We start from the raw sequence: 140,602 nt of genomic DNA on the forward strand, positions 1-140,602 counted from the left end.
ATATACAATTGATTTTTGGCAATATCTAGACATATGAAGCCTTTGTAATTTGTTGCATAACCCAGAAAAACACAAGTAGTTGTTTTGGGTTGTAACTTACTAGTGTTGTATGGTTTTAAGAGGGGAAAACATGCACAACCAAAAATTTTGAGATGAGTAATACTAGGTATTTGTCCATACAACAGTTGATAAGGAGACTGCATTTTTAAGGTAGCACATGGCATTCTATTAATGAGATATGTTGCAGTAGCACAAGCATGAAACCAGAAAAGATTTGGTAATCTTGCAGTTTGAAGTAGTGTAATAGCAGTCTCTACAATGTGCCTATGCTTTCTCTCAGCCAAGCCATTTTGTTCAGGGGTATATGGGCAGGATTTTTTATGGATAATACCATGTGTGGCTAGAAAAGACTGAAATTGTGAACTGGTATATTCTCCCCCACCATCACTTTGAAGAACTTTGACTTTGACAGAAAATTGAGTGTACAAAAAGGCATGAAATTTGACAAAGAGAGCAAACACTTCTGATTTATTTTTCAATGGGAAAATCCATGTGAATCTTGTACATTCATCTATGAAAGTTACATAGTATCGAAAGCTTTCAAATGACAGAAGAGGGGCAGGTCCCCATACATCACTATGGATGATTTCTAATGGATGTACATACTTAGTTGTAGGAAAAACAAAAGGGATTTTGGTGAATTTTCCTTCGAGACACGATGTACAAACTGATTTACATGTGTCAAATGAGAGAGAGACTTTATTTTGATGAAGCATTACAGAGGTGATTGCATTAAATGGGTGACCTAGCCTTTGATGCCATAAACTGGTGCTAACAGGTTGTGCAAGAAAGCATTTGTGTGATTGAGATGATGCAGATGATGGCTTCTGAAAAATGCGGAAAGGAATATGGTAATAGCCAGCCCTACACAGCCCCTTGAGAAGGATTGTCCCTGTGAGTTTGTCCTGAACCCAAAAACATAGATCATCACATATAAATCTGCATCTGTTATCCTTACATAGTTGATAAATTGATAATAGATGCTGAGATATTTTCGGAACATATAACACATTCTTCAATGCAAGACTATGAGTAGGAGTGTGGAGGTTTGAAGTTCCAACGTGAGAAATTTGCAAACCTGCACCACTTGCTGTGGTTATTGTGTCATTGCATTGATCTGGAGTGGACAGATCCAAGTTGGCTAGTTCAGAGGTCATATGGGAGGTTGCACCAGTATCGGCAACCCAAAATTGATCCATAGGTGCAGATGGTTGATGATGAACATGCATTGCTGCTAGAGGTGAGGATGGTGACTTGCCTTGATAGGCAAAATTGCCTCTGTGATAGCACTGAACTGCAGAATGACCAAATTTCCAGCAAATTTGACATTGAATCGGAGATGGAGAACTGGTGACCTGTGAACCGTGTCTCTGAAAGCAATCTGCTGCAACATGGCCTTTTTTGTTACAAATTTGGCAAGTTGGAATCTCAGAAGGATGATCAGGACAATGTGATTGAAATGGTCTCGGAGCACCAAGAATGCCTGGACTTGTGTTGGATGGAGGCTGATAAAATCGAGGGCCAGAATAGTATGATCTGCCGTGGTCTCTGCTTCTGAAGTTATTGCCTTTGTACCCTCCTTGATACTGACCACCATTGTTAAACATTTGACTGCCATTATTGTTGTAAGAACCTCCAAAACTATGACCAGAAGACGATAATCCACTACCATTACTCGTGTAGTGTTAGTCATTGGTTCTAGAGCTTGAACCAAATTCAACAGACTGAGATGAATCTTGATCAAGAACTAAAGCTTTCCCTTTGTGAACCGCAGTACCAGCAACCATGGCAGAGCCACAATATGGTGATGGTTCAAAAGCCTGACCAATAATAGTCTATTCTGCCAACAATTGAGACCTGAAATCCTTTAGTGAAATAGTGTTCTCTCTACCCCGTATGACACAACGAAAAGTATTAAATTCTGCAGGAAGACCTTTCAGAGCAAGGATGATTATATCATCATCATCAAAATGAACACTAGCAGCTGCAAGATGGTCTCTGGCATCCTTGATCTTTTGCAGATATACAGAGATAGACTCAGAACCTTTCTTGATGTTTTGGAGTTCAGTTTTCATTTGAAAAATCGTAGCTTTGGTAATTGTTGAAAATCTTTCAGCAAGATTAGCCCACATTTCATGAGAACTTCGACTTCCAATGATGCAGGACATCGCCATTGGAGACAGGGTGACAATGATCAACTGCATAAGAGCACGGTCATGCATCTTCCAGACAAGATAACCATCGGTTTCAATCCCTTCACTTGTAGAATCATCATCAAACCGCAGAGGACATTTCCTTGAGCCGTCCACAAAGCCCATAATGCCATGACTCTCGAAGAGAAGAGTTATCTGAAAACTCCATGTGAGGTAGTTCGAATCATCAAGCTTGACTGTAACGGATGTCGAAATGGTAGAAATAAGACCAGTGATCGGAGATTGAACGATCTTTAACTGATCAGCAGTCACCATTATTGATATTGTATAGAATTCTTTCACTGAAACAATTAATCAAACAGTTGGTATGCAGAAACGAAGAACAATATCTTGAAGTTGTATGGAGATCAGACGAAGCCAATTATTTCATTTATCACACAACAGATTGCAAACTAGAGGGTAAAGAAGAGAAAGAAATTCATTGATTGAGGTGCGGAAGCGCCAGGTCGATGCAAGGCGATGATACCATGTGAAGATAGCAGCAGTAATTGTAGTGAAGAAGATTAAGAAAACTTTAGAATTGTAAAGAGAGAAGAAGAAAGACTTTCTGATGTATATTCTTTTTCATTGTATTGAATTACATCTCTTACATCTCAGTTATATATCTATGACTTACTCCACAAGCTAGTATCTCAACAAACTAACTACACATTCTAACCACCAACAGATCCTAATAGATTCTAACATCCTTATAACTGCCCTTGGATCTTGTGACACTTGTCATCATCTAGGCCCTTGAATCTCTTCACTTGAATTCTCATCTTTGGGTTTGTTTACACTCTTACAAAACCTAGCAACGTGAAGCCCGTTTGCTTCTGTAGTCCTCCTCATCCCTTCCCCTCCTTCCTTCGCATACCCTTTCATAGTAACCATTTTCATAGTCAATATCACTACCTTATTATTCTATGGAACATCGATCGATATGTAAATACGCCAAGAATAAATATAAAAAGCTAACTATCCATTAGGATATTAAACTACATGCAAAGTCTAATATATATAGTTATACAAACAAGTTCTTTTGAACATCATCTAATTTTAAGGGTTGATCAACAAGTATATTGTCGATCAAAATGACTTGGAGTATTTACTCATAAACTCAAAGTTAAAGTTCGAATGTTCACATCCGCTCTATCCTCTTTTGTATAAAATTTGAAGAGTACTTAATTATTCATAGTTTTAAGGACAAAAATATCAAGGTCGACTAGCAAATGTAAAATCAACAGTATGTGATCCTTCTTTCATTTCTATTGCTGTTGCAGGTTGGTCTCCTAGTCTTCTAAAACCATTCCCGTCATGTGCGGAGCCTTCCATCTCCGAGAGCTCGGCGTCAGATTGGTAAGATCTTGGGGAATTGAGGACGCTTTCAAGGTCGGATTGATTGGACCTGAGCTTTTGGTTGTGAAGCAGATGCAAGGGTGATGTACCCCGACTTGGCGTATTTTCCCCGCTTACAAATCCTGAGGAAGAAGCATCTCCTTTAGTATTCCTCAACTTCTTTCTTTGCTTTGCAGCCTTTTGCCAGTTCTTAAGAGCCTTTGCCGTTTGCTCCTCAAAAATTGCTTTCTTCATATGAGATCCCATCTGCAATTTAACATAATATGCATGCATGCATAAACATAGGTTACTAGATATTATTTAGTAAATTTCTCAAATAAAATTCTTAATTTTGAACAATAAAGGGCAAAAAGAAACGTCTTTTGTTTTTTTTTTTCCTTTTGAAATTAAAGTTGAAACTTTTAATCAAATTCCTCAAATTTAGAGGGTAATATATGGTCGAATCAAAGCATGAAGAAATGTTACAAAAGGGCAGTTAACTCACTTGTGTAATCAAACAATAAAGAGGGAAGGTAATGTAACTGCATAGGATCTGTAGGGCTACTCCAAGGAAAACCCTTGTCAATATCAGAGGCAAGTTGTCGTGGAAGCATGATGTGAACCCAAATTCAGACTGCATCCATACATATATAAATATTAGTTATAGTATACGTAGTTGGGAGGTGCAATAAGATATAAACATAATTTTATATGGGATTGTGGTAACTTACAGATATCCAGACGAAGTAAGCCATTTGGAATGCGTTCTGTGCAACAAAAAATGAATTCTTAGAAATCTTATTGGGCGGTAGCTTCTGATACGACTATATACATATGGGGTTAGATTGAAGGACACAAGCTTTTGACACATTTTGACACAAATTTTGTTGCCTCACTTTGTAATGAATTTCAACAATCCGAATTGTCCATATCTTAGTACATATTCATATTCATAGATCATTTTTGCACTTTGTAATATATTTCAACGATCGAATTGTCCATATCATAGTACATATTCATAGCTCATTTTTGCAAAAAATTAGACACATCCAAAAACTAAACATGCAAAAAACCTTGGTTCAGTAAATAAAATTGAATTGAAATGTATGCAATCAAACAACTAAACAATTATTGATTTAATCGCTTTCTGGCATGGATATTTCTTTTAAAAGAGAATCCAAAAACTAAATTGTTCCAATTATTAAACCACATCACGAATTTAGAAGAGCATTCTTATGTTTTTTTTTTATTTTTTGTCAAAATTCTTATGTTATTGTTTGATGACTGAATATTTTGTTGTGGGAGATCCAACAACCGCTTTTCAAAATTTCAATCTTTTTTTCATTTAATTCTTATAGAGATTCTAATTCTTCAATTGAAGCAGTTATACTTTTAGGACCCCTAAGATTCCCACAACCTAAAATAGTCTTTTAAAGTAGTGATACAGACCCTATTACTTTAGGGTCTTCCATTAGATATGCCTAAGAAACTTAATTTTGTATGATAATTTGCCTAAAAGAAGATGATAGGTAATGTTGACAAGAAAAAATAACCAACTTTAAGCTTACCTGAAATAATGTAAAATGAATTAAGAGAAGAGTCCACTCAGGTCGGTTAAACCAAAAGTACTTGTTGTTTGGCTCCACAACGGGAGCGCCTTTAACAACTGTATTCCGATCATGCATTTCTTGAGCCATCTCCACGATGATAAGCTCAAGCTTTGTACCCACCAGAAGAAGAATCTGCACGGACAAAATTAAATAATTATTAATAAGATCATCTCCATATATAAAAAATGAGAATATGCACAGGAACTTGCAGCTAGCACACTATAGAGCTTTGTACTTCCGCTTTTGAAAAACTAAGGGGTTGTTTGGTATCTTTCTTGGAACTAGTGATTACAACATAGTTTAATTGCATTTATCTTTTTTGAAAATATATATAAATCATTTTCAAATTGAATACCAAACAACATGTAGTATATATTAACTCGATCATTGCTAATGTGATGATATCATTGTCTTACAATGAGAGGAGCCAACGACAACCAATTGAGCGTGTACCATTCTGTTGCATTAACAAAGTAGAACAAGATACCAATTGATCAGTATTTAACGATATTCGATTTTCATGGCCAATAAGAAATTAAAATGTGCGGTTCGTGATCATTGTCTGTGTGTGCTAAAGAGAAGCTTAGAGAGATAGAGAGGGAGAGAGATTACTGTAAACGTTTAGAAGCAAAAAAACGACGGCAAAAATCCATAGTGGTAAACTGCATGCAAAATAAAGAAATTAAATAATTGTTATTAGCATAAGAACATTATCAAAAAGTTAACAAACACGACATCGTATATTTAGAGAGAGACCTGATTCCCACGACGACCTTAAAGTCATCTTCCATGGATCTCTTAATATACTTATGGAAGTCAAATTTGCTATTTGGAGCAAAATGTGCCTGCATGCATGCATTAGCTAGCCTATTAATGCCAGAAAGAGAGAGAGCAAGGTTCGACAAATGAGTGCATACTGCTAATGCCAGAAAGAGAGAGCATGGTTCGACAAATGAGCTCATACTAAATAATAATAATAATAATACTACACTTAACATATTTTTTTTATATAATTTTTTTTTTTGGTATCATCTCTCTAATAGAGGTAAAACCTACCGGAAAGGATCCTCGCCGTATCCTTTTCTTGGGGATCCCGAAGATCCCGTGATCGTGGCCTTTCATCGTATATCGTGCGGTTAGAAATCATTTGAAATTTAAAATTAAATATAAATAGTACCTAACGAAAACTGATCGCACGATGTACGATGAACGGCCACACAATCATGGGATCCCCAAGAAAAGGATCTAGCGATGATCCTTTTCCATACCTACCAACACACATAGGTCTAATATGGTAAAAGTAATGTGGAGACCGTTTAGCTATCAATATGTGTCGAACAAATTGGTGGCTATGGGAACAAGTAATATCCCTCATGATTAACTGTCAACTTTGTTTAATCCATATGGATGAGTAAACGGTCTACAAATTAAATGAAATTTTCTTAAAATGATCTTTAGATAATGATAAGAATTGAACAATTGAAATTTTGATGTTTGTATAATAAATGATGGCACATTGTTATATAAGTTGAAATGACACTTTAGTTACACGGAAGGTGCCAAGCTGTGGAGAAATGTTTTAGAGTATCCAGAATATGGATCGGTACATCACGTATCATAATAAAAGGGGAGGAACACTTGAAAGAAAGAAAAAACTCTACTACACTTATATTTTGACACATAATATACTGACCCATATTCCAAAAACACTGAAAAGTCTCTCCAAGCTGTGTCCATGTTACATTTAAGCTCTAATTATTACTTACATTAATAAATCCGTGGCGCATGGTCAAATAGTCCACCCTTGTTACTGAACCAAAGAATTGCCTGAAGAATGCCACCTACAATGCACGAAAGAGGCTATCATAAGGGTGAAGCTTTGATCAAGGTTTTTTCTTCTTTTTGTTTTTCCGTTTGCTTTTTGGTGGGCGTGTGTAGTAATTTAGGACGATTTTCTCAACAAGTGTATCCAAATAACATTACTCAAATATTATACACGTGAATCAACTCACAATCCATCTTATTCCAGGCATTGTAGAAAAGCCAGAGTGACGCTTCACAAACGAAGTTTGTCGAGTAAACCTGAATCTTGAAGGATCTGCTCACATTAGTTTACAGTAATTAATATTGTTAAATGTTCTAATATTCTTTGTGGCCAGAAGGCCTATAGAGTAGACCACCAAAAAAAAAAAAAAATAAATATATATATATATATATATATATATATATATCTTGGCAAGCACAATAAGCTAAGAAATAAAATATTAAAATATTGATACCATTTGTAAACTGATATTCCAAGGACGATGTCTCTGATTCCCAAGCTTTCCATTTCTTCATCTGGTCGGCACTCATACAGTAAGAGCATTGTTAAAGCTGATTAGTTGATTTGATTTTGATTAATTAATTAATTAAGAAATATATAATTGTAATTAACGCTTGCTTTATCGTTTCTTTTTCATCTTCTTTTTGAGGTAGGTTGTCCTCATCTCATATCACGATTTCCATTCATTTATACGGGTGGAGTACTGGCCGGCTGGCCGGATACCAAGCCACAGAATATAGAAAAGGCCAAATGTAAAAATGTTTTGACATACAGGATTCCATATTATATGATCCCATTCAACTACTTTACAATATTAATATATAGGCTAATTAAATAAGATTTTAATTTTTTTAAAATTAATATGCTAATAAAGTATTTTTAAACTTGCAAGTTAGACTACCTCCATCCTCTTGCTATATTTGTCTGACAGACCAATCTTTATATTGCGAGTGAACTTGGACCATATATATCTCCAGGAAACAATTAACATCATTAATGAGAATTTAAACAGCAATTAGGTTGGCACTTTGGTAAAAGAACATATTTCTGTATGCAAGTTACAACTAGCAGCTTCCAAATATGTTATGCATGTGTAAGGTACAACTTCTGTAGTAGAGAATAAGTGAGAAAAACAGTCGGGGAAAAACGTGAAGTAAAGTTGAAATTGAGTAAGTACCCTTGTTTTTAAAATATAAAAAACTAAAACTCGATCCGTTAATTATATGTTATAATATACATTTAACTCTTTTTTATTGCTAAGGAGAATTCTCTTTATACTTTTACTAGCATATGGGTACACACAAAGTGTGTGAGAAAATTTTTTATCTTTGTTTTTGAAATAGAAGGAGAGAGGAAGAGAGTGATAGAGAATGTTGGAGTGGGAAGTTTTTTTATTTTTAATTTTTTAAATTTTTTTTAATTAGAGATATGTTAGGATTACATGTAGGTGAGGTTTTAAAAAAACATCAAAATTTGGTTGTATGAAATTACATTTCTGCCCCATATTTCTTATTCATTTTCTTTTTAATTAGAAGGTTAAACTAGTAATTTCATAGAATTTTGGTTGACAATGAGTGTTTTATTAATTAGTAGAGATATAAATAAAAGATTTAGACACTTACGCGTAAAAAAAAAAAAAAAAAAGTTTCTTTTACCGAATACCTGGGTATATAACCACACCAATAAGTGATGCATATATGGATGGAACTTACTTTGGCCTGCGCAAGTGCCATAGTGACGACACTGTAGAAAACATGAAAAACAGCAAGCACGAAGATGAATACATGCAATTGGTGCATCCCAGATGCAGATATCAAAGGTACTTTGCCCTGCACAGTACATGCATTGACAAATCAATATGGAAATTATATTTAAAAATTAATTGAAGAGTACACATTATATAGCAACTAAGAATGATTCATTACGAGTTGTGTTAATATGTAATTAATGACATACTCCTGCGCAAGAAGATGAATCTCCAGCACTAGAGGCTAAAACTCGACGCCAGATCATGTTTTCAGCATGTGACAGTAACTTTCGTCGTCGATCCTCGTCGCCTCCTCCTTTATTACCTTCATCCTTGCCGCCCTCACTGTACTTAGACTCGTTTAACTGACATGGAAGCATGGTGTCACCATACTTGGTTGAGATGCATATTTTTGGAAGAAATCGTGTTCCAACAGTAAGCAGTAGAGATATGAAGCCCAAAAGCATTAGCTCTGCATGCACACACAATATACATATAGGCAAATATTTTCAGTTTCTAACAGAGATATCATCACATATCACAACATGTCATCAGATTATGTAAGTAATTAAAGGGGTTTTTTAACTTTAATCCTTAAAGAAGATTTAAATTTAAAATAAACCTAGTGTTAGATTACATATTGATTATAATCCATTGATGTGTCCTTAATTCAAAATAATTAATGTGCATTTTATTTAATGTCTCCCATTAAATATTTAAGTTTATTAATATACAAATTTTAATTTATTTTTTAACTAAAACAAGTTTTTTAATTTATTAATTTCATTTAACATTCTTTAAACTTGAAAGACTCAATTAAGGTACTTAAATGTTAGTAACGAAATGTGTGTACCGAAATGTATTATATTGAACTGATGTATTTAAATGTTAGTACTGAAATGTATGTACCGAAATATATGCACCGAAATGTATTATATTAAATTAATGTACCTAAATGTGTGTACCGAAATGTTAGTACCAAAATGTATGATATTGAATTAATATACCTAAATGTCTGTATCGAAATGTATGTACATAAATGTATGTACTGAAATCTATTATAATGAAATTAATGTACCTAAATGAAGAAGACAAAGTACATTAATTGAAATATATTGTATAACAAAATTTATTTTATCTAAATGTTTACAATAAAATATATTAGGATAAATGAAATGAAAATGAAAAATATAATGAAATGAAATTAATACATTATAAATTAGGAAGAAAAAGAGAAATAATTAAAAAATAAAAATATAATTAATAAATGAGGTTATTAATGTATCAAGGGACTAAAATTAGATTTTGATCTTACTTATCGTTTGAATCTAAAAATCATTTTTGCCAAGAATTAAAATGAAGTTTTCTATTAATTTTAAATTCTTGTTAGAATATATATAAACATGTGTGTGGGCGTGTGGGGTTTGGGGTGTGGGTGTGGCGTCTAGACAGAGAAGACATACGACATACGGAAGAAAAAAAACAACTGTAATTAGCATAGTGTATCTAACGATAGTAATTAAATTTGAACTGACCAGCTTTTATTTTCTCCAAAGCTTCAAGCATAGCTTTCTTATTGCGTTTCTGGAACCACTGTCATTGTAAAATTAAATTTTATATACAGTTATCCATGACCATATATTAGTAAATAACTAATAGTAAGAAATATTTCTGGCATATACTGCACGTGACGTATATACATATGTAGGTACATACCTTTCCAAGAGCATGAATTGCTTGTTCTATGATAATAGAAATAACTATGAAAACTGCACAGGCGATGGCAACAGCCCATGTTGGCGTCTGTTTTAAACTTCTTTCTCCCGCAGCTGCTGCTGCCATGGCTGCCTTAAGAAGCGTTTGAGTATGTACTCGATCTCAATCCCGTTATAAAACAGCAATACTTACACTTGAATAATCAAACTAATTAATCCTCTCTAGCCAGCTTAAGGAGAATGAATGTTAGTGTATATATACTAGCTAGCAAAACGACCAGTTCAAATTTCAGGGACAGATTTCCTTTACCTAGGTTAGGGAGAGAGAGAGTGAGAGAGATCGCTTTGTAAATCTATATGTGCTTTGTTAGCTTACGAATTAAATAAGCCAACTTAGTGTGATACAACATATGTGTAGCTCATTTTGGTTAATTCAATATGTATAGAATCAATCCCAAGCTATATAAACTTGTCACATGCTTAATGTTTGTTTGTGCCTTGTCCTAAATGGTAGGTTATCAATAGTCCGGTTGTGGAACAATCCACTTCATATTTTAAATGTCAAATTAATTGTAAATATGGAACAATTTAAAATATTGCCGGCCGGCTATTGGAGCCAAAAGGAGAATGCATGCATGACATTTATCGTCACTTAGTGTTATAGTCTACTGATATTTATCTTCATCTTAAGAGGTAGGTTCGAATCTCTTGAATAACAATCAATTTTAATACGAATTTAGACCCACACGTCTTAGTATAAATATGTATATCGTTGCCTCTCAGAAAAAAAAAAAGATAAAAAAGAAAGTAGAATACACGTATCCCTATGATATATGTTGCTTATTGTTGATGCAGAAAACATGAAGGGTCTTAGAACAACGTAAATCTGACCTTGAATCTGCAAGAAATGTAAATAACACAAGATATATCGTGGTTCACCCCAATGTTTGGGCTACGTCCACACTGATATTGTATTTCTCTGAGAGGATTGTGAGGGAGAGAGCCTCTGTAATGTGAGTGAGGCTTTGAGAGGGGAAGGGGGCTTGCTCTAAATATGAGAGCCTCCCTTAATGAGGAGAGTGATGAGTCCTTTTATAGAATAAAGGCTCCTCACTTATTATATATTTGCCCCTTCATTTATTACATAATTACATTTAAGTTCCCCGAGTATTTATACGAGATCTAAATACGGAGGCCGTAAGTATGGTACAAACAGTAGTCCCCCAAGTCTTCAGTCAAGAGAGTCTTTTGGCTGGAGATTTGAAATTCAGTCCATGTGTAGGCCGAAGTAACTAGATGTCGTCTAGGACTGATACTCGATATGAGGCGGTGCCCAATCTGAAATAATGCTTAACTAGAAGTAGCACATATTGCGAGGTTGCTCTGTTTTATGTTGCCTTGGTTGGCTCGGCTTGTGGCGTTGAAGGTGAGGGAGTCCCTTTTATAGAATAAGGGCTCGCTCCTCAATACATAAGTGATGGGCTAGAGTTGATGCTCTCTAATGATGGTGAGGGAGTCCCTTTTTATAGAATAAGGGCGCGCTCCTCAATACATGAATGATGGGTTAGGAGTGATGTTCGCGGCGATACGGTTGCTCAGCTGGCGGCGATGCTCTCCAATGAAAGTGAGGGAGTCCCTTTTATAAAATAAGGGCTCGCTCCTCAGTACATGAAGAATGGGCGCTCTTTAATGAAAGTGAGGGAGTTCCTTTTATAGAATAAGGGCTCACTCCTCAGTACATAAATAATGAGTTAAGTCCCCCAAGTGTTTTTCATGAGGCCCAGTTGAGGCCCAATATATGGTACATAATGTAGTCCCCCAAGTCTTCGATCAATATAGTCTGTTGGCTGGAGACTTCAAATTGAATCCATGTATGGGTCGAAGTGGTGGTTGTTCGGAGGCGGTATTTGTATACCCTGCACTGAAGCTTTGTAGGTGAAGCTTTGCAAGTGAAACTTTGAAGCTGGAGTTTTTGTAAATTAAGCTTTTGAAGTTGGAGCTCTATAAATGAAGCTTTTGAAGCTAGATTGTCATGAGTGATGCTCATGAATGTTTATATTGATTGACATGAGTGATGCTCATGGATGTTGACATGAATGATGCTCATGAGTGATGCTCATGAATGATGCTCATGAATGTTTATGTATGATTGTTATTAGTGATGCTTATGAATGTTTATGTATGAATGACATGAGTGATACTCATGTATAATTTTGGAGTCTGGACGTACTTTTGATCACCTGGTTGGTGATAATAGAAGTAGGTTGCCGAATAATTTTTGGAGTACTGGGCGTACTTTTGATCACCTGGTTGGTGATAATAGAGGTAGGTTGCCAAATAATTTTTGGAGTATTGGGCGTACTTTTGATCACCTGGTTGGTGATAATAGAGGTTCTGACTCTTTTGGGCATATAGGCCTTCGCCTTCCACATAACATTCCAGCCCATTATTTTGGGCTTTGCCCTTTTATTTTTTAATTTTTTTATTACTCTCTGATGGGGTTTATACAGATGTCTTCGAAAGATAAGAAAAATAAATCACATCACTTTAAAGTAAGGAACCCTTATCTTTCTCCTAGGTCTTCCCTTAGCTTTCTCAGAAAATAGGAACATGCATGATGAAAGTGTGGGCATTTTCTTTGGCTTTAGCAAAATCTCCCTTTTTCTTTTTCTTTTGTGTTGTCCCCTATGTGCTCTCGAGGAGAGCCTCCCTTTTTTTTTTTTTTTTTTTTTAGCAGGTGGCAGACATCTTCTTTTCTTTTTCCAGCAGGTGGCAGACATCTTCTTTTCTCTTTTCTCTTTGCTTTTTCTTTTGTTTCTGTTTCTTTTGACAAGTTGATGGATGGACAGGATGGCATGGGCTTGGTCTGTGCTTGAGCTGTCGTAGTTCCACTTCGGCAGTTCTGATGGGTTTGTTACTACTCCAGGCTAGCGAGCCTGTACAGCGAGGATCTCATCCACAACCATGGCAACCTTATTGAAATGCTCATCTTGTCTGTTTCCAAGGTCAAACACTCCGTAGTTAAGATTCTTAAGCCACTCCCCTCTTTCTTCACCCCCTGTAAACCACTTATGAAATCTCGCGCTAGAGCTTCCTGGCGACGACGTCAACGACATCTCACATGCTGGAGCCTCCTGGCGTTGTTGTTGTTGGGCCTGGCGAAGTGCAGAAAGTTCTGGACCTCGGTCCTCCTCGGCGTATGGATTGGCAGCCTCGAAGCGGGGGCCGGTGCTGAAACCTACAGCTGCTGGAGCTCGAAAGTGGTTGATTTTTTTGGTCAATTGAGAGCAGAGGAAGTGGGAAGTGAGTAATCATCGTCCATTTTGAAATTGGAGACGCACCCATTCATCTTTTGTTCCGAAATCCAATCAGGATTTAAATAATAAAAAGGGAGGAGAATGAGGTACTTGTACTCCGAGTTTGGACCGACGATGGAAGCAGAGGAGGTACTTCACTCGGTCTCTGAATATCTGAGTCTCTGAGTGGTTGTGCAGAGCAAAAGAATGGTACTTTGAATAATTGGGTTTACAAGAGTGGAAAGCTCCGATGTGGGTGGTGATGGGAAATTAATGGATAGAAATCTCAAGGGAAAAGATTTCAGTCGCAGCTGGTAGCTACTACTACTCTCTCTATCCTCTAAAGATAAGGCTCTGTCTGTCTCTGTGATTTGCTTGTGGAATTGGAGACTATTGGTCAGCTGATTCAAGAGAGATGCATCCGAGTTTCTCTCTATAGATTGAATGGGTGTGTCTCTAAATGTGGGCGTTGGGTTTCTGCAGATTCACGTCAGAGGTGAAAAATTGAAAGAGAACCGACATAGCTTTTCGTATCGTTTCCCACAGACGGCGCCCAATGTTGATGCACAAAATCGGAGGGGTCTTGGAACAACGTAAATCCGATCGTGAATCTACAAGAAATGTAAATAACACAAGATGTATCGTGGTTCACCCCAATGTTTGGGCTACGTCCACACTGATATTGTATTTCTCTGAGAGGATTGTGAGGGAGAGAGCCTCTGTAATGTGAGTGAGGCTTTGAGAAGGGGAGGGGGCTTGCTCTGAATATGAGAGCCTCCCTTAATGAGGAGAGTGAGGAGTCATTTTATAGAATAAGGGCTCCTTACTTATTACATATTTGCTCATTCATTTATTACATAATTACATTTAAGTCCCCCGAGTATTTATACGAGATCTAAATACGGAATCCCTAAGTATGGTACAAACACTTATAAAACCAAAACATATTAGTTTCATTTTCAATTAAAAAGATTTCTTAAAATTGCTCAAAGAATGTAAGTGACATGGCGGAGAGATATTTCTAAATTTTTATGTTTTTGGAACATGAGTTGATACAACACATATCATATTATAAGTAGAGAATTTTTTTTTCAAGTGTTCATCTACTTGTATTATTATTATTTTTTTATAATATAAACTAAAAAAATCTAATGAGTATATAAACTTACAATGCACTAATTAATTGTTAGATTGCGCTTATATGCATGTGTAGGCAACTCACAATAGCAAAAGTATATCTTATTGCAAGCACTTAATTAGAAACAAATGAATTCAGCATAATCTAAAAATGCGACACTTAAGGAGTATTGAAGTAAAGGTTGGTTTGGGATTGTGGTGTTTAAAAAAAAAAACAGCTTATTAAAAAATTTGGAACATAAAATGTATTTGGTAAAACAAAAAAAACATGTTTTTTTTAATTGCTGTCAATGACAGTAGAAAAGCATAAAAAAGCAAAAGCAGTGTATCATACTTCTAAAAAAAATGTTTTTGCTTTCAAAACATAGTGTTCAGTGCCTATTTAATGAAACTTTCAAATGACAAGTATACCCTCACATAATTTACAAAATTATAACATTTGCCCCTACATTATTCTTTTTGACAATTATTATATCATATTAAATACTATATCATTTTTAGTCATTTAACATAGTCACAACATATATATAAAAGGTTACCAATGTATAACTTTCTAGAAAATGCTTGCATTTCCCCATTGGGGGAATGGGCTCACTCCACTACTTTCAAATAATGTATCTTTTCTATAGAATTTTATAATTGAAGTCGTCCAAATATTTAATTTTCATTAAAAGATCATTCTTACAAAAAAAATATATGAATCGGAGTTCGTTTGGTCATTCAAAGTGTATCATATACATCAACAATATATGTACCAATTAACATATTTATTAATAATCATTTATTTATTTGATATATTTGGATGACTAAACGAACTTTGATTTGAATGATTTTTTGTAATCTTCCAATCAAAATTAAGAAATTGATCGGTGATTATAAAGTTTTCACGAAAAAGATATGTTATTTGAAAGTCAGCTCATTCCTCCAAAGGAAGAACGCAAGCGTAATTATAATTGTTCACAGTGTTTCCTTCGTTCAATTATTTAATTAATGGTTATGTATAACGAGTATTTTTTCTTTTCCATTTTCTTCGTTCTTGATGGATGATGGTTTTAGAACTTCGAAACTACCGAAGTGATGAAGAATATTTCATGAGTAGACCTGTTTTGTTATTTGAACCAGTCTCCTTCCCAAATTTTGTAGTTGGAGTTTTGTTTGTGTATCGTCACTATGCTGAGTCCACCATGACTCGTTCAAACTATATAGTAAGATTTTTGCAATTGGATTAAGTACCTAAAACTTCCAATCTTGCGGTTAGGTATGCTGTAAGATACTTTTCTCTCCTCCGTGAGTGCTTTCTCTCCTCTGTGAGAGTTTTTCTCAGTGATCCTACTGATCTCGTTCCCTTGCTTTTATTCTCTGTCGGTTTGGGGTTTTGGATTTGTTTGCTTTTCGTTCTTGGTTTAGGGATTTGGTTGATGTTAACCCTGGCTCCATGGGCTTGTAAACTTGGATCTGGGTATTAATGCTTTTCTATGCGGTTGGTGGGTTTTGCAGTTAATTCAAGTTTTCTCTCACTCGAGCTGTCTCTATCCCAAGCGGCATCGCGAATTGTGCGAGGATGTAGTCAGAGCGAGGCGATCTTCCCATAAGGGGCAACAAGTATTCCGTTTTGTTTGGTCTTGTCCTAGAAGGTAGGTGGATTTGCAAGAATTTGGGATATTGGTGGTTTGATTCCTATAGAATTTATTCCTACACAGTTGGTTGTTACTGGGGTCTGGATCTCAAGTTGGTTTTAATACTTGGAGACAGATTAGTAGCAGGCTTTAGGGTGGCAATATGGATGGGACTTCCATCTCTGTGGTCTTGGGGGTTATTTATGGATCTTTAATAAGGAAATTAATGGAACCCAAGACACGTCTGGATCTTTTAATGGAGTCTCAACTGCCAAAAATTGATCAGGGGGTAGATGCTTGGTTTAAAGCTGTATGGTGGAGACTAACGAAAAGACTACATAATCGGGGGGTGGATCTGCAGTAAACATTAGAAAGAGCATTCACTTTGTTCCTACCAGTCTGAATGTCATTGGGTACTTTTTCTCTGCTTTATACAGTCGGAAAAAAGATTATTGCTCTTTCAATTGGGGAGGCAGACAGAGAAATAATAGAGAGGAGAGAAACAGAAGAACAATTAAGAAGTTTAAAGAGAAAATGGCGAATGCTGTGGAGGAATTGGTTGTGCAACTAGAAAGTGGAATGGAGCTCTCGAACATGGAATTTGGAGTGAAACTCATAGCAAAGGTTTTGGTGGATCAAGAGCTTAACAAATGGGGTGTGAGAAACATTTTGAAGAGCGCGTGGAAAGAGTTTGGGGAGATTCAAATTAACTGGGTGCAAGACAACCTGTATGTAATCCTAGTTCGAGACGAGAATATTGCAACACGTTTACTGGAACAGGTGCCTTGGGGGTGATGAAACAAAACCTCTCTGTGAAAAGGTGGACGGAAGATCTTGCAATGGAAGAAATCCCGATGCACATGGTGCCCTTCTGGGTGCAGATGAAAGGTATCCCTCCGTGTTTGTGCTCTGAAGGTAATTTAAACCGCCTGGCAAATAAATGTGGGGATTTACTGGAGGTTGAGGATATCACCAAAGCTAGGGGTTTCCTTCGAATCCGAATTATAGTGGATACCACGAAACCTCTAGTAACGGGGTGCTGGGTTACCAGGGTAGGAAACAAGGAATCATGGGTTGAATTTCAATACGAGCGGGTGCAAGATTTCTGCTATAATTGTGGTATCATTGGTCATCCTAGTATTGAATGCTCTGCGCCAACAAGGAGGGGAGAGGGGGCAGGATACGGGGAGTGGACTAGAACGAAAATGATCAAGGATTTTCCAGAGGCTCCGAGGGTGATTAATACGGCTCAAGGCAAGAGGAGGCAGGCGGGAGTCAGCAGGGTGAGAGGGATTTCGAGTCAACGAGAGGGGGGAAATAATAATGGGGAAGAATAGGGCAGTGTGATAGTCAATAGAGGAAGTGTGAGACATATTAGGGTTGTGAATACGCTGATTACCCAAGTTAGCTCACGAGAGACAGCTAATCCAACTGTGGGCGCTACGAATACGGTCACTGATCATGCTCACGGCTCTATGGAAGGGATGGATGGGCATAACACTGTTGGGCTGCCTATAATGAGTACGGGTGTAATGGAGGAATGAGGGCAATCAGGAAGGGCTCTTGGTACTCGTCGGGTGAATATCAGAAGAATACAGGTTGAGGCAGAAGCGAAGAGGAGGGTGAAGGAGGTAGAGAGCAACTCACAATATCCCACGGGGATGGTAGATCACGGAAGTTAGTATAGTCAAACTGAGCAGCTGATGAACCAGAATCTGCTCAAAGGAATGCAACCGAATAATTCTGTTCTAGGCCATCTGGAGGACATAAGCATTTTTCAACGAATGGGCCTAAAGAGGAATGCTGGGGAATGAAGTAGCAAAAGAACCTCAAGACCGATAAAAATAGCAAAAGGACAAGCTGCTTCAAGGGGACGAGCTAGGAAAGGTGGGCATACATGATGTGTATCTGGACATAGTGAGACGAATGAAGCCTATGAGGAAAATCTACTGGAGGTTCCAGTATCAGAGGAGAATTTATGGCTTCATCTGGAGGACATTGTGAATGAGGAGGAAACTATGCGGAGTCAGCGATTAAAAAGCAATCAAGGTGGCGGTGGCGGCTAGCCTGATACAGCCGCAAGTCAACCATGATAAATCTGATTTGGAACTGCAGTGGTCTTGGGTCGGACATGGTAGTTCGAGCCCTACATGGGCTTATTCGAAAATATAGACCTTTTGTGGTATTTTTAATGGAGACTAAGATGTAAAACCATAAAATAGTGGGAGTTCGTATGAGGATGGGTTTTGTGAATGGGTGGGATGTTCCTCCGGTTGGATCAGCGGGTGGTCTGAGCTTGTGGTGGGATGACAGTTTGGAGGTCAATGTTATATCATCCAACAGGAACTTGATCCATACTAAGATGTGATTTTTTTAGGATGAGTGGTTTAATGCTTCATGGGTTTATGGCACTCCATATAGAAATGAGAAAATTAAGTTTTGGCAGTGGATTACGGAGGAGCTGAGCCCGACGCGTGCCCCTTGGTTTTGTGCGGGCGACTTTAATGAGATATTATCTGAAGATGAAAAATTGGGAAGGAGTCATTGGCATTGGTTGACTATTCCATTTTTACAGTCCTTCTTAAATTGTATGGAATTGGTGGACCTTGGATTCTCAGGGCCAAAATTTACTTGGAGAGGAACCAGAAATGGCAGCTTGGTGCAGGAAAGGTTAGACATGGATTTAATTAACAGAAGCTGGCAGACTTGGTGGCCAAACTCGGTGATTATTCATGAAAATGTTAGGGCTTCCGATCACTACCCGCTGATATTAAATACTGACCCGTTGGCCCCCAAGTGTAAACCTATGTTCAGATTTGAGGCTTTTTGGTGCAAAAAGGAGGGATGCAGAGAGACCATAACACGATGCTAGAATGTGGGAAGTGCTGGTGGAGGGGTCGCTACGTGGCAATGGAAGATTAACGCCACTAGAAAAGGATTGATTAGCTGGAGTTCGGGCAAGTTCAAAGCCAGAAAGTTTGAGCTCCAACGGTTAAACTCTCATTTAGGGAATCTGCAACGGCAATGGGAGGAAAATAAGGAAGAAATCAGTGAGGTTACTGCAAATTATTAATCGGCTTGAGGCACAAAAGGAATCATACTGGGCGTCAAGATCTTGAATTCGGTGGTTGTAGGCTGGCGACTCAAACACTGTTTTTTTTTCACCAATCTATAATCCAAAGGCGTAGACGAAACAAATTAGCCCAAATCAGGAATGAGGAGGGTGGTTGGCAGGAAGATCCGGCTAGAGTCAGACTAACGGTGGAAGATCATTTTCAAAGGCTTTTTACGTCGAATGGCAATCGAGATTGGGGGGATATTCTCTACTGCTTGGATCCGGTTGTAACAAATGACATGAATGAGACTTTATGTAGCCCCATCTCTGATGAGGAGATTAAAGATGATGTGTTTAATATGGGAGGATCGAAGGCACCTGGACCTGATGGGTTTCAAGGTCTGTTTTTTTCAATCATACTGGGACATTATTGCAACTGAGGTACATGGCATTGTTACTGACTGTCTTAGGGGTGATGGCTGCCCTTCTGTTATCAACTCTACTAATATTGCTTTGATCCCAAAGGTTCCAAACCTGGAAGGGGTAAATCAGTTTAAGCCTTTGTAATTATTCTTATAAGGTTCTATCTAAGATTTTGGCGAATAGGTTGAAGCCCTTGCTGGATCAAATTATTTCTCTGAATCAAAATGCGTTCATCAAAGGAAGACAAATTCAAGGGAATATTATCTTGGCTCATGAAATTTTTCATTTTCTTAAGATGAGAAGAACAAAGACAAAATTCGAAATGGGGATTAAGCTGGATATGAATAAGGCTTATGATCGGGTTGAATGAGACTTTCTGGAGGCAGTTATGGTGCATCTCGGTTTCCAACAAATGTGGATTGCTATGGTTAGAAAGTGTGTTAAAACTGTGGAATTTTCTATTTTAATCAATAGGAGGCCGGGGCGAACCTTTAAACCTACAAGGGGACTTCGACATGGGGATCCGCTATCACCCTACCTGTTCCTTCTTATCAGTGAGGTTCTTTCGCTGTTAATCAGTAGGGCGGTTCAGCAGGGGTATTTGGAGGGCATTAAATTATCTACTTCGGGGCCTATGCTCTCTCACTTATTGTTTGCTGATGACATTCTAATTTTTCTGGTGGCTACCAACCAGAATTGCAGGAATCTTTCTTCCCTTCTTAATGCTTATTGCAGAGCGTCCGGGCAACAAATTAGCCTTCAGAAATCGGTGGTTTATTTTGGGGCGAATACTCATGCCCATTTATCTTCGGAGCTTTGTAATATCTTAGATATGCCCAAGGTGGAAGACCCAGGAAAATATTTGGGTTTACCATCAATTTGGGGGAGGTCGAAGAAAGAGGCTTTACAGTTTATTAAGGAGCGGATCTTGTCGAAGATTGTGGGCTGAAAACGGCATTTTCTATCTCAAGCGGGAAAGGAAGTTCTCATAAAAGCAGTGATCCAAACTATTCCTCTGTACACAATGTATGTGTTTCGATTGCCTGTGAGTTTTTGCAAGGATATTGATGTAGTTGTGGCGAGGTTTTGGTGGGCGGGAGCGGATCGGGATCGTGGAGTACATTGGGTTAAATGGAATGACTTGAGTCGGCCAAAAAAGGAAGGGGGTTTGGGCTTCCGCAATCTCAATGATTTTAATATTGCTCTTCTAGCCAAACAATGTTGGCGATTGATTCATGACCCGAACTCTTTATGGGCTCGTGTTTTGAAAGCACGATACTTCCCGAATTCTTCCTTCTTGGAGGCTAAGAAGGGTGGGAGGGCCTCTTGGGCTTGGGCGAGTTTATTGGAGGGGAGGGATTTTATTCTAAGGGATGCTAGATGGCAGATTATGGGAGGGATGGAGGTTCGGTTTTGGCAAGATAATTGGATCCCGGGAATAACGGGGGGGGGACCTTACTCCTCTTAATCCTTCGGTCATCAATAGGGAGTGCAAAGTTGCGGAGTTCATTGATCCGAGTTCAAGGACTTGGAACTTGAACCTTTTCTCAAACTTTATCTCGGATTCAGAGAGCGATACCATCTTTAAAATCTATGTGGGGCCGCTTTTAAGTCCTGATAAGCTTGTCTGGCCTTATGAGAGAAATGGTTCTTTTTCAGTGAAGTCCGAATATTGGAGAAATCACAGTAGACACCCATACATAAACCTTGATCGCCCGTCCTCCTCACGCAGTGTTCATCCTTGGATTTGGATTTGGCTATGGAGTTGTAAGGCTACCCCTAAGATGAAAAACTTTCTTTAGTGAGCTCTTAAGGAGGCTTGTGCTACTAACTCCAATTTGTTTCGACGTAGGTGTGCCACTTCCCCCCTTTACCCAGTTTGTAATGAATGTGTGGAGACCATGGATCATATTCTCCTTCTGTGTCCTTGGGTGTCTAGAGTATGGTTTGGGGGTCCGTTGAATGTTCAGATCAATCAAAGCTCAATTACTACTTTGGCTGAATGGGTGTATGGGGCGTTAAATCAAAATATGGGTTGTTAGGGGGATCTCACTCGGTCTATGAGGTACCTGATTTTTACATGTTGGTTTATTTGGAGAACCCGATGTGATGCTTTTTTCAACGGTGTTAAGCCCTCACCTCTTCGATCTATTCGAACTATCATTACTACTTTGGAGTCTTTTATGCAAGCCTCCGCCCCCCTGCTGTTATCATTCACAATCCAAACTAGCCGTCCTCGCGGTACGCGCCTTCTCACTCTTTGGTCTCCTCCCCCAGTCAATAAGATTAAGATGAATGTTGATGCGTGTTGGAGGAGGGACTCCTGTTGTGGTAAGATTGAGACTGTGGCCCGTGATTGGTTGTCGGGTTGCAAGGCGGTTAAAAGTGTATGAATGCATGCATCTTCGGTTAGGATGGCTGAAGCTCTTGCTATTCTGGAAGGGTGCTTGTTGGCTAAGTGTTTGCAAATGTAGGAGGTGGTAATTGAGTCGGATGCACAAGGGGTTATTCGGTCCCTCAATTCCCCTTCTTTGAGCTGTGATTGGGACCTTCTCCCAATTCTTAGCCGTATCTTGGATGTTGGGAGGAGTTTTCATTCATGCTCTTGGTCGTGGATTCCACGATCGGCAAATATGGCGGCGGATTTTGTTGTAAGGAATATTTCACCGGAGATGTGCAGCTTTAGCTGGGTTGTTCAACCTCCATCTTCGCTAGTTGGCATTTTGAACAAAGATAGTCTTCCCTGTCCTCCTTTGTAATTGGGGATGGGTTGTACTGGTAATAAGGCGACGCTGGTACCTGTTGAGGTGGTGTATTTCTTGATCCTATTTATTTGTGTCTGTATCTTCTGGGGTTGCGGATGTTGTTTCTCTGCGTATTGTTTGGCCTTGTGCCTCTCTGTTCTTTGAATCTATCCTTTTACCAAAAAAAAAAAAAAACTATATAGTAATTACATGAGCTTTTTCTCCAAGCATTGGAAAACAAACTTTATATGTCCGATTATAATTGCAAACGTTTCGTCACGTTTCCCTTGATAGTGTTCGGTTTCTGGGTTAGTTTTAATGGAAGTTCAAAGGTTAGTGAAATACACCGAAGAAGAAGGAGAGAAAATGTATTCAAGGATTGTGTCAATTCTATTCACTTCACTTACATACTGAAAAACATCTTCAGCATATATGACAGTTAGAGGAGTGAAAAAAAAACAATTCCACTCACTCTATTACAAAGCAATCACAACCATTCATTCTTAAGTCATCATGTAAAATGCTTACACATGTCATGAGCTATGACTCATTACAAACTAATCTAAATGCCATATGGAATATGATCCAAAGGCTCACATTTGAACACAACTTGCTTAACACAAAAACTATCACAGTAAATACATTTACATATCAATACACCCTTCTAAATGTTTTGCTGATTTCACTCCAAGTGCAGTCCTCAAATACTCAAATCGATCCTTGGGAAGAGCCTTGGTAAAAATATCTACCAATTGCTCTTCTGTACTGCAATAGCTCAGTTCAAGTGTCACATTTTGAATCGCATCCCTTATGAAGTGATACCTCATGTTGATGTGTCTTGTTTTCTGGTGAAATACTGGATTCTTGGACATGGCTATAGTAGAGGTGTTATCACATAGCAAGGGTGTAGCTTCCACTTGTTCCTCTCCAAAGTCAGATAGTACAAACCTCAGCCATATTGCTTGTGTTGTAGCTTATGCAGCACTCACATATTCAACTTCTGTAGTGGATAAAGCCACACTGCATTGCTTGACAGAAGCCTATGAGAATATCCCTGAACCAAAACTAAATGCATAGCCCGAGGTACTCTTCATGTCATCCAAACTTCCAGCCCAGTCACTATCACAGTAGCCTATCAACACAGCAGCTTTACCCTTCACATACTCAATCCCAAAATCAAGTGTCCCTTGTACATATCTCATAACCCTTTTAGCTATCCCCATGTGCTTCCTGGTTGGTTTCTGCATAAACCGAGCCAACAAGCATGATGCATACATTAAATCTGGTCTAGTAGTTGTCAGATATAACAAACTACCAATCATTTTCCTGTACAAACTTTGATCAGCATCCTCACTTCCATCTTCTTTAGATAACTTGTCAGTGATTGCAAGTGGAGTTTTCACAGCTTTACAGTCTTTTAAGCCAAATTTCTCAAGTAAAGACTTGGCATATTTCTTCTGATGAATAAATATGCCCTTCTCAGTTTGAATTATGCCCAAACCAAGAAAATGATGTAGCAATCCCAAATTTGACATTTCATATTGTTTCATCATATCCTTCTTAAACTCTTGGATCATTTCATCAAAACTCCATGTATAGATAATATTATCTACATACAGAGATACAATAAGCACACCTGCATCATTGAATTTAGTATACAAAGTAGCTTCACTTTGACTTTTCTTAAATCCGGACCTATTAAAATATGTGTCTATCTCATCATACCAAGCTCTAGGAGCTTGTTTTAGACCATATAAGGCCTTTTTCAACTTGTAGACCTTGTCTTCTTGCCCTTTTACTTCAAATCCCTGTGGTTGATCCACATATACTTCCTCATGCAGTGTACCATTTAGGAATGCAGATTTGACATCTAATTGGAACAATTTCCATTCCTTTTGAGCTGCCAATGCAATTAGAGTCCTAATGGTATCAAGTCTTGCCGCTGGTGCAAATGTTTCATTGAAATCAACCCGAGGTTTCTGAGAGTAGCCCTTAGCCACTAATCATGCCTTGTTCTTCTGCACTGAGCCATCCAGATTAAGTTTTGTCTTGTAAACCCACTTTACACCATTACAGGTTTGTCACTTGGCCTATTTACCAACTCCCATGTATCATTCTTTTCAATCATTTCAATCTCTGTGAACATAGCTTTTCTCCAAGCCTTATCCCCTGATGCTTCTTCAAAACACTCAGGTTCCACTACACAGAAATTGCATCTCTCATAAACTTCATTCATACTCCTGAATCTGAAATGAGTATGATCATACTCTTGTGAATCAGTATGATCCACTTGCTCCTCTTGACTTGAAGAAGAAGTAATAGTTTGATCGTGTTGTTCCTGTAATGATTATGTGTACTCCACATTTCCTTTATACTCTTCATTCTCAACATTGCTCCTTTCATTCCCATTAGCAACTGAAATAGGCAGGTTCTTCTTAGCACAAGATTTCCAGTCCCAGCAAGTATTCTCATCAAAAATCACATCCCTAGAAATAACAATTTTCTTGGTTTCAGGATTGTACAACCTGTACCCCTTTTCACAGGTTCCATAACCAAGAAGAATGCATTTGACACTTGTTGCATCAAGTTTCTGTCTCATCTGTGATAGAACTTGTGCATAACATAAAGATCCAAACACTCTTAAGTGTTTCACTTCAGGTTTCCTTCCACTGTAGGCTTCAAATGGAGTCTTCTTATTCAGAGCTTTGGTAGGACATCTATTGAGAATATAGACTGTAGTATTAACTGCTTCTGCCCAAAACTCAAATAGAATGCCCTTCTCCAACAACATGCATTTAGCCATTTCTACAATGGTCTTATTTCTTCTCTCTGTTACACCATTCTATTGAGGGGAATAAGCCATTGTGAGTTGTCTTTTTAGACCAAGATCTGCACAAAACTGAGAAAATTCCTAAGAAGTGTACTATCCTCCCCTATCACTTCTTAATTTTTTTCAGTTTGAACCCATTTTGTAATTCAACAGTTGCTTTAAACCTTTTGAACACATCGAATGCCTCAGATTTGTTCCTAAGAAAATACACCCATCCCATTCTGGTACAATTATCAGTGAATGTGATAAAATACTTATTTCCTGCTTTGGTAGGTGTTTGCATTGGTCCACATATATCAGTGTGGATCAACTCCAATGGTAAAGCAGCTCTCCACTTGGTTTCTTTGGGAAATGCATCTCTGGAATGCTTGCCAAGGACACACCTACACTGTAGTGTTCACTTTCAGCTCAGGTAAGCCATTGACCATATCAAGTTCTTGCAGCTGCATTAGAGCATTCATATTCAAATGCCCTAGCCTTCGATGCCATATCTCAGCAGGTTGCCCAACACTGGCTCTCATGACAATTTGAATTCCTGGTTGCAACTTCTCCTGGTTGCAACTTCAAAGGAAAAACTTTGATTCCCTTTCATTGGGATCTTGACAACTAGATTATAACATGTGAGATCATCATAGATTTTGACTTCAGCACCTCCAAATACCAGATAGTAACCATGCTCCATCATCTGTCCTACACTTAACAAATTCTCTTTTAAATCAGGTACTAACATAATCTCCTTTATGTACCTTTTTCCATGCTTAATGTCAACCAGTAACTCTCCTTTTCCAACCACATTAACCAATTGTCCTGTACCCATCTCAACTTTAGCAGTAACACTTCTATCTATGTTAACCAGTAGATCTTCTATTCCTGTCATATGATTACTGCAGCCATTATCAACATACCAAATGTCTTCATTCTTCTTCAGTGCAGCAGACATACATACATAGAACATAGTTGGATTGTTCTCCACTTGTTTGACATAATTGGCCTGTTGAGTAACCTTCTTTGACCTGCAATCCTTGGCAAAATGCCCTGGCTTATCACAGTTATGACACCTTGGTTTCCCCTTGAACCAGCATTCCCCAAAATGTAATTTATCACAATATTTGCAAGGATTATTGGCTCCATCAAATGATCCAATGAATTTCCCTTGCTAATGTACATGTTTGTTATCCCACTTCTTTCCCTTGGTCTTCCAATTCTTTGTGGGTTTAAAATGTTGATTAGCATTTTATATAGGCTTCCTATGAGCTATACTCAAACTGGAAAATGCTTTTTCAGTATCATTTTCAGAGTGTCTCTCCATCCGTTGTTCATACCCCTTTAGAGTAGCAACAACATCCTGCACGTCAATAGTTTCCAAATCCCTAGTATTCTCTATCACAACAACAATATTATCATAGGATTTAGGAAGACTTATCAATAATTTTTGCACAATTCTTTGATTTCCAATATCTTCACCATAACTTTTCATTTGTGTAATAAGATCAAATAATCGCACAAGGTACACAGAAAATGCTTCATGCTCTCCCATTCGAGTATATTCAAAATCACGCCTTAAGCTTTGAAGTTTTACAAATCTCACTTGTTTGTCTCCAATAAACTCTTGCTTCAATATATCCCAGGCCTCATTTGCCGTCTCTAGGATGGCGATCCTTGGGAAAATCTCATCTGACACAACTTCTTGAATAATTCCAAGAGCCTTAGCATCCTTGACTATGTTCTCCTTCAGATTCTTATACTCAGTTGCAGTGATCTCTTCTTCTCTCTTCGCCGGAGGACTGTACCCTTTCTCAACCATATCCCATAGATCGTGAGATCTGAAAATGGTTTTCATCTTGATCTGCCAGAAATCAAAATTTTCTCCATTGAAAATTAGTGCGCGGAGATCCACAACACTCGATCCAGCCATATTAGACTTGTTATCGAATTACCAAGAAATTTTCAAAGCTTTCTTCAGTCACAGCAGAACCCGATTCTTGGTCGAGTTCCTTTGCTGTCACCAACCACGTCATAGTTTCACGCCTAGCTCGAGATTGAACCTGGCTCTGAGGCCATGATAGTGTTTGGTTTCTGGGTTAGTTTCAATGGAAGTTCAAAGGTTAGTGAAATACACCCAAGAAGAAGGAGAGAAAATGTATCAAGGATTGTGTCAATTCTATTCACTTCACTTACATACTGAAAAACATCTTCAGCATATATGACAATTAGAGGAGTGAAAAAAAACAATTCCACTCACTCTATTACAAAGCAATCACAACCATTCATTCTTAAGTCATCATGTAAGATGCTTACACTTGTCATGAGCTATGACTCATTACAAACTAATCTAAATGCCATATGGAATATGATCCAAAGGCTCACATTTGAACACAACTTGCTTAACACAAAAACTATCACAGCAAATACATTTACATATCAATATCCATTTCTTTCTTTTAAAATGATTGGGGAGACGTTAAGTACAAGCTATTGTGCTCGATGTTGATTTATTTTTGGTGATCAAAGTATTTGTTTGTTAGATGTTTAAAAATCAATTCCATTAAGGAGATTCTGATTTTATAAAGCCATAGATGAAGTGTAATATGGTGTTAACTAAACCCCATTCATTATAATCTCAAAAACCCCATTCATTATAATCTCAACCCTTTGAAAACAATCGTAAAAAACATTTCATTTATAACAAATATTCAACCCATTAGTTTGTTATTGGGAATTTATCATAAAATTGTTCTTGAAATTTACTAAATTTCTCTTTGATTCTTCAATTACAAAATTGATCAAAGCTGTCCTTAAAATATAGCGCAAGACAAATTCATGTCATCCTTAAGTTAAAAATTATGTTAGTTTGCTCACATGACACACGGATGAGAGGCCTACTGCTTCAATAATACAGTGCAAAATGGATTACACCAAAAATAAATTTTGTTACAGAAATTTCAGGGAGCATTTGTGATGAAAATCAAATTATGACCTCCTTCTTTTATTTCTAGGAAAAAAAACATGGGTGCTCTCTTATTCTCTCTACCAAAATCCTTGATCTACAAAATTCATAGTCGTCGGCCCGTTGCTTCGGCCTGGGTCAATGGCAGCCCACTCCCCATTCTCCTAGTATTTATCCATCATCTTCTCATGGATTGTTGCGAATCTATTTTTCGTTTTAGTATTCCAATCAATAAGTGCTTTCTTGTGAGATTATTTGTGAGTATTTTAATTTTGTGTTGGTGTATTATCAGCTTCCCCTAGGTCGACTTAATTTTTTATGGTAGCTTCATTATTGGTGTTGAGCACACAATTCATGTTGGTATGGACATTAGTTGGTTTGTTGTCATTTTTTTTTTTGGAGTCGTCATTGCTCGTTGTGAAAGGGTGTCTTCATGTTCGTTACAAGATAAAACCATAGAAATTTGAAAAAACATCATTTATTGGATATTGCTAGTAATCTGATCAACCAAAACCACAAATGCATTAAAAACATCATACCCTTTTTATTCTAGCAAATAAAAGTATCTCCAAACATGTTCTCTATTGTTTGTTAAATTTTAGCTAAAAGGACTATAAATTTTTTTAGAAGCTTCTTAAAAGAATTTTCCTCCAATCATAGTTATAATGATTGTGGACCAATAGTGACACACCCCGACCTCGATATCTCTAGCTACCAGGATAGGCACGTGCTGGCTGACACCCGAGGGTGACGAAGCCATTTTAACATGCATGTAAATAAAATATGTAATTAGAAAGAAGTCTATCCATGCAGAACCGTGTTCAGAGCATACAACTAAACAAGAATAGAGTGAAAGAATAATGATAAAAAGATACGAACAAAGGAATAGGTCCTACGCTGAGAAGATTCGAAGATACCTAAGCGGAAGTGCTCTGATGCAGGGATCATGTGCCTCGATTCTAACTCCTGAGGGTGGAGCAAAAACAAAAGGATGAGTGTACCAAAGTTTATAATAATAATACTAATAATAAGAAAATCATTTTCTTTATAAACATACTAACCCCCTGTTTTGAAAACACACACACACACACATATATATATATATAATACTACGTAGTAGGTTTTCTGAAACTCTAGCATGCCATGAAAACGTTCGTAAAAAATGTACGTGTAGAACAATGCTCAATAATGGTGTTATCGACGCCCGAGGGTAAATCCGTAAATCTCATCAATGTTGTACTCACTAGGGGTATCATAGTGGCTCGAAGGCATAACCATCATCAAAGGTGAAGTTGTACGACACTGGATATGCCAGTGAAGAAATCATGGTCCATCACCCGAATGTGAAGCTATACGACTCTGGGTTACGCCAGAGAAGAGATATTGTATAAGTATGTATATGCAGTGGGTCCATCATCCAAAGGTGACGTTGGACGACTTTGGGTTACGCCAGAGAAGAAACATAGGGTCCATCACCGGAACGTGAAGTTGTACAACTCTGGGTTACCCTATAGAAGAAACATATACACATAACATATCATACCGACACTAGCCCCTGGCTAGTGAAGCTGGGGAGGTATGTCATAGATATCCTCAACTGTGTCCTATGGCCATAGGACGTCTACATACCCGGTTGTGTGTATGTGTTGTATGATAACCCACTAGATAAGATCGAAAATACACCTCAAAAATCTCAAATCAAACTGGAGTTCAAAAGCTCAAAGCCTCATCACATAAATCCACAATAATTCATATTCGTAAACCATAAATAAATCATATCCGCAAATCCATAGAATTCCATATACGATAATCCAATAATTTATGACCTTTTGTAAAACATAAATTTGATCAATCATAAATATTCCGTAAAAGCAATTTAAATAAATCATAAGTATGGAAATTCGTAAAACATATTATAAAACGTGCTCCATTCATGAAGTAAGAAATGCATGCAAGCCTAATATTTTATAAAAACATGCAATTTAAGAAGGGGTCCACTTATAGATATTTCGTCACCAAATAACCGCTCGAACTAAGGAGGACGGTATCACTTTCATTGATGCACCTAAACGCACATAGAGACTATTTAGTAAAACTCTACTAAAACAGTCGAATTTGGGAAAATGGACAGTGGATTTGGATTCGACACGTTGAGAAACCTAAGGAAAGACCTCGGGTAGCCCCACGTGCCGCCACGGGGCGACGGTCCAGGTGGCTACGCGCCACCGTACGTGCCGAGTTGGGAGCCAGCACCGCCGTCACAAAACTTCCGACGAAGGCGCGTGTACTCCACGCATTGACCATGATGCGTGGCCACGCGCACCCACGCGCTGACTTGGAAGCTGGTTTGGATCTGCGTCGGGTCAAATCTGGGCTTGAGTTGATGGGTTAATAGCCCAAATGTTTGGGCTGGTTATTGAATTGGGCTAGTTTTGGGTTGGGCTTAGTTGGATCCAATTGGTTTATAGGTCGGGTCGACCTGATTTTAGATCGTGGGTTGGTCGGACTCCACGAAGAAGAAAACTAGAGCTTCCTAAGCTCCAATCAAGGTCAAAACTTTACCATTTACATCGTATAAATAGTCAAATTGAAGCTACGGAGATAAGGAGTAAGATTATACCATTTTGGTTCACCTAGCCGTGGCCGGAAAATGGTCAAAAAAATGCCTTTAACCTCGCGATCCTTCGCTGAAAACTGGAAAAGTTTCCACCTTCGTTGCTTCTGTGTTCAATCTCCTTAAATAAAAAACTTGGCATCCTAATATCATTTCTAACTCATGAAGGAAGAATGGAAGAGGTGATTTGAAGCTTACCTTGATCGAAGAAATGGAAATCTTGTCGGAGTTTGCGAGATCGAGTAGCGGTGGTGATGTGCATCAGTGAACTGAGAATGAAATGGAGAGAACAGACGAAAAGGAAAAAGTGGTATGGTGACCTGAGGGCTCACCGGAATAGTGAGTGGTGGTGGTGTGTTAGTTTACCGAGAAGGAGAGAGAGAGAGGTAGCTGAAATGAGAGGTGAGAGCTGAGGGGTGAAAGAGAGTGTGTCACGAGAGAGTTCCAAAAGATTAGGGAAGGGGAAACACATGGCAGAATGAGAAGTAGGGTGTGGGCCCCATGTGCCAGAAATTGTTAAAATAATAAAATATCCAATCCTAATATCTAGAATAGTGAAATGACTATTTTGCCCCTCAACTTTGTAGTTTCGTGAAATCCTCATTGTAGCTCCAATTTCAATTCCGTTTGTGCCCACACGTTCATAACAACAAGTACTATAAGGATACACCAAGAAAACAAATCTTATATGACACGACAAGGTGGTCCCTAAAAGTCAACGTATTTGCCTCGAAGGGCATTTTCGTAAATTTACGCTATAAAATTATAAAAACCAAAATATTGGGGACGGGTCGTTACAAATAGGAATAAAGTTTTTATTTAAATATTAATTAAATATTGGTAATTAATGTTGTGAGCTTATTCCTCACTCCATAAATTTAGGAGCTCCTAAAAGAATCTCTATCTCAGTAGGTGGATAGGGAGCGTGATTGGAGATGGATTTTTCCAAATCCTCCCTAAAATTTGGCTAGTAGCTCATTTTGTGAGCCCATTGAAGATGTTCTAAGTGCCACTGATTGGTAATAATTCACTTTATCTCAAAGCTCCATAAAGACACTCGTGAACACATACGCATAGAAATTATTTTAGCTTTAGAGTGTCATCTCAGTCTTTTGAGTTCGAATGTGCTTGATTTCAAGACTTGGATGTGTTACTTTGCTTATTCTCGGGTCAGTCTCGCATTCAATTCCACTAGTACAGTGACAACTAGTTTAGCCAAGTTGACTTTTTATGCTTCGTTGAAGTTTCTTGGGATAAAGGACCTTTTGGATGTTATTGATAAAATCCTCTTTGATATTTGCCCAAGTTGACCTTGTTCCGTTCAAAATCAAGCCTAAAGGCCCCATAAGAAACTTCAAACCCGATTCATGATTAAGTGTTCATTTTTTCTTAAGATCATTATTATTTGGGGTGCAATTCAATCCCTATTAAACCAGGACTCACCAAATTCTTGAGATTCCTTCATAATCAAGATCTAATTAAGTTTTCCATTCTTGGTAGGCTAGTAATATTGTAATACCCTGAAAAATTTAAGTATATGAATTTGATATTCATAATTATGAGTATGTGGAGAAAATAAAAAATAAATCGATTTATGGTTATGAAAATTTAATTGAGAAATTTTATAATTTTGTTACCAAAAATTATTATAATTTATGTCGTAAAATTTATCGATAAGTGAAAAAGATGAAAATGCCTTTAGTTGGTTTAACGTAATTATACGAGGACGTATTTTATCCTCATATATTTGATCATATATCTTGGCATAATTGGATAGAGATCGATCTCACGAACGTGTAGGTGCAAACCATTTGTGAAACAGAGTTATAACGAATGAGTTATTAACGAACGAAGTTAGGGGCAAAAATGGTAATTTAATTATTGATCTGGAAGACTCCAGATTTGTTGGAATGTGGATATGGTGCCACGTGTGTGGCTGCGATTGGGAGAAGGGGGAGAGAAATGAGAGGGGGCCGCCAATCGGGAAGGGGGGAGAGAAGGGATGACCAATGGAAAGGAGAAGAAATAAGGGAAGAGAGAATGAGGGGAAACCGGACCCTCATTCGGCCCGATTCCATTTTCCAACCCGACCTGGTCCTCTTCACCTCATCCGACGGTTTTTCATTGGTTTTTCCAGCAAACCACATCAACTAATCACGGGGAAAACATTCTCCATCATTCCCTCTACCTATTACACCTCAAAATTTAAGATATTTGGTTTTGATTTGGTGACACCCACATCGAAAAGGGCGACGACACCGTGGCTTCAAATCCACCATTATTGAAACATGTTCCTTCGATCACCACCACCTATAGCATCCTTGAGCCCAAGAACAAAGCCCAAACAAGGTTAGGGGCGGCAGAGCTGTTTTGGAGTCAAATCAAGAACACCCAATTCAAGGGTTTTCTGGTGGATTTAGGGCGATTTGAGGTGTTTCTCGGCCGAATTGGACTTTGGCCCAGGTATGAAAGTTGTTCCTCTCATTGAACTCTACTTGCCTGTAAAATTTGTTAATTTTGGAGTTCGTCAGAAAATTAGGTTTTCATTCACCGGAAACCGCCACCCACAGCGGCGCGTGGCCAGTGGCCAGTGGACCGACGCTGCCTTTTCATGCAAATTTTGATATTTTAAATCCGTAATTGGTACCATTTTGATGTGATTCAATTATGAAAGCTAATGTTGAATATTTCCGTTAGTAGAATATTTCATAAATGGATAAAAGAATGAATGTGAACTACAAAAGGCTTGATCTCATTCAAGGGTACGTAGGCAGTCTAATGAGAGTTAGATGCAACCTTAAAAATAATCGAGATTAATCGTTTGTTGAAAATTTGTCTAAGAAAAGGAATTGGATGATTAATTTAAAAATTAACCTTATGTTTTTGGGAAACAAATTGGGTTATAGATTTTGTAAGTAACTAAGATTTAAATAAAAGAATTGTGATAAAAGGTAGAAAATAAACAAGAGTTTAATTTAGGCATATCATAGTAATTATCTTCCGAAAATAAATTTTTCAGGTTGAGGCGTTACAAATATCCTCAATGGAATTAGCTCTATCAACCATTCTATACCTATTGGATCTCCTAAATTTGTGCAGTCTGGTGAGCCATATCCAACTCCGCTTACAACTAAGGGTATTCCTAGTTGTTTTGACCACAACAATTGCCGCGTGTCATGATCCAAAAAAAACCATTTGTCCAATAGACAATGAGCTAACTCCAAAAACCCGTTGTCAATTCGGATTGTAGGCCCAACTTGGCAAAATAAAGTCGAAAGTGCTAGTAATCGCCAGTTAGTCATATGATGGTGATTTCATTCCCAAGCCTTGTACACACTGTTCATTACACTATGGGAGTTGGCCTACTTGAAGCTTTTTTCTCAATTCTGAACCACAAGAAAGGGGAAGACATTAAAGGCAGAGTTAGTGATTAGAGTGAAGTCATAACAAGCTAGTCATATTGGAAGGTGCAGCTGGATCACCGCAGTCAGGGTTTCTTGCGCAATGGATCTCTTCTTTCTGTGGATCAACGAAGTGCAACCTGCCAACGACCATTAATTGATAGAGGGTGATGATGGACTACGGTACCAGAGTGTATATGATCTCCACCAAACATACGTAACACTTTAGCTAGTACATGAAAGTGTAGACCATGATTCTTCTGTCATACAAGTAAAGAGACTCATTCTTTGATAAGAAAACGAAAAAAACGTGAACACGGAAAAATAACACAACTCTCTAAGTTTTCTAACCCCTTATAAAATTGAAACATATTTGTATGTAAATATTTAGAATATTCTAGGCCTTTAACCAGTAAACGTTGCTCACATTCTCTAGGTGTACTATATCGGGTCACTTTTAATCAACGTGTGCCTTTACTCCTTGTTTCATTTCACTTGTCCCATTTCAATCAAATGGTACCAGGAACCCCCGAAAATTAGTGATGAGTCGTTATTATACTGTATATTTTACCCTAATCTTAGTATTAATTTATTGGTTATTTTGTGAGAACTTTGATATTTTGAATTATATTTCCAACGTAGGACATTGACTTCCTCTTGAGCAAAGAGTGATAAAATGGATGAATTTTGGACTGATTCCAATTATAGGATGTTTGTGAGTCTCCCAACTTGTTCGTGTCAAAGTTTCAGATGGTGTCTTCTGGTGATGGGCCTTCTGGAGATATGTTTAGGACATCTCAAGCTTTAAAAAGTCATGTTGGGCATGTTTTGGAGCTGTTTTCAACCTAGAACGTGATTGATCAGTTTGCTGGACAATTTCTCCATGTTTGACTAGGAGATTATTTCCTAGTTTCTAACTTATTATGTTTCCTAGTTTTTAGAAGACCTTTTCTAGGAAGGATTTTATTTTGTAGTACAAATAAGGCTAATTATCCATTAGGGTTCTCAACGCATTACTTTGAAGAATTCGGCTTAGAGAGCTTTCGACAATTCAAGTTTATTTTTAAGGTGTTTTCTATCCATATTCTTAATAGTATTTTGTGTTATGATTGTGTGTAACTAATCTCTTTTGGGGAGGCCACGAGCCTTAGTAAGAATATGTAGTTTCTTTTCAATTTACTTATGATATTATGCATGCTTGATTTGAATTATTAATTATCGTGTTTGAAACTATCTAATTGTCTTAATGCTTGATCACCATTAAGATCTTTAGAAAACTAATTTGAGGCTATTTTGTTTGAAAGGTTCCCTAAAATTGGTGATGGCTTCTTGTGGTTAATAATTGTAATTTCACTTGGGAAGAACCTCATGTCTTAAGAGTTGCATGGCTTTTTAAAGGGCTTATTGTGGTTAATAATTGTAATTTCACTTGGGAATAACCCCATATCTTAAGAGTTGCATGGTTTTTCAAAAGGTTTTTATAAAGCTTAATGAATCTTTCATGTTCGCAACTTCAGAAAAATCTAATATGTATAAAAAGAAGATGAATTTAGCCTCACAATAAGTTAACAATAATATAATTCAAATTCGTTTTTAAGGTGCGTTTGGTACGTGGGATGGGACGGAACAGAGTGGGACGGACGCGTTCCGTCCCACGTTTGGTGTGCTAAAATTATGTGGAACGCGCGTCCCACGGAACGAAAATGGGTTAGATTTTGGTTCCCCCTTCCCCCCCTGGAACGGGTTTTTCCATCCTGTGGGACACAAAATTATATTTTTTTGGACAACAATACCCCTCTTATTTTTCATTAATTACATTGTCTACCTCCCTTTCTCTCCCGTAACCTCCCTCTCTTCTACCCTTGTCTCTCCCGTAGCCCTCCTCTTCCTCCACCACAAACCCAGTAACCCAACTGCTAACCTAATCCCAGCAAACCCATCCGACGACGACGACGACGTCACCATAGCAAACCCTCTTCTTCTCCGGCGCCGTCTGGCGTCACGAACATGACCCGCATCTCATCATCTCCATCCGTGTAAGCGAGGTGGATCTGATCCGGAACACGACCCAATTCGAAGCTAAGCTCGTCATCTGAGGTGGCGAGCAAGTGGGCGGTGCTGGGGAGGAGGTTGTGGTCCTGGTCGAGGTGGTTGGGGTCGACCTCGGACTCGTTCCAGCGGAAAATCTAGAAGGAGTAGTTGAATCGGAGATTGACCAGAGGGAGGGAAATGGAGCCCGACCTAGATTTACATGTGGGGGCGGAGGAGAGGAACTTGTATCCTATAAAGTTGTCGTGGTGGGAGGAAGGGGGCAAGTAGATGCCGAGCCAGTCGAGTCGAGAGGGCGAGTCGATGCCGGACCATTGGATTAGGACAGAGTCGCCCGATTTGGAGAAGGAGATTGGAGAGAGAGAGTGAAACAGTTTGGTGGGTCGGAGGGAAGAAGGTGTACAAACAAGGCTAAGTTAGTCATTTAACACGAAATCCGAACCGTTCCGTCCTATGCATACCAAACATAACACGAACCTCCATTTCGTTCCGTTCCGTCCCGTCCTGTCTCATCCCGTCCCTTCCCATTCCGTCCCGTCTGCGTACCAAACAGTGACCTCATACCCCACTCCCCAACCCTGGGGCGCGAAAGGAAAAAAAAAAAAAAAGCTCACTCTAGAAAATTGCTCCCTTGTCGAAGAGCATAACGTTTGCCAGTTGCCATAGCGGCAGAGCCCGTCTCCTTTCGTTAGTCACTACCGACAATTAATAATTAATTTCTTAATCAACATTTGAGGGAAGCAGCATTGTTATTACCGAACCAATTAAACAAGTCGTCTTCTTCTTCTCCTCCCAACACAAGAGTCTAACAACACTCGTTTCCACTCTCTTTGTTGGTGAGGTGTGGCGTGCAAAATCCAGACCTCTAAGCAATAAGCATGGCTGCGGTTTCGAATTCGCTGGCTTTGACAGGTAAACTCCGCGCTTTCCTTGTTGCCTTCTTTGCTCATTTTTTCCCATCTTTTTATCGATTTATGATTACTAAATCTTAGTTGTAGAATTAACGATTAATATGCTTTCTGACAACCGTTCTTGAATTCGATTGAATGATTAATGTTCTTGAGTTCGATTGAATTATTAATGTTGGGTTAGTGTATATGCTTTGGGACATTTCACGTTCATAAACTACGGATTCCCCGATGTGTTCTGTCATGTTTCAAGGTTTTTGCTCGAACCCAAAAACAACAACAGGACGAAATCTGAAATCATAAGTTTCCCAGTTTTGGCGCTGCATTGGTTTGGTAGCCCCGGAGAAGGACAAGTTTGTCTATAGCTCTCCTGAGCTCCTATATTTTTTGTCAAGCCTTTCCTGAGCTCCTATTAAATTAATCAGCATTGCACAGGACTTTATGGCTACTTCTTTTGCATCTAACCCGAAACTAATCGGAAATTCGCCGGGAGACCCATGATCTTATACCTTATTATGCTAGGCTTAGACTTGTCGACGCGAGATTCTGTAATCTGCGGGTAAACTGATGTAGCTAACTGGTTTGCAAATGGTAGTCTAGTTTATTCAAAATATCCCCACCTGGTCTAAGGGTTTTAAATAATATTGGTTTCCATTATCTAAGTCATTAGTATTAGAACTCGTTTAACATTCTTGTGACATTTTTCCTGTCGGAAATAAGTTGATTTGTGCACCGTGTGTCTGTTTTTGAGCTGGATTTGGAATGATGTTTCGTTTTCTGTTCCTGTGAAATTCTTCACCAGGATCTTCTCTGAAACCATCACAACAGTATCTTGGGAGTGTGGCCCCGACAAACTTTTCACTCAATTCAAAGCATTTTGGGAAAGTTCAACTTTCCAACTCCAAGAGGACCATCTCAGTTCAGGCTGCATATAGGTATTCTGTTTGGTTTTGCTTTGTGATCACTAGTATTTTTCAGGGCACGTGCTAGTAGTTTAATGCAAATTGTGTGGTTGCTGCTGATTTAATTTCCTTAAGCATGACCTGCTCAATAGAGTTCTATAGTGTTGGATTTGTGTTTTCCCCGACAATATGTATATGATGATTAACTCAAACTATTAAATCAGCAATAAATATAAATGAGATTAAATTTGGTTTCCAGTTAGATGTAAAGGAAGTGGGAGAATATTTATAATGCTACCACTTTGGTGGGTTGTTGATTCTTCAAGATTGCACTTTCCTGTTTATGTTTGGGTTCTTGCCCATAGAATGTACCGGCCATTTTATATAAAACTTGTATATACAAATCTCACATGTAACACGCTTATGAGTCATGACTGCATCAATGTAACAGTTAGTTCTTAATACATTTTCTACTTATCATGTTTTCTGGGATTCAATTTTTGTTTCCAGAGTGAATATGTATACCGAATGCAGCTTAACTATAGGAACTTAGGAACATAGTAAACTCAACTAAATCTCATTTACCTAATTATTAGAACTCAGTCATCTTTCACAAATTGGTTAAACGATTGGAAAATACACTTTCATGTGTTTTATCTTCTCCTATGACAAAAGAATAAGAATTGAGAGAGAATTAGCCCCAGTTTGGGGTTGAGGTGATTTTAAAAAAAGCTCCTATGAAAAAAAGCTGGGAGTGTTTTTGGTGTTTGGTAAACTTAAAAAAAATGGCTTATTTTGGAAGCTGCTGTGAGAATAAGCTGAAATCAAAGGAAAAAGCTAAAGCTGCAATTTGTAGCTTTGGAAAACTGGCTTTTTTTCAAAGCACACAGAACTACAGTGCTCCTTTAATTAAAAGACCCACTATCAGACTGCTTTTTTTTTCCAAAAGCACTTTTACAAAAAAGTTTACCAAACACTCTGCTGATTTATTTCACAGCCGCTTATTCTCACAGCACAGCCGCTTATTCTCACAGCAGCTTTTTTTCAAAGCACAGCAATACCAAACCATCCCTTAGTCTCTCCAATTTGAAGTTTTTTTCATAAAGGAGATGGTCCATTATTTTTATGTCACACTATGTCCTCCTCTAGTGAAACATGGACTTATAACCCTGTTTAATTTCTTTTCCTCGTTATCCAGTGTGGTATTCAGCAGTGAATAGTGATATTTTCATATCTCTTCTGTCAGTTGGTGATGTTTTCACGATCGCAAAATTGTTCAAATCTCATTTGGTCTTTCGAAATTTAGTATTTTTAGCCTTTATATAATATTCAATTATATCACATTTTCTTTCAGTAATATTCTAATGTCAATCTCTAATTGTGTAATTACAGTGATGGTGGCAGGTCAAACAGTTCAAGCATCTTTGTCAGTGGCTTTGTATTGGGAGGACTTATAGTTGGCACACTGGGTGCTGTGTATGCACCTCAGGTTACTTTTCTTCTGTGATTAAAAAATTGTTTATTTTTTTTAAATTTTGAAAATTCAATCATTATTTTGCTCCATTCTACTTTGTGTCTATGTTATTCATCAGTCAATTATTTTACTTTTCTTATTGTTTACATTTTGTGAGTAATGACTCATGAGTTATCCACTTTAACGAAATGTAAGTGTATACTCTACCCCACAATTTTCTTGCGGATGGTGCTCTGTGATGCCTATATGTTGCAGTTTGTGGGCTCTTGCATTAAGCTAATGAAACCATAATTTCCCACTGAGCTTTTCCCTTTTTAATCAACAGATCAGTAAAGCACTGGCTGGAGCTGACCGAAAGGATCTGATGAGAAAATTGCCCAAGTTTATATATGATGAAGACAAAGCTCTAGAGGTGAGAAGTTTCGACTATGGGACAGAGGTTCAGGGCCGAAGGGGTAGAGGAAGACCTAGGAAAACTTTGGAAGAGACTCTAAGAAAAGACTTAGAGTACTTGGATCTAACGAAGGACATGACACAGGATCGAGCACAATGGCGTTCTAAGATTCATATAGCCGATCCCACTCAGTGACTTGGATTTTCCAAGTCTCCAACCAAGAAGTTTTCCTCACTCGGGAAATTAAGGGAACACTACCCCAACCTACATGCTCCACTCAGAAAGCTTCAACATACAAGCTTCAACAAAAGAAAATTCAAAGAACTTAGCGAAGAAGGCTTTGGTGTATTTAACACAATACGTTGAAATGAAGGAAAGCTTATTTATTGATATCCCCGATAAGCTACAAATATGTACATATACATGAGTCAAAATAAACACACAAGAGGGAGCCTTCACAAAGGTTGCTTAGGAGAAGTCTCAGCAGTCGGTAGAGCCCCAGAAAGAGAAGGCACCGGAGGGGGATCATTTGGAGCCTCAGTACTGGACAGAACCCTAGAAGGAGGAGGCATCAGAGGTTGATCATTTGGAGCTTCATTACGCGGTACAGCCCCAGAAGACGAAGGCAATAAATGCCTTTGGAACAAACCCACAAATCTCTGATGATCAAGTAAAACCTGACCATCAGTTTCCTTCATCTGGTCAAGCTTCCTCTTCATGTTTGTAGCATAGTCATGTGCGAGCCGGTGCAACTGTTTATTCTCATGCTTGAGCCCTCTAATCTCCTGTTTGAGACTCATCACTTCAGCCGCCAATGATTCAACTTGGCGGGTTCGAGCAAATAGGCGTTGGGCCATATTAGACACAGAACCTGCACACTGAACACTGAGAGCCAGCGAATCCTTAACAGCTAACTCATCAGACCGTTTGGAAAGTAGTCTGTTATCTTTGGGAGTGAGAAGGTTCCTGGCCACCACCGCAGCGGTCATATCATTCTTCATCACGGAATCCCCAACGGTAAGAGGACCAGTTGGGGAGACGAAGGATGGGCGCCATATGTTGTCTGGAGAAGGCGGGGCTGCCTCTTCAACAAGGTTCAAGTCAAAACGACGGTCGGAGGGGCCAGACATTTTCAAAGGTGTTGAAGAGAGAAGAGGTCGGACAAATCAAGATCTTAGAAGTGCAAGAATGAAGCTTCTACTGGTGGAGATTCAAGTGTGCTTTGGAACTTAATGCCAGCCCCTATAAAAATCTGCACTCGACGGAGCTTCAGAAATCAAAGAGGCGCCTGCTCAGAAATCGAAGAGGCGTTTGCTTTCTCAAAAGTTGGGCTGCTTAGAGATCACGAGGGTTGATCTCAGAAATCGAAGAGCCGTTTGCTTTCTCAAAAGTTGGGCTGCTCAAAGACCACGAAGGCCGATCTCAGAAATCGAAGAGGCGCTCGCTTTCTCAAAAGCTGGGCTCCCTAGAGACCACGAGGGCCGATCTCAGAAATCGAAGAGGCACCTACTTTTCCAGCCTTGTCAGCACCTGTCACACGCACACTCAGCTTTGCGGAAATTATGGGCATTCTGTCAAAGACTTCTGGGGAAGTAGAAAACACATGAATCTTACTGTTCAATCACCCACTTCCCACACGCAACAATAGCTCATGGGTACCACAGATAACTTTGCCAAAGTTCTCTGCCAAAGTTGAGCACGTGAAGCTTGCAGCTCCCACTACATCGCTCTGACCAAGAAGGGTAAAAGAATAGCAAAGAAACAGCACTAACAAAGTTTAGACCCATAAATTTTGAAGGTCTAGCTACCATATTATTACCCACAAGGGTAAAGGAACAGTACCACTGCTGGATAATTGGAAAGTCCATGTATGTCAACCTCTGTGCTTCGTGGCAAGGTAGACTAGCAAACATGCCCAACCTTTACTCACATTCGAGAAAACACTCCCAATAAGATTGCTTGCTCCAAAATCGAAGAGGCACCGTCCTCCGAATCTAAAGAGCCAGACTCCCAACATGACTACTTTCTTAAAAATCGAAGAGAGGGTAAAGGAACAGTACCATTGCTGGATAATTGGAAAGTCTCTGTGTGTCAACCTCTGTGCTTCGTGGCAAGGTAGACTAGCAAACATGCCCAACCTTTACTCACATTCGAGAAAACACTCCCAACAAGATTGCTTGCTCCAAAATCGAAGAGGCACCGCCCTCCGAATCTCGAGAGCCACTCTCCCAACATGATTACTTTCTCAAAAATCGAAGAGACACTGCTCCCCGAATCTCGAGAGCCAGACCCCCAGCATGATTGCTTTCTCAAAAATCGGTGAGGCACCGTTCTCCGAATCAATCGAAGAGACGTTCGCTTTCTCAAAAGCTGGGCTGCTCAGAGACCACGAGGGCCGATCTCAGAAATCGAAGAGGCACCTACTTTTCTAGCCTTGTCAGCACCTGTCACACGCACACTCAGCTTTGCAGAAATTATGGGCATTCTGTCGAAGACTTCTGGTGAAGTAGAAAGCACATGAATCTTACTGTTCAATCACCCACTTCCCACACGCAACAATAACTCATGGGTACCACAGATCACTTTGCCAAAGTTCTCTGCCAAAGTTGAGCACGTGAAGCTTGCAGCTCCCACTACATCGCTCTGACCAAAAAAGGTAAAAGAATAGCAAAGAAACAGCACTAACAAAGTTTAGACACATAAATTTTGAAGGTCTAGCTACCATATTATTACCCACAAGGGTAAAGGAACAGTACCACTGCTGGATAATTGGAAAGTCCCTGTGTGTCAACCTCTGTGCTTCGTGGCAAGGTAGACTAGCAAACATGCCCAACCTTTACTCACATTCGAGAAAACAGTCCCAACAAGATTGCTTGCTCCAAAATCGAAGAGGCACCGTCCTCCGAATCTCGAGAGCCAGACTCCCAACATGACTACTTTCTCAAAATCGAAGAGAGGGTAAAGGAACAGTACCATTGCTGGATAATTGGAAAGTCCCTGTGTGTCAACCTTTGTGCTTCGTGGCAAGGTAGACTAGCAAACATGTCCAACCTTTACTCACATTCGAGACAACACTCCCAACAAGATTGCTTGCTCCAAAATCGAAGAGGCACCGCCCTCCGAATCTCGAGAGCCAGACTCCCAACATGATTACTTCCTCAAAAATCGAAGAGACACTGCTCTCCGAATCTCGAGAGTCAGACCCCCAGCATGATTGCTTTCTCAAAAATCGAAGAGGCATTGTTCTCCGAATCTCGAGAGCCAGATACCACAGACCACTTTTTCAAAGTGCTCTGACAGAGTTAAAACATGTGAAACTGGCAGCTCCCACTACCGTGCTATGACCAAGCAGGGTAAAGGAATAGCATTACTACTTGTTGTTAGGGAGACTCCTATATATGTCGACCTCCATCCCCAACGGACAGGCAGACCTGCAAAAATGCTCAACCCTTCATCATATCTGAGAGGGCACTCCCAACAAAGCCTTTCGAAATATTCAGCTTTCTTTCCCCCCGATAATACCTCTGCAAACAAGCTATACTAGAGCAAGAATATCTCATATCATCAGGGTTAAAAGCAAGAGTATCCCATATCATGCTTTTTCCCTGTTTTTTCTTTTGGCCTTGTTTTTACCTGCAAGACAAGGAGAAAGAGAGCAATCAGTCAGCACTTGGAATCAAGCTTCCAGCCAGGAACTGACTACCTGGAACCCCTTACCTGATTACTTACCTGGCATTGCTCTCGAGTACTCATCTTCAACATCTTATGTTTCCAGGGAAGATTCCGCATCTGCTTGAGGAACAGATAGGGCAAGTGCGAAGGATACAAGGAAGCATGTGGAGACAAGCGTAACAGCACACGTGCCGATACATCCATTACTCTGTCAAAAGCAAAAGTATCCCATATCAGCAGGGTGGAACGTACTCTAGATTTGATGGACTTGTTTTGACCCTCAAATTCTTCAGTCGGCCTTATACTCTGGAGGAAACCAGAAAACCCTCCAGCTCAGTTCAAGAATAAGCCTGTGGAAAGTTACTTCTTCAAAAGCAAAAGTATCTCATATCATCTCTTCTCATTTTTCTTCTCTTTATCCTTCATGCTGCTGCAAGATGGGGAGAAGGTGAACAATCAGTCGGAGCTCTGATTGCTTACCTTGTCTGTCACCTCTTTCAGCAGACCCCCTAGCTCGGCGACTTGGGGGACTCCTACTACATGGTTTGTATCGCGCTTGACCAAGCCTGAAACTACAAGTAAGCTTCAAGTGAAATTGATACATTACCTTGTGCATCTCCACCAGTTAAAGATACCACCCCTGGATGGAGGAAGAGTACTTCCAGAGAAGATGCCACATCTACCTATGAGACAGATAAGGCAAGTCAAGACGACACCACACTCCGATACTTAGAAGTTTCGTGATTACGAGATCATTCTCCCACAATATTTCCTAATGTCATTTGTACTAAATCATTCACTCGTACTCACTAAAGGAGAGCTTGAACCTATGTACTTGTGTAAACCCTTCACAATTAATGAGAACTCTTCTATTCCGTGGACGTAGCCAATCTGGGTGAACCACGTACATCTTGTGTTTGCTTTCCTATCTCTATCCATTTATATACTTATCCACACTAATGACCGGAGCAATCTAGCGAAGATCACAAAAAGCGACCGTTTTCGTTACCTAGGATCTATCTTGCAAGAGAACGGAGAATTAGATGGAGATCTCAACCATAGAATACGAGCTGGATGGAAAGAGTGCATCCGGCGTGTTGTGTGACCGTCGTAGGCCACTGAAGCTCAAGGGAAAATTTTATAGGACGACAATAAGGCCAGCGATGGTGTATGGCAGAGAATGTTGGGTGGTGAAGCATCAACACGTACACAAAATGGGTGTAGCGGAGATGAGGATGCTTCATGGGATGTGTGGGCACACGAGAAAGGATAAGATTGGGAATGAGGATATCCGAGGTAAAGTAGGAGTAGCCGAAATTGTAGGAAAGATGAGAGAAAATCGGCTCTGGTGATTTGGACATGTGCAAAGAAGGCCGACTGACGCTCCGGTTCGAAGATGTGACTACGGGACAGAGGTTCAGGGCCGAAGGGGTAGAGGAAGACCTAGGAAAACTTTGGAAGAGACTCTAAGAAAAGACTTAGAGTACTTGGATCTAACGGAGGACATGACACAAAACCGAGCGCAATGGCGTTCTAGGATTCATATAGCCGACCCCACTTAGTGGGAAAAGGCTTTGTTGTTGTTGTTGTTGTTGTTGGTTTTCCATATGTTTTAAGCATTTGTTGGAAATGCTGAAAGCTAGTTTGTTGTTATTGTGGTTTTGTTCGATCAATTATCTTCACTAACCATTTCTTGCCAAAATGTTTGGTTAATGTTGGCTATAGGTAGACAGACCATTGTGATTCTAATCCCATAACGGTCATTTTTTATTTATTTATTTGTAAATTCACAATATGCATGTATTTTTGCACCACAGAAAACACGAAAAGTACTGGCTGAGAAGATAGCGCAGCTAAACTCTGCAATTGATGATGTTTCTGGTCAGCTCCGACCAGAGGATGACCCAGATGAAGTACCTGTGAACTCGGAAGAAGTTGAAGCTATCGCATGAGTCCTACCTGTGAACTCGGAAGAAGTTGAAGCCGTTGTATGAGTTCTCTGAATTTCGTGTATTTCAGTGTTTCGATATTTTTCTCAATAATCAGTGTAGTGTTTCTTTTCTGTGGGAGCCTATAGTTCTGGTAATGTAATCGTACCCCCTGTGATCCTAAGATTGCTAATATTTGGACAACGCCAAATATAGGATTCTTCTCCTTTTCAATTGTATTTTGGTTAGCTTGTAATTTGTACTGTAAAAATAATATTTGGGATAAGGCTTTGTTGTTGATGTAGTAATTCATACCGTAAAATAATACCATATGCTTTTTACAAAAACAAAAAACAAAATAGTGATGCTGAACTCAATTCAGTGGTTCATGCTCTTCTGAAATCAGTTATCCATGATTTGTGGTTGAGATTTTCAACCCTTAGTGTTGTGGCTATTACGTGCCTTTTTTTATATAAGCGAGATTGTAAATTAAATTCATATAAACTACGGAGAGGGAAATTCGAACTCAGGTGCAAAGGAGAGCACACTGCTCTAACCTCTGACCAACTTGGTTGCATGCATTTTTCTTTCTTTTCTATTTTTGGAAATATGTTTTCTCCTCTTTTTGTCTGTTTTTCGGTCGGATTATATTCATCTCGTGACGAAAGAAATTCGATGGAAGGGCATTTTAGGAAGGGAAGGGTGGAAATAATCTGCGGTTCATATTTTGAAAGTGTTAGCCATAGACATGATCTTATCTCCTATATCTTCATGTACCATGCTATAACCACAAGTTCCCTTAATCCAATTGCAACCATACTTTAAAACAAGGTAAAGTCCACAATGCCAATGACAAGGAGTTCAACTGTATATATACGTTGGCAAAGTCAGTCCCTTGGCTCTAGTTGCTTGCAGCCATGGCCTCACACGCAGCTCTCGCCTCTTCGCGAGTCCCGGCTAACACCAGGCTTCCCTCCAAGCCCTCCCACTCATTTCCCACCCAATGCTTCTCCAAGGTCTCTCTCTTTCTCTTGAACGGAGTTCATCGCATCGTGTTATTTATTGGCTTTGCTAGTTTGGTATAATTTGCTTACTTTTTTTTTGGCTGTGCAGAGGCTTGAAGTCGGTGAGTTTTCGGGACTAAGATCGAGTTCATGTGTGACCTATGCAAGCAATGGCAGAGAGCAATCCTTCTTCGATACTGTCGCAGCCCAGCTTACTCCCAAGGTTTTATCTTCCCATATTCATTCATTTCATAAGGCAATATATACAATCTGTTTTGCATTTCTTTAGAACATCTCGTATAGATATGATTCCTTCGGATTCTGAGCATGCTTCTAAGCTTCAGTTGATTGACTAGACCAGTACCACAAGCACGATAAAGCATGTCGGAGAACCTTAACTCATACGAGCACTTAACAAACTGAAATTAAGGTGTGGTGACACAGTACAAACTATAAGTGCTACCTATGCCATGCTTACTAATCGGCTACAGCACGTTGGTTCATTACAAGAGGGTTACGTTTCCAGAAAATGCATTTGTGGACTCTCGGCAATGACCAGTATATTCCAAGAATGCTAACGTTTGATCAACGCTATGTTATTGAGTGGTTTTTCTGCTATATACTTTATTAACTGTTGTTTGTTCATAGCAGACTGCGGGACCAACTCCTGTCAGGGGAGAAACAGTGGCCAAATTGAAGGTGGCAATCAACGGATTTGGACGTATTGGCAGAAACTTCCTCCGATGCTGGCATGGCCGCAAGGACTCACCCCTGGAAGTCATTGTTGTTAATGACAGTGGTGGTGTCAAGAATGTAAGGGAACTTATGACTATTATTTTCATTTTAATATCCTTCTGGAGAGTGGAGAGCCAAAGTACTGGAATTATATTAGCTTTAATTTAATATGATTTTGGATAATGCATTGCTGAAATTTAATTCAATCCGAATGCAGGCTTCACACTTGCTGAAATACGACTCAATGCTGGGTACTTTCAAAGCAGACGTGAAAATCGTTGACAATGAGACCATCAGCGTTGATGGTAAGCCCGTCAAGGTTGTCTCTAGCAGAGATCCCCTGAAGCTTCCATGGGCTGAGATGGGCATTGACATTGTTATCGAGGTAACCGACTGCTCTACTTAATGCTTGAATATCAAGACTGAGGATGCCTTGGATAATATTGTAAATAGCAACTTATATAACAGAATTTGAAAACACACAGGGAACAGGAGTCTTTGTCGATGGCCCTGGTGCCGGCAAACATATCCAAGCCGGTGCCAAGAAAGTCATCATTACAGCTCCAGCAAAAGGTGCTGACATTCCTACCTATGTTGTCGGGGTGAATGAAAAAGACTACGGCCACGATGTTGCCAACATTGTAAGGTCAGTGTTCTCAGATAGATTAGCAACATAGAGAGGGGGAAAAGCAAAAAGAAAACAGCTATGACTGAGCTCGGAGTAAATTCACTTCATATTGTAAAGGTATAAAGTTCTATTTCTGTGTATCTGCAGCAATGCTTCTTGCACCACAAACTGCCTGGCTCCTTTCGTAAAGATCCTGGATGAAGAATTTGGTAAGACGTCATTCGTATGTTCAGCGTGAATCGAACGGCACACCTTCTAGGACTAATAATTTGCTCCCCATGGAACTTGCAGGCATTGTCAAGGGAACCATGACAACTACTCATTCCTACACTGGAGACCAGGTAATGAATGGCACCTACATCCTCCTCTGCATACAGATTTCGTTCTTTCATTTACGATCAAGCATTGACAATTTGATATCGTTAAATCTTATGATCTTGGAGTTATGTGTCATTTAATGCTTATTCCAATTTCAGAGGCTCTTGGACGCTTCACACCGGGACTTAAGGAGAGCCAGAGCAGCAGCACTAAACATAGTCCCTACAAGCACTGGTGCAGCAAAGGCTGTGTCCCTTGTGCTGCCTCAACTCAAGGGCAAGCTAAACGGCATTGCCCTCCGTGTGCCGACACCTAATGTATCGGTGGTTGACCTTGTGATCAACGTTGCAAAGAAAGGTATTTCAGCAGAAGATGTCAATGCAGCCTTCAGAAAGGCAGCGGACGGACCACTTAAGGGCATATTGGCAGTGTGCGACGTTCCTCTTGTGTCTGTGGACTTCAGGTGCACTGATGTTTCCTCCACCATTGACTCCTCCCTGACCATGGTCATGGGTGATGATATGGTCAAGGTGGTGGCCTGGTACGACAACGAATGGGGATACAGGTGAGGTCACTAGTTACAAATCTTCAAAGAGTTTTCCATTAAACAAAGCTAATGTTGCATCGAATGCCAAATCTAGTTCGCTCTTCACTGCGATTGAGTCTTGATCTTTCATGTCGATTATTATTTTTCGCAGCCAAAGGGTTGTGGATTTGGCACATTTGGTTGCAAGCAAGTGGCCAGGCGCCGCAGTAGCGGGAAGCGGAGACCCATTGGAGGATTTCTGCCAGACAAACCCGGCAGACGAGGAGTGCAAAGTCTATGAAGCATAGACTAATGTTTTCGGCAGGGTTTAGCAGCATTTGTTATCAGCAAATGCTTAATTTGTAATGACAACTGAGGAGGGGGAACAAAATCATCAAGTAAATTACAAATTAAGACAATTCTCTGAACGATTATCTTTTAAAATAATGATCATCATCGTCATCAGAGTTTTCTGTGCAAAACTTTGATTAGATTTTGCACACCAGAGAATGAGTGACTTTGTCCAATCCAACCACTGTTGTTCAAGTTAATAAAAAGATTTCTCACGTCTCAATGTCTTCTAAACTAAATCTTCTTGAGCAACCTGAACTGATGGGATTAATTGAGCACAAGCAGTCCACAATGCATAGGCTAGCTATTTTGCTTCTTTTTTTTTTTAATAGATTATTGACTCGAATTTGAGACATTCTACTTATAAATGGAGAAGAATACCGTTGCTAGCTACAGTTCTTTAATTAGACTTTATAGACTTTGATTGCTCTCATGACATGTTTACTTACGAGGAATGTTTGCTGCTCAGAGCTAATATTCTATGTTTACTTATCAGGAATGGGAGGAACTCCATAACTTTGGGCTTATTCAAAAATTTCGTGTTTATGATCAGAACCGTTCATATTGTAAATTACACTGTAGATATCATCTCTACAAAAAATCAATGGACAAATTTGGTTAAAGAATTATAAACCGTTTATCTATTTACTAAAATTGATTAACTAAATGATCTTAGTTTTAAGGGAACTTTCATGAAAATGGCTTGGGCAAAGTTTATTTTAATAAAAAAAAACCATGCTATAACGTTATTTAATTAAAAAGACTTAAAATTTAATGAAAACCCCTTAAATTTTAATAAAAAAGGACAAAGGGACTTAAATTTTAATGAAAAAGACATAATTTTAATATTAAAAAAAATCTAACATGCGCACAAACTGTTTATAAAACTTTGTACACTATTTATGAAACTTACTATACTGTTTATGAAAACTTACGACACTATTTATAAAACTTACTACACTGTTTATAAAAATACAGTTAGAGTTAGCAACCATCTAGAACCTGCCATACCAATCAGAATTTGCAATTTTCTCAAACAATTCACTTTGTATTGAAAAACTTGATTTGATTTGATATTGTTCCCTTCTATTTTTGGCAAACCTTCCCTTATGCAACCTTGTTCCATCAAGCTATGGCTTTCCTGAAAATGAGGCACAAAGGAAACTGGGTTTGATTTGAAGGTTAGGCAATTAGGGTATAGGTTTACTAGGCTTTGTCGTGGAACGAGGCGCGGAGACATAGAGGATGGTGCGTTTGTGGATGGAGCTAACGATGAAGTGTTGGGCGGATGGGTCGTAGGCAAAGCTTTCTGTAAAGGTTGGGGGATCGAAAATTGACAATGGCGAGGAGTAACAAGCGACGGGAGTGGAGGATGGAGGTGATCTCGCAGCAGAATTAGTGGTATTAGTGAAAGAGGGATAGACTATAGGTATTGTGGGAGAGGGGATTGGGATGGGGTTTACATATTGTGGGAGAGGGAATGGGGTTTACGGAGGAGGGTGAGTTGGAGTTACAGAGTTTTTGTTGGTGGGGGGGGGGGGGGGAGAGAGAGAGGAAGGGATGTGCGCTCAGCGCACTTGGATTTGTTTAAGTTTTTTTTTCATTTTTATTTTTTGTTCTTATTATTAAATAAAATTTAGTGTATGGTTTTTTTATTAAAATTTAAAGATTTGAAGTCATTTTTATTAGTTTTAATTAGGTTTTTTTTTTTTGGTAAAGATTATCTTTATCGAGTAATTTACAATATAAATAGTTCGAATTATAAGTAAAACGTTCTTTGAATAAGCTGATAAGTGTTTTGAGGAGAAACTCCTCCTCAATCTTAAGTAGTTAAGTTTTTCTCGCGAGTGTCAAATTAAACTCAGTTATTCCAAAACCCTGAAAAAAAAATTTTAAGAAAAAAACCTATGGAGGGTAGTTTATAACACGTGAACACCTCTGTCTTTGGAGAGTAACAGTGAATGGATATGGGCCGAGATCTTGGCCCATTCGTCAGCCCACATCAAAATCAAGTGAATTCGCCCTTAAAATGACACTCGATCTAGAGGGTGAGAGAGAGAGAGAGAGAGAGAGAGAGGGAGAGACTGAAAGTGGAAGAAGTGAAAGAAAATGAGAGGGTCAATGGTGGTGAGGTTGGCTTTGATCTTCACCATTTTGTCGATGGCTGCTTCCATCGACGACAAATGCACTGCGTGCAATGCGGTCGCGGTAAAATCGGAATCCTTTCCTTCCTTGTCTTCTTCTTCTTCTTTCCCCCTTTTTTTTGTTGGTCAAAATCTTCTTTCCCATTTCCTTGATCTGAAAAATGGGAAGAAAAAGTAGAAAAGAAAGTAATAAAGATTTCTTGGAATGGAATTTAATTCGGGTTTGAAATTGGGTTGCAGGAGGAGCTTGAGCTGGGACTTTCCAACGTAAGATTTTCGATTATTCCTATGTTTTTCGATTTCGCAATTCTGCACATTACATCATTAGTTACCGGATGCAGTTTCATAAGATTTGTTTTCCAGGAAAAACCCAGAAACCATTTGGATATGAGACACCGTTTGGACTCTACCGGTCAACGGAGAGGAAAGGTAATCGATTACAGGTACTACCTTCTCTGCATTGCCTCCTCACTCTCAATTTTACGCTCGCTCTTGTATAATTTTTCATGAATTTACAGCTCAAATGCCCCTCATCGAAAATGCCCCAAATTAGTATTAAAACCCTGAATTAAAGTTTCGAGTTTTACCTATGCTTCTTAACATGTGGTGTCAAACTTCGCGAATGGGGTGATCTATTGACTGATTGGTTTTGAATGCGTTTGGTGAGATTGTATATATGTACATAGTGCTTAGTCTTATAGCATTGGTTGGCGAGATCACGATGATGGCTATTTGTATACGATCACTTGTTGTACAAGTTGTTTTTACTTCACTTTCTTTTGCAAGTGGTTGGTGACTATTTCCGCAATTGTTTCCAACAGAGTCAGCGAGCTAAGAGCGGTTGAACTCCTCGATGGACTTTGCGATAAGATGCAGGAATACACTCTTCACAAGGTCAATGCACCTAAAAGGTTGCTTTCTTCTTATTTATTTTCGTATTTTGTTGGGAAACATCCAACTCTGGTTTTTGTTTGCAGAAAGAGTGGGTCAAAGTGGATAGCTGGGATAACCTCACGATAAGTAAGTATTTCTTCGTCTATATGATCAATTCTATAGCTGTTGTTTTTTCCTGATTCATTCTACATGTTATCTTTGTGACTGACATATCAATTCAGTAAGCAACAAGCGGATGTGCTGCCTTTTATTTTAGTCAAAGCGAACGAACTAATGGTCTAAGAGATTGATTAAATAGATCCTAGAATAGTAGAAAATGCAGAAAAGTTGATTATCTGTACCACACATAAAACAAAGGGAGTTCTTATAGATTCAAAGACAAACCATTTCATGAGATTATGATATTCTGAACAGTGAATGTGTGTTTTTCAGGTAAACAAGAAGCTAAAGCATATTCAAAGGATTTGTCGACCTATTGTGGAAGGTGAGATTCCAACTTTTTTCCCAATACCTATCGTTTACAGAAATTTTAATATTTTATCTTTCGAAACTCTAAACTGATTGTACTCATATGAACAATGAGCATTTTCATAAGCCAGTTAAGGCTCCCATGATTCAGAAGCCTAACCAGTGTATTTATTTTGGACAGATTACTTGAGGATACAGAAGACGAGGTGACTTAATACTCCTATATTTTTGGTGTCGATGAAACAAATAATTAATGGTTATCTGTATTGTACATTGAACATCAATGCTTTTTGTCTGCTAATTTGAAATTATGCTTGCAGTTGACTGAATTGATAAAGAAGGGGTCTGTTAGAGTAGGGGATGTAAGCAAGGTCCTATGTCAAGATCTGAGTAAACACTGCAGCAGGGCAAGGTACACTTTGTTTGCCATTCATCGTTCAGTAAAAAAATATGAGTAGCAAAATTAGATAACTTCTACTCCTCCCAGGCCCCCAATCATATCATACCATGATATCAACAATAGATGCTAACAGTTTTCTTTAACACTGGGCCCTTTAACTTAAGGGCCAGCTTGACAACCATTTTGTTTTTAATTTTTGGTTTCACTTTTCGTGCTTGAGACAATAGGAAAGTGTATGGGGGGAAAGGAAGAATGAAGAAGGGTGATGGGAGAAAGGGGAAGAAAATGAAGAAAGGAATGAAAACGAAATCTTGTGAAAACAACGTAAAATAGTTTTTGGTTTCTAGTTTTCATTTTGTGAGCCTTTCCGTGTACATGTCTTCTACAATTCTACCATCATCCTTCATCCACTTTTCTTCGTCCCTCCTTTCCCCTATGTAACCAAAAGCGAAATGGTTATCAAATTGGCCCTAAATTTCTTTTGTTTTCGATTTTGGGTAACGTGAGCTAAAAGGTTTTGACCACAGAAACTCATCTGCTTTCTGGAATTATTATTAATCCTGACTTTGTCTGGGGATTGTCCCCGGTTAGAAGGTTACGCTCGATAGCAGGCTTCCCCTTTTGTATAATATCCTGAAATTGTTTATGGTGTCTGTGTGCAGTGTCTCGAATGGATCAGATGGAGAACTTTGAGTTACCCGAGTTTACATACTTCACCAGCAAGCAGAGACGATGAGCCAGTTAACTTTTAATCAATGTTTCATCAGTTTAAGTTGGTTTTGTTTACGAAGTGTTATGCTTGAGTGACATTTTGTTTTTCTGTAATACCAGCAAATTTTGCTTCTGAACTTATGCCATTATGTACCAATTTGTTGTCAACTAATACAAGACACCAAGTCAATGCATCTCTTATACAACTGAATTTGAGTTGGATTTTTGTCTCGTCGGTCGCACTAGTTCTTCATATAACCAACATCTGCAGTGATTTTGACACGTTTTAGCTTTGTAAACTACTGCATGAACATCCCTGTCAACTTTCGTTTCTCATGAAGAAAAAGGTGGAACAAACGGAGAATAGCAAGCAACCTATTTGCCAGAAATCAAACAACGAAGATGAATACTTCCCATTCGTAGAACATAGCTTTGTTAGATGTACAGAATATACAGCATTACAAACAACCTGACTTTTAGCAACACAACAATCAGCAGCTTATGCCTTCGGGGTGAGAAAAACAGAGCCCCCTCACGTCCGTTTTAGGCCCTTTCGCTTCTGTACATAACTCACTCATTGCACCATGTCTTTGTTTCATGAGTTACAGTCCAGTACACCCTTCAGTAAATTGAGCCCTTCTAAAGATATGCTCCTTCGAACTCTGGTTTGCGGTATCTCTATTTTAGGGGGAGGGTCCGGTAGAAAACAAACCACAATAACAGTTAAATTATCACATGCGTTGCGCATGAGCGCCTCCCTGACCAGTTCTCTTGAGCATCTCTCAGGATCATTGTGGACCATCAATTCTTTCCTTGTCATTGTGACGGCGCATTGGCTGCTCATTACGTCCCACAAGCCATCACACCCCATTATCAAAAACTCATCATCTTCAGTCAGGCGTGTCTCCTGCAACTCAGGCTCTGCACTTAGAGGACAGGCAGAGCCTTTTGCACCCTTCATGTGCCAGTCTCCTAGAGCACGGGCCACAGATAATTGGCCATTGAGATAACCGTCATATATGACACCGCCAAGATTCTCAATTCTTAGTCTTTCAGATTTACAATTTGGTTTGTGGTCTTTTGACATCTCTACTGCTCTACCCCGCCTCCCCAACACAGCTCGACAATCCCCAGCATTAGCAACTATCAGGGTCCTGCGGGAAGTACAGAGTATGTAAGACTAAGGCATGAAACCTAATTAAGATTCACCACTTCTAAATGCAAAGTATTTAGAATCAATTCTATGCAAACTCAACGCTCATCATTCAATTTCGTTCTTCTTTCATAATTTACATAGAGAACTATCACAAGATTCACAACTGTAGTCAGATATAAGTACGCCTTATCTACAGAAATCAGTATAGGCACGAGATGTCCTGGAACCTGGGAGTTAAACTTGTGCCTAATTAAAACAACTGTAAGAAAAACTAGCAAAAAGTTCATCAGCACCAGTAGCATCCCAAATGCAAATATATACTTAAAAGTAGCAAAAGAGTGGCCTTACCTTCCCCAAATCAGGGAAGTCAGGGCAGTAGTGCCAGAGGAGATGTCAAGAGAAATCACATCTGCAAATGCACAATCAGCTTTCAGATAAGCACTCTTAATGGCCCTGTCCAAACACCTTGGAAAATGGGAATCATCAACAATGTATTTAAGGATGTTTTTTCTGATAAATGATGCTGCATCTGTGCCTCCGTGACCATCAAATACCTGTTTACATGTGTACAAATTAATATCACAAAAAAATTTGTATAAAACGCAATGTACGCCACTTTCCAAGATCACTATCCCAATTACAAGAGAGGGAAGGGCAGACACCATTGAATTTAATAGAAAGTATGTAAATAATTATTTACTAAATAATGGTCAGGTAAAAGTAAAAAAGACTATTAACAATTGAAAGTCCAGTATACTAATTTCTCAATCCATGGATTCAGCCAGTTTATCTCCAATTCACATATACTAATCTCTCACTACAGGGAAAATATTTATTACAACTATATTAACGACAACATTTTGTATAAGGAAGATAAAATAAATCATTGGAGGTCAGTGATACTACAGAGTACAAAATTGTTTAACTTGGGAAAAGACTGATGATGATCAAATACTTCTTGGGCAAAGCTATATGGTGGCCAGGGGAGCACGTGCCCCCTCACATTTATTGCAAAGTAAACTTATCCTAATATGCTGTCTTTCAAACCATTTTGATGATTTTTATTTGGTCTTTTTTCTAAAAAAATTATTCTTTGTATCTTTTGCAGACAGCAACCTTCCTTGGTCCAATATATTTACATTTCCTAGTTCGCACATTTTTTTCTCGTCCTACACATCTCTATTTATTTTTGGGCGTTGAACTGGAGAAATCATTTGAAAATCAAGGGACATAATAAAACAAAGGTGTGCAAAATGATAAAGGATGTACGAAAACCATTTCCCTTAGGGAAACTTGAGTTTTTTTCCCTTCTGAAATTGATTTATATTAGGGATACAAATTGAGGGTGCCCCCTATGTATAAAACTCCTGGCTTTGCCCCTGCTTTTGAGTATGGATTAACAAGTAACAACCCTGCTATATACTCTACAGGAACCACAATGATAAAGAAGCAGACAAATTACTAATGTTCCATCAACTATCCTGCCTTAAGAAGGGCATTAAAATGTCTTCTGACTAATGAACAGTTAAAGTGGTAAGGTAAGAAGGGGACGCTCACCCCATAGAAAGCTCCAGGTGAAGAGAAGTCATCAGTTTCACCAAAATGATCAATAAGATTATCTATGCATACGTGTTCATCCTCCATGTACTGTTTAGGTCCTCTTTCAGCACAACTTCCTGAACGGAACACAGGGAGAAACCTTGACTTTTGATTGGAGGGCGACTTAGTGGATACACTGTCATCATCCAACTGGAGAAAGGTGATAAAGTCAGTTCAAATGAAATCCTGAAATTTGATGCCAAAAGAAAACAGAAGGGAAAACTGAATACAATAAAAACAAATTCACTCTTTTAGATGCGAAAAGACAGTGGAAAAGAAAAACAGAACTTGGAATCTTACAATTTTTGGAAGGGAAATGTTATTGGCACTCCAAAAATCTCATTTTGCACTCCAAACTTTCTATACTTAGAAAGAAAAATACACTTGTGAGGAGTGTAAAATGAGATTTTAGGGTGCTAAAAACACTTCCCTTTTTTTGAATTGCATCAGTATTATAAAGATTCCAAACATGATTTTCCTTTTCAAGTTAATTGCACAAAAACAGAAACCAAAGCAAAACATTACATGAACGATCCAGAGCATATGCAAGGATGAAAAACGAGCCCACAGTAACCTTTACCTTATCCAAAACACTAATCTCATGAAGCGATTTTATCAAAGACAAGTTTTTACACACAGACCACAAACTGGAAAACAAAGTTTGGGTCCTTTTGCATGTGATGAAAAGATATAGTTATTGATCTTCGTTTCATGCTAAAAAAGAACAAATTTATACTCCTAGTTTGTTCAAAGCATCTGTGACACAAAGTTGACACTAGGGATAAATGCAAGTGATGATACGGGCATTATGCTGAGACATTTGTGAGCTTGTGGACATGGTTATTTCATTAAGCACACATTAACAAGTAATCATATCGAACCCAACCACCATGAAAGTGTTATTTTACCAGTCTATGTTGAATATTTATGATGACTTTGGCTTCCAAACTTCTACTCTCCGGTACAGAGTTTCTGTAAATTTGATATTTGACCTATCCATCAATTGAAGCTCAAATCTGAAGCCAATTTTGATTAACCTGTTATGTTTTTTCTCTCTTTTAAAGCCAATTTTGATTGACCTATCCATCTATCCGCCTAATTGTTAGATTCTAGATTTTCAATACATATTGTGGATAAAATGGATCACCAAAAGTCAAATTTTACGCGAATTTGACATTAGATTTGTTGAGTGATTAACCCATTCTTTTCTTATGTTTTTATTTTTTGGTAAAAAAGGGTTTCGGGGGAGGGGAGGCTACCCCATCCAAGGCCAGGGCATACCACAAACCTCATTGAGGACTTTCTGAGGGGGTCTTAGCCCCTTTTTTGGTTTTTACAGATCGCCCACCAGGATTGTCGACTGCGGATCTCGAACCTAGGCCTTGGATTGCTTTTGTTTTTGGTAAAATTGACCTTGGATTGCTTTCAATAGGCTACAATTTCTTGTTTCTTATATGAAAGCTTTTTACGGACTCTTTTTGCCCGTATATACTCTATCCATTTACAGTAATCATACACTAGAACAGGAGTTACTCTATGCATTTACTTCAACCATATGAATATTGATAACTTAGCAACCAAGAAAACAAAATGCTTACCAAATCATCTGCTGTCAGATGCCCGACGGAGCTCACGCTGTGCCGCAAGGCTGAGGAATACCGCGGAGGCCTTCGATTTGTCATTTGTTTCAAATCACTCAAACTATCAGAAACCTCACCTTCCAATGCTGCTGCATTATCCTTATTGCACCCAACTTCCAGCACGCTAGAAGGAGGCGAAAATTCCGTGCCGGCCGCCATGCTCACAGGCAGATCAAAAGTCATATCACATATGCTTCAATTCAACACAACCCCCCGTAAACGATTCCTTCCAGAACTTTGCAAATGGAAGCAAATACGCAGCACAAAATTGTTGACACAAATGTCCCAAATTAGAAGCAATAATTACCAAGCTAGCAAACCAAAAGCATCGACAATTTACCATGTACCATTTACTGAAAGGATTCCAGTTTCACCCAATAACCAGAGAGAATTCTCAAAGTAAACGCAATAATTGACAGAGAAATTGGACAAGGCAATTGCTTTGAAGAATGTGAAAGAAATTGGAAAGATATCTGAGCTTTTTTAGAATGATGGAGGAGAGAGAGAGTCGAGTTCGTTAACTTTGCTGGTATATTGTTGGACACCGGCGATTCTAGGTAATCCACTGGATCTCGTAGCTGGACGTACAAGTACGGGGGAGGATACCGACACGTACGTTTTGCATTCAATTCAAAGATCTGTTTGTTGACGTGGATGTTACCGACAAAATGACCCCAATCAAATTAATTCGGTTTGGAAAATTTTATTTGAACTCATCTAATTTCTTTCTACACTCAATTTACTCTTTACATCCATTACTTTTAATTAAATTATCGATATCTCTTTAAACTCAAATTTATTACCTAAATTACCCTCACAAACCCAATTCAATTTATAAATTTATCTTTGCACGCATTTAGAAATAAAAACTTAAAAACCAATGTTCTGCAACTCATTCAAGAATTATTTGATGAGATGAGTGAAAAGGTTGAGGTCACTTATGACTCATTAGTTTTGGGGTACATGTTTCATGGGTTTGTTGACAAAGTCGTAGTTGTTTTTCGAGATAGTAAGAAGCCAAAGTTAAGTATTTGGAATGCTGTGATTTTTGGTTTAGTTCAAAACAACCGGCACGAAGTGGCATTAAATTTAATTTGTGTAATGCAGGCATGCGGTTGCAGACCAAATACTGTGACATTGTCAAGTATTCTTCCCACAGTATCGTATTTATCAAATTTGAAAGTTAGAGAGGAAGTACAAGCTTATGTTGTTGGAAACAATTTAATTTGTCTGGGCACAAAGGGATTTTGATCAAGCAAAAATTAGTGTGCTGCAAGTGCTATTATACATCGATATTCATGCAAAGTCGAGTTTTCTTTACTAGGCACAACGGGATTTTGATCAAGCAAAATGTAAGAGCTTAATCATTTGGACATCAATAATATCAGCTAATGCATCCCACAAATATGCTAATACGTCTCTTGGCCTTTTTTATGAGATGCTGAATAGCGTGGTTCAACTAGAACAAGTGACATTTACAGCATTATTAACAGCTTGTGCAAATCAACGCTTTTCAAAATCATCATCCATCCGGTAGGGTTTAAAGCGACATTTAGCTAAAATGAACATAGGATAAAGATTGCATTGTGGTAGGGTTAGATTATTAATTGTGGGTTTATTGATAATTTTTAATTTATTGTTAATTTTATCTTGTACTTGATAGTAATTATGCAATAAAATAAAATAAGCAATTCACATTTAAAATTTAAGTTGGGTGTAGAAAAAAAGTTATATGGGTTTAAATCAAATTTCCCATTCAGTTTTACAATTTAAAAGGGTAAATTACATAGTAATCCATCAAGTTTGAGGTCTATTATATTACAACCTCATACAACATCTTTAAAACATTTCACTTTCATACCTCACGTACTATTTTATTTCAAAATAATACCTCCGTTAAATTTTTCATCAATTGATCCGTTAAATGCTAACATGGCTGCCAAATGTGTGCCACATGGCAAAAAAAATAATTAAAAAAAAAAACCTTAGAAAACGTAGAACCCACCCCCACAACCTTTCCCCACCCCTCTTCTCCTTCCCAAGCCTTCCAACCACCTCCCTCTCCTCCACTCTCTTCACCTCCCCTCTCATCCAAAAACCCACCCCACCCCCACCTTCCCTGAGCCCTTTCTCCTTTTCACCCCCACCCCTCCCCCCCCTCGGCACCCACCTTCGCACCCGCACCCACCCTCTTCCCTCCTCTACACACCCCACTCCTTAAATCCACACTCATTCCTCCCATTTTCACCTCATGAGCCCGGCAATGGTGGCGTAGAAAGGATATGGGTTTTTTTTTTTTCTAGGTTGCAATTACGAGGGTCGGGGGGGAAGAAGATGAAGATGGGGGAGAAGAGAGGGGAGGAGGAAGGGGAAGAAGAACTGAAGGGGTTTTTTTTGGTGGGTTGTAGGGGGAAGAAGATGAAGATGGGGAAGAAGAGATGATGAGGAGGAGGAGGGGGGGAAGACGAACTGAAGGGTTTTTTTTTTTTCTTTTTTTTGTGGGTTGCAAGGGGAAGAAGATGAGGATGGGGGAGAAGAGACGAGGGGGAAGAAGAAGAGGAGGGAGGAAGACGAACTAAAGGGCTTTTTTTTCTTTTTTCTGGGTTGCAGTGTCACATCCCAGCCCGGGACGGACCACTTCCCGGGCCCGCTCCATCACCGTAGCACAATATTGTCCGCTTTGGGCTTACCATTCCCTCACGGTTTTGTTTTTGGGAACTCACGAGCAACTTCCCAGTGGGTCATCCATCCTGGGAGTGCTCTAGCCTCCTTCTCGCTTAACTTCGGAGTTCTTACGGAACCCGAAGCCAGTGAGCTCCCAAAAACCCTCGTGCTAGGTAGGGATGTGAATATATATTTAAGGATCACTCTCCTAGGCGATGTGGGATGTTACATGCAGGGGAAGAAGATGAAGAGGAAGGAATTGCACAATAAATCCTAACAGACTTCACCAAATTCAAATTTTTTTATAGGGTTATGTTTCGAATACCTCATCAGCACAGGGATCATTTATCTGATTTCCCCATTAGTATTTAATGAAATGAATTGCACACGTATTAACTTGAAATTTTGAAAAAACTAATGAAGATATTTTTGGAAAAACAAATGAAAATGATATCAACTAAATTAGTGTTGTAAATAGTGGGATTGTATGCCCACATGTGAATAGTAATGAATAAGGCATAATTTGTTGTGTTATGTCACGGGAAGTTGTTTTCATTCATTGTAAACCTTTTATAAATAGATCACCACATAGGTGATCAAGACACTACCAGAGAAAAACAACTGATAATAATAATATTCCTCACTTCCTCTGCAATCATTTTGTGTTGGTATAATATTTTGCAATTGCTTCGCTTTTGTCCTAGCAAAGGTTATCTCTCTAACTTTTGCCTATTTATAACAATTAGTTAATTAAATAGGTTATGATTGATCAAGTTTTTTACTTACTTTTATGAATGTAAGACACTGTATTGGGCCTTAAAATTAGCATCAGGTTTCTAGGCCTATTGAGCTTGTTAACTTAAGTTGTGCATGACAACTTACAAAAAATGGATCTAAAGGCCCAAGTACACCATTGACCAATTTTAGGGGTTTTAGATGGACAGAATTTCACGTATGACTCACCTATATAAGTAACTTTATGGCTCCATTTAGACTTAGGAGTTTTTGTGGAGCAAAATGAGAAGGATGTAGTCTAATATCTTAGTAGATTAGATGTTGGGTTTCTACCCTTGATTCATAGTTCGAAACTCTCATTCCTTAAAATAATATAATAGTTTTAAACTTTCTCCTTTCCCCTTAAATCATCTTCAACCCTTAAATTAAAATCTAAAGTTTTTCTTCTCCATGTCATCCAATCAAAATGGAGCTATTGGGACTGCATATGGGTGGTTGGCAACTAGGGGTGGTTTGGTATGAGATGCCGAACCAAAACCTTAGTCCCGATTCCCAAACCGAAATTTTCGATATGAGAACAAAATCTAAAACCTCTCGCTTACAAATAAAAAGAAATACAACTATATTATAGTACTAACTGACAATCAATTAATCAAACACCTTTATTTACAAAAAAAAAAATGTAAGCACAGATCTTACACAAAGTAAAATTTCCCACATTTGTATGGCCCTGTGAACTTTCACTTTAAGTCCAAACCCAAAAGTATCGGGTGGATGCCTCTTAATCTCTCTCTCATTCTCTTTTCTTATATTTGAACGACTAGTTAAATCACATTAACATTTTATATTGATTTATTTATAAAAATAATAAGACAAAAATGAATAAGCAAAAGGATGAGAGAGAAATGGATGAGAATAAGAGAATCTACTTCAAAGTATAGGCAAGCAGGTAGCCTTTTTGTCAGAGAAAGGAAATTCCTTGATATGTTTTTTTTTTTTTTTTGGGGAAAACGAAAGGAAATTCCTTGATTGGCGAGGAAGAGAAGAACAATTTCCTCCTCTCTACACTATTGATTTCACTTGGTTGGGAGCTTTACTTGTTAGGTATAAAGCATGATTCTCTTGTGCACATCAACCTGTTGAGATTTAATTAAATTAAATTTTTAAGATAAATCTCAATCGCTTTTTATCGTTTTTTAATGCTTAAGAGGGTAAAGCTCCAGTTTAATTATAATCAGTACTAGCAGCAGAGTACAAATTGGGATTCTCTTGTTTAATCCAATTACTTATGGCCGAATCAATCACTGTGTTGTAGTGCCTTGCCGACAAATGAGGTTTTGAGTTTGGGTTTTTGATGCTCCTCAAAATCAAAGACTCAGAGCAGAGCTTTCTCTTTAGTGGGAAATCCAAATTCTTCATAGAAATAGTTTATTCACAATGAATTTAGGTTTTAGGGTTTTTGGATTGGTGTTTGTGTGTGTTGTTTGCTGGGATTTGCCATTTGGATTTGGGTCTTCACATTCAAGTTCAAGACCAGCTGTTGTGAAAATTGGAGCAATTTTCACCTTTGAGTCCACCATTGGAAGAGTTGCCAAGCTTGCCATTCGGGAAGCTGTCAAAGATGTCAACTCCAATTCCAGCATTCTCCATGGCACCAAGCTTGCTGTCAATATGCAGAGCTCCAATTGCAGTGGCTTTCTTGGAATGGTGCAAGGTGACCACTTTTTTACGCAATTTTCGGTTGTTTTTTTTTTGTGTTTTCTAGATTTTGATAGTCAAGAATTCTATTTCAGAAATTGCTTTGAGATTGTACGTAATTCGTTGTTGTGCTGCTAATTAAAACTTGTGCTAATTACAGCTCTGCAATTCATGGAGACTGATATTGTGGCCATTATAGGCCCACAATCTTCTGTCGTTGCCCATATCATATCCCATGTTTCAAATGAACTCCAAGTTCCCTTATTGTCATTTGCAGCCACAGACCCTACTCTCTCGTCCCTTCAGTTTCCCTTTTTCGTTAGGACAACACACAGTGATTTATATCAAATGACTGCTGTGGCTGAAATGGTTGATCATTACGGTTGGAAGGATGTTATTGCCATTTATATTGATGATGATTACGGACGTAATGGAGTTTCAACTTTAGATGATAAACTTGCCGAAAGGCGCTGTAGAATTTCTTACAAGTTAGGAATTCCCCCTGGACATGGAGCTACCCGGGGTGACCTCATGGATCTTCTTGTTAAGGTCTCGCAATTGGAATCTCGAGTTATAGTTCTTCATGTCAATACTGATTTAGGTCTCAATGTTCTCTCCGTGGCACAATATCTTCAAATGATGGGTGATGGATTTGTGTGGATAGCTACAGATTGGCTATCGTCTCTTTTGGATTCTGCTCTTCCTCTTTCTCCTGAGATCATGGATACGATGCAAGGAGTTCTTGTGCTGCGCCAACACACACCGGATTCTGATAGAAAGAGGGCCTTTTTCTCTAAGTGGAACAAGCTAACTGGTGGTTCCTTGGGACTGCATTCTTATGGGCTTTATGCTTATGATTCTGTTTGGCTGGTTGCTCATGCTATTGATGCATTTTTTAACCAGGGTGGGATTATTTCGTTCTCTAATGATTCTAGGATAAATTCTGTAGACAAAGGTGGTAGTCTTCACCTTGAGGCAATGAGCATATTTGATGATGGTCCGCTCCTATTGAAAAATATATTGCAGAGTAGTTTTCTTGGGTTGACAGGCCCTGTGAAGTTTGATTCAGACAGGTCTCTTGCTCTTCCAGCATATGATATTATTAACGTGCTTGGTACTGGGTTTCGACGAATTGGTTACTGGTGCAACTATTCTGGTTTATCAACTGTCCCCCCTGAGATGCTCTATTCGAAGCCACCTAATCGTTCAAGTGCAAGCCAGCAATTATACAGCGTTGTCTGGCCAGGCGAGATATTGTCAAAGCCCCGTGGTTGGGTTTTCCCAAACAATGGGAAACAAATAAGAATTGGTGTGCCTATCCGGGTCAGTTACCGAGAATTTGTATCACAAGTTCGGGGGACTGATAACATGTTCAAGGGTTTCTGCATAGATGTATTCACAGCTGCTGTAAACTTGTTGCCATATGCTGTTCCATATCGATTTATCCCTTTTGGAGATGGCAAGAACAACCCAAGCTACACAGAGCTTGTGACTTCCATTGCAACGGGTGTGAGTAAATATATTATGCATTTGGTATTTGAATTTTAACTCATAAAAGGCCAAGTTTAATCAGCTAATGCCCTTATGTATATGTGTGTGCATTCATTAGCTAATTCTCTCTTTTACTAATTGCAGGTCTTTGATGCTGCTATTGGTGACATTGCCATTGTTACAAATCGTACAAAGAATGTGGATTTTTCACAGCCATATGCTGCATCTGGACTTGTTGTAGTGGCTCCGTTTAAGAAATTGAACTCCAGCGCTTGGGCTTTCTTTCGGCCATTTACTGCGCGTATGTGGGTTGTCACTGCTGCTTCCTTTCTTGTTGTTGGTATAGTTGTGTGGATTTTGGAGCACAGGATAAATGATGAGTTCAGAGGTCCACCTAAAAAGCAATTAATAACCATCTTGTGGTAAGTTCTATATTTAAGTTTCTCATCAGGATATTTACTAACTTGCGCAAACTGTTTTATGTTTTTTGGCCAACTTACAAACTGATTACCTGGTTAGTTTTTCCTTTGCTATCTCACTGTATCACTGCTTAGAGCACTACCATCTTCAGGTTATATGTGATATATAATGGAAAAGAAAATTTCGGAAATTTAAATATGATAGATATATGGAGGACATGGCAGTTGATGACTTAATGTTTATTTGAAGCCAAAATAATGATTTTGGTGCACTTTCTCCGTCACTTCGGTAACTCTCACTATTCCATTGCTTAGAACACTACTATCTTCATGGTTATGTGTATATATTATGAAAATTGATCACTCTCCCTCTACATGCCTTCAACAGTCATGATGTTTCCAACCCCTGTAACCAGGGTGGGTCGGTATTTATGGACTTGCCTCAACCCATTTGGGATTGCTTTTGTAGTAAGCAATTCTGCTCATAAGCGCTTGCGATAAAAGTGCTTTTATTAGAAACACTTTGAACCTAAAAGACCTTTCCCATAGAGCTTGTTAGAAACTGTTTTCCATGCTGAAACTTTTCATGGAATCTTCGAGTAGGTTGTGGAACTTAATGTTCCTCAAAAGAATGGAGACAACAGAGGAAGCTAGTGATGGTAGCAGTCAATCGTAGAATGCTTCTGTACAAGAGATGAATTTCAATTTTCTGTAAAGGTTTTTTTCCCTTTCTAAAACGGAAGAGGGCTAGTCAATATGTGTTTAATCAGAGCTGTTTTAAAATTTGTAAGCGCAGAAACACCTCAAATGTGACTACGTTCCTCTTTAATTTACCTTTTTTTTATTTGGTCAGGTTGTGTGATTCGTTTTGCTTCTTATTGGAAGAATCCTGAGTGTTTGCATGGGTTTTGGCCTCCATTTGCGAATCTGTCCATTGCATATGTCTAGAGCATGTTATGGTGCTAAACCAATAATATGTTTTTCACCTGAAGTCTAAGACACTTGCCTCAACATCAAATATTGGTTTCTTTTCTAATTTACTGACTTGTTTCTTAACCTTGCAGGTTTAGCATCTCTACTCTGTTCTTTTCCCATAGTAAGTGAAGCATAGATTCTTTCTTCAAAATCCGGCTTATTTGGGCTTTATTGAAACAAATTTTCATTTATTATCTGACTCGCTTCTGTGCCCCTTCCATAGGAGAGAACACTGTGAGCACCCTTGGTCGTGTAGTGCTAATCATATGGCTCTTTGTGGTTTTGATAATCAACTCAAGTTACACTGCTAGTCTGACATCAATACTCACAGTGCAGCACCTATCTTCTCCTATTAAAGGAATTGAATCCTTGAAAAGTAGCGATGAGCCAATTGGTTATCAAGTTGGTTCCTTTGCTGAACATTATTTGAGTGAGGAACTTGGGATACCCAAGAACAGGCTTATGGCTCTTGGGTCTCCTCAAGCATACGCACGGGCGCTCCAGCTTGGTCCTAAAAAGGGAGGTGTTGCTGCTGTGGTTGATGAACGCCCTTATGTTGAACTCTTCCTCTCATCGCAGTGCAAATTTAGGGTTGTAGGACCAGAGTTCACCAAAAGCGGATGGGGATTTGTAAGTATTCTTTCTTAGAACATTCTTATTTTGAAAACAGGAGCATTAGATCTTTTCGAAGTTAGCCGAAATGAGAAACACAAAGTTTTGACATGTCTTCCTTTTCCTTGCCATAATAGGCATTTCCGCGGGACTCTCCATTAGCTGTTGACATGTCAACTGCAATTCTACAACTATCAGAGAATGGTGATCTGCAGCGTATCCATGATAAGTGGCTTATGCAAAGCTCTTGCAGTTTAGATACCACTGAACTTGAGTCAGACCGGCTTCATCTTAAAAGTTTTTGGGGCCTCTTTCTCATATGTGGAATTGCTTGCTCTGTTGCTCTCTTCATATATCTTTTGCAAGTTTTGAACAAGTTACGCCGTGCTGAAGTCACACAACGTGTTTCAACTAGTCCTGGCAACTCCCAATCTGGGCGTCTCAAGAGATTTTTATCTATAATTGATGAGCGGAAAGATCAGTCCAGTAGTGGAAGCAAAAGAAAGAAAATCGTTAGATCATTCTCCGACAATGTTACTGATGGCAAGTTGGAATTAAAACAAACAGAAATGACTGCTAGGAGTGACATTAATTCCAACAACTAACTCGTTCATTAGATCATCGTAACTGTATCAATACATGTAAGTTCTCATCTAACCATACCTAAGCATTAATATTATTTTGAACCATCTGCAGTATATAATTTGTATTCTAGGAACAAATTCTGGATCTATATTTATTCGCTGAAATGGAAGGCATTCTGCCGTATCTCTCAATCATCGCTATGATTGTTTATATGTAATATTTGGTGTCCGAATTCAAGTTTTTATTTCTTTATATCGCATGTTTCGTCTAGCTTTGATTTCAGTTTTGAATCCTTGTTCTTATTTAGTTAAACATCCAGATTCAGTACCACCAGGAAAAGAAACGAAAGTTAAATATTCTGAAAAAAGTTCGTCTGCAATGTTTATTTTTCTAGATGCTGTCAGTATAAACTTACATTTTACTCGTGCACCGTTTATACGTCGCTGTATTTGTTATATAACTTTAAGAACTACAGATCTTGTTGTATAGTTATTTTGAATCATCGAATTATTGTAAGTTGAGTTGGTGATCAACTTATAAATTCGAGATCTTCAGATTTCGAAACTCTTAAATATTTACCGTGGCATTATTCTTTGATGAAATCTGAATGCCAGATCGAAACATACAATCCTGGAAGTTACTTTCTCGCTCGCCTTCGTGTGAAATTCATGTTCTTTCTTCCCCTTGAATTTGCAGACTTTCTCAGAAATTCTCATTTGGTTTCAGATGAGGATTTAAGACCAGAAACTGAGTCCCGTGAAAAAGTACACAGTGAAAAAAGATTCCAAATCACAAAAGAGGCAGGACTTTATCAAAACAGAAAAGCCTTTGATTGTGGAGGCATCTCACTTTTAACCACGTGCACCGAAAGAAAAAGACCCCACTTTTTGGGACAAAACCTGAACCCACCCTCAAATTTCAAATCCGTCCTCCTTTTCTTCTGTTTTACATTGGGATGGGATAGGGATAGTGACATAACAAAGGCTATGTCCTCATCATCAACATAAAAAACCACATAAGTCTTAAACCCTAATTTCAGAAATCACAAACAGTACTCAGTATTGAAGAGTGAAAAGTCAAGATCTAGCTGTCTCTGTGTTGTAAACCACATGGTGCCCTCCTGTCATTCCTTCCCTGTTCAGTTACTGTTGAGGATACCGGCATGTCCCGTAAGCTGATCGGAAATCACAAATCAAATAATGAATTAATAACAAGGAGAGAGATTCGAACTTAGATGCAAGCGAACGGCCACATTTGGCGTTGGTTAAAATTGTGATATGAAAATGGTAAATACTTACTTGGATCGCTGAAAGTAACCAAGCCAGTGCCCTTGAAGTCACAATTCCAGTAGTTCCTGCCATGCATCTGATAGTAAGCATTCATAGCATACGATGCATGAGCAAGCAGCTTATCAGGCTCGAAACAATCACCGTGCTCGTAAATCTCCCTGCAGTCCACACCACCTGCTCCGCAGCAAAAATCCAACACAGCTTGAAGCACCTTATCATCGGAGTGTGGCTTAGCAACGCACCAAACTGACGGTCCCCTCAACACTCCCGCTACTTTCTCACCAAATCCAGAGCCTCCTCCGGATCCACTTCCGTCAGTGTTGCTGCAGAATTGGCAGCTCAAATCCACATTGTACACCTTCGATCCGTCCCCGTTGAAAATCCCAAAATTTCTCTCCGTCGCACCCCCTTCCTTTTTGTTCTCGTTGAACAAAGCAAACACAAATATTTCAACCTTGTCATTAGGCTTCATAGGCGTCCCTTTGTTAGACTGGGCACGCTCAATCAACCTCGTGTTATAAGTCTTGGCATTATCTGGCGTAGCCGCCATATCTCCGGAGTCACCTTTGGACGGCCACCCGGATTCCGACACCATGATCTCCACCTTCCGGTGGCCAAGTCCCAATGCATCAATGGCAGATCGAACAGCATCAATTTGTGCATCCAGCATGTTGGTGTATACATAGCCCTTGGGGTCACGCACGCTGGTCGAGGTTGAGTTCCCCAGTAATGCGTACTGTAGATTGACCATGTCGGGGTTGTCCCGGTAGGCGAAATAAGGGTAGGCATTGACCATGAAAGGGGCGTTAGTGTCAGCCAAGAAGGCGGCTATAGAGGTCATAGTTGGCACGAGATTTGTAGTGAAAGTGGAAGCTGAAGGAGGAAATGAGGATGCCAAAACCGCCATGCTGTGCGGGGTGGTGACCTTGATCTTACGGTCCAGCCCTCGGGCTATAAGCACCGAGTGCAAGTTCTGCATTGCTTGGACCAGAGCTGCTGGGTCCGATGGGTTTGGGTCTTTCTCATCGTTTCCTGCGGCAGCACCAGTTGTTAAGTACTCGTTTCCTACGGCAATGGCAGTGATGGAAGTGGCGGGAATGAATGGCAGGACGCGAGTGGCAAACCACTGGTCCGCGGCGGCCACTTCCGTGCTGATGTTGGGGACATGGCTGTTCTCCACAGCGACAATGAGGTCGATCCCGGTGTTGGAAAAGGCCTGGAGGATTTCGGGGTTGGTGTCATAGATTTTGACCTTGTCTATGAGAGTGGCTTGGAGGAGCTGAGCCACTCTCTTTGGAGGTGGCAGGTTGCTTCCGAGAGTGCCGTAGTTTATGCCTACAGCTGAAACAACGGCGTTCGGGAATGGGCTGAAAATCAAAGGGTGGAGGAGGAGGAGGAGGAAGAGCGAGAGGGAGGTGGCCATGGCGGTTCAAGTTCAAGCAAGTATTGTGTTTAGGCGCTGCGGCATGAATTGTGGTGCATTGATTCATATAACATGCATCGGATCCCACTTCTGCACTTTTTACTTTGTAGTGGTAATTGTCTGTCACTGGTATTTTTACAAAATTACAAGATTAACCCTGCTATTTCAATTTTATATTACATAGGAAATGGATAGCTTGGACATTTCAGCTCGGAATATCTTCTGGACATGTCACGGGTAGGAAGACAGGAACACAAATCTTTGTTGCAGTCTCCCTTCCTAAATGCGTGAGCTTGACCGATTCCAAGATTATGATATTTTTACCAATGTAATTTTAAGTGTTTATTTCCCCCCCTTAACTCTGAATGAGTAGCCATAGTAGCATCCCCGTTGCAAAAAAATTCTTCTCCTTCTAGTGGAGTAGACATCGATTCATGCTTCGATTTTTGTTTTTCGCGTTTTTCGGTTTTGTTTTTCTTCCAGTTAAGCCATTCCAAATAGACTAGCAGCAGCAGATGGAAAATTGGGAGGGTGAGACAAAAAGGGCCAGAAGTAGGAGAAAAGTTTGCATCAAACAGGTTCACTGTCATGTGGCGTCCCAGTCCAATAATACAATGTCATATTTAGATTTCTCTTAACATAACATTGACTTGCCGAATTAGGAGTCAGGACGCCATAGTGGCAGTAAATCCGTTCCATCATAACTTTTGCTTAATGGTTTTAAATTATAGCTCTCTAGCAACGAAATGCTATAACAAGTAATAATTAATAATCATGTTCATTCATCGTGGCACTGTTAGTGTTCGTACATATGATGCAATTTCTAGTTACAATTTTTAAGTTAATTCATGGAAACAGGTCAACAATGTGGAAGCTTGAAAACAGCTTTTCTAGGGAGCACTCTTCCTCTTTAATAATTAATTGATGCTTTTTATATACTTACAGAAGAACTCTTCCTCTTTGCAGCACCTGTACAACACTTTATACACCTCGATTAACAGTTTTGGAAATCGACTTGAAAAATATCCATCAAACCCCTCAGGAACTGGACCCAATATCTCCTTCACTTCCTCAGGAAGTTCCCTGTAGTGATTTAACTTGTTCCGTATCACTCGTAGTAAATCACGAACGCTATCAAACTTGTAACGCCTGTATCGTCCGATGTTATTTATAAATGCAGGTTCCATCTTTTCATCCCACTTCCCATTTAAAGCCACCGCTGCAGTACTTTCTAATGAATTTAGTAGTTCAGACTCATTCTCCCTATCTTCCAATTCAACCCGATCACTTGCATCTCGAAGGAATGAAAGTCTTGTCTCCGAACTCCAGAAGAAAGGATGATGTAACACATCCATGGATGTTGGCCTGGAGATCATTAATTCAGTGAGAACGAACGATTTAGAGCCAAAAGGTGTCCACATGGATGTAATGTGTCTAGACTCTACGGGTGTGTGCGTAAGACGAGGGGGTACTCCACATAAAATTTAGTTTTAAGTTGATGGATAGTGAATAAAGAATCTTACCGAAGATCAGGGTTGGGATTCAAGAGACGAGTAAAAAGGTCTACAGCTTCTGGTATAGTGTCTACTAAGAACAAGTCTTTGCGGTCATTCACTATATTTACATCACGCTCGATGCTATCACCATAAGGGTGTTTGCCCCCAGTGACGCAGAAAAAGAGTAGACAGCCTAAACTAAACAAATCCACTGCACGCGTTTGGCGCAGATGGAGAAGTTGTTCGGGTGCTTGCCAGCCTGAACTACCATAACCTGCAGCCAACAAACAAGTAAAGAAATAAAAGGAAATTTTAGTATCCATTAGAACACAAAAAAAGAGTCGAGGTTCATCAGTAAGAAAGTCTACCCAAATACTAACAGTAGTGATAATGTTGAACCAAAAGGCCATGGAAAATAAATATCAATAAAAGGTTAACTAATGGATAATTCCGGGTTGTTTTCAAATTCAAATCACCACATTTCATCATTAGAACTCATTCATACGGGCCTAATAACCATATCTAGCACATGTTTGCCTCGAAATCAATGAACATGACCATTCAAATAGTTCCTAAGCTTACCAGTAGCATGCTGGGTTATGGAAGACTTGTCCCCTTGTAGGCGCTTGCTGATACCCATATCTGAAAGCTTGGCACATAAAGACCTGCCCTTTATTATCAAAACATTTTGAGGCTTTAAGTCCCGATGTATAATTCCAAGTTCATGTAAATGGGCAAGCCCAGAAACCAGATCACTGCAGAAAAAATGATTATGTCAAAATCTTGAGTACTTTATACAGCTATTTTCAAGATTTTTCTTTTTTCAGAATAAATCTTCGCAAGATTCAAGGAACATATCTATATTAATGGGATCAAATTTCTTCATGAGCTATTACTGAAAATCAAATCTAAGATGTGCTTTCACTAAATAGAAGCAAGTACAAACTTCAATCCCTCACTTAAAACAACAATTTCAAAGGGAAATAAATTGGGAAAACAAAAATGCTGCTCGTACCACATTTGTACCACCTATCTAATAGAGATGGGATCCACATGTGTTGGTGGGCCCTACCTCTATTAGAAAGGTGGTAAAAATGTGGTAAGTGTAGCATTACTCTTGGGAAAATACGTTTCGATACGACAAAATTACAGTAAGTCCCCTTATGTTAGTTGCCAACATTTTAAAGGATGAAAAATGGAATATCTAAATCTAAAATGAATTCTATCTATAAAGTTTGCCGCATTCCATAATCCCAGCATCAGCTACTACAGGTTAAGTTCACCCCAAAATTCTAACTTATTCATGATATGAAAAATTAAATCTTGTGTATGCCGAAAAAAGTTGAAAACACCATTAGACAGTTTGATAAAAAGAAAGATGGAAAGGCTATTGCAAGACATTAAACTAACCTCATTAATTTTAACAACTGGGGTGAAGGGTATCCATTTGCCTTCCACAATTCAATGTCCCTGTTATTTCCCATCATGGAATGCAATCGAGTGGTATACTCAGTCCAAAACTGGGGATCCTGATCCGTGGTGATTTGGCTTTGAATGGACCCAGAGTGAAAATAAATAAGATCATATAAGCTACATGTACAACGCTCCAAGGATAGATAAACAAAATCTTGATCATACTCCACTCCATGCCAACGTACAATATTTGGATGCTGATCAGAAGCAATAAGATTCTGAACCTCTTTGAAAGCCACATCATGATGAGTCCTCACAAGACGTTTAACAGCTACCGCACGACCATCATAGATTCCCTCAAGTACAATGGTACCATTACTTCCCTGAGCAATTTCATTGTTGGAAACAAGCAACTTGCCAATCCTGCTCCCCTCTATTTGACCATCAAGATGATCAGCTGAGGTCAAGAGAAACTTCATTTCACTTCTTTCATTTTGTATGAAAAATTTAGATTCTCCAACCTTATCTTCATGTGACGTATTGCTCATGTTCTTGACATCAATGGAATTTCTCTTATTGTTTCCCAGTCTACGGGTTCTCTTCTTCTTTGGAACCCCAGCTTGCATCTTAGTTTCCTCAGCCACCTGTTTGAGTTTATGTTGTTTTCCAAATGCTCTTGGACAGCGAAAGATACAGACTACAATGGACAATAGTGTGAAACACAGAGACAGTAATTTTGTTACAGCTTGAGCCATTATGCCTTCATTGCCGCCAGATGGATTATTCTCTTCAATAATCGCAGGAACATGAGATGGATGATTCTCTTCAATAATCGCAGGAACATTGGCATTAGGGGAATGCTCATACGCAGAACTGTCTCCAGAATGGCTATCATTTATCCCAGCATATTTTGAAAGATACTCTGTCAATATGGGATCCAGAGTACGGGAGATATAAGTTTTGTTCTGACTAGGCAATACTGAGTTGGAAACCCCGCTGTGTCTTAAAGCAAGCTCATTTCCAGTATTAGATATTTGGGGACGAGATTCAAATGTAGCAAATGTCACAGTCCAAACAACCTTACCAGAAGAATAATGTGTGATTTCATAATCTGTTCTCACAATGTAAAGCATATGTTCAACGGCTTCCAAGCCTATGGAACCAGACTCTACCAACCCGTGAGCATCTTTCACTTTCGGAGACAGATCACTTTCGGTACTCCAAACCACTAACTTGGACGGAGTATCAGCCGATTTATACATGTGAATTAGTTTTCCGGTCTTGGCATTAACAAGGAACACAGTGTTCCTCCTTGATCCCGTTGTGACTCCTCCATCCTTTGACCAATATGGAGCACCTCCTATGAATTCTTCTACACTCGATGACAATTTCTGTCATATAATGAACCATAATCAAATATAAAACAACGCAACCACAACAAAGATATTACTACAACAGAGATCTAAGCTATGGAACTCCGCCGTGTAAGTTTATCTTACATTGCCGGTCCCAAGCCCGGATAAAGGAGGAGGGGGAGGGCGTCAGGTAGTCGACAGCCGGCACTCCATGATCACGTCGAATCCTTATGAAAATGAATCCAGAACGAAATCGCGCTAAAGCTAGGGCGTCACCCGTAAGTGGCGCGCTGTGTGGCCTGAGCACAGTGATAAGTGAGCAAGGGTCGCTGTATCTCCATCGGCACCCGGATACAGTGTTAAATGAGCAAGGGGGCTATAGAAACTTCTTTTCGAACGACTCCACTCAAAGTTGTTTGGGAGCATATGCTCCTATCAACTTTACACGGGACACACAAAAGAAGTACTTTGATCCTATTAGACGGGGAAGGGTGAAGAAGCTAGGACAGAAGGGTAGAGTTCAAGAGAGCAAAATGCGTTTAGGAACGTGGAATATAGGAACCTTGACGGGAAAATCTATGGAAGTAGTAGAAGTTATGGTGAGGAGAAGGATAAATATTATGTGCCTACAAGAAACTAAGTGGGTTGGTCGTAAGGCAAAGGATCTAGAAAACTCAGGGTTTAAACTATGGTATTCGGGCACAAATAGAACGAGAAACGGTGTTGGCACCATCGTGGACAAGACCTTGACACAAGATGTTGTAGATGTCAAGAGGGTAGGAGATAGAATCATGGCAATCAAGATTGTAATAGGACAAGAACTTATCAATGTGATTAGTGCATACGCACCTCAAGTAGGGTTGGATACGAGTTCGAAGGAGAAATTTTGGGAAGACCTTGGAGACTTGGTGCAAGGAATTGCTCAGACGGAGAAGTTATTTATAGGAGGAGATTTAAATGGACACGTGGGCAGGGAGACAGGCAACTATGGAGGTTTTCATGGTGGCCATGGTTTTGGGGAGAGAAACGAGGATGGGGAAGCTATCTTGGATTTTGCAATGGCATATGATCTCTTCTTAGCCAACACCTTCTTTAAGAAGAGAGAAGAACATGTGATCACCTACAAGAGTGGGTCGTCAAAAACACAAATAGATTTTCTTCTAATGAGGAAAGGGGATCGTATAACTTGTAAGGATTGCAAAGTTATACCAGGAGAGAGCGTGACTAATCAACATCGCTTGTTGGTGATGGATGTACATATCAAAAGAGTGAGAAAAAAGAACAAGACTTGGAAGTGCCCAAGGACTAGATGGTGGAATCTAAAAGAAGAAAAACAAGCCATTTTCAAAGAGAAAGTAATCACCCAGTGTGTGTGGGATAGAGAGGGGGAAGCTAACCAAATGTGGGATTCCATGGCTAGTTGTATCCGAAAAGTAGCAAAAGAGGTATTAGGAGAGTCCAAGGGCTTTGCCCCACACCAAAAGGAATCTTGGTGGTGGAATGAGGAGGTACAAGCAAAGGTGAAGGCTAAGAAGGAATGTTGTAAAGCCTTATACAAGGATAGGACCGATGAAAATGGTGAAAGGTATAGAAAAGCGAAGCAAGAGGCGAAGAAAGCTGTGAGAGAAGCTAAGTTAGCGGCTTATGACGATATGTATAAGCGACTAGATACCAAAGAAGGAGAGTTGGATATCTATAAACTAGCTAGAGCAAGGGAAAAGAAGACAAAGGACCTAAACCAAGTGAGGTGCATCAAGGATGAGGATGGAAAGGTTCTTGCTACAGAGAACGCGGTTAAAGACAGATGGAAAAGTTATTTTCATAATCTTTTCAATGAAGGACATGAAAGGAGTGCTTCTTTAGGGGAGTTGAGTAACTCAGAAGAGTGTAGAAACTACTCTTTTTATCGTAGAATCCGGAAGGAAGAAGTGGGTGTAGCTTTGAAGAAGATGAAGCATAGAAAAGTAGTAGGCCCAGACGATATACCAATCGAAGTGTGGAAAGTTTTGGGAGAGACAGGTATAACATGGCTCACTGACCTTTTCAATAGGATCTTGAAAACGAAGAAGATGCCGAATGAGTGGCGAATGAGCACTTTGGTGCCTATCTACAAGAATAAGGGCGATGTACAAAATTGCATGAACTATAGGGGAATTAAGCTAATGAGTCATACAATGAAGCTCTGGGAGAGAGTCATTGAGCATAGATTGAGGCAAGAGACACGGGTTTCGGACAACCAATTCGGGTTCATGCCAGGGCGCTCAACCATGGAGGCAATCTATCTCTTACGAAGATTGATGGAAAGATATAGAGATGGGAAAAAGGATTTACACATGGTCTTTATAGATTTGGAAAAAGCGTATGATAGGGTCCCAAGAGACATTCTTTGGAGGATTTTAGAGAAGAAAGGAGTACGAGTGGCATATATCCAAGCTATACAGGATATGTATGAAGGAGCAAAGACTGCCGTAAGAACTCATGAAGGACAAACCGAAAGCTTTCCCATAACTGTAGGATTACATCAAGGCTCATCCTTAATCCTTACCTTTTTGCGTTGGTAATGGATGAGTTAACAAGACATATTCAAGGTGATATTCCTTGGTGTATGCTTTTCGCAGACGATATAGTGTTGATAGATGAAACTCAGGAAGGGGTAAATGCAAAGCTTAACCTTTGGAGAGAAGTGTTGGAATCTAAAGGTCTTCGCCTAAGCCGATCAAAGACAGAATATATGGAGTGCAAGTTCAGTGCAAATGGAGGCCAAAACGAGTTAGGGGTGAGGATCGGAGATCAAGAAATACCAAAGAGCGACCGTTTTCGTTACCTAGGATCTATCTTGCAAAAGAACGGAGAATTAGATGGAGATCTCAACCATAGAATACAAGCTGGATGGATGAAGTGGAAGAGTGCATCCGGCGTGTTGTGTGACCGCCGTATGCCACTGAAGCTCAAGGGAAAATTTTATAGGACGGCAATAAGGCCGGCAATGCTGTATGGCACAGAATGTTGGGCGGTGAAGCATCAACACGTACACAAAATGGGTGTAGCGGAGATGAGGATGCTTCGTTGGATGTGTGGGCACACGAGAAAGGATAAGATTAGGAATGAGGATATCCGGGGTAAAGTAGAAGATGCGACTATGGGACAGAGGTTCAGGGCCGAAGGGGCAGAGGAAGACCTAGGAAAACTTTGGAAGAGACCCTAAGAAAAGACTTAGAGTACTTGGATCTAACGGAGGACATGACACAGGACAGAACACAATGGCGTTCTAAGATTCATATAGCCGATCCCACTCAGTGACTTGGATTTTCCAAGTCTCCAACCGAGAAGTTTTCCTCACTCGGGAAATTAAGGGAACACTACCTCAACCTATATGCTCCACTCACAAAGCTTCAACATACAAGCTTCAACAAAAAAAAATTCAAAGAACTTAGCGAAGAAGGCTTTGGTGTATTTAACACAATACGTTGAAATGAAGGAAAGCTTATTTATTGATATCCCCGATAAGTTACAAATATGTACATATACTTGAGTCAAAATAAACAAACAAGAGAGAGCCTTCACAAAGGTTGCTTAGGAGAAGTCTCAGCAGTCGGTAGAGCCCCAGAAAGAGAAGGCACCGGAGGGGGATCATTCGGAGCCTCAGTACTGGACAAAACCCTAGAAGGAGGAGGCATCAGAGATTGATCATTTGGAGCTTCATTACGCGGTACAGCACCAGAAGACGAAGGCAATAAATGCCTTTGGAACAAACCCACAAATCTCTGATGATCAAGTAAAACCTGACCATCAGATTCCTTCATCTGGTCAAGCTTCCTCTTCATGTTTGTAGCATAATCATGTGCGAGCCGGTGCAACTGTTTATTCTCATGCTTGAGCCCTCTAATCTCCTGTTTGAGACTCATCACTTCAGCCGCCAATGATTCAACTTGGCGGGTTCGAGCAAATAGGCGTTGGGCCATATTAGACACAGAACCTGCACACTGAACACTGAGAGCCAGAGAATCCTTAACAGACAACTCATCAGACCGTTTGGAAAGTAGTCTGTTATCTTTGGGAGTGAGAAGGTTCCTGGCCACTACCGCAGCGGTCATATCATTCTTCATCACGGAATCCCCAACGGTAAGAGGACCAGTAGGGGAGACGAAGGATGGGCGCCATATGTTGTCTGGAGAAGGCGGGGCTGCCTCTTCAACAAGGTTCAAGTCAAAACGACGGTCGGAGGGGCCAGACATTTTCAAAGGTGTTGAAGAGAGAAGAGGTCGGACAAATCAAGATCTTAGAAGTGCAAGAATGGAGCTTTTACTGGTGGATATTCAAGTGTGCTTTGGAACTTAATGTCAGCCCCTATAAAAATCTGCACTCGACGAAGCTTCAGAAATCGAAGAGGCGTTTGCTTTCTCAAAAGCTGGGCTGCTCAGAGACCACGAGGGTCGATCTCAGAAATCGAAGAGGTGTTTGCTTTCTCAAAAGCTGGGCTGCTCAAAGACCACAAAGATCTCAGAAATCGAAGAAGCTTGCTTTCTCAAAAGCTGGGCTGCTCAGAGACCACGAGGGCCGATTTCAGAAATCGAAGAGGCACCTACTTTTCCAGCCTTGTCAGCACCTATCACACGCACACTCAGCTTTGCGGAAATTATGGGCATTCTGTCGAAGATTTCTGGCGAAGTAGAAAGCACATGAATCGTACTGTTCAATCACCCACTTCCCACACGCAACAGTAGCTCATGGGTACCACAGATAACTTTGCCAAAGTTCTCTGACAAAGTTGAGACACGTGAAGCTTGCAGCTCCCACTACATCGCTCTGACCAAGAAGGGTAAAAGAATTGCAAAGAAACAACACTAACAAAGTTTAGACACATAAATTTTGAAGGTCTAGCTACCATATTATTACCCACAAGGGTAAAGGAACAGTACCACTGCTGGATAATTGGAAAGTCCCGGTGTGTCAACCTCTGTGCTTCGTGGCAAGGTAGACTAGCAAACATGCCCAACCTTTACTCACATTCGAGAAAACACTCCTAACAAGATTGCTTGCTCCAAAATCGAAGAGGCACCGCCCTCCGAATATCGAGAGCCAGACTCCCAACATGATTACTTTCTCAAAAATCGAAGAGAGGGTAAAGGAATAGTACCACTGCTGGATAATTGGAAAGTCCCTATGTGTCAACCTCTGTGCTTCGTGGCAAGGTAGACTAGCAAACATGCCCAACCTTTACTCACATTTGAGAAAACACTCCCAACAAGATTGCTTGCTCCAAAATCGAAGAGGCACGGCCCTCCGAATCTCGAGAGCCAGACTCCCAACATGATTACTTTCTAAAAAATCGAAGAAACACTGCTCTCCGAATCTCGAGAGCCAGACCCCCAGCAGGATTGCTTTCTCAAAAATCGAAGAGGCATCGTTCTCCGAATCTCGAGAGCCAGACCCCCGACAGGTCTGTAATCTTCACACGCAACATCAGCTTTCCAGATACCACAAACCACTTTTTCAAAGTGCTCTGACAGAGTTAAAACATGTGAAGCTGGCAGCTCCCACTACCGTGCTATAACCAAGCAGGGTAAAGGAATAACATTATTACTTGATGATAGGGAGACTCCTATATATGTCGACTTCCATCCCTAACGGACAGGCAGACCTGCAAAAATGCTCAACCCTTTCTCTTATCTGAGAGGGCACTCTCAACAAAGCCTTTCGAAATATTCAGCTTTCTTTCCCCCCGATAATACCTCTGTAAACAAGCTATACTAGAGCAAGAATATCTCATATCATCAGGGTTAAAAGCAAGAGTATCCCATATCATGCTTTTTCCCTGTCTTTTCCTTTGGCCTTGTTCTTACCTGCAAGACAAGGAGAAAGAGAGCAATCAGTCAGCACTTGGAATCAAGCTTCCAGCCAGGAACTGACTGCCTGGAACCCCTTACCTGATTACTTACCTGGCATTGCTCTCGAGTACTCATCTTCAACATCTTATGCTTCCAGGGAAGATACCGCATCTGCCTGAGGAACAGATAGGGCAAGTGAGAATGATACAAGGAAGCATGTGGAGACAAGCGTAACAGCACACGTGCCGATACATCCACTACTCTATCAAAAGCAAAAGTATCCCATATCAGCAGGGTCGAACGTAGTCTAGATTTGATGGACTTGTTTTGACCCTCAAATTCTTCAGTCGGCCTTATACTCTGGAGGAAACCAGAAAACCCTCCAGCCCAGTTCAAGAATAAGCCTGTGGAAAGTTACTTCTTCAAAAGCAAAAGTATCCCATATCATCTCTCCTCATTTTTCTTCTCTTTATCCTTCATGCTGCCTGCAAGATAGGGAGAATGTGAACAATCAGCCGGAGCTCTGATTGCTTACCTTGTCTGTCACCTCTTTCAGCAGATCCCCCAGCTCGGCGACTTGGGGGACTCCTACTACATGGTTTGTATCTCGCTTGACCAAGCATGAAACTACAAGTAAGCTTCAAGTGAAATTGATACATTACCTTGTGCATCTCCACCAGTTACAGATACCACCCCTGGATGGAGGAAGAGTACTTCCAGAGAAGATGCCACATCTACCTATGAGACAAATAAGGCAAGTCAAGATGATACCACACTCCGGTACTTAGAAGTTTCGTGGCTACGAGATCATTCTCCCACAATATTTCCTAATGTCATTTGTACTAAATCATTCACTTGTACTCACTAAAGGAGAGCTTGAACCTATGTACTTGTATAAACCCTTCACAATTAATGAGAACTCCTCTATTTCGTGGACGTAGCCAATCTGGGTGAACCACGTACATCTTGTGTTTGCTTTCCTATCTCTATCCATTTATATACTTATCCACACTAATGACCGGAGCAATTTAGCGAAGATCACAAAAAGTGACCGTTTTCGCTACCTAGGATCTATCTTGCAAGAGAACGGAGAATTAGATGGAGATCTCAAACATAGAATACAAGCTGGATGGATGAAGTGTAAGAGTGCATCCGGCGTGTTGTGTGACCGTCGTAGGCCACTGAAGCTCAAGGAAAAATTTTATAGGACGGCAATAAGGCCAGCGATGTTGTATGGCACAGAATGTTGGGCGGTGAAGCATCAACGTACACAAAATGGATGTAGCGGAGATGAGGATGCTTCGTGGGATGTATGGGCACACGAGAAAGGATAAGATTGGGAATTAGGATATCCGAGGTAAAGTAGGAGTAGCCAAAATTGAAGGAAATATGAGAGAAAATCGGTTCCGGTGGTTTGGACATGTGCAAAGAATGCCTACTGACGCTCCGGTTCGAAAATGTGACTACGGGACAGAGGTTCGGGGCTGAAGGAGTAGAGGAAGACCTAGGAAAACTTTGGAAGAGACCCTAAGAAAAGACTTGAGTACTTGGATCTAACGGAGGACATGACACAAATGAGCGCAATGGCGTTCTAGGATTCATATAGCCGACCCCACTTAGTGGGAAAAGGCTTTGTTGTTGTTGTTGTTGTTGTTGTAGAGATCTAAGCTATGGAAAACCATCCAATTTACTGACACTTGACAGCTGCCCACATAATCTTGGCAAAGATTGAGATCAAGAATATATGAATGATTACCATAAATCATCAACCTAAAAACTAAATATCCATTACATTACATTACATGCAAAAAAGACATATTCAAATATAATAGAAGTAAAAAATGAAACGAAAAAACAGAACATCGATTATCAAAGATGTGAACCGGTATACCTCTTTTCCGCTGCGGGTATGGCTATAGAGCACCCCGTCTTCGCCCAAATCAATGAAGTGATCATTACTCCTAGTATTGTTAAAAAAACTGGCATCCTGATACGAAGTATGAATTGGAGCCCCAGAAGGGAAGCCCCACAGGATACTCCATGGATTAGTATTGACCATATATATCGTTCCATCCAATGCAACAACCAGCGTTATATCATTTCCTCTGCATCAAATTTCAGAATTCAAAAGTTTATGAATTTCATTGAAATTCGACAAATTAAGCCGAAAATATTGAGACTTTGAGAGCAGTCTGTGCTTACAGCTTCGGCAGGAGAGAATTGAAGCGGTTGGAAGGCGAGGAATGTGGAATGGAGAGGGCAGTCGCGGTCTCTGGTTCTGGGACTGTGATGGCTGCTTCTCTGGTCAAACATTCAATTAGCGGAGCAAATAGGAGAAGGAAGATGAGAGGTCGTCTCATTTCTTAGATCCAAACGAATCGAGTAATCAGAGATCTTTCAATTGGAGATTTAGGGTTTTGTGGTGACCTGGGAAACCAATGGGAAATGGCAATTGGTGACGACAGACGGCTGAGAGGCTAGCCAATTTCAGTACGCGTATTTTGACGTTTGGGTTGGATTTATTTTGTGTTTTTTTCCAACTAGGAATTTGATTAAAATAAATAAGTAATTTTGTTTTATTTTTTAGGGGACATATTCGTAACATTATTTTTTTTACACAAATTTTACATGTTTTTGTGAAGCACATTTCGTAAAGTATTTTTAAACGACCAAAACTGTCTGTCTTTTGAGTCTTTTCTAAAAGATCGTGTCAACCAAAAACACATAAATATAAAACTAAATGACCGTTAGATTAAGTGTTTTGATTTCTTTGTAAAACAGTATTCTTCTATTTTTTTTTTTCACTACAAATGAATATGTTAATGATTTTAAATTTGTTTAATTTTTTACAAAAATAATCTATAAATGATGTTTTAAAATATAAAATGCTCGAATTCTTAAAATACAATAAAAAATGGACGTTTCAAAAACATATGTATAAAAAGTTAAGAAAAAAAATAATTTCGCGAATCCGCTTACACACACACTAATTACTATTATGTTTAATAGTTGTTGCAACTTGAATTGTTTAACATTGATTTGATTTATGACCCTAACTTTTATCTTTCATGATTTGACTGACTAAATGTGTGTGAATAATGAAATTAAGCAAAAATGGTGTTGGGCTAAAAATCAGATTTGGGCCCCAAAAAAAGTCCAATATCAAATTGATAAAATCCAACAATCGCACCATGCCAACTAAATTTTGTGACATACCAAAATTTGGCAAATCAAAAATTTAGTATCATAATGATAGTAGATTTTGTCACATCAAGAGGTTGGTATTGTAATTGAAACAGAAGTTTGGTTACAATAATTGTACTGTACCCACCCTTTATATCGTACTATAAAAATAACATCAATTTTACCAAAAAAAAATTAATTTAAGAATTGAATTTGTAACTAAATTGTCAAAACTACTTAAGAATAAATAACTTATATTGAATGGTTTCACTTCTAATTGTACCGAGTCTTATGGTGTAAATTCCCAACACTTACCTAATTGTGCAAGTAGTTAAGTTATAGATTGCTGTATGTATCAATTAATAATAGATTATTAACCCGACTCTTAAATTTGAACGTAACTATTTATATAGATTATTAACTAGGCTCTAAAGTTTAAACATAACTATTTTATAAATACGCAAACTAGCAACGCCATTAAAACTATATCTTAGTTGCAATCTTAAAAAAAAAAATTGATTTGATTCAATTCCATCATAAGTTACAAAATAATAATAATAATAATAATAATAATAACACACTTAAATCTTTTGGATCTCTTTTGATTAAAAAAATTCGAAAAATTGAATTTGATAATCGGAGAATCTCATCTCCTTTTTCTTTCTTCCTCGCTTTACCTTCTTCATCATTCAATAGCGCTCAGATCGCTCACTGCAACAGTGCTGCGCTCAATTGCCCGTTTGCTTTTCAAATCTTTTCCTTTCCCTTTCTTTTCTCCATTTCTTTTCCGCTTTTCAATTTATTCCATATCAGTCGATTCCAAGTTCGAAATTACTCCTCCCCTCTCTCTTTTCTCGGCAGCCAAACCCATTCGTATCTGCAAACTTCGATCTCATTAGGGTGTTGATTCCCGGTATGTTGCAAAATTCCAGCCCCTATTTTGTTTATGTAATTATCAGCAATCAAATGAGCTATATATATATATATGTGTATATTTGTTCATTCAATTGGATTTAAATGCTATCGGGTAATCTGGTGAATTGGAATTATTGATTCGATGTATTGTTGTCTGTATTTTCTTTGCCTTTCTGTTTTAGTATTATACTGGAGTCCTTCTATGGTGATTTTGACTAAATATGGTATTCTACCCATTGTTTATTTCGATTTTGTAATCCTTTGCTCTATGTTTGGTTGCCCAGAAAATTGAGGGAGAACTTTGCTCTGTGTTTGGTTGCCCAGAAAGCTGAGGGAAAACTTTGCTCTGTGTTTTCTCACTTTATGCAAGTGTAAGTATCTGTCTTTTTTCGGTTAATGAGATGGAAATGAATTTAGGAGGATTCTTGTTGCAAAGATTTGCGAGGTTGTAAAATTTGAGTAATCAAATTTATTTTCTTGTGATTAGAAAAGGAAATGCTGAAAATTAATCTCTTATTTTTCAAGGGCATAGTTTTAAATAACCTAACCAAATCTTAAGTATGCTGCTGCACATGATTTCACCACTCGTGTTCTATATGAGTTTCTGGGAGTGCCAAACTTATATGGATATGCATGCTTATGTTCACTCTTATGCACTCTTGATTAGTATCTTATACTTGTGGTTTTGCTTCTTCTTTTAGGGTTCATGACTCTTGCAAGAGAGTGCTTTTGCTTGCTAATGACTATAGAACAGAATGTACTCTGGGAGACCATCTGGTGAAGAAAATCTTCATCAAGATTTTGAAGCTTTGCGTGTATCGAAGTGTCTGATGAGAAATGTTAGCCAGAAGTTGAGGAAGAAGAATCAGAGGTCTGTAGGAGATGAGGACAATGGTGTGAGGGGAATAGCTTTGAGATGTCTTACTCTGTATGGAAGGGGTGGAGGTTGCAAAGTTGGTGCTGACACATGCGATGATTTTGGGGATACAAGTAACAGGAGGAGGTCAAGTGCCAGTGATGAAGGCAAGGGATACAGACCAATATGTGGTACCGAGGAATCTGGAGTGGATTGCTTCTCATATGGGGTGAGGGAGAAATTTTGGAAGAAACATAACAGAAAGGATTTTGAGCTTGAAGAATCAATTATAAATAGCAGGATGCACATTTTTCTTCCAGATGACGTACTGGAAATGTGCTTGGTGAGGCTCCCACTAACCAGTCTCATGACTGCACGCCTTGTGTGCAAGAAATGGAAACACTTGACTACTACTCCTCGGTTCCTGCAGATGAGACGGGAAGGCTCATATCAGACCCCATGGTTGTTTCATTTTGGTGCTGTTAAAGATGATTATTGCTCTGGTGAGATACATGCATTGGATGTGTCTCTAAATCAATGGCATAGTATAAATGCTGAAATCCTGAAGGGAAGGTTCATGTTTTCTGTTGCTAGTGTCCAGGATGATATTTATGTTGTTGGGGGTTGTTCAAGCTTGAACAACTTTGGGAGGGTGGATAGGAGCTCTTTTAAGACACACAAAGGGGTGATGCTGTTTAGTCCCTTAACAAAATCTTGGCGCAAAGTTGCTCCAATGAAGTATGCAAGATCAATGCCTATTTTAGGAGTTTCAGAGGTCACTTCAGATTTTTCCACCAGTCAAAGTTATCAAGGTCGCCAAGATAGACGTATTCCCAGATCACGGGTAGGTGGAGTTTCAGAGGTTTATGAAGATCCTCACAGGCTTTCTCTTAGGCGTCAACACAGACATTCTGCTGATGACAATGAGTCTTTGGTGTTGCCCAATAGAAAGTCGTATAAATTTATGAAACAAAAAAGTGATCACTCATCCATGAAGGGTTGTAGAAGGTTTGTGCTCGTTGCTGTTGGTGGTCTTGGCACCTGGGATGAACCTTTGGATTCTGGAGAAATATATGATTCTGTTTCAAGGAAATGGACAGAAATTCAAGGGTTCCCTGTGGACTTTGGGATTGCTTGTTCTGGGGTTGTTTGTAATGGGATGTTTTATGTTTATTCTGAAACTGACAAGCTCGCAGGATATGACATCGAAAGGGGTTTCTGGATTGCAATCCAAACCACTCCTTTCCCACCCCGTGTTCATGAATATTACCCAAAACTGGTATCTTGTAATGGCAGGCTCTTCATGCTTTCTGTCTTCTGGTGCGAAGGGGATGGTCAGATAGGCCGGAGAAACAAGGCTGTTAGAAAGGTATGGGAGCTGGATCTCATGTACCTTAACTGGACTGAGGTCTCAGTACATCCCGATGCTCCAATGGACTGGAATGCTGCGTTTGTGGCAGACGGAAACATGATATTCGGTATTGAGATGTTCAAAATATTTGGTCAAGTATTGGATTTTTTTACTGTATGTGATGTGTCTGATACGGGGATGAAATGGAGTCATATCTCAAGGAACCATGTAACTCGCGAGCTGGATGCCTCTTCGTGCTTGACCAAGTCAATGGCTGTGCTACATCTGTAAGTTAAAGACTGTAAAGTCCTCTGTACGTTGTAACTCACAGAAACAAAGTATTACACACAACACATGATCATCATTCATCAACGCTCTGGTTCTCCCTCTCTTCTCAAGAGCACTTTGGGCGTACCTGCTACCGTCAAGTTCAGTGTTGAATCCATTGGGCAAAGCATTTTGTATCCTGGTGAAAAGATTTGAATGGAGATTCTTAATAAAAACCCCGACCATTGGAGAAATACGGTATGCTCGCTCATTCGCTCGCTTATGTAGTCTCGGATGTAATTTGTTCACCAACATTCATGAAATTGATTCTGTAATTTAAATCTCACGTCTTTGTTAATTATTCCCACTTCATCGTATTCATATGTTGCAACTCTATTGAATTGAATTTGGTCCCTCCTGCTGTTATTGATTTTGAATGGTGGATATCCTATTACTTCTAAATTGATCCACAGTTGGTCAATCTTAAGGAGGAGGTTGTTGCAATGCACTGTAAGTTTCCGTTGACCATTCCGATTCTTTTTCAACATTGGTGGTCTGCGGAACGAGAAATTATGTGCTTAATCTTTTTTTGTCTGGTTTATTTCACAAATCGAATTCCAGTTGCTTAATCCTTGCGCGATGACAATCTTCTTTTTGAAGCGTTAGATGGAGTATCAGATTAACACACTCACTCTCTCATAACATCCCTTTTTTCTTCTTTTTTTCCTTAAGTTGTTCTGCCTAAATCTGTGTTTCACGATTGCAAAGATGTGCATATGGTGCAGTGCTTCAAACAAATTTGGTTTTGCGATTCAAGTCTGGGATTTGCGTTTCGAGTTTGGGATTTGCGATTCGAATCTGGGTTTCGCTTTCGTGATTCGAATATGGGTTTTGCAATTCCAATGAATTCGGGTGTTGTGATTTGAGCGAATTTGTGAAGATGTGTAGAAGATGGAAGATGTGGTTGCAGAGGCTCCACGGAGGGATTATCAGAAGAACCCAAACAAGCATACTTTGCGGTTCTGGGTTATGCGATGGTGGCGCCTCAAGCAGACGTAGCAAGCAGAGTGAGGAGAGAGGGGATGCGACTTGATTTTGGGTTCTTCGATATTTGAAACGAGCAGACAACGGGATTCTGGGTTCTCCCTCTGCGATTTTGGGTTGGCAATTGTAGGCGATGTTGGCGACGCGAGCAGAGAGGAGAGAGAGAATGCGACGCGAGCAGACGCAGCGAAGATCTTTGCAATCCCATGGTATTCAGTGGTCTTGCTAAGATCTTCTAGTGAACGAGAATCCATGCGAGTCCCGTTTTATCCCATTAAACTTGGTCCATATACGTAACAAACACAAGGCTACATGTTGTCCAATCCAATCCAATCTAGTGAGAGTTAACGAGTCCGAATGCACCATTAGTACACTTAAATTTGATGATTAAAATTCCATCCTCAAATGAAAAAATTATAATCAAAGTTTCATGACCTTTTCAATATAATCGCGCTGAACAAGAGAGTTTCTAGGTTCCGATTAATCCATTTTCAAATTTTCCTAAACTTTCTCGGTGACCAAACAGCAGAACGGACACTCAAAACAACGATCTTTATCAACTTCTACTCCATATATATAGAATAGCCAAGAAAATAAAGAATTTAAAAGAAAGGATCGGAATAGTTACCGTTACGGGGATCAGTAAACGCTTCCGGCTTCGGAAATCAGAATCGCGGAGTTGAAGAATACTAAGCACACCCACCCATAGACTGTACTATTTGACAGCCATGCTCAGGCGAATCTAACTGCGGCAATCAATCAAGAAAAAAAATCGTAAGAGAAACATGTACGAATGAAGTTACAATGCATGCGTTGTCTTTTGGTTTTTCCCGCTTTTTCTCGGGAACCAACCAAACAGGAGCGGAAAGTGTACGAGAAAGACTGTAAAACTGACCGAAGGGAAGTTAAAATGTAGAGACGGACGACGTCGGAGCTGCGCTGTGGATTAAATATATAGAAAAGCTAGGGTTTGTGGATTAACCGTTGGAAGGAGGAAGCAGGGAGATTTGCAGAGCAGAGAGAGGCCCGTTAGGTCGTCGGTCCATCTTGCATGTTGCACCACCCCCTTTTTCATGAATGGAGGAAGGACTGACTGGCTTGCACATGGGGATTGGGGCCACTCTTTTTATTTAATCTTTTCAAATAAAAATTTATTTCCTTTCAAATTTGTTTATTTTGTCACACGATCACTTAGCAATCAGTCTGACAATTGACTATCGAAGATCTATCATTGCAAAGAATTTTTAAGTTGATATATGATATTGCAATGTTTAAGATGTGATGTATGAAATTATTATGCCGTCAAAAATTAAGGGGGTGTGGTCTAATGAGAATTTTAAAAGATTTTAAATGACTTATAGTTTAGAATCATGATATAGTCAAGTAGGATTTTCAAAACTTTTAAAAGAATCAATTCAAATACCGGGGTAGTCAATTAAATGATTTTAAAAGACTCTAGAATTCTGATGTAGTCAACTAGGATTTTAAAGGATTTTTATAGAGTCCATGCAAGTTTATAAGTATTAAAAAATTCTTAGATTTTGAAGGATTTCTTTCAATAAGAGATTTTGTAGGATGAGAAGGGATTATAAGCATACCAAAATCCTACCTCCACCCCTAGGATTTCTTTTCAACCCCGTCGCTCGGATTATAAGCATACCAAAATCCTACCTCCACCCCTAGGATTTCTTTTCAACCCCCTCGCTCTCTCTTTCTCTCTCTCTTTCCCTCTCTCCATTCCACAACTCGACCTTTCTTTCTCACTCTCCATTTTCTTCCAGACATAGAACCTGCCAACTTGATTTCCTTTCACGTTCATCTGTCACAGTCCCAGTTGCAAATTACAATTTTTTTAAAATTTTTTATTTTCTTTATTTTGGACTGTGTAATAGTATTTCTTGTAATGCTTTGATGGGAAGTGTTAATGGCTACTAGCAATTCTTGTAGATAGAACACATGTTAATTGAACTCTTGAAAATTACTACTAAGAATCTTATTGCCAATTCAAGCTTTCTTTTCTTTTTCGTGTAATCATGTTAGTGTAAGGGTGTAAGCATCTTCCAAAGCCTATTTATATTGGTAGCTGTACTTAGACTAAACAACACATTATGAACTAATCAATTGTTGAGGAAAAATGGTTAATTTTGAGACATTTGATTTACGAAGCACTACTTGTTTTGGTTAGTTAAAATTATTTTTCGTAAAAAAATCACAATTCAAATGAGAAAGGGAAAGAAAAGACATTTGATTGGTTTATATTTCCATATCAATATATATATATGTTTATGTCTTTTTTAGATTGTGCACTGAGAAAAGAATTTATGTTGTAGGAGTAAAAAAAGAAATACTAAGAAATCCATGAAAGAAATCCTTACAAATCCATAGAAATCTATAATACAAGTGGGAGTTGTCCATACAAATCCATACAAATCCTTACAAATCAAAAAAGAATTTAGGTTCTCCATTGTTTGGCTTAGCCAAACTTCCCCTCCGCTCGTGTAAAAATTCGATGTACTCAAACAAAAAAAAAAAAAAAAAAGAGGTGTTCAAGAAGTGGGTGTTCCAGAATCGAAATCTGGGTATAACAGAATTTTCCTTAACAATTTGTACAAAAAATGCAGCTGATTAACAGAAACCCAAGTAGATGGAGACACCACCATCCTTAAAAACAAATGAACAGCTTTCTTTCAAAACAAATGAAAAATCTGCATACAACAAATATATACCCCCCTCCAATGGCAGCTTCGCAAACTATAACAATAAAAACCACCGGGGAAGATATCTATCATGCGTTCGGAAAGACACCAGAGAAGTTTGGTAACCTGTCAACGTGCTTCAGGGCACGTTCAGCAATCTGCCGGGTTCGATAGTCACCATGCTGGAAGGCATCAACAAGTGCGGTGCTCACGTTCGGATCTCCAGAAACTTCATAGGCTATCTCATCACTCCGCAATAGTCTTTCAACTACCCAGACTGCCCTCCTCCTCAGATTCTCTGTCCGTTTCTCTAACAACACGTCAAGAATAGGCTTCACCCCCTCTGCCTCACACAACACCATAACCCCTTGTTCGATATCAACCCCATCATCCAACAGAGTAGAGAGTGCTGCAAGTGCTGCTTCGACCACCTTCTCGTTTGTGTGGTCCAGAAGAGCTACCAACTTTTCCACAGCATGTCCCTCCAAGAGACAAAAACTCTCTCTAAGTGAACACGTCCCACGATGAAGCCGACACAATCCGTTTATGGCAGGTGGCTTGCTAAAACATGAAAAAACTGAAGCACAGAAACCAGGTGTAGGCAACTCGGGCAATCTTGTCAAATTTTTGGATTCTTGTGATAAATTCTCCAATGCTGCTGCCGAACTCATCTGTACATTCTCCAGTCCATTGGACTGTAGAAGTTCAATGAAAAGTGCAGCAAGATTAAGTTCACGGCACAGAGAAACTGCACCTTGCTCATCAGCCAACACAAGTGTAACCCTGGCTAGAACTCGTACAAGTCCTTCTAGAAATGGCGTCACAAAGCGGCCACCCCTACTCCCCCCTTGGCGGATCTTAACTATTTTAGAATGTACCAGCTCAAAGGCACCGTCATCTAGCATCTGCCTGGCAAGGCCTAGATCCCTCTCCGGTAGTTCAGCTAAGACACTAATGGCTGCTGCTTGCTCTTCAGTGATTGAAATATTCTCTGATATGACTTTTATTAGGCTTCCAAGTTGGCCCACTGTGCCACGTAGGGCGTCAGCTAGCTCCTGGCCCACATGTGGAGAGAGGTTCTGGAGAAGTTTAATGGAAGCCACACGTAATTCCTTTTGTGGAGCCTCAATAAACTGCACCAAACTAATAATGGCCCCTGAGCTTTTAATGGCGGCAACAACACTCAGAATAGTTGAAGGAGAGCTAGTGAGTCCAACAAGAACCTGGAGAAGCTTGCTCTCGATTGCTGGTCCAGTGTTGCTAATGAGATGTAGTAGGTTATGGACAATGTCTTCTGAGACTAGCGTTTGCTGATCGGGTCCAACCAAGATGGAATCAAAATCGTAGTCTGTGCTAACAACATTAGCAAGAATTGTTGCAGCAACCTCCTTCAGTCGCATAGGCTGGTTAGTCCCAACGAAAAAGAGATCTTTGACCAGAGACGGAAGTATTCCTGCCTCTATCAGTACCTTGGCACTTGCCTCACAAGATGAAATTTGGTTGAGAGCTTTCAAAGCTGCTTCTCTTGACTGCATATCACCACTTCTCATGATGTTAATCAAAGCTGAACCCACACTTTTAGCCACTAGGACCTTTACATCATTGTCCAAAACTAACTCACCAAGGAAATTAGACATCGAAAGTTGGGTTTCTGGAGGGCCTGCAATCATATCAGCAAGGAAATTTGAGTTATGCTCAACATTATTTTTTTTAATTTTTGAGAGAGATAAAAATATCTTCGTTTGAAACAATAAAAGAAAAGTATAGATCAAACTAATACCAACAGTCCACTAAATTGTAAAGCCCCCCATAAACTACAATAATCAGAGGTGGAGATAGAGAAAATTAATCTGTACTCGAGTTTAGACCAAGAAGTCATAGGCGGGACAGCTACATTTAATTATTAAAAAAAATAACGAATGGATAGTTGTCTCATAAGTAGGAAAACTCGTCTTGGATCAAACACTCAGCAGAATCATGCAAGCTGCAGTGGACTGGAGACGCTAAGCAAGGTGCAGAAAATACAATAGTTCAATTTTGCAGTTAGAACGGTTTTTTGTTTTGTCTATGAAAAAATAAATACAAAAATGAATGTTTACCATATTTGCAGGACATGTAGTGCGAAATAAATTATCAAAGAGCACTGGCTGTTTGGTTGTCCTACTTCTAGCAACATGCTAAGTGTAAAGATAAGAGAAAGTACAAGTACCTTCACGAATTTGTGTCAGAAGAGGCTGCAGTCTACCATTTTCAGCCATCTGTCTCACATTGTTCTCATACTTCTCCAGATTCTCTAATGTTTTATCAGCGTTCTCAACAGTCAAAATGTTATCTGATTTGCTGCTTGTCATTCCAACCAAAATAAGAATCGCTCCATTAATTGAACCAATCTTCTCACATAAGGCTTCAGATTTGGATAGTTCATACAGCAAAGAGACAGCTTCCTCCCTCTCTTTGGATTGCTCATGAGACAAGAACTTCACTATAGTTCGTACTATATCCCCATCAGCCAATATTTCCTACAACCAAACAAATATTAGTATGAGGCCCTAGAAATAGCAATTTCATGGAAAATGAAAAGAGAAACACAAAAATCTAGGACTACCTTATTATCGGAATCATCCTCCACCACAGTTTTAAGGGTTTCCAAAGCTTTGCACCTTACTTTACGACTGCTGCTCTTCAACATGTCAACTATCATAGGTATCAGCCCTGCATTGCGTGCAACATGCTTATTTGATCTTGTTTTTTGGCAGATTTGCTGGACAAACTTCAAGGCCAAAAGAACTTCACTTTCTGAGCTGCTCAGATTCAATGACTTACGAGCCATATCAAGCTGAGCAGCTTCATTTCTGGCATTCCACTCTTCAATGGTGTTCCTCAATGCTATGCTAGGCTTTAGATCACCTCTTTTCAATTCTTTTAGTGTCAGTGGGCAGACCAACTTCCTTCCACTCTCCTTGCATTCCCTAAACCACTTTTCAATTGCTTCTCGCTCAAATGTTTGGCCGTTTTCTAAGGTAACAGGATCGCGCATAACTTGCTTTGTTAAAGGACAAAAAAATGCATCATAAATAGGCTCGATGTGCAATCGCTCAAACTTATGGCTGTCATCTGATGGACTGCCGGTGTCATAATTTCCATGCCAACTTTCGGCCATCTGACCTAAATCCTCCTACTGCAACAAAGTAATACAGCATACGGTTAGAACAGCACACCAACAATCACAAACTAGCGGTAAATCCGAATCAGCTCTAAAATCAAACGAGAACCAAAATGAACGCGCTCAAAGAGTATGGGAAATGAACTGAACTGTTTTCTAACTCCATTTCAATGCAAAAAGGATTTAACTTTGGATGTGCAGTATACTGCAAGAGTTGCATTGCACGAATGTTCTATACAAATTATACTAGATTGGGTCAGTAAGATACACTAGAGCAGCACATTTGGAGCAAATTATCATGTTTGACTAAGAACTGGAGGTCAGAATCAAACATTCAAAATTTCCTATATCCTGCAGATCATCAAAACTAATATGTGGAATCTCTAAAATCCAGGTGTTGGACGAAACGCCAACAGCTTGATGTCAGCTTCTCAGGAAGAAGCTGCAAAATCCAATATTTGCATTTCCCACTTGAACGACAAGCGGTAGAAATAGGGAGCAAACTAAAGTAAAAACACAATAAGAGTACTGGATCGATAAGATAAAGCACAACAACACTTAACCCAGATAGAATGTGGTCTAAGAAACTGCAAATTAATGATCTTTATGTTGGTTTCTTCCACAGGGCCGAGGCGGAGACAGATTGATCACCGCGCAAATCAGGGTTTCGATTAGATTAGATAAGATTAGATAACCGAATTACATATTTATGAATGAAAATCATGCCCAACTATTAAGTTTAGCAAAAGGTTTATGCTTTAAACTAAATTACCAAGAAAAAGGCACAAGAAAAGGAAAGAAGAGCATACCTTTGAGTAGTTATGGGGCTGTGGTGGCCAAAGATGGTGTTCTAATTTAGGTCTGAGAATTGCAGACAAATTTTGAATAGGGGTTGAGGAAAGCATGAGCAAATACAAACTTCATCTTCGTCCATGGATCAAAAAATCAGATAATTTCTTCTTTTTCATTAAAATAAAAAATAAAAGAAATGGAATTGGGGTTTTCTTTTATTGTAATATGTGGTTGTTGATGATGGTGCAGTGTGAAAGTATGAAGTTTGATGATCTGAGGAAAAGGGAGAGAGAGAAAGAGAGGAGAGAGAGAGAGAGAGAGAGACAAGAAGCAAAAGCCAAAAACCCAAAGGCAAGAAATTAAAGAGAAGAACAACAGCAGCAAATACCAACAAGAACAAATAAATAAATAAAAGGAAGAGAAAAATTAAATTTGATATTTGTACGCAAGAATTGAAGACAGAGAGAAGGTTGACTCGATGAGAATAGTCATCTCTACTCTTCCAGCTTCTGCGTGTAAGAACCAGAGCTTCACACCGCCGCCCGACCCCACTTTAACCAGGCTGGCTGGCTGGCTGGCGGGTTCACCCGGGAGCCAACGACTATTTAACTACAGGTTAAAAAATAAAAATAAAAAAAAGAACCCGAAACGGTGCCGTTGCGTCATTTTATTTTTCTACACAAGCAAACGATATTATATTACGGAATCGAAAAATGAATTGCTATTGAACTCGTCATTCATAACAATTGAACCACAACATCTTACTTATAATTTACAAGTGAAATATCACTAAACGGTAATATAATTGTCACTTACTATTGTGGTTTAAATTGAAAAATAATATACGTTTTTCTATTTGTGAATTTTTTTCCTTATTATTGCCACCACACCAGAAGAGGCAAAAAGGACTATTAGGTACGTGACTTGGTTTCGAATTGAAGTAGAGTGGGTGAGTAGAACTGTAGAAGTGGAAGGAGAATAGAAAGCTTTAGCAAGACTATCATGAATTGAAATTTTTCGGAAGTATAATGAATACGTATACGATAAATTTTATTAGATTAGATGTTAGATTAGTTATCGACGGATTCGAACTCACACCGTCGTGTAAATGCACAACTCCTTTCCACTACTGTAATAAAAAGTCACTTGCCATCAATCAAATAATTGAATATATATAATTGCTAAAAGGCTAAATTGAGTAGCAAAATTTAAAACACAAAGCCTTTGTAAAGTCTGGGAAGTATAGCGTATAATTTGGACGACAGCGGGACCCCAGACAGGCCAAACTTAAACTTTGTTTTTATTGGGGCTTACATTTTACGCCCTTTTAAGTAGGGATTGTTTTGAATCATGAGATTTTAATTTTTTCACATTAGGTTTTAAAACTTTATTTTATGTCTTTTTCCCAACAAATTATTTAAATTTTAATTAAATTGATTACATGGTGAGCGTGAAACTCGTAATTTAGGTGGATATATAAGCCACATTTGTACCAAGTTTGACTAAAAACTCATCAATTTAATGAAGAATTAGACATCAATTTAATGAGGAAATTGAAACCTCATGGCCATTCTAAACATTGAAAAATGCAGTTTTATTTCTTTTGCCTTTATGTAGATGTAGATGTAATAAAAATAAAAAAAATAGAATTATGGAACTCGATTGAATGAATTAACAGGTGTGCCCTCAAATAAGCAACACCAGCAAATTCTTCTCCATCTTGAGTATTTCAAAATATTCATGTCAAGCAACCGGGCTACCAATGGACACTCTTATACCATTGATCCTATCTCTAAGGAGTACATCAAGGAGATTTACGGAGAAAGAAATAACGTGTGAACGGGAAAATATGAAAGGAAAGTTACGGGATAAACAGTGTGCATCGCTGTCACAAAATTGCTTCAGCAAGGGAAATCAGGGCTCCGGTTGCATCTTCTCACATTCTTCTCTGATTGACTGGAAAAGAATGGTGGAGAGATAACGTTCACCAAAGCTCGGAAAGACTACCTGGAAGCAGTCAAATTCTCAAGTGCATTAATACACAAAGAATTGAAAGCAATATAGTTTTGAGTGCGCGCAGATCAGACAACAAACAGCCCGAGAAAGTAATGACAGTGTGAACAACCAGGACTACCAGCCCGTCATTATATCATGCTTCTATACTCCATGAGTGAGATTTTACCTTGACTGCATAGAATCCAACCAACAAGCACACATGCCAAACATGGAGTGACTTTTGTCCCCTTTACCAAACTGGTAAAAAGTAAGATGCCACGTGCACAATCGAATTAATTCCTGTGGGAATTCCCTAGTTTTGATTCCACATGAATTCCACAGACCTCTTGTGACAAGCTAAGTAAGATCTATGGCCTCTTTTTCTGGACAAGATCTAATCTAATATAAGAGCCAGCAACAATTGTAGGAACTATGCATCCAGTGAAACCATCTCAAGCCATCTCATGTGAAAAAATTCGAAGAAAAAGTCTTACATTTTCATAGTCCCACCTCAGTTGTAGGATATAAGTTCTAGAGCCTACGCAATCTTCTGCACTCGGTATAATGTTGTGTGTGCGTGATCTAAAATGAACACCTTTTATATCTTCCCAACTTGCAGTATGTAAATTCTATGCAAAAAGAATTACTTTAAGAGAAAATAGAGAGAGGATGATATACCGCGATAAGCTTCCCTGCATTCTCAGGCCTCTTACCAACCTTGATTGCAGCAGCAGCAGCTGCTCCTGAAGAAATCCCAACCTGATACGAAATAATTATTAGAAAATATTCTGAAATTGGATCTCAACTCTACATTCTACTCCATAGACTTTTTCCCTACTTGGTTTCATTCATGGGCTGTGAAAGAATGTCGCAGATGGAGAGGTTGAGGAAAGAAAGTTCATTTTTGCTCCATTGACAATGAAAAAGGTTTCATGTCGTCGACCGAATGTGCTAAAATGTGCTGAAATGTGTGCAAAAAAGTGTCCCTTTAATCTAATCGTCAAAAATGTGCTTCCAATTCTTCTCCGGTTGTAATCTAAAACCTATGTGTGGAAAAAAGGCATCCCTTTAATGTAATCGTCCAAAATGTGATCTCCCACTTGAGGTGATTAATCCCAACACCCAAGAATGAGGATTAAGTTAATTTTTCCTTCGTCTAAATATAAATTTAGATGAAAAGTAGAAAACATGTACCAACAAGCCTTCCTGGAGTGCTAATTGCTTTGCAGTTTCAACAGCTTCATCACTTGAGATCTGCCAAGATCACTATCTGTGAGAAAAAACTAGAAAGCAATTCCAAACAGACCTGATGTAATTAATGATACATAGACAAATGACAAGAAAAATAACATTTGATAGGATCAATTACAGCGTAAACATGATTTGTATTGCAAACGTTAACGTAAGCACAATTGATTGTGTAACTTGGAAAGTTAGCTTTCATATAAGGATAATGTAACTAGATTGAGTTGGAATAAGATCTTAGACCTCTATAATTTCATCGACAACATCCTGGTGCAAATTTCTAGGTATAAATCCAGCTCCAATCCCTTGAATCTTGTGGGGACCTACATTTTCGACAATGAATAGTAAACAAGCATGTAATTAACGAACAAATGACATAATATTTTTAAAAACACTGCATTAAGATGATCAGAATGCTGCTCTACTATCTTACCTGGCTTTCCACCTGAAAGGATGTTGCTTTCCGTTGGTTCTACGCCAATAATCTGTTAATTTTTAAGATCAGATGGTGGAAACATAAATAACAGAATGGAAAACAAAGAAAGACGGCGAAAAAGAAAAGGAATGCAAATGAAGAAAAATCTTCTGTTTAAAAACAATTTTCCCTCCAGCCAATACAGATATAAACCAGGATCTGATTCGAGTTAACTTTTCCTTATAATTGACACATTCAAGGTGAAGCTATCAGATCCTGGTTGGTCAGGATGTTTGCGTGTATGTCTTGGAAACTGTGAATCAGAAAAACAACATACCTTTACTTTAGGATTTTTCTCTTTAAGGAACCGTCCTACACCAGAAATGGTTCCACCTGTTCCAATTCCTCCGACAAATATATCCACCTTGCCTTTTGTATCTTCCCAGATCTCTGGACCAGTTGTCTCATAGTGTATCTGCATATAGAACATCCAATATAAATATAGACATCTAACTGTACTGGAAGCCAGAATGTCATCACACTACAACTAGTTAGAAGATCTCTCTGCCAATTTGCTATCCTTATGGAAAGGTGACAAAGGTCAAACTCACGTGCTTCTGGATGCCAAAAAATGTAAAGTTCGAAGCAAATGATCATAACAGATAAAAGAAAAGTGAACGTATCTACTATCTAAGAAGAAAAATAATCTACCAAGAGACAATTTTCTCTTTCATGTGAATATCTCTGGGATTTGAGTTGAATATTATCCAATTTTCCAACTCCATATACTTCCAAGGTTAAGCTACACAATGTTCTTTCCAAGGTTAAGCAAAGCACTATTCTGCTTTTTGACATATAATGAACAAAATTTGGGCCGCAGGTCAGCACTGTACAAATATTCCCATGGACAGGATATAAACACCACGTCCACCATCACTATGGATATGTAAAACGAAGCTAACATGAATTCTCTGGCCTTTTGTGTAGGCATATGACAATTACAAAAAGACAAAGAAAGAAAACCAAAACTGAAACCTGGCAGTAAATGCAAATGCAAGTGGCCGAATAGCATAGATGCTAAAACGACCCGTGTTAAATAATAAACAGAGTAGAGATAGGAAGCCAAGACACCTTAGGATTAGCAGGGTTGTCGAACTGTTGAAGCATGTATGCATTTGGAGTACTGTTGCATATTTCTTCAGCTTTCTGAACTGCTCCCTTCATTCCCTTTGCTGAATCAGTCAAAACAAGCTCAGCTCCAAATGCCTTTAAAAGAACCCTTCTCTCCAAACTCATTGAAGCTGGCATTGTCAAGATAAGTTTATATCCTTTAGTTGCAGCTATAAATGCAAGGCCAATGCCTGTGTTTCCACTCGTGGGTTCCACCAAGACACTCTAAAAAAATAAGGGAATAAAACAATGTCAAGAATGTAAAGAAACTATGAAAAGGAAACAAAGTGAAGCTTCACAGGCATGTCTGATTTTACATGAACCAAAACAACAAATATCTAAACATGCGAACCATGCACTCATTTCAAGTTTTAAACAGCCAAGACTAAATTATGGGAAAAAGAACATTGCTACATGATTCCATGAATTTTTGTAAATTTTGTTCAACACAAGTCTACACTCCACAAAGACATGGCGATGAAAAGCAGCCAATATTTGAAGGACATCCAATTACAGGTGGAAAATATAGCACGATGCATGCACAGATGGCCAGCATCGCAATTATGAATTATGATACTATTTAGTATATAGGCATCTTTTAGAACTAACCCTCTGCAACAGGAACCCTAATTGGAATTGAAATCAGAACCAAAGAACTAATGGCTGGTCAGAGAGCAATAACTTTAGGGAATAACCAAAGAGCCAATTAGCAATGCAGCCTAATTAAAAACCATCTTACTCATTAGCGCACATGCATAAGAACTATATTCTTTTTTTAGTCTTAATAACATCATGAAATTTATATCCATAACAAGCTACCTGTCCAGGCTTTATGAGTCCTCTTTGCTCAGCATCAGTTATCATACTGTAACCTATTCTGAAGATGAACATCAAACACATTAGTAATAGTAGGAATATAAAACATATGATATTTACAATAATCAAAAGACAAATAAACACATTAGCTTTCATCATAACAAGATGTGCAATTACACAATACTCATACAAACACAATTAGGGAGAAGGCCAGTAATGCACATTTATTGCCATACGCTTTTGAGTTTTTTAAACCAGCAATTATTATATATGGAAATTTGTTCTCCATAACTGCTATTTATTGAAAGCTAAGCTATGAAATGTAGAGTTCATTATCAAGTAACTATGTCATTTCATATATCAATCCAGGGGTTTGTTTCTCTCACATCAGTCTGAGAATAATGTTTCAGAATCACATTAAAAAACCAAAAAAATCCAAGTGCTGAGTACCCAGAATAACAGTCAATGCTTCCTCACCTGTCCTTGACACTGCAACATGGCTCCATAATCTCAAGCTTGGCAGCAATATTTGCAACCGACCCCTTTACAATATTATTCAGGTACACCATTGGTGTTTTCCCAATAAGCTGCATCACCAAAGTAGCGATTGTAACAAATGAATTAAAAAGAATTCAAATTTAGAAGAAAAACACGTACACATTGTAGTCACATGATTTCTAGTTATGTCTATTAACCAGAAAATGGAACGTTCAGTACTATTGTACTCAGTGTTAAGAAGGGAAATAGCATTTCCAACAAAATTCAAATAATACCATCACATAGATCAGCATTTCAACCCAACCCAAGTTAACTACATTTTCAATACTCAACACCACATCAAAAAATTTCACTCATTCTCAGCTATTTGTGTTTGGTATGACATAAGGCAAAAGAACTTCCATGCTTTACTTTGAATCTTGATAAAAATATAGAAGAAAGAGATGTGTGCTTTTCTACGAACTATGAATTCTCATATTGGATTTTAGGGTGGACTAGAACAGGCCTCATCAAAGGAGACAAAACTAATCCTTTTCAGTATACTATACATATTGAAATTTTCTTTCCTCGACAAAGACTTCTCGGTAAGAAAAACAGCTTGAAGCATCTGATATAGTGATTGAAAATATTCTGTCCCTGCACAAGAATAATTCTAAACGATATAATCACATGAAGAAACATAGTTTAAGTTTCTCAGATTTTAAAGTTCAATGAACTCCAATTTTTTTAGAGCCAATATTTATATAGAAATATAAAATAATAATACGATTCTAATTTCCATGCAGCTAAACTAAATACTCTGACTTCCATGGATTATTCCAGAACTTCCTTATAACTAGATCTTGCAGCCTATTTAAGCATGTTCCAGATTTTCACAAAAGGCAATGTCTATTCATTTATTCAATCAAAAAGCAAATGCTACCCTAATCTCAGCAAGGGCCGACCTTCTCAACTCCTTATAAATTCAATTTCTAAAATGTCTTAACTTTTAAATTTTCTGATTTAAAAAAACAATATTGCCCATTTATAGTTTGAAAGAATTATATACTCACAAGTGACAGTTGATGGCATTAGAATTATCATAAAGTAGTTTAAAAGGGTAGAACCCTATTGGTGCTTTCATTAAAATTTATTTAGTTATCAGGAATATAGATAACTAAATAATATGGCACAATGCTGATTAAAATTATTTCAAACTTCATCCTTCTTTGTCTAGTGTGAGTAATCACACAGGTCCACTCTCCCAGAAAGATCTCGATATCGACGATAATAACAATAACATGGACTCACTTTCAAGCAAAACAGCTACGAATATGACATGCTCCATCAACCTTCTGAATTTTCTTGGAGATAACGTAACTGTGCAACCTAAATAGTGGGTTAATTGAATAAAACAAAAAAGATACAGTATTTGGCTATCTGTATCAAATTAACATTCCTAAGTAAGAGTTGACGATATCAAGTACACTAAATAAAAATGAAAAACGAAACTAGAAGGGCGAAAACTACCTCTCTCTTGTTCTTACAAATGATCCTAGATATTATCAATTTTTTCAAGTTAATTAAAAGGTATCCACAGTGAAGAGTAGACCTGAAGTAACTCACAACATCGTTTCTTCTCTCCACAAGGAAATCAAACCCCAAGTGAATCCACAATGAGGGTTGACCTCACTAGCATCAATCAAAGCATCCCAAAAGTAAATAAAAACAAAAACAAAACCAGTGTAAGAAATGTGGATATTCCTAACTTCCTTATTCCAAACTTGTAATGGAGAGAAATTTAACCTTGCCATCTATAGTTTCAACAAAGCAAACCGACCAGCTTCATAATTTCGATCATTTGCAAGGAAAAAACGGCAGTAATTCGTGACCCCTGTCACCCCTCAAAATTCAAAGCACGTTGAAAATGAATTTGGGGACAATTAAACAAAGAACCAATTACAATTCCATAACATATTCAACCAACAACAACACAACATCAATCAAATGAAACCAATCTACAGTTACGAATACAAATGCACTATCAAGTAAGCAGATTAAACTAATTAAATTTAAAAATCAAGAATCGCATTCGAATATTGACATCAAACGTAGCAGCCAATTACCTACTGGAATTCGCATTTCGCAGAGAACAAAAAAAAAAAAGTGAAAAATGGTTATACCTGAGTGACATCTTCGGCAATGTTGAGACCTTCAACAGCGGTTTGCGGCTTCACAGACACAGCCTTGCACACCACAGACGAAGACCAAGACTTGCCTTTCAGCCTCAAACCATTGATCTTGGTTATACTGGTGGACCTTAGGCCGGTAGTCGTGGTGGGGCAGGCCGCCCAGAACTGTATGGGAGCAGCGAGCTCCGAGGGGCCGGAGAGGGAGGATGATGTCAGCGGATTGGTCAGAGAAGCGGCAGAAGAACCCATCTTTCGTTGCTTTCGCTTGTGAGCTTCTCTGTGTCAGCGTCAACTTGTTGAGTGGTGTGGGTGCGGATTAAGGTTGTATTTAAAACCCGTTAAGCCAGGCCAGCAACAAGTTTTTTGACCCTTTTGCCCTTTGAAAAACTACAATTAACTCCAAACCCAGCAGACTTTTCATTTCGTCCGCCACCATTTTTTTTCCATGTTGATAATGACTACGGCAGAAAATAAAACGGGAAAGAACCGAACCGCTCGAACCGTTCCGAAATTGCCCCATAAACCGGTCTAACCCACATTGCAAGGCTGAGAATTTGAGATTGTTTTATTTTATGAAAATTGTTATTAACACTCTGAATTTTAATGTACACTCAAGTAAACCGGTCTATCGTACATTGCAAGGCTGAGAATTCGAGATTGTCTATATTTTTATAGAAATTATTATTAGCACTCCAAACTTTGATATACAACACGATTGATTATTCTTGTCAATTATTTCAGATCAAATGAGTAATAAATTATACACCGAATTGAACAAATATAAATGGTCTGTCATCAAATAATACAACAAGGCCATACAAACAACAATACAGGTTCTTCCAAGCCATACACTTATACAGAATTTATCACACAAAAATTTGGCTACCATAAACAAACCCTCAACCCTGAAACAAAATGGAGAAAACAAGTAACGAAATTTCGGCTTTTTCACGGGGTACAGTGGATTTCCCGTTAGAAAGCGCTCCAGCTATCAGATCCTTTCTTCGATGTTTGACTCTCTGATGAGACCTTAAATGGCCCAGAAGAGCCGAATGGATCAGTCTCGTCGAAAGAATATGCACCCTGGCCAAAATCTTTGGTGCTGTTTATGGAGTCGAACCTTGTGAGCTGCGGCTCGCGACCCTGACCAAAGTCCCTGCTGCTGCTCATGGAGTCAAACCGACCAAAGTCCTTGCTGCTGCTTATGGAGTCAAACCGTGTGTGGCCCCCAAAATCTCTAGTGCTATTTATGGAATCGAACCTCGAGAACCTCTCAGGTTGGGAAGAAAAGCCAACGTCATTCCTGTTGCTGCTGAAGGAATCAAACCTCGATAAATTGTCAAAGTGGTAGTCCCCAGCCTCGCTGTATCTTGGAGAGTTCTGAAATTTGGAGAGCGGAGTGCTGGGAACAGAGTCTTCAAAGAACAGGCTCTTTTTCTGAAAGCTGGTTTCTGCGTGGGGGGAACCAGTTTTTATTGGGTTGAGACCAAAGTCGTCCGATCCAAAGAAATCTTTATGCTTCTCAGCATCTGAGCCCTGCAGGTTGGCATCAAATATGGGAAAGATTAGTTCGTTTGGTGTAATCTAATAATCAGGAGCTAGAATGGTGTGCTTCAGCATGTCCAGGAGTACCTTGGTGTTAAAACCCCAGACGGAGTCAGTATCATCATTATTGTCAAAGGCGCCACCCCAGGTCGATTCATCAAAACTTCTGTCATCAGAAATTCATAAAATCAGTGTTAGGACTTTTGTGTGTGTGTGCGCGCGTGTTTTGGGGGGGGGGGGGGGGGAGAGAGAGAGAGAGAGAGAGAGAGAGAGAGTCATAAGTAAAGAATTGAATTAACTCCATACCCATGTGTTTCTGCATCTGCTTCAGAACTTTTACCATAATGGATGTCAGAGAACTCTCCTGATGGGCTTTCTGGAGCATTCCTGGCAGCTGGACTACCATTTGAGCTTCTTCCATATTCATCTTCACCATGGGCGAAAACAGATTCACTTCCAAAGGCATGTTCCCCATTCCTTGACTTGCGATCAGCAAATGATGATGTATCAGGAGTGGAACTACGATCAGGGGAAGTACGTTCCCTCTGAACAGATGCAGATCGTGCTTTTGCCGAGGCATCAATTGTCAGATCATTACCAAATCCTGAAAAAGTTGACATGTCCACATATAAGAATGAGCAAGTATTTCTACAACATCTCTGTTGGATTACCATGCTTAATGTGCATCTGCATATTTGAGAATAATGACTAGATACTAACTCATTAAAAACACAACAAAAATATAATAACAAGAGGACAAACCTTCATCTTCAAACTTATCCCAATCTTCATCCCAAACAGCGGCTCCCTCTTGAATTCCAGGTTGCCAACCTTAAGAACCATCACATGCAAAAAATGTCAGGAAAAAAAAAACCAAAATACGAAGGCTAAATGTTGGGACTTCGTAATGGAGGCACACATCAATAATGATAAATTCAAGCATAAGTGCAACGGGTTAAACAATATATAAAGTTAGTTTCTCATATAAAAAGGGTGTGAGATTAAAGCAACTTGGAGTCTTCTTCCTTGGAGTTTCCACAAAACTTTCCCATGCACAAGGCCACATTAAACATGCACTTTTTTTAAGGCATTAAGACTTCCATGCAGATAAACCCACATGGATAATTGTGTTGTATACTAACAAACAGGCTAGTGCATGTCTTAAACTCAGTTGATGGTCTTAAGCGGGTTCCTAAATGAGTTTGATTGCACTTGACTTGTGGAGTGGTCTTACAAGAGTGTCCCTCAAGTAAGCTTATTTGAAGGATCCCTGAACTGAAGCTCACTCTAAATGTATCTGATTAGGTTATTCCTTTTCTTTATAATGAGTATACAGTGATATACTAGATTATTTGTATTCTCCTTGAATATGGGACATTGCTTAAGTGAAACAATAGAGTACAGGAAAACGAATGCAACTGTAGTACCAGTTGGAAGTTCAATTATTGCACTTGACTTCATGTTTAATCCATGTTTCTTGCAACGTTCTGTAAGAGCCTTTACTAGCTCCTCAAGATCATATTGTATACGATCAGCACGGACCTATCGTAGACACAATGCATTAGAAACAAACAAAGTTACACGCATAGTTCACCATAGCTAATGGGAAGGAGTTTACCTGAAGAATACCATCTGCACTACCTCCTTGCTCCATCTTAACAATTGCTTGATGCAATTCCATTTTCCTCTCCTGAGAATGAGTCGAGTAATATATAAGCAATGAAATTGAAGGTTGTTGTAAAAAAGGCACACTTCAAAGTAATAAAAGCACTCATTATACAACAAAACATTTGAATAATAAAGCAGCTACTGGGGGGAACTGAGTATTATTACTCGTGTATGAAAACAGCAGAAGAAAGAAAAAGAAATACATATATATGCCTGCAACATATGGCATGACTGCATTTGAATAATAAAGCAGCTACTGGGGGGAACTGAGTATTATTACTCGTGTATGAAAACAGCAGAAGAAAGAAAAAGAAATACATATATATGCCTGCAACATATGGCATGACTGCAATAAACCAATACTCCTGAAGCAAGAATATAAATACCTGAACTTCACGAAACGTGGCCTCTTCAATAGTTAACTTAGATGCTATTTCTGCCACTTGTTTGTACTTCTCCTCATATTTTTTGGCCAGTAACTCAGCCTGCAATACAACTCATTAACATGAATTAATGGGAAACCATTCTTGCTAAATATTAGTAGTACAATTCATCTTTGTAAGAAAATACCTCACGCTTGTCAGCAATTGCCCTTTCTGTGATCTCATTTAATCTGTTATCACATCTGCTTTTATACAGAACCTGTAAGAAATGACCAAAAGAAAGTTAAGAGAGGCAGAAACCATGCACTATGGCCAAAATTCCACTGCTTTAGAAGCTTATAACAATACCCAGCAGAAACATAGAACCAGAGGCAATGCCTGAACCCAGCAGAAACATAGAACCAGAGGCAATGCCTGAATGCATTATATCTCAGAACTTAAAAGTGGACAAAGTCACTTGATTGAAATTCAAGGATCAACTGAGCCAGATAACTTTCTGCCGGTAGGAAGGTTACTAAAATCACTTTCTATAGCAATTTATTATTTCTGATCCCACACTACCATAACTAACATTATAGAATCACTAGACACCAATATAATGTGAAACAAGGCATTTCAACTACCCCCATGAACAAGCCCTCTATTGTCGCATCCTATGGACAAATCAATATATCAATATATACAATTGAACAACTGAGCTATACTGTAAGGAAATTTAACAGTACTCTAGACCAATGACCAGAAGAAAAACAGCCAAGGACAGAAGCTACTAACAAGTTCCTGCATTTTTGTGCGATAGAACTCCATCTTCTCTCTTGAGTCCAAAATCACATTCTCAGTTTCTTCAACCTGCCATGATTAAAAGAATGATTTCTTATCCCATGAAGACAAAAATTAAAAATCTTTGAGAAGAAAATATAATTATCAAATTATCAATAATATGAAACCTGACAAAGCACATTATTTTCTGCAAAATCTTATAAAAGTTCCTCCATTCTAAGATGGGTTGGGAGAGGAATAAGAATGATTGAGTAGTGAGTACTCACAAATTTAAAGGCAAGAGACGCTCAACTCCAAAAATATGTCAACACCAACAATATTGCAGGAAAATAAACAAAAAGCAAATACACGAAGCATGGAAAATAAAGAAAAATCAAGGTTGAAAAATAACTGTCTTTGGTCCCCTTCAGACAAAACCTTTTTCCATGTTTAAACAATAACCAACTTCAAGATGCAATTCTTAAACTGTTTGACTGAGGATTAATTATTTTAACGAGGAGCAATTTCCAAGACTGTTGTGCTTCACCTCTTCTTTTTTTTCCAAGACTGGAGGTATATCAGATGATTCAACAAAATATTCTGTCTACAAAATATTCCTGAGATCATTTCCGCATAAACAAATTTTATGAGGTTCAAAATGATATTAAGATAACAGTAACATCTCTGGTCTTTCCTTGTTCAAGATGTTGGATTGAACTGGAAATTTAGAGGGGACTCAATTTGCAATCTAACTGTTGAACAGCGTTCTATACAATACTGTACTGTGAATAATATTGACCTAACGTGATCAGGTAGGATGCTTATTATTTTCTCATTAGATCTCTTAAAGATACTTTTGTGTATTAGAATGGCTATGCTGGTCTTTCAATTTATAAGTTACTTAGACTTGCAAAACTGAATAAACCTTAGGCTTTCTGTCTCTGTAAAAACTAAGTTTCTTAAGTGAAAATTTTGCTTCAAAGAAGTGATTTATCATGCTTAGGACTTAGGAGAAAAGGAAGAAGGAAACTTGTTCGGGACAACATGACCCACTTCGAGGGGAAGGGGGGGCGGGTTATGAACTTCCTGTCTGAGATTGTTAGAGTAATTCATATCACCAATATATCAAATGACACCGCAGAAAATAAAAGAGACTGTTAAAACTTGAAGCAAGACTGTGTACATCGGAATAAAAAGAAGAAAGGAAATTGCCTTTTTCCCTGCATCTTTAGGCTCTTCAGGATTTGAGTTAGCTGAATCATGCTTCCCATTATCATGTTGGGTTGTATTCAAACCCTCCATCCCTCGCACTCTCAAATTCTGCTGATTCGGTTGCAATGCACCGTCAGCCTGGGGAAGACTTCGTTGCATTGGTGGCCTCAAACCCGCAGCAGGTGTCACACCCTGCATCCCTTGATGTCGTCCACCTTGCATCCCTTGATGTTGTCCAAAACCTAAATTCAAGGAGAACATGTATCCAATGAGCAATCTAACGAGGCGAACACTAAATGTAAAAAGAGAAATCTAGCCATTACCAGGGTTGGGACTCCAAGCTGCATTTCCATAAGCCATTTTGGGTTGACCGGTCATTGAGAGTAGAGTCTCATCATGCATCACATTATGTGGAAGTGTGTCTGGAAGAGGACGACCTTCCCTGTAACGTTCCATCAAATAGAGAGAAAAGCAGAACTCCCTCAAGGAAAGCATGCTGTCATTATCTTGATCGGATAAGTCCCACACCTGCTTTAAAACCTCTGAGAAGGGCAAAAATGGACATTATTGAGCATTTGTTGAACCAAACAAAGTCTTCAAAAAGATTGTCCAATTAAATGTAAAACAAAAAGCATAATTCCATCGATACAAACATCTTGAGGGTAACAAAGATCTTGGGTCAAAATTAAATTTGGCCACTGTATAAATGTAACTTAAGTGCTTGACCTGTCCAATGACGAACAGTTAAATTACTGTAAAAGTAAATTGAATGTCCATTCATAGATGAATGGAAAACTGATTTGAATCAACCACATCACCACCAAAATGTACACTTTCATCCTGAATATTTTCAACGATTTTACTAATATAATTTTTCACATATGAAAATCCACCACATCACCTACACAGTTTACCAATACTGAACCCCAAATATCCTATTCAAATCAGTCCCTTCACACATGTTCAATGATCACGAGGTTGAAATGTGATATACACATTACCAATTTGATCCACTAATTCCAAGAAACTCTAACAAATAACCATATGAAATGCTGAATGATGAACTTCATTTAAAGAAAAATTAAATGGGTTACTTATTCTCTTTTTAAAATTGTTAAATTAAAGATTAGTCATCTAACCTAGTGCATTAGTTATGTTTACATTCAAATGAAAAAACCTTACCTCTTGGTAACCTCCAACTCAGAAACAGATTCCGTGCCTGCTCACCGGTGATTCTCCCATCTCTGTCAGTGTCTACTTCCATAAACACTTTTGAATATTTCTGGACATCAGATGGCTTCATCTTTGGCCAAGGAATCTGCGAATTTCCAGACGTAGAGTTTCCTGCTCCCACTGAACTCCCAGATGATGGAAAAGAGGAAGAAGCTGGAGCTGAAACCTGCTGGCTTGGGTTTGAAGGTCCCTGCGGCTGCTGAAACTGACTGCCAGAAGGCTGCATGGTGAATGCACTCAATGAATCAAGTGCATTGAGCTTACTGGAAGATTGGGGCCCACTGGAAACTGGAAGAGTGGCTGATGGGGTAGGTATGCTTCTAGCAGAATATATAGACCCAGAAGATTCCTGTTTCGGTTGACTGGGAGTTGCAGAAAATAAATCACCTGATAATGCCGAACTGGATGCAAATCCATTGCCAGAAACAACTAATGCTTTGGAGTCGCCAGTTGTCGGCAGGGAAACTGGAGGCTGTGAGTTTGGTGTAGATGAGGGCATGGAAGGACTAACCCCTCTGGGCCCAGCAGGAGATGCACCAGCGCTTCCACCAAGCCAATTATTTGAGATGTTTGAGTTTGGAACATTGGGAGGCCCCATACCACCTCCAACACCTTGTTGGGGTGGACGAGAATTAACGCCAGTAGGCATTCCAGTCGGCATGGCTTGAGGAGGTCTTATGGACTGATTTTGCTGGGGTGGAAAATAATTCTGGTTTGTGGATGCATTAGGAACTCCTGGTCCTCTAAATCCAAAATTTTGAGATGTTGGCGGGGTTCCCATACCCATCTGTGGCCTAGATGCAGCAGCCACTGGATTTGATTGAGGTGCAGATGTGGGTGGAAGATTAATCTGTGGAGCAGGAATTTTTGCAGCAGCTGGACCGTATAATGCCGCCTTGACAATATCCGGAGTTAAATCTCTCTTACTCTGTGCAACAGTCACAAGTCTGAGTGCATTATAAAATTCTGGCCGACCAAGAAAACCAGTTTTGTTCTGATCAGCATGCATCCATATCTGCAGCTCGTAAACATACAACATTTGGTCAGCCAGAAGTACCATGCTAAATCAAATTCTGAATTCTGTAGATTAAATAAGTCCGAATATAAGCACAAGCAAGAGCAACACAGAAAACTTTCCAACAATCTTAAGCTGTTACAACACCGTGATGTATAATACTAACAATAAGATGAACAGAACACAGAGACATATGACCAACTAGGCACAATGTTCACTGAATATCAACTAGGACAAATAATAGACTCGTTCCAAAACAATGAAGTTGTAAAATTGTCCATTAGAACAAGGTGAGAGGAATGTGAAGTTGGTCTATAGCAATCCATTAACTTTGTAAATTTCCTAGTTTCTCAAATGACAGAATTCATACACTAAATATTATTTGTGGTAATTCAGATAGGTATTCAAGCTTATGAATCCACAAATACACACACAAATAGATGATGATTCAAATCTTTATACACATACATATATATATATATATATAGAGAGAGAGAGAGAGAGAGAGAGGAACCTGAGCAAGAACTGGTTTGGGCAAATTGGAACCCTGGAAGAAAGCGACGGCTTCAGCTCCGCTGATCCTGCCATCTCCATCCAAATCTGCTCTCCTGAAGTAGGCTTCAAGCTGATCCGCATACGGACCCGCCATTTTCCTCCGATCTCACACCAGATCACCACCACACCCGCTCAACACAATCGCAATCCCCGAATCCCAAATCAAATCATACAGGACGTATACCACACATATACATATAGATACACAGTGGATAGAAATTGAATCTCTCTCTCAGAAATTCCTTACAGAAAGAAACAATGGCAAGTCGAATCGAATGCGTGGGAACCAGAGGTTGGTACTTGCAGGCTGGATCGAAGAGATGACCGAGAGAGAAATGTGGATGTTAAATATTAAGAGAAAATGTAACTACAATGCTCAGCCATGCTGGGTTGACCTCTCGCCCGACCCGAGACTCCGTGGGCTCTTCTTTGTTTCTACAGCCTGTTGGGGCCGCGCTTATTGGGCCCACTGAACCTGCAGTCCAGAACCCAGAAGATAAAAACAATTTTATTAGTTGGGCCAGCAACCCCAATAGTTTATGGGCCCGAAACCGGCCTCATATTCCGATCTAATATTTTATTCTTTTTCTTTGGACCCATACTCATTCTAGAGTCTGAAAGGTACCCAACTTCACTCTACTTGTACTATATTGCATATTGTGTTTGCTTGCAGGTATCCAATAAACTGGAAGCTCATTAAAATCGAATTTGAAGTTTTGAATAAGCGTTATTGAAACTTAGAAGTTTTTGTAAATCAATATACTCGTGAAAACTTGAAGATTTTCATGCTAAAATTAAACCAAACATGTATAATACAAGCGGAATGTTCTACCTTTTTGTCTATAGATATCTTTTTCCATAGTACTATCCACAATTTTATACTATCCACAATTTTGTTCCCTTTGTTACACCGATATGTCATACCTTACCAAACTCAAATTTACAGCTCTAGAAGTCTTTGGCAGAAACTTGCTCAATTACATGAGGAATTTGTGGCCTCCTTGACATTTACATGTTCATGGTTCTTATGCAGGGTTCCAATTACAGATAGGAAGCTTAACATGGGAACTTGGCAGGTATTTAAAAGTTAAAAACAATAATTTTACTTTTCCCAGTTTTCTAATTGTAAATTGCTTGGATCTCTCAACCTTGTAATCATGGTTTATACAATGAACAAAGAGTGCACCACGAGAGTAATAAAAACGAATGAAGAGTATGCACTGGGCGGAGCATTATTTGGTGAACTCGCCCTATCCTCAATAGTGAAGTCCTTGTAGAGATTTTTCCACCGCTTGGTATCAAGGGTGAAGGAGAAGATGCTTTTTGCATGTATTTGCCACTTGCAACGATGCATGCAGTGTCTTAGATCCCTCTTGGGCTCGTATATCTTAAAGGCGCCCTTGACCCATTTGCCATCTGGCCTTTTCCACTGCATGTAGCAATAGAAGAGGGTCGTGTCCCACAGATTGTCATTGAATGTAAAGTTGTCTGCTCCGCTAGGTGGAATTACATGACTGCCCAAGTCGTCATTCTTGGACTTGCGGTGAAGTTCGACATCAGCTTTTGGTAATACTCTGTTCTCTACGTCAATATGGATTTTTCTGAAAATGGTTGCAGAAACAGAATGGCAGCCCAAGACAAGCATAGCAAAAATAATGGATATAGTCCTTGCATCCATTAGAGTCTCCCTCCTAGTTTCGTTTGACTATTTGAACGTATACCATAAACAAATAAAAACAAACGTAAACCACAAAAAATAAATTCAAGCATTTTTCTAAGAACAAAAACACCTTAATTCAAGGGTAATTTATTCACGAATTGTTCTCTAAAAACAAGACCTAATTCATCGCTGTCAAATGAAATGAGATATTTCGAAAAATAACCAATTTTAGAGGTTGGAAATAAATTTTAGCCAAACTTTCTAACATCTTATACTTTTAACTAAAAACTCAAGTAAAAAATCATAATTACCCTTAATAGTACTACCTCTGTATCCTGTCTTCTCTTTGTCTCTCCTTTCTCACAAGCTTGATTTCAATCTTTTGGATTTGCTTATTTGAATTGATTGTTGGAAACAAATTGTAAAAGATTCGAGATTTTTTTAGTGCTTAACCACAAGAATGGCTTGGATTTTAAAATTTGAACACTTGTTAGTAACCCAGTTCGACCCAGCAGCAACTGTTTCGATCGATGCAGAAAACACATTGAAACCGAAAACCATAGTGCGTAAAACAGGAGAGAGAGAGAGAGAGAGAGAGAGAGAGAGAGAGAGAGAGAGAGAGAGAGAGAAAGAGAGATGAGAGAGATAGAGGTAACATGAAAGGGACCGACAGAGAGAAAGAAGCATTACCCGGAGAGAGGGGAGGAAATGGCCGAAGAAACAATCGGAGTGGGCGACTGATGATGGTGATTCCCAGACGAAGGCTTCAAAGGCGAAGCCAAGAGGGAGGTAGGAGGAGAAGAAGAAGAGAGTGACACTATGTGAGTGAGTAGACTGAGAAGAGAAAGTAGTCGTGAATGCCATTTTTTATGAGTTCAATTCAATTGCCGGAAATGGCAATCACAAAGCCACCCATCCTTTTTTTTTTTTTGCTGTTAATAGCAAAAAAAACAGCGCGCTTCTTAACACACTGACATTACATTACACTTACCCTATTGCCCGCGTTGGCAACATTTGCCGCGTTGAATAAATTAGCATTTAAGGTTAAAACATCCAAAGGAAATTGCCATGAGGTCCTTCCCTCTTATATGAGCCAATATTGCACCATCTGCAATATCTGATGCTCTCTACAATCCTTTAATTACTTGAAAAAAAATAAGGGGTTTTGAACATTAGTACTTACAAAAGATTAAAATTAAAATTAAAAAATCTGGTGCTAGATTACATATTCAATTTAATCCCTTAAAGTGTACTTTTATCAAAATTTATATTCAATTTTTGTTATTCAATGTGTATTTTTATTTAATCTCTCCACATTACATTTTAATTTTATTAATATGCACATATTTAGTTCTTTAATTATAAATGAACATAAATGAGAAAATATTAAAAGAAATTTTTGATACAAAATATATAAATACATGATTGTTCTACGCCGAAATATATATATAATTGACTTTTTTGTGCCCACATGATTGTACTGAAAAATATTATAATGAACTTAAATGTATGTACCGAAATGTATTATATTGAATTAATGTACCTAAATATCAATACCGAAATGTATGTACCAAAATGTACGTACCGAAATGTATGTACCAAAATATATGTACAGAAATGTATGTACCAAAATATACGTACCGAAATGTATGTACCGAAATATACGTACCAAAATGTACGTACCAAAATATATGTACCGAAATGTACGTACCGAAATGTATTATATTGAATTAATGCACCCAAATATCAATACCGAAATGTATGTACCAAAATGTACGTACTGAAATGTATGTACCAAAATATATGTACAGAAATATACGTACCAAAATATACGTACCGAAATGTATGTAACGAAATATACGTACCAAAATGTACGTACCAAAATGTATGTACCGAAATGTATGTACCGAAATGTATTATATTGAATTAATGCACCCAAATGTCAACACCGAAATGTACGTACCAAAATGTATGTACCGAAATATAGTATGTTGAATTAATGTACCTGAAAGTCAATACTCAAATGAGAAGTATTAGGTTTGAATCTCATGGATGACGAATTCGATACCAAATTTGATACAAAATATATAAATACATGATTGTGCTATGCCGAAATATATATAATTGACTTTTCTGTACCTACATTGTACCGAAATATATTATAATAAACCTAAATGTAGGTATCGAAATGTATTATATTGAATTAATATATATAATTGACTTTTCTGTGTCCTGTTACCATAGAAATAAATAAATAAGTTAGCTTCTAATACAGTGCATATTAATATTAAAAGGAGTTGGAATTAGTATAATTTGAACAAGGTTGTAGCGCACCTGAAGATTAATGAGATAAAATATGTCAATGCGGGGACAACCGATTACAAGCAAACAGTAAACTGGACTGGCAAGAATTTGGCACCAAAGGACAAGGAAGCCTGGGCTAAAGGCCTGTTCACGAAAAGGAAAACAGTTATACTATAATTCTTATACAAAACTAAATCCGTGTTTAAAAAAAAAACTTAATCTGTTTCTCCCCTGTGTAATTACTTACTTGAATACAGTTGTGCTCCCCACTATTAGCGGGATTGACACACCAATGGTCCATCGGGTTTGTTCATACGCATATTGGGTCTTCATGTACTCGAGCAAGTAATTACACAGTGGAGAAACAGATTAAGTTTTTTTTAACACAGATTTAGTTTTGTATAAGAATTATAGTATAACTATTTTCCTTTTCGTGAACATGCCTTTAGCCTAGGCTTCCTTGTCCTTTGGTGCCAAATTCTTGCCAGTCCAGTTTACTGTTTGCTTGCAATCGGTTGTCCCCGCATTAGCATATTTTATCTCATTAATCTTCAGGTGCGCTACAACCTTGTTCAAATTATACTAAGTCCAACTCCTTTTAATATTAATATGCACCGTATTAGAAGCTAACTTATTTATTTATTTCTATGGTAACAGGACACAGTCGATCTCTATTCGCAAGAAGAGCGACCAACCAAGACTAGAGGCTCTAATAATTACTTTTGGTGGGGCGTTCTTGATTGGAAAATATAATGGCCCGACCAATGCAGCTCATCAAGTTCTTTACGAGAAGTGGACCTGGCCATTGTGTCTTCTAGTCGCTTCAGTATTGTGCTTGGTTTGCCACAATGTACTCATGGTAAGAATGTTATAGTTTTAGATCATAAAGTTGATTAATAATTTTTAAAATGGTTTTGGTCTATTTGTTTATCAATGGCTGTTAAGCATGTTCTAGTGGTGGAAAGTATTTAATTCTTCTTATAACTCTGTTTTTTTTTTTAGGAAAACATTATGGAGAAGTATGACATTGAGGCTTTATGGCTTGCAACCATAGTACAGTTTTCAACTATGATCCCCAGCCTTGTTATTGCCCTGGCCACCACTCATGGACGAGCCTATAAGTGGGTTATGGGTTGGGACTTCAACACGTTTTGCTGGGTATTCGCGGTGAGTTTTGTAAACTAATAACATCTATAATATTATGTAAGTTATGTTAGTTTACAATGTGTAATTTTTTTACCTTTCTCTTGTAGGGCATTTGTGCTGGTCTAGGGCAGTATTTGGGGACCACTTTGACAAAGAAGACGATTGCTACATTTGTGTCGTCATTTACCCCAATATCCATGATTTTAGTTATTGGGCTATCAGCTATGATCGTCCATGATCGCATAAAAAAACCGAGGTAAAATCTGAAAACTTAATTCTAATTGACATTAATTGAGTTATTTGTAAAGTTAATTGATAACAAAGTGCATCGTTGAATTTTCAGTATTGGGGGTGTCATAATGATCGTGATAAGGCTTTGCATTTTTCATTGGCGAGAATATCGATCAACATCTAAGGAGGGGGCTCAAGCTGAGAAGGAGCGTTTGAGGTGGAGGCTCAATCTACGGAGGAGGTTCAAGCTATGAAGCAGGTTTGAGCTGTGGAGGAGGTTAGAGCTGATGATGTAGTTGCAGTTACAGTTATCGTTTCTTTTATTTTTATATTTTCTTATTTTTAATCTAATTATTTGTTTTTGTTGTTTGTTCATACAGGAGGGACCTTATGCATGTGCAGAAAGATGAGCATTCTGTATGAACTGCTCACTTCCACCATAACCCAAACCTCTGAAAACCCAAACCCATGAATAAAGGCATGACCAGTAAACTGCTAAAGCCGCCACAGAACCCACAACCCAAGACGCACTCCACGTCCCACGAAGACGAATTTCTTGATTGCAATATAGTTGGTGCCTGTTGGAAATTTGATTGAGAAATATAAGACAGCGAAGCATCTATCCTACTGCAAAATAGGGTTAGATTGCTTGTATCCTTTTGCAGTCCTTATGCTTTCAAGGCACCATTTATGGTCAGTGAATATGAATGTCATTTGCATGTCTAGATTCAGCAGCTACTCAAGGACTTACACATTTAAAGCTTTGATGCTCCTTCACTTCACTATGAGAACATTTCTGCCATGGCATCAGCAACCAATCATGTATTGCACTCCAACTTTGTAAATTGCTTGGATCTCTCAACCTTGTAATCATGGTTTATACAACGGGTTTTTGAACATTAGTCATTGCAAAAGATTAAAATTAAAAAAAAAAAAAAACCTTGTGCTAAATTACATATTCAATTTAATCCCTTAAAGTGTACTTTTATAAAAAATTATATCCAATTTTTGTTATTTAATGTGTATTTTTATTTAATCTCTCCACATTACATTTTAATTTTATTAATATGCATATATTTAGTTCTTTAATTATAAATGAACATAAATGAGAAAATATTAAAAGAAATTTTTGATACAAAATATATAAATACATGATTGTTCTATGCCGAAATATATATATAATTGACTTTTTTGTGCCCACATGATTGTACTGAAAAATATTATAATGAACCTAAATGTATGTACTGAAATGTATTATATTGAATTAATGTACCTAAATATCAATACCGAAATGTATGTACCAAAATGTACGTACCGAAATGTATGTACCAAAATATATGTACAGAAATGTATGTACCAAAATATACGTACCGAAATGTATGTACCGAAATATACGTACCAAAATGTACGTACCAAAATATATGTACCGAAATGTACGTACCGAAATGTATTATATTGAATTAATACACCCAAATGTCAACACCGAAATGTACGTACCAAAATGTATGTACCGAAATATAGTATGTTGAATTAATGTACCTGAAAGTCAATACTCAAATGAGAAGTATTAGGTTTGAATCTCATGGATGACGAATTCGATACCAAATTTGATACAAAATATATAAATACATGATTGTGCTATGCCGAAATATATATAATTGACTTTTCTGTACCTACATTGTACCGAAATATATTATAATAAACCTAAATGTATGTATCGAAATATATTATATTGAATTAATATACCTAAATATCAATACCAAAATGTATGTACCGAAATGTACGTACCGAAATGTACGTACCGAAATTTACGTACCAAAATATACGTACCGAAATATACGTACCGAAATGTATGTACCGAAATATAGGTACCGAAATGTACGTACCGAAATATATGTACCTAAATATATGTACCGAAATGTACGTACCAAAATGTATGTACTGAAATATACGTACCGAAATGTATTATATTAAATTAATGTACCTAAATGTCAATACCGAAATGTATGTACCAAAATGTACATACCAAAATGTATGTACCGAAATATAGTATATTGAATTAATGTACCTGAAAGTCAATACTTAAATGAGAGGTATTAGGTTTGAATCTCATGGATGACGAATTCGATACCAAATTAAGTTGTCTATTGTGTGACTTAGCCAAACTGACACACCCCGATCCTAGAATCAAGGCATGTTGGCCGTCACGTGAGCGTGACGTAGCCACAAGCGCGACACGGAAGTTAGAGATATGAGAAATATGAAGGAATTTAAAGCAACCACTAGCACTGATATCATACTAGCATAATAGAGTGAGTTATAAGATAAAACAAACGAATTTAGAGCGTAGATGCTAGGTGCAGTCAAGTAGGACTATAATTAAAAGTACAACACCCGCAAGTGAGTCCTACATGCAGAACGTCTGTCAGAACGCCGAAAAGTACCTTGTGAGCCACCAACTGCTAACTAGAACTTAGAGGGGCGCAAAACAAAGTTGAGTGGGTCAGTAAAATCAAAGATTTTTACAAAACATTTCATTTAAAACATTTCTAACCCCTCACTGTAAAACCTGTATACTTTCCCAGAAAATAACATAATAGCATAATATTTACTCAAATTGCTCAAAGCATCAATTTTATCAAAAACCAGTAATTATGCCAGCAATAATGTCAATGATTAAAAATATGGATGCATTAATATGACAGGTGATATAATGAAATAACCGGAGACCCTACAGTGGTCTTGTACGGCTAATTCTAACTCAATATTCCCCCCAGCCGGAGTCACCACAGTGACCTATACGGCCCTACTCTGCACGTCACTCGGAACTACTTAAGGTAGTCTGTACGATGGAAAGGTGTAAGAATACGCTCTAGTGCTTATATCATCAATCATCGGCGCGCATAAACTATGGTCACCCATTAGTCAGAATCACCTCTAGCGATCTATACGACTAGCATGTCGGAACCCTCACATGGTCTGTACGACATTCACCTACTTGGATCCAAGGCGAGCGTGCGGTGCGGTGAATAATATAAGCATTAACACCAAGGGTGCAGGTTATGAGCTTTCAATGCAATTCACATAAAATAAATCGTATGAATAACGTAAAACTCACATGTGCATCCACAGCGTCAATTCATATATATATGCATCAATTATCAATTCAAAAATCTCATAATATGCATGCATGGCATTTTAAAACATATTTTCATATAATTTCATTTTCTGGGAAAACCAATAGTATATAGGTAATACGAAAAACAAAAACTGCCCACTCACTGGTAAGTTGATGGGTCGTAACCCCCGTGACGTCCCTGGATGCGTTCGTCCTCGAGATAGGTGTCACCTATATGCAAAACAACTATGGAAACGTTAATTAAAACACATAACCAATAATTCGAAATAACTTCTCATACGGTGCTCAATTTGGGTATATGAATATACCACATCGACCTACTCGACGTCACGGACGTCGAGAAATTTTTAGAAAAAATTTCTGACGTGGCACGTGCCCCCACGCACCGGGGAGGACACGGGTTCACACGCCCCCACGCGTGTCTCCTACCTTGGCTCGCCGGACTGGTTTTTCCGGTGGTCGGAATCTGGGCAAGTTTTGGAACCGTTTGTTCTCCTTCGTTTCTCAACTGTTTTCTTCGTATTTTATATCAAAATGAAGCCCCAAGCATGTAGTTTCACAATATACTACTTTTAAGGCTCTAAAAACAACTAAATCTCACCGGAAAAATTCCAAGAAAAACCGGCCAAAGTTGAACCTAGTGATCCCGACGTCTAAAACCTTCAAACGAAGCACTCCGAGCTTCCTTGTGACCTCACTAAGCTCACTATAAGCTTAGAATTCCCTGAAATGCAACATATCACGTTTGCATGAATAGTGACATAAAATGAGGGTTCGGGTTTCACGTGATTTCGAAGGTTTCACTACCTAAAATTAGCACCATTCAACTCAGGACGACGAAAGAATGAAGAACCATACCTCATTAACCTCGATCCGTGATGTTTAGAGGGTTCTTGGGTGTGGCTGTACAATTCGAAAGGGAGAGAGTGAGAGAGAACCGTGAGGGGGGAAAGAGAGACACGGGGGAGTGAGGGAGAATGAAAGTGTGTGTGGGGTCCACCCTAAACCTTAACCACACAAATAACAACCATTAAATTAATAAAATTTGCCAAACTTTGGAAAATAAACATTATGAATATAGTAAATATCACACACCCACCTTAGTAACATTGAGGGCAGCATCGTCATTTCACGTCCACGTTATATATTCCCGGAACGGGCTGTGACAATCTCCCCTCCTTATAGAATTTCGTCCCCGAAATTCATACGACCAAATAATCCGCTTAATACCTATAGAATAACCTTGGGTACATCTCTCTCATTTGATCTTCTGTCTCCCAGGTAGCTTCTTCTACCGAATGGTTCCTCCACAATACCTTCACCAAGCTCACTGTCTTATTCCTTAGAACCTTGTCTTTCCAATCCAGTATAGTCACTGGTTCCTCATCATACGTCAAATCCGGATTAATCTCCAAAGGTTGAGGAGGAATTACATGTGAAGGGTCAGAAACATAATGTCGAAGCATTGAGACATGAAACACATTATGAACCTTAGATAACTCCGGAGGCAACTCCAACCTGTAGGCAACTTCACCAATCCTTTCAGTGATCACGTAAGGTCCTATGTACGTAGGACTTAACTTTCCTCTTTTTCCAAATCGTACCACACCTCTCCAAGGTGACAATTTCAAGAATACCAAATCACCCACATCATAAACTCGATCAGCAGCATGTTTATTCGCTAAGCTCTTCTGTCGATCCTGGGCCGCTTTTAGGTTAGACTTAATCACCTGAATATTTTGAGTAGTCTCATCCACAATCTCTGGGCCTTCCAACACTCTTTCACCAACTTCCGACCAACACAATGGTGTACGACAAGCTCTACCATAAAGTGCCTCAAATGGTGACATACCAATGCTAGAATGAAAACTATTATTGTAGGCAAATCCCATTAAGTCTAGGCGATCATGCCAAGAATCACTAAACTGTAACACTGAAGATCTCAACATATCCTCCAACGTCTGAATAGTCCTCTTTGATTGCCCATCAGTTTGAGGATGATAAGCAATGCTGTAAAGCAATTTCGTACTAAGAGCTTCCTGGAAAGCTACCCAAAATTTAGAAGTAAATTTTGGATCTCGATCAGAAATAATATTCACTGGAACTCCATGATACTTCACAATCTTCGTGATGAACAACTTAGCCAATTTATTCAGAGGATACTTTTCCCTCACTGGAATGAAGTGCGCTGACTTGGTAAGTCGATCTACAATCACCCAAACACCATCGAATCCATTTCGTGTACGAGGAAGCTTATATACGAAATCCATGGTTATATTTTCCCATTTCCAATGAGGAACGGGAAGTGGTTGCATTCGCCCAAAAGGTTTCTTTCTTTCAGCTTTAACTTGCTGGCAAACAATACATCTACTTACATATTCTGCAATTTCCCTTTTCATACCCGCCCAATAATAAAATGGTCGAATGGTATGATACATCTTAGTTCCTCCTGGGTGCATCACATAAGCTGAACAATGCTCTTCATCCAAAATTTCCTTCTTTAATTCCTCATTATTCGGCACATACATTTTGTTTTCCTGCATAAGCATGTCATCCGATTCTCGAATCCTGAGGTCTTTCTTTTTCCCTTCATTCCTCAATTGAACCATTTCTTGAATTTCTTCATCCACCATCTGAGCTTCGAGTATACGATCAACCAAAACTGGCCTGACTTGAAAACTAGCAAGAAAAGCTTCTCTTTGATCTTCTAACTCCAACTTTACTCCGGTAGCTCTCAGTTCGGCAAGAAGAGGAACACGACAAGCATATAAAGCATTGAGTCGACCTTGAGGTTTCCTACTTAGTGCATCAGCTACCACATTAGCATGACCCGGATGATACTCAATAGTGCAGTCATAATCACTTAGTAATTCCATCCATCTTCGCTGACGAAGATTAAGATCATGTTGAGTAAATAGATACTGAAGACTCTTGTGATCTGTGAAGATCTTACACTTCTCACCATATAGATAATGCCTCCAAATCTTCAAAGCGAAGACAATGGCTGCCAATTCAAGATCGTGAGTAGGATAATTTCTTTCATGAATCTTCAACTGTCGAGAAGCATAGGCGATCACCCTATTATGTTGCATCAAAACACATCCTAAACCATTCAAGGAAGCATCACTGTAAATCTCAAAATTACCGGTATCATCAGGAAGTACCAATACTGGAGCATGAGTGAGACAATATTTCAATTGCTGGAAACTCTGCTCACAATTCTCATCCCATTCGAACTTAACATCCTTCCTGGTTAACTTCGTTAACGGCAAAGCAATCATAGAAAAATCCTGAACAAACCGCCGATAATAACCTGCTAAACCAAGAAAACTCCGAACCTCAGTGACGGTTCGAGGTTGTTCCCAATTCTCCACTGCTGCTATCTTTTGAAGATCTACTTGAATTCCTTGTGCCGATACTACATGCCCCAAAAATGCCACTTCAGTCAACCAAAACTGACATTTACTGAACTTGGCATACAACTGATGTTCCCTCAATTTCTTTAATACCAAGTTAAGATGTCGAATATGATCTACTTTAGACTTAGAGTATACCAGAATATCATCGATAAAAACAATGACAAATCTATCAAGATATTGCTGGAATACCTCATTCATTAACCTCATGAAGGTTGTAGGTGCATTAGTTAATCCGAATGGCATAACCAGAAATTCATAATGTCCGTAACGGGTCTTGAAAGTCTTCTTAGGTACATCTTCATCTTTAATCTTCAACTGATAATAACCCGACCTCAAATCAATCTTGGAGAACACACACGCACCTTTCAGCTGATCAAACAAATCATCGATGCGAGGTAATGGATAACGGTTTTTAATCGTTACCCGGTTCAATTGCCTATAATCAATGCATAATCTCAGAGTTCCATCTTTCTTTCTCACAAATAATACTGGATCTCCCCAAGGTGACGAACTAGGTTGGATGAAACCTTTATCAAGTAATTCTTGTAACTGAATTTTCATTTCTCTCAACTCAGCTGGAGCCATTCTATATGGAGTTAAAGATATAGGATCTGTACCTGGAAGCAAATCGATAGAGAATTCCACATCTCTGTCTGGCGGCAATCCCGTCAAATCATCAGGAAATACATCAGGATAATGCCTGACCACACCAACTTCTTCTACACTGCTAGGAACAACATCATTTAACACCACATAAGCTAAGTGGCCTTGGCAACCCTTCGATAATAACTTCCTTGCTCTTATGGCAAAAATAACGCCATGTCTCACCCCACTTCTTTCGCCCACAAAAGTAACCTCGGGTAGTCCAGGGCGATAAAAAGTAACTGATTTCCCGTAATAATCAATATGGGCATGATGATAATGCAACCAATCTGCCCCGAGAATCACATCAAAATCCACAATATCTAATGGAATAAGATTAGCTGGCATAACTACGCCCTCTACCAATACTGGACACCCAAGATATACACTATCAACATAACACTTGTCCCCTCTAGGCATGGCAAACTCTAATTTAAACCCTAGAGGTGAAGGGTGAGGTTGAGTCATTTGAGCAAACGTATGAGAAATCACAGAATGCGTAGCACCACAATCAATCAAAACTCTAGCAAAATGACCAAGAACATTTAACGTACCCATGATCAAATCTGGATGGTTATGAGCATCTTGCAGTGATATGTGAGTAACACGTCCCTGAGCTTGCTGTCGTCCACTACGACCTCTATTGCCTTGATTACCTCGCCCCTAAGAAGTACGTCCCTGACATGACTGATTAGACTGCCTAGATGATCCTGCACCACTAGCAGCAACCTCTCCCTGACAGGGCTGACCTCCTTGATGCCACTGAGATCCACCAGCTGGCATGGAAGAATATGAAGAATAACCCCCAAGGTCTTGGGAATACCCAGTCTGAGAATAAGGATCCTGGGGATACTGATACGGTCCGGAAGCATAAGGAGCAGTATCACCCTGGTAGTGGTAAGCGCCACCACGACCCGACTGACCATAACTGCCTGAACCAAAGCTCTGCTGAATCGGGGCTGGAGGTGGCATAGTGGTCTGCTGAGGTCTCTGCTGACCCTGGGGACACTGAGAAGCCTGATGTCCCATTTTTCCACAAGTATAACAAGCATCACCACTTCTCCTGCACTCACCATGATGACAGAAATTACAACGGCGGCACCACGGAGCACCAGAACCACCAGCACCACCGGAATCCCTCTGTCTCTGAAATCTAGGTCCATCAGAAAATCTTCCACCACCTCTCATCGGGCCAGTGATATTAAATCATCCACTGGAAGAACTCAAACTCGCTCAACTTTTCTTAAAATTCTGCGTCTTACGGGGTCCCGAAGTGGAGATACCCTTACCCTTATCATCTTTCTTCTGACTATCATTCTTATCCTCGTCATCCTCACTGTCACTAGGAAGATTGTCGGAGTCCTCCATCCGAACCAAAATCTCGAAAAACTCATGATAATCGGCACAGGGAAGTGCACTGGTAAAAGTCCGCCATTTCCTCTTAGTTCCCAACTTAAAACGTCGAAGCATCTCTACCTGATTACCAGATGTATCAGGGTCATAACGAGACAAATCAGTAAACTTCCTGTAGTACTCATGCGTTGACATATTCCTTTGCTTCAATCGAGTAAACTCCTGCTTCTTGCGATCAATGTACTCCGGAATGACAAATCTTTTCTTGAAATTCTCTTTAAATACTTCCCAATCAGCTGCCATCTCTGGGGACATAAACTGAGTTTGATTCCTCCACCAACCTGCCGGCTCTCGTCCCAAAAACCAAGTAGTGGTCTCAACCCACCTATTAGCAGGAAAGTTCCCTTGACTTTGCATCACCTGAAACGTCTTCTCAATATGGTCTAGCCACTTTTCTGACCCCTCATGACCCTTATTACCCATAAAACGATCCAATTTCAGATTGTACATAGTCTCCAGGGGTGTCCTCTGAGGAAGGATAGGAGGACGAATTGCATTCTGAAAAGCCTGGGCCATTGCTTCCCCTAATTGAGTGATATCAGGGAAATTAGGTTCAGAAGTACGGCGGGATTCACTACGAGGTAGCATAATTCTGACAGAAAACATCAAAAGATCATTAGAGCATTAACAATTATTCAGGACTGCAACCTAGGCTCTGATACCAAACTGACACACCCCGATCCTAGAATCAAGGCGTGCTGGCCGTCACGTGAGCGTGACGTAGCCACAAGCGCGACACTGAAGCAAGAGATATGAGAAATATGAAGGAATTTAAAGCAACCACTAGCAGTGATATCCTACTAGCATAATAGAGTGAGTTATAAGATAAAACACACGAATTTAGAGCGTAGATGCTAGGTGTAGTCAAGTAGGACTATAATTAAAAGTACAACACCCACAGGTGAGTTCTACATGCAGAATGTCTATCAGAACGCCGAAAAGGACCTCGTGAGCCACCAACCGCTAACTAGAATCTGGAGGGGCGCAAAACAAAGTTGAGTGGATCAGTAAAATCAAAGATTTTCCAAAACATTTCATTTAAAACATTTCTAACCCCTCACTGTAAAACCTGTATATTTTCCCAGAAAATAACATAATAGCATAATATTTACTCAAATTGCTCAAAGCATCAATTTTATCAAAAACCAGTAATTATGCCAGCAATAATGTCAATGATTAAAAATATGGATGCATCAATATGACAGGTGATATAATGAAATAACCGGAGACCCTACAGTGGTCCTGTATAGCTAATTCTAGCTCAATATTCCCCCCAGCCGGAGTCACCACAGTGACCTATACGGCCCTACTTTGCACGTCACTCGGAACTACGTAAGGTAGTCTGTACGATGGAAAGATGTAAGAATATACTCTAGTGCTTCTCTCATCAATCATCGGTGCACATAAACTATGGTCACCCACTAGTCGGAATCACCTCTAGCGATCTATACAACTAGCATGTCGGAACCCTCACATGGTCTGTACGACATTCACCTACTTGGATCCAAGGCGAGCGTGCGGTGCGGTGAATAATATAAGCACTAACACCGGGCCCGCTCCACCACCGTAGCACGATATTGTCCGCTTTGGGCCCGACCATGCCCTCACGGTTTTGTTTCTGGGAACTCACGAGCAACTTCCCAGTGGGTCACCCATCCTGGGAGTGCTCTAGCCCCCTTCTCGCTTAACTTCGGAGTTCCTGCGGAACACGAAGCCAGTGAGTTCCCAAAAGGCCTCGTGCTAGGTAGGGATGGGAATATACATTTAAGGATCACTCCTCTAGGCGATGTGGGATGTTACAATCCACCCCCCTTAGGGGCCCGACGTCCTCGTCGGCACACCACAGCCAGGGTTAAGCTCTGATACCAATTGTCACATCCCGGCCCGGGGCGAATCACTTCCCGGGCCCGCTCCACCATCGTAGCACGATATTGTCCGCTTTGGGCCCGACCATGCCCTCACGGTTTTGTTTCTGGGAACTCACGAGCAACTTCCTAGTGGGTCACCCATCCTGGGAGTGCTCTAGCCCCCTTCTCGCTTAACTTCGGAGTTCCTGCGGAACCCGAAGCCAGTGAGTTCCCAAAAGGCCTAGCACTATATATATATATGTTTATATACTACTTTTCTGGGAAAGTATACAGGTTTTACAGCGAGGGGTTAGAAATGTTTTAAATGAAATGTTTTGGAAAAACTTTGTTTTACTGACCCACTCAATTTTGTTTTGCGCCCCTCCAGGTTCTAAATAGCTGAGCTTTGGTGGCCACGAGGAATCCAACGGTGTTCTGACAGAATTCACAAAAGTAGGATTCACCCTCGGGTGTTATATCTTAGTAATTGTATTTTTAAAGCTTCCGAACTGTGTAAATGGTTACGTCACTCTCACGTGACAGCCAGCATGCCCTCATTCGGGATGGGGTGGCCCTCACGGTTTTGTTTCTGGGAACTCACGAGCAACTTCCCAGTGGGTCACCCATCCTGGGAGTGCTCTAGCCCCCTTCTCGCTTAACTTCGGAGTTCCTGCGGAACCCGAAGCCAGTGAGTTCTCAAAAGGCCTCGTGCTAGGTAGGGATGGGAATATACATTTAAGGATCGCTCCCCTGGGCGATGTGGGATGTTACAATCCACCCCCTTTAGGGGCCCGACATCCTCGTCGGCACACCACAGCCAGGGTTAGGCTCTGATACCATTTGTCACATCCCGGCCCGGGGCGGATCACTTCCCGGGCCCGCTCCACCACCGTAGCACGATATTGTCCGCTTTGGGCCCGACCATGCCCTCACGGTTTTGTTTCTAGGAACTCACGAGCAACTTCCCAGTGGGTCACCCATCCTGGGAGTGTTCTAGCCCCCTTCTCGCTTAACTTCGGAGTTCCTGCGGAACCCGAAGCCAGTGAGTTCCCAAAAAGCCTCGTGCTAGGTAGGGATGGGAATATACATTTAAGGATCGCTCCCCTGGGCGATGTTACATAATCCCTTAAAGTGTACTTTTATCAAAATTTATATTCAATTTTTGTTAATTAATGTGTATTTTTATTTAATCTCTCCACATTAAATTTTAATTTTATTAATATGCACATATTTAGTTCTTTAATTATAAATGAACATAAATGAGAAAATTTTAAAAGAAATTTGTGATACAAAATATATAAATACATGATTGTACTGTGCCGAAATATATATAATTGACTTTTTTGTACCTACATGATTGTACTGAAATATATTATAATGAACTTAAATGTATGTACCGAAATGTATTATATTGAATTAATGTACCTAAATATCAATATCGAAATGTATGTACCAAAATGTATGTATTGAAATATATGTACCGAAATATACGTACCGAAATATACATATCGAAATGTACGTACTGAAATATACGTATCAAAATGTACGTACCAAAATATATATACCGAAATGTAGGTACGAAAATGTAGGTACCGAAATATACATACCGAAATATATTATATTGAATTAATGTACCTAAATGTCAATACCGAAATGTATGTATCAAAATGTACGTACCGAAGTGTATGTACCGAAATATATTATATTGAATTAATGTACCTAAATATCAATACCGAAATGTATGTACCAAAATGTACGTACCGAAATATAGTATATTGAATTAATGTACCTGAAAGTCAATACTCAAATGAAAGGTATTAGGTTTGAATATCGTGGATGGCAAATTTGATACCAAATTAAGTTGTCCATTGTGTGGCTTAGTCGAACCCCCTCGCCTTAGTGTAAAATATATCGTTATACTAAAAAAAAACTCAAATGTGTGTACCAAAATGTATGTACCAAAATGCATGTATATGTTTGTATCAATGAATTAATGTTGTTGATGCACAAAATCAAAGGGGACTTTGGTACAACAGAAAGTGTTAAGTTTATGACCTTCGCTAGATTGCTCCGGTCACTAGTGTGGATAAGTATGTAAATGGATAGGGACAGGGAAGCAAACATAAGATGTACGTTGTTCACCCAAATTGGCTACGTCCACGGAGTAGAGGAGTTCTCATTAATTGTGAAGGGTTTACACAAGTACATAGGTTCAAGCTCTCATTTAGTGAGTACTAGTGAATGATTTAGTACAAATGACATTAGGAAACTTTGTGGGATAATGATCTCCTTTTATAGAAGAGAGTTTCTAGCTTTGTTTTGACATTGACACGTGTTGTGTTGTGATTGGCTTCTGATGTTGACACATGTCGCACTATGATTGGCTTCTGATGTCGGCACGTGTCACGCTGTGATTAGCCTCCTGGTTAGAGGGAAACTCTTTTGGGTCCTTGATGGTATAACGTTGACTGGTGCTCAGTAGTTTCGGGATTGGTCAAGTATGGTACAAACAGTGCTCCCCTAAGTTCCTGAGTGAGTGAAGCTCTTCGGTTGGGGACTTGCAAGATCCAAGCCGCTGAGTAATCACGAAACTTCTAAGTGCCGAAGTGTGGTATCGTCTTCACTTGCCTTATCTGTCTCATAGGTAGATGTGGCATCTTCTCTGGAAGTACTTTTCCTCCATCCAGGGCTGGTATCATTACCCGTTAGAGATACACAAGGTATTGTATCAATTTGACTTGAAGCTTACTTGTAGTTTCAGGCTTGGTCAAGCGCGATACAAACCATGTAGTAGGAGTCCCCCAAGTCACCGAGCTAGGAGATCCGCCGAAAGAGGTGACAAACTAGGTAAGCAATCAGAGTCCCAGCAATCAGTCCTAGATCAGAAGTTTGATTTCAAGTTTCGGCTGATTGTTCTCATTCTCCCTATCTTGCAAGCAGCAGGAAGGATAAAGAGAAGAAAAATGAGAAAAGATGATATGAGATACTTTTGCTTTTAAAGAAATAACTTTCCACAAGCTTATTCTTGAATTGGACTGGAGGGTTTTCTGGTTTCCTCCAGAGTATAAGGTCGACTTAGAATCTGAGGGTCAAAACAAGTCCATCAAATCAAGAGTGAGTTCGACCTTGATGATAGGATACTTTTGTTGTTGACAAAGTAATAGATGAATCAGCACGTGTTCTGTTGCGCTTGTCTACATATGCTTCCTTGTATCCTTCTCACTTGCCCTATATGTTCCTTAAGCATATGTGATATTTTTTCTAGAAGTATAAGATGTTGAAGATGAGTACTCGAGAGCAATGCCAGGTAAGTAATCAGGCAAGGAGTTCTAGGTAGTCAGTTCTTAACTGGAAGCTTGATTCCAAGTGCTAACTGATTGCTCTCTTTCTCTTTGTCTTGCAGGTAAGAACAAGGCCAAAGGAAAAGACAGGGAAAAAGCATGATATGAGATACTTTTGCTTTTAACCCTGATGATATGAGATACTCTGGCTCTGGTGTGGCTTGCTTGCAGAGGTATTATCGGGGGGAAAATAAGTTGAGTATTTCCAGAGACTCTGCTGAGAGTGCCCTCTCGGATGTGAAGAAAAGTTGAGCATTTTTTTTATTTGCAGGTTTGCCTGGCTGTGGAAGATTAAGGTCGACATTTATAGGAATTGTCCCAACAACGAGTAGTAACGCTGTTCCTTTACCCTTCTCGGTCATAGTAATGTGGGAGCTGCAAGATTCATGTGTTTTAACTTTGTCAAAGCACTTTGAAAAAGTGGTATGTAGTATCTGAAAAGCTGATGTTGCGTGTGAAGATTACAGATAAGCTTTATCCAAGGAAATCTGGCACTCGAAGTTCGAAGAGCGGTGCCTCTTTGGTTTTTGAACAAGCAATCATGTCGATGACCTGGCTCTCGAGATTCAGAGAACGGTGCCGCTGCGATTTTTGAGAAAGCAATCATGTTGGGAGTCTGGCTCTTGAGATTTGGAGAGCGGTGCTTCTTCGATTTTTGAGAAAGCAATCCTGTTATGAGTCTGACTCTCGAGAGTCGGATAGCGGTGCCTCTTCGATTTTTTAGAAAGCAATCATGGTGGGAGTTTGGCTTTCGAGATTCAGGGAGCGATGCCTCTTCGATTTTTGAGCAAGTAATCATGTTGGGAGTATTTTCTCGATGTGAGTAAAGGTTATGTATTTTTGCCAGTCTGCCTTGCCACGGAACACGGAGGTTGACACACACAAGGATTTTCCAGTTATCAAGCAGCGGTGTTGTTCCTTTACCCTTGTGGGTAATGGTAAGGTAGCTGGACCTTCAAAATTTATGTGTCTAAACTTTGTCAGAGATCTTTGGCAAAGTTATCTGTGGTATCCGAGGAGCTGATGTTGCATGTGGGAATTGTCGACATATTTTACTCAGGAAAATCTGTTTCTCGAATTGTGTGCAAGAATAACGTTCAGAGAGTTATTGCTTGCAGGAATTTTCCCCTTATTTTTGTACTTCAGAGATTTATTGCACTTCATTTCTCCTTCATCATTTCGGAGAATGTCTAGCCCATCCGACCATCGTTTTGACTTGAACTTTGGTGAAGAGGCAGCCATGCCTTCTCAAGACAACATATGGCGCCCATCCTTTTTATCCCTTACTAATCCTCTTACCGTTGGGGACTCTATGATGAAGAATGATATGACCGCTGCGGTGGTGGACAGGAACCTTCTCACTCCCAAAGATAACAGACTACTTTCCAAATGGTCTGATCAGTTAGCTGTTAAGGATTTTTTAACTCTCACTGTTCAGTGTGTAGGTTCTGTGTCTAATATGACCCAACGCCTATTTGCTTGAACCCGCCAAATTGAATCATTGGCGGCTGAAGTGATAAGTCTCAAACAGGAGATTAAAAGGCTCAAGCATGAGAATAAACATTTGCACAGGCTCACACATGACTATGCTACAAACATGAAAAGGAAGCTCGACCAGCTGCAGGAATCTGATGGTCAGATTTTACTTGATCATCAGAGGTTTGTGGGTTTGTTCCAAAGGCATTTATTGCCTTCGTCTTCTGGGGCTGTACCGCGTAATGAAGCTCTAAATGATCAACCTTCGGTGCCTCATCCTTTTGGGGTTCTGCCCAGTATTGAGGTTTTGAATAATTACCCTCTGGTGCCTCCTCTTTCTAGGGCTCTGCCGACTGCTGAGACTTCTCCTGAGCAACATTTGTGAAGGCTCCCTCTTGTTTATTTATTTTGATTCATGTATATGTACATATTTGTAACTTATCGAAGATATCAATAAACAAGCTTTGCTTCATTTCAACGTATTGTGTTAAATACACCAAGGCCTTCTTCACTAAGTTCTTTGAATTATTTCTTTTGTTGAAGCTTGTATGTTGAAGTTTTGTGAGTGAAGCATGTATGTTGAGGTAGTGCTCCCTTAATTTCCCAAGTGAGGAAAACTTCTCGGTTGGAGACTTGAAAAATCCAAGTCATTGAGTAGTCGTGAGACTTTCGAGTATTAAGGTGCAGTAGCATATGGTAGGAGTTCCCCAAGTCTCTGGTCGAGGGAGTTGACAAATGAGGCATTTCCTTTCTAAGTGGTAGCCCAAAACTCCTCCTTCATATGTATTTGTTATGAAAGTTGTTAGGCTTAAAGAAGATGAGGCCTAGACAATTTTTTTTTTCTTCTAATTTTCTTTTTCAAATTTTCTTTTTGAATTTTTTTTTTCGAATTTTCGAACTTTTGAATTTTTGAATTTTTGAATTTCTGAAAAAAAAAAATATATATATATATATATATATTTTAAGCTTTGTGGATGAAGCTTTGTAGGTGAAGTTTTGAGGTTGAAGTTTTGTTGGGTACCATGAATTGATTTTGCTTCACACTATCTTGATCAAGATAGCGTGAAGCTTTTGTAGGTGAAGCTTTTGTGTTGAAGCTTTGTAGGTGAAGCTTTTGTTGGGTACCATGAATTGGTTTTGTTTCACACTGTTTTGATCAAGAGTGTGTGAAGCTTTTGAGAATTGTGGTTGAACTCCTTTGATGAAGCTCTTGTTGGCACTATAAATTGGTTTTGCTTCACAATGTCTTGATCAATAGTATGTGAAGCTTTTGAGAATTGTGGTTGCCCTTCATTGATAAAGCTCTTGTTGACACCATAAATTGGTTTTGCTTCACACTATCTTGATCAAGAGTGTGTGAAGCTTTTGAGAATTGTGGTTAAACTCCTTTGATGAAGCTCTTGTTGGAACCATAAATTGGTTTTGCTTCACACTGTCTTGATCAAGAGTGTGTGAAACTTTTGAGAATTATGGTTGCCCTCTATTGATGAAGCTCTTGTTGGCACTCTAAATTGGTTTTGCTTCACACTATCAAGAGTGTGTGAAGCTTTTGAGAATTGTGGTTGCCTTCCATTGATGAAGCTCTTGTTGGCAATATAAATTGGTTTTACTTCACACTGTCTTGATCAAGAGTGTGTGAAGCTTTTGAGAATTGTGGTTGAACTCCTTTGATGAAGCTCTTGTTAGCACTATAAATTGGTTTTGCTTCACACTATCTTGATCAAGAATGTGTGAAGTTTTCTACGAGTTGTAGTGTTTGCATTGTTACAGAGGAGAAATATCTAAAGCAGATGCAAGATGGCTGAATAGCTTGATCTTCGTATGCCATGCACTGAAGTTGTTGTTGGCTTGCAATAAGACTTTGTTGGTGACTATAACTCTTGTTGGGCATAAGTGCTCCCCTAGTTGAGTTGTCAAGCTTGAGGTTTTTTTATTATTTGTGAATGCTAGGAGTTCACATGTACAAGTTGTACCACTCGTTATCTAGTAAGTGGAATGAATTGTGAGTTGCTTTCATCACTTGGTTGGTGGTACGAAGGTGAGTTCCTTCATCACCTTTCATCACATTTCATCACTTGGTTAGTGGCACGAAGATTAGTTCCTTCTTCACCTGGTTGGTGGCATGAATGGCAAGTTGCCAAATGATATTAGAGTACGGGTTGTACATTTCATCACCTGGTTGGTAGCATGAATGAGAGTACGGGTTGTACATTTCATCACTTGGTTAGTGGTATAAAGGTGAGTTCCTTATTCACCTGGTTGGCGGCATGAGTGTCAAGTTGCCAAATGATATTAGAGTACAGGTTGTACATTTCATCACCTGGTTGGTGGCATGAATGGCAAGTTGCCAAATGATATTAGAGTACGGGTTGTACATTCCATCATCTGGTTGGTGGCATGAAGGAGAGTACGGGTTGTACATTTCATCACCTGGTTGGTGGCATGAAGATGAGTTCCTTCTTCACCTGGGTGGTGGCATGAGTAGCAAGTTGCCAAATCATATTAGAGTACTGGTTGTACATTTCATCACCTAGTTGGTGGCACGAAGATGAGTTCCTTTTTCACCTGGTTGATGGCATGAATGACAAGTTGCCAAATGATATTAGAGTACGGGTTGTATATTTCATCACCTGGTTGGTGGCATGAAGGAGAGTACGAGTTGTACATTTCATCACCTGGTTGGTGGCATGAAGATGAGTTCATTCTTCACCTAGTTAGTGGCATGAGTGGCAAGTTGCCAAATAATATTAAAGTACGGGTTGTACATTTCATCACCTGGTTGGTGGCATGAAGGAGAGTACGGGTTGTACATTTCATCGTTGTACATTTCATCACCTGGTTGGTGGCATGAAAGAGAGTACGGGTTGTACATTTCATCGTTGTACATTTCATCACCTAGTTGGTGGCATGAATGAGAGTACGGGTTGTACATTTCATCACGTTGTTGGTGGCATGAAGATGAGTTCTTCACATTTCATCACCTGGTTGGTAAGAATAAGGGCAAGGTGTCGAGGCATATTGTAACAAGTGTCGAATGACACAAAGTATGTTGAACCTTTTTGAAGCATAGTTGGCTTATGTATAAATGTGTTGGAATGTATGATTGAACGAATATACTATGAAGCTGTTCGTTTATTTGTATAGTCTTGTTGACATATACTTAGACTTTGTTTCATGTTGGAAATATTCATGTTAAAGCTTTGAACCCGAGTGTTTCATTGCTATGAATGTAAAAGGATTATGACCCAGTTGTCTAAATCACCTCTTTATTGAATTCATGCCAAATAGTCTTCGTTACATAGGATGCTGAACGGCTAAAGATTAACATTTGTACAATGTGAGTTTACTTGTAATAGTACTTCAAGTGATTAGCGTTCCATGGATGGCCAAGGGTCTTGCCATCGGAGCTTCTAAGCTTGTAAGAGCCAGGGCGACTGATACCAACAACTTCAAACGGTCCATCCCAGTTTGGACTAAGTGTTCATTCACTCGGGATTTTGTCACAGAGTAATATTTTCTTCAATACCCAGTCCCCCACTTTGAAATAATGAGGTTTGACCCTTGAGTCATAGTAGTTGGAGAGGCGCTGCTTGTAGGCGACATTCATCAAGTGAGCTTAGTTTCTGTGTCTTCGACTAGATCTAAGTTGATGGTAAGTTGTTTGTCATTTTCACTTTGCACGTAGTTCTAGACTCGGAACGTTGCTTGCTCAAGCTCAATTGGGACAACAACCTTTGTACCAAAGGCAAGTGAGAATGGGGTTTCTTCTATTGACATCCGATATGAAGTAAGGTATGACTAAAGAACTTGGGATATAAATTCTGGCCAACAACTTTTAGCCTTGTCCAAGCTGGTTTTCAAAGTTCGCTTGATTATTTTGTTGATGGTTTCAACTCGTCCATTAGACTGAGGATGAGCTGGGGAGGCAAAACATAAGTTGATGTTGAACTTAGAGCAGAACATCCTGAACTTATTGTTGTCGAACTGTCACCCATTGTCAGTGACTAGCATTCGGAATGCCGAATCTGCAAAGTATGTTTTTCCATACGAAGTCTTCTATTTTTGCCTCAGTAATGGTTGCCCAGGGTTCTACTTCGGCCCACTTTGTGAAGTAGTCAACTCCAATGATTGCTTAGCGAACCTTGCCCTTCCCTGCAGGCATTGGGCCGATCAAATCAAGTCCCCATTGGACGAAGGGCCAATGGCTGATCATAGGAGTGAGCGGCTCGGGAGGAGAGTGGGGAATAGTTGCGTAACGTTGATACTTATCACATGAACGGGATATTCTGATGGCATCTTGGTGGAGTGTTGGCCAGTAATATCCTTGGTGAAAAGCCTTGTGTGCTAGGGATCAAGATCCAGCATGATCTTCACAGACTCCTTCATGTATTTCCCGAATGATAGTTTCCGCCTTCGCGGGCGTAAGGCATCTTAGGTATGGTAGGTTAAAACCCCGCTTGTAGAGTTGGTCATTGATGATCAAGTAACGGGTAGCCTTGTATCGATTCTGTTTAGCTTGGACTTTATCATTTGAAAGGGTGCCATGAGCAAGGAATCTATAAATCGGGGTAATCCAACTATCCCCATGTTGGAAGTTGCATACTTCTGCAGTCATGGTGCTTGGTGCTGCCAACAATTCGACCTTAATTTTTCTCCTAATCTTGTCTTCCATCGTTGAGGCGAGGCGAGCCAAAGCATCTGCATGACTGTTTGCCGCTCGAGGAATTTAGGTGATCTAGTAGTGGAAGTGCTTGAGCAACAATTGTGTTTATGCCAGATATGCTGTCATGGAGCTATCTTTAGCGTCAAAGTTGTTGGTGACCTGGTTAACCACCAATTGGGAGTCATTGAAGATATCAATTCGTTTAACCCCAAGGTGTTTGGCCAAACATAAGCCTGCTATGAGGGCTTCATATTCGGCCTCATTGTTCGACGTCTTGAATTTGAAACAAAGAGCATACTCCATCGCCACTTTGTTAGGGGTAGTAAGGACTAGTCCTGCTCCACAACCCTGTTGGTTAGATGAGCCATCAACATATAGACTCCATGCTGAGGTTGTTGGTTATATTTTCTGAGCTTCTGAGGGTAATGAAACCACTTCTTTAGGCGTAGAAACAATGTCAACATGATATGTGAAGTTGGCGATAAAGTCTGCCACTGCTTGGCCCTTCTCAGCTGGCTTTGGTTGGTAGGAGATGTCAAACTCACCCAATTCTATCGCCCATTTGATCATTCACCCCGAAGTGTCAGTTCTTTAGAGTATCTGTCGAAGAGGATGATTGGTAAGCACGATGATAGAGTGTGCTTAGAAGTAATGGTGAATTTTTCGAGCAGACATGACCAATGCTAGAGCCAATTTCTCAATGTTGGAGTATTGTGTCTCTTGCATCTTGTAAGGCCTTGCTAGCGTAGTAGACAGGTCGTTCGACATTACCATCATTTTGAATGAGAACGGAACTTACAGCTGAAGCCGATACCGACAGATAGATTATGAGAGTGTCACCAACCTCAGGTTTGGAGAGCAAATGGACTTTACTCATGTAGTCTTTGAGGTTTTTGAATGCCTCAGCACATTCATCAGTCCATGTAATGTACTTCTTACTTCCCTTAAGTGCTTTGAAAAAAGGAGCACATTTGTCTGTGGCCTTAGAGATGAACCTAGTTAAGGCTGCCACCTTACTGGTAAGGCTCTGGATGTCTTTTGAAGTTACTGGTTCCTTCATGTCGATGATTGCTTTGATCTTCTCGGGATTAGCCTCAATGCCTCGTTGGCTTATCATGAAGCCTAAGAATTTGCCAGAGCCTACGCCAAAGGCATATTTGTTGAGGTTCAACCTCATTCGATACCTCTTCAGAATGGTGAAAGTTTCAGATAGGTTGGTGATGTGTTGGTCAACATGTTTGCTCTTGACTAGCATATCATCAACATAAACTTCCATGCTCTTCCCAATCTGTTCAGCGAACATCGAATTGACTAGTCTCTGATAAATCGCCCCTGCATTCTTTAGGCCGAAGGGCATGACTTTATAGTAATATAGTCCTCTATTAGTAGTGAAGGCTGTGTGTTCTTGGTCCAGAGGGTTCATAAGGATTTGGTTGTATCCAGAGTAAGCATCCATGAAGCTCAGAAGTTCACACCCTGCCATAGAGTCTATAAGTCTATTAATGAGAGGAAGAGGAAATTTATCCTTCGGGCATCCTTTGTTTAGGTCGGTGTAGTCGACACACATTCTCCACAAAACCTTTGGAGCAGGAGACTTTCTTTGGTCGGATTTTTCTTATCAAGGAGCACATTTGCTACCCATGTTGGGTAATTGACTTCGCGGACGAAGCCTATGCCTTTGAGTTTTTCAACTTCTGCCTTCATTGCTTCATATCGTTCAGCGTCATAAGATCTTCGCTTCTGTCTCACCGGCTTAGTCTTGGGGTCAATACTCAAGCGATAACATATGATATCGGGAGAGATGCCTGGCATGTCCTCGTATGACTAGGCGAAGACCTCAGTGTTCTCTTGTAAAAAAGAGATCAATGCCAACCGAATGGGTCGTGACAAGGTGGTGCCAATCTTCACCATGTGATATGGATAATATTTTGATATAGAAACCTTCTCCAGCTCTTCAGCGGGTTGTGCTTGCTGGGCGAAAGAGTCATCTCGAGGATCGTCAGGTTGATTGTTGCCATCGTGAAGATCCAAGTTGGCTTTATCCGGGCTGGTCTTTATGACTTGGTCATGTATAGAAAAGGTTTCCTTGGGCATAGGCAGGTGTTGTTGCTTGACTGAAGTGTTGTAACATGACAGTGCACTAAGTTGATCTCCTCTGATGTAACCATTGCCATAGGGGGTTGGAAATTTCATCAATAACATATGTGTGAATACCATGGCCTTGAGATCATTGATGCCTGTGCATCCAAAGATGACATTGTATGTCGTTGGGCAATCAACTACCAGGAAGTTAGTGGTAATGGTAGTTGTGTAAGGGCCTGTACCAATGGTGAAAGGTAAGTGTATGCTCATTATAAGTTGCACGATATCACTGGAGAAGCTTATTAGAGGAGAAATCGAGCGATCGAAAAAATGTTCAGCTACATTAAGTGCCATGAAAGCTTCAACAAACATGATATTGACCGAAGCCCCCGTGTCTACCAAGATTCGTCGTACTTCAAAGTTGGCTATGTGAGCCTCCACGATCAGTGGGTCGTTGTGAGGGTAGATGATACATCTTTCTTCCTCGGGGTAGAAACATATTGGATCCCAGTTAGGCTTTTGACACTTGCCTCCCCTGATGTCTTTCACGTGAAACACTTGGTGGCCAGGCCTTAAAGCTCTTTCACTGTTTTTCATGGTCCTATTGGAAGATTCAGATATGGGTGTGCTGCCACTTATGGAATATATCACTTTCACTTGGCGTTGGTTATGGTTATCCCTTGAAGGGTGAAGGAGGAATCGATCAATTTTTCCTTCACGGGCCAAAGTTTCAATATGATCATGAAGGGTGATACACTTCTCGCCGTCATGGCCGTTATGCTCGTGGTAGCAGCAAAACGTGCCCGTGTTCTTCGTGGGCTTGTAACCCGACTGTCTCGGCATTGGCTTCGATATTAGGTGTGCTATGCTGCGGTAAATGGCCACGCATATGACATTCAAAGGTGTGTATGTCTCATACCTCGGGGTAAGGCCTGTCCTGACACGTGCTTGGTCGACTGTGTTGATTGCTTGGTGGCGGGCATTATCGTGGTGATACCTTTGGTTATCGAGATAGTGTCTCTTACTCATTTTACTAAAATGAGACCGGTGAGGATGGAAATCTTTCCTTTTGCCCTGAGATTTATCTGTCTGTTAACTTGGCGAAATATTAAGTAAGGCAGGGGAAGGCACCGTTGCCGTTTGGAAGGTCGAGGTCTTTTCATTTGGTTGGATCTGGCTTCCAATCCCTACTTGCTGATAAGGGGTGGTTATGGGGGGTTTCCCTTGATTTGTCCTTGCCTCAGCGGAGGCATGGTTGTAAGCATGTGCCATCACCTCAGAGTAAGTTTTCCAAGTGTTGGCATTGATCATGTACTTGAAAGAACAATCACGTAAGCCTGCCGTGAAGGCTTTGAGGGCAGTCTTGTCGTCTGCCTCAGCACAACGGGAATACTCATGGCTGAAGCGGTTATCATACATACGTAATGACTCGTCTAGCTTCTGGCGAATAGTGTACAAGTTATCCGTAAAGTGCAAGTGATCGGTCTGGAAAATGTGTTGAGAAACAAACAGTTTCCTCAATTCCTCAAATGAGTCTACCCTCTCAGGTGGAATACGACAATACCAGTTTAGAGCTCTACCAGAGAGGATGGAAGGGAAGAGAAGACATCGCTCTTCGTCAATGTGCATCCGGTATGCCATTGTGGACTCAAAGAGGTTAAGATGTTCAATTGGGTCCTCATTTCCAGTATAGAGTTGCAAGCCAAGCTTCTGTTTTGTCTTTGCTTTGAGGGGGTGTCAAGGATCCTCCTTGTAAGAGGGCCAGACCTAGGTTGGTTCCAATCAGGTATCTCAGCTTGTCGTTCGGCCTTCAACTTGTTTACTTCTTTAAGGAGTTGTAGGACAAGAGGGTTCTGAG

The 140,602-nt window shown here is 39.3% G+C and overlaps 15 protein-coding genes and 1 long non-coding RNA gene across 19 annotated transcripts; 7 read left to right on the forward strand and 9 right to left on the reverse strand.

Moving 5' to 3' along the window:
• Positions 1–3,467: 3,467 nt before the first annotated feature.
• LOC103413014 (MLO protein homolog 1-like) lies at positions 3,468–10,614 on the reverse strand. The gene is made up of 14 exons (XM_029104259.2): positions 10,489–10,614; positions 10,308–10,365; positions 8,982–9,244; positions 8,738–8,854; positions 7,480–7,540; positions 7,213–7,298; positions 6,967–7,041; positions 5,957–6,045; positions 5,813–5,862; positions 5,617–5,657; positions 5,159–5,332; positions 4,322–4,357; positions 4,096–4,224; positions 3,468–3,857 (listed from the first exon to the last, which is right to left on the reverse strand). The coding sequence occupies exons 1-14, from the start codon at positions 10,612–10,614 to the stop codon at positions 3,468–3,470; spliced, it is 1,695 nt and encodes a 564-aa protein (XP_028960092.2).
• A 10,424-nt stretch (positions 10,615–21,038) lies between these two features.
• On the forward strand, positions 21,039–21,482 carry LOC139197174 (uncharacterized mitochondrial protein AtMg00310-like). The gene has a single exon (XM_070823939.1). It carries the CDS (start codon positions 21,039–21,041, stop codon positions 21,480–21,482), a length of 444 nt encoding a protein of 147 aa, XP_070680040.1.
• Positions 21,483–26,822: 5,340 nt separating this feature from the next.
• On the reverse strand, positions 26,823–27,606 carry LOC139197175 (uncharacterized). Its single transcript, XM_070823940.1, has 2 exons — positions 27,526–27,606; positions 26,823–27,434 (listed from the first exon to the last, which is right to left on the reverse strand). The coding sequence occupies exons 1-2, from the start codon at positions 27,604–27,606 to the stop codon at positions 26,823–26,825; spliced, it is 693 nt and encodes a 230-aa protein (XP_070680041.1).
• A 9,599-nt stretch (positions 27,607–37,205) lies between these two features.
• LOC103409405 (uncharacterized) lies at positions 37,206–46,185 on the forward strand. Its single transcript, XM_029104347.2, has 5 exons — positions 37,206–37,511; positions 38,310–38,442; positions 39,802–39,898; positions 40,209–40,295; positions 45,767–46,185. Exons 1-5 carry the CDS (start codon positions 37,478–37,480, stop codon positions 45,899–45,901), a joined length of 486 nt encoding a protein of 161 aa, XP_028960180.2. The 5' UTR covers positions 37,206–37,477; the 3' UTR covers positions 45,902–46,185.
• Positions 46,186–46,386: 201 nt separating this feature from the next.
• Positions 46,387–49,662, forward strand: LOC103409404 (glyceraldehyde-3-phosphate dehydrogenase B, chloroplastic). The gene is made up of 9 exons (XM_008348225.3): positions 46,387–46,893; positions 46,991–47,104; positions 47,533–47,694; positions 47,834–48,001; positions 48,102–48,262; positions 48,392–48,453; positions 48,536–48,585; positions 48,721–49,127; positions 49,261–49,662. Exons 1-9 carry the CDS (start codon positions 46,795–46,797, stop codon positions 49,394–49,396), a joined length of 1,359 nt encoding a protein of 452 aa, XP_008346447.1. The 5' UTR covers positions 46,387–46,794; the 3' UTR covers positions 49,397–49,662.
• Positions 49,663–51,473: 1,811 nt separating this feature from the next.
• On the forward strand, positions 51,474–54,267 carry LOC103436722 (uncharacterized). Its single transcript, XM_008375175.4, has 9 exons — positions 51,474–51,647; positions 51,824–51,850; positions 51,947–52,026; positions 52,405–52,477; positions 52,561–52,603; positions 52,910–52,961; positions 53,127–53,151; positions 53,266–53,357; positions 54,008–54,267. Exons 1-9 carry the CDS (start codon positions 51,549–51,551, stop codon positions 54,036–54,038), a joined length of 522 nt encoding a protein of 173 aa, XP_008373397.1. The 5' UTR covers positions 51,474–51,548; the 3' UTR covers positions 54,039–54,267.
• Positions 54,268–54,434: 167 nt separating this feature from the next.
• Positions 54,435–59,058, reverse strand: LOC103436721 (probable protein phosphatase 2C 27). The gene is made up of 4 exons (XM_008375174.4): positions 58,410–59,058; positions 56,770–56,961; positions 55,561–55,766; positions 54,435–55,210 (listed from the first exon to the last, which is right to left on the reverse strand). Exons 1-4 carry the CDS (start codon positions 58,632–58,634, stop codon positions 54,652–54,654), a joined length of 1,182 nt encoding a protein of 393 aa, XP_008373396.3. The 5' UTR covers positions 58,635–59,058; the 3' UTR covers positions 54,435–54,651.
• Positions 59,059–62,777: 3,719 nt separating this feature from the next.
• LOC103436744 (glutamate receptor 3.3) lies at positions 62,778–67,847 on the forward strand. The gene is made up of 6 exons (XM_029104348.2): positions 62,778–63,564; positions 63,709–65,057; positions 65,184–65,461; positions 66,523–66,554; positions 66,657–67,063; positions 67,183–67,847. Exons 1-6 carry the CDS (start codon positions 63,288–63,290, stop codon positions 67,648–67,650), a joined length of 2,811 nt encoding a protein of 936 aa, XP_028960181.2. The 5' UTR covers positions 62,778–63,287; the 3' UTR covers positions 67,651–67,847.
• A 590-nt stretch (positions 67,848–68,437) lies between these two features.
• Positions 68,438–70,743, reverse strand: LOC103409407 (glucan endo-1,3-beta-D-glucosidase-like). The gene is made up of 2 exons (XM_008375173.4): positions 68,929–70,743; positions 68,438–68,804 (listed from the first exon to the last, which is right to left on the reverse strand). The coding sequence occupies exons 1-2, from the start codon at positions 70,340–70,342 to the stop codon at positions 68,773–68,775; spliced, it is 1,446 nt and encodes a 481-aa protein (XP_008373395.3). The 5' UTR covers positions 70,343–70,743; the 3' UTR covers positions 68,438–68,772.
• Positions 70,744–71,101: 358 nt separating this feature from the next.
• Positions 71,102–82,960, reverse strand: LOC103436719 (serine/threonine-protein kinase/endoribonuclease IRE1b-like). Its single transcript, XM_008375172.4, has 6 exons — positions 82,637–82,960; positions 82,326–82,539; positions 73,249–74,642; positions 72,421–72,593; positions 71,866–72,112; positions 71,102–71,707 (listed from the first exon to the last, which is right to left on the reverse strand). The coding sequence occupies exons 1-6, from the start codon at positions 82,792–82,794 to the stop codon at positions 71,260–71,262; spliced, it is 2,634 nt and encodes an 877-aa protein (XP_008373394.3). The 5' UTR covers positions 82,795–82,960; the 3' UTR covers positions 71,102–71,259.
• A 1,141-nt stretch (positions 82,961–84,101) lies between these two features.
• LOC139197157 (uncharacterized) lies at positions 84,102–89,099 on the reverse strand. Its single transcript, XR_011582299.1, has 3 exons — positions 88,946–89,099; positions 88,679–88,796; positions 84,102–84,494 (listed from the first exon to the last, which is right to left on the reverse strand). It is a non-coding gene; the product is annotated as an uncharacterized lncRNA (long non-coding RNA).
• Positions 84,285–87,432, forward strand: LOC103436727 (F-box/kelch-repeat protein At5g42350-like). Its single transcript, XM_008375178.4, has 3 exons — positions 84,285–84,530; positions 84,817–84,903; positions 85,234–87,432. Exon 3 carries the CDS (start codon positions 85,288–85,290, stop codon positions 87,028–87,030), a length of 1,743 nt encoding a protein of 580 aa, XP_008373400.3. The 5' UTR covers positions 84,285–84,530; positions 84,817–84,903; positions 85,234–85,287; the 3' UTR covers positions 87,031–87,432.
• Positions 89,100–90,604: 1,505 nt separating the features above from the next.
• LOC103436726 (U-box domain-containing protein 44-like) lies at positions 90,605–95,272 on the reverse strand. Its single transcript, XM_008375177.4, has 4 exons — positions 94,719–95,272; positions 93,352–93,924; positions 92,956–93,265; positions 90,605–92,406 (listed from the first exon to the last, which is right to left on the reverse strand). Exons 2-4 carry the CDS (start codon positions 93,904–93,906, stop codon positions 90,836–90,838), a joined length of 2,436 nt encoding a protein of 811 aa, XP_008373399.1. The 5' UTR covers positions 93,907–93,924; positions 94,719–95,272; the 3' UTR covers positions 90,605–90,835.
• A 1,078-nt stretch (positions 95,273–96,350) lies between these two features.
• Positions 96,351–103,435, reverse strand: LOC103436725 (cysteine synthase). The gene is made up of 10 exons (XM_008375176.4): positions 103,003–103,435; positions 100,820–100,929; positions 100,346–100,403; positions 99,488–99,751; positions 98,694–98,831; positions 98,375–98,426; positions 98,185–98,264; positions 97,891–97,950; positions 97,375–97,455; positions 96,351–96,708 (listed from the first exon to the last, which is right to left on the reverse strand). Exons 1-10 carry the CDS (start codon positions 103,258–103,260, stop codon positions 96,616–96,618), a joined length of 1,194 nt encoding a protein of 397 aa, XP_008373398.1. The 5' UTR covers positions 103,261–103,435; the 3' UTR covers positions 96,351–96,615.
• A 346-nt stretch (positions 103,436–103,781) lies between these two features.
• Positions 103,782–111,746, reverse strand: LOC103420138 (actin cytoskeleton-regulatory complex protein PAN1). 4 transcript variants are annotated; one of them, XM_070823907.1, is made up of 13 exons: positions 111,341–111,746; positions 109,761–110,826; positions 108,902–109,120; positions 108,579–108,793; positions 107,382–107,456; positions 106,795–106,866; positions 106,611–106,709; positions 106,175–106,246; positions 105,984–106,098; positions 105,319–105,387; positions 104,863–105,160; positions 104,644–104,722; positions 103,782–104,547 (listed from the first exon to the last, which is right to left on the reverse strand). In XM_070823907.1, the coding sequence occupies exons 1-13, from the start codon at positions 111,473–111,475 to the stop codon at positions 103,984–103,986; spliced, it is 3,078 nt and encodes a 1,025-aa protein (XP_070680008.1). In that variant the 5' UTR covers positions 111,476–111,746; the 3' UTR covers positions 103,782–103,983. The 4 variants fall into 4 exon arrangements, with proteins under 4 accessions (XP_070680008.1, XP_070680009.1, XP_028960183.2 ...); XM_070823908.1 differs by having other exon boundaries at positions 104,644–104,719; positions 111,341–111,743; XM_029104350.2 differs by having other exon boundaries at positions 104,644–104,719; positions 108,579–108,820; positions 111,341–111,743.
• Positions 111,747–114,952: 3,206 nt separating this feature from the next.
• On the forward strand, positions 114,953–117,145 carry LOC103436747 (WAT1-related protein At1g44800-like). Its single transcript, XM_070823941.1, has 6 exons — positions 114,953–114,996; positions 116,003–116,204; positions 116,348–116,512; positions 116,599–116,747; positions 116,835–116,963; positions 117,103–117,145. The coding sequence occupies exons 1-6, from the start codon at positions 114,953–114,955 to the stop codon at positions 117,143–117,145; spliced, it is 732 nt and encodes a 243-aa protein (XP_070680042.1).
• The last annotated feature ends 23,457 nt before the right edge of the window (positions 117,146–140,602 follow it).

Source organism: Malus domestica, chromosome 06 (assembly GCF_042453785.1).
Source record: "Malus domestica chromosome 06, GDT2T_hap1".
Classification (NCBI taxonomy): Eukaryota; Viridiplantae; Streptophyta; class Magnoliopsida; order Rosales; family Rosaceae; genus Malus; species Malus domestica.

Excerpts from the sequence above, each read along its gene's own strand:
- LOC103413014 (XM_029104259.2), bottom strand. The coding sequence starts at position 10,614 with ATGGCAGCAGCAGCTGCGGGAGAAAGAAGTTTAAAACAGACGCCAACA. Across the intron at positions 8,855-8,981 it reads ATTCATCTTCTTGCGCAGGA|GGCAAAGTACCTTTGATATC; the intron begins GTATGTCATTAA and ends TGTACTGTGCAG. Across the intron at positions 4,358-5,158 it reads TTCATTTTACATTATTTCAG|AACGCATTCCAAATGGCTTA; the intron begins GTAAGCTTAAAG and ends TTTGTTGCACAG.
- LOC139197174 (XM_070823939.1), top strand. The coding sequence starts at position 21,039 with ATGTATGTGTTTCGATTGCCTGTGAGTTTTTGCAAGGATATTGATGTA.
- LOC139197175 (XM_070823940.1), bottom strand. The coding sequence starts at position 27,606 with ATGACGTGGTTGGTGACAGCAAAGGAACTCGACCAAGAATCGGGTTCT. Across the intron at positions 27,435-27,525 it reads AAAGCTTTGAAAATTTCTTG|ATCAAGATGAAAACCATTTT; the intron begins GTAATTCGATAA and ends GATTTCTGGCAG.
- LOC103409405 (XM_029104347.2), top strand. The coding sequence starts at position 37,478 with ATGGCTGCGGTTTCGAATTCGCTGGCTTTGACAG. Across the intron at positions 37,512-38,309 it reads GAATTCGCTGGCTTTGACAG|GATCTTCTCTGAAACCATCA; the intron begins GTAAACTCCGCG and ends ATTCTTCACCAG. Across the intron at positions 40,296-45,766 it reads ATGAAGACAAAGCTCTAGAG|AAAACACGAAAAGTACTGGC; the intron begins GTGAGAAGTTTC and ends TTTGCACCACAG.
- LOC103409404 (XM_008348225.3), top strand. The coding sequence starts at position 46,795 with ATGGCCTCACACGCAGCTCTCGCCTCTTCGCGAGTCCCGGCTAACACC. Across the intron at positions 47,105-47,532 it reads CAGCCCAGCTTACTCCCAAG|ACTGCGGGACCAACTCCTGT; the intron begins GTTTTATCTTCC and ends TGTTCATAGCAG. Across the intron at positions 48,263-48,391 it reads GATGTTGCCAACATTGTAAG|CAATGCTTCTTGCACCACAA; the intron begins GTCAGTGTTCTC and ends GTGTATCTGCAG.
- LOC103436722 (XM_008375175.4), top strand. The coding sequence starts at position 51,549 with ATGAGAGGGTCAATGGTGGTGAGGTTGGCTTTGATCTTCACCATTTTG. Across the intron at positions 52,604-52,909 it reads CTGGGATAACCTCACGATAA|GTAAACAAGAAGCTAAAGCA; the intron begins GTAAGTATTTCT and ends TGTGTTTTTCAG. Across the intron at positions 52,962-53,126 it reads TTGTCGACCTATTGTGGAAG|ATTACTTGAGGATACAGAAG; the intron begins GTGAGATTCCAA and ends TATTTTGGACAG.
- LOC103436721 (XM_008375174.4), bottom strand. The coding sequence starts at position 58,634 with ATGACTTTTGATCTGCCTGTGAGCATGGCGGCCGGCACGGAATTTTCG. Across the intron at positions 56,962-58,409 it reads ATCTGACAGCAGATGATTTG|TTGGATGATGACAGTGTATC; the intron begins GTAAGCATTTTG and ends ACCTTTCTCCAG. Across the intron at positions 55,767-56,769 it reads CACCTGGAGCTTTCTATGGG|GTATTTGATGGTCACGGAGG; the intron begins GTGAGCGTCCCC and ends ACATGTAAACAG.
- LOC103436744 (XM_029104348.2), top strand. The coding sequence starts at position 63,288 with ATGAATTTAGGTTTTAGGGTTTTTGGATTGGTGTTTGTGTGTGTTGTT. Across the intron at positions 65,058-65,183 it reads TGACTTCCATTGCAACGGGT|GTCTTTGATGCTGCTATTGG; the intron begins GTGAGTAAATAT and ends TACTAATTGCAG. Across the intron at positions 65,462-66,522 it reads CAATTAATAACCATCTTGTG|GTTTAGCATCTCTACTCTGT; the intron begins GTAAGTTCTATA and ends TTAACCTTGCAG.
- LOC103409407 (XM_008375173.4), bottom strand. The coding sequence starts at position 70,342 with ATGGCCACCTCCCTCTCGCTCTTCCTCCTCCTCCTCCTCCACCCTTTG. Across the intron at positions 68,805-68,928 it reads GGTTACTTTCAGCGATCCAA|CTTACGGGACATGCCGGTAT; the intron begins GTAAGTATTTAC and ends ATTTCCGATCAG.
- LOC103436719 (XM_008375172.4), bottom strand. The coding sequence starts at position 82,794 with ATGAGACGACCTCTCATCTTCCTTCTCCTATTTGCTCCGCTAATTGAA. Across the intron at positions 82,540-82,636 it reads AATTCTCTCCTGCCGAAGCT|AGGAAATGATATAACGCTGG; the intron begins GTAAGCACAGAC and ends AATTTGATGCAG. Across the intron at positions 74,643-82,325 it reads ATACCCGCAGCGGAAAAGAG|AAATTGTCATCGAGTGTAGA; the intron begins GTATACCGGTTC and ends ATTATATGACAG.
- LOC103436727 (XM_008375178.4), top strand. The coding sequence starts at position 85,288 with ATGTACTCTGGGAGACCATCTGGTGAAGAAAATCTTCATCAAGATTTT.
- LOC103436726 (XM_008375177.4), bottom strand. The coding sequence starts at position 93,906 with ATGGCCGAAAGTTGGCATGGAAATTATGACACCGGCAGTCCATCAGAT. Across the intron at positions 93,266-93,351 it reads AGGATGATTCCGATAATAAG|GAAATATTGGCTGATGGGGA; the intron begins GTAGTCCTAGAT and ends GTTTGGTTGTAG. Across the intron at positions 92,407-92,955 it reads TCTGACACAAATTCGTGAAG|GCCCTCCAGAAACCCAACTT; the intron begins GTACTTGTACTT and ends ATATGATTGCAG.
- LOC103436725 (XM_008375176.4), bottom strand. The coding sequence starts at position 103,260 with ATGGGTTCTTCTGCCGCTTCTCTGACCAATCCGCTGACATCATCCTCC. Across the intron at positions 98,427-98,693 it reads AGAAAAATCCTAAAGTAAAG|ATTATTGGCGTAGAACCAAC; the intron begins GTATGTTGTTTT and ends AAAAATTAACAG. Across the intron at positions 97,951-98,184 it reads TTGTCGATGAAATTATAGAG|ATCTCAAGTGATGAAGCTGT; the intron begins GTCTAAGATCTT and ends TGATCTTGGCAG.
- LOC103420138 (XM_029104349.2), bottom strand. The coding sequence starts at position 111,475 with ATGGCGGGTCCGTATGCGGATCAGCTTGAAGCCTACTTCAGGAGAGCA. Across the intron at positions 109,121-109,760 it reads GAGTTGGAGGTTACCAAGAG|AGGTTTTAAAGCAGGTGTGG; the intron begins GTAAGGTTTTTT and ends TGCCCTTCTCAG. Across the intron at positions 106,099-106,174 it reads GTGCAGATGGTATTCTTCAG|GTCCGTGCTGATCGTATACA; the intron begins GTAAACTCCTTC and ends TGTCTACGATAG.
- LOC103436747 (XM_070823941.1), top strand. The coding sequence starts at position 114,953 with ATGTATTATATTGAATTAATGCACCCAAATGTCAACACCGAAAT. Across the intron at positions 114,997-116,002 it reads CCAAATGTCAACACCGAAAT|GACACAGTCGATCTCTATTC; the intron begins GTACGTACCAAA and ends CTATGGTAACAG. Across the intron at positions 116,964-117,102 it reads AGGCTCAATCTACGGAGGAG|GAGGGACCTTATGCATGTGC; the intron begins GTTCAAGCTATG and ends TTGTTCATACAG.